The 110,601-nt window shown below is 37.7% G+C and overlaps 2 protein-coding genes and 1 long non-coding RNA gene across 6 annotated transcripts; 2 read left to right on the forward strand and 1 right to left on the reverse strand.

Annotated features, from left to right (window-relative positions):
- The first annotated feature begins 9,641 nt into the window (after positions 1-9,641).
- Positions 9,642-29,394, forward strand: PGRP-S5 (peptidoglycan recognition protein S6). Of its 2 annotated transcripts, XM_062672843.1 has the most exons (8): positions 9,642-9,846; positions 10,366-10,579; positions 13,324-13,442; positions 14,112-14,330; positions 25,256-25,357; positions 26,385-26,619; positions 27,502-27,617; positions 28,990-29,394. In XM_062672843.1, the coding sequence occupies exons 1-8, from the start codon at positions 9,774-9,776 to the stop codon at positions 29,217-29,219; spliced, it is 1,308 nt and encodes a 435-aa protein (XP_062528827.1). In that variant the 5' UTR covers positions 9,642-9,773; the 3' UTR covers positions 29,220-29,394.
- A 126-nt stretch (positions 29,395-29,520) lies between these two features.
- On the reverse strand, positions 29,521-101,776 carry LOC101739035 (small G protein signaling modulator 2). 3 transcript variants are annotated; one of them, XM_038016380.2, is made up of 23 exons: positions 101,526-101,776; positions 89,415-89,530; positions 86,522-86,674; positions 69,319-69,482; positions 61,344-61,563; positions 60,757-60,874; positions 60,177-60,280; positions 59,128-59,252; positions 57,585-57,641; positions 53,357-53,493; positions 52,347-52,444; positions 50,697-50,835; positions 50,077-50,258; positions 47,823-47,967; positions 47,090-47,249; positions 45,922-46,120; positions 45,077-45,596; positions 44,761-44,918; positions 44,271-44,395; positions 43,609-43,788; positions 43,036-43,162; positions 42,141-42,291; positions 29,521-39,172 (listed from the first exon to the last, which is right to left on the reverse strand). In XM_038016380.2, the coding sequence occupies exons 1-23, from the start codon at positions 101,542-101,544 to the stop codon at positions 39,084-39,086; spliced, it is 3,486 nt and encodes a 1,161-aa protein (XP_037872308.1). In that variant the 5' UTR covers positions 101,545-101,776; the 3' UTR covers positions 29,521-39,083. The 3 variants fall into 3 exon arrangements, with proteins under 3 accessions (XP_037872308.1, XP_037872306.1, XP_021205499.1); XM_038016378.2 differs by having other exon boundaries at positions 57,585-57,701; XM_021349824.3 differs by lacking the exon at positions 57,585-57,641.
- On the forward strand, positions 33,273-54,353 carry LOC134200331 (uncharacterized). Its single transcript, XR_009975187.1, has 2 exons — positions 33,273-33,402; positions 53,601-54,353. It is a non-coding gene; the product is annotated as an uncharacterized LOC134200331 (long non-coding RNA).
- Positions 101,777-110,601: the final 8,825 nt, after the last annotated feature.

Genomic DNA, 110,601 nt, shown 5'->3' on the forward strand with positions numbered 1-110,601 from the left:
GTACTGAAACAGATTTTCGTGTTTCTATATTTTTATTGGTATCGAGTATTAGACAATACATCTTCAAGACAACACAAATCTTAACCTAGGTACAGTAAGGTTCGATCTCGCCTGTAGACGGCCGGCTAGCCAACCAGAAGCTTGCTGAGCAACCCCTCCAAGCCTACGGGCAGAGATCGCCGTCGTATAGTAACTTAACACACGCGTTCCGCGGCAGACATTCTTTTATTACAAACAACAAAAATTACCCAACGCAAGTCACGCGTAACCATTAGAACCAGCGACAATTGTTCATCGTGTACCAGTCAAGGGACAGACGGTCCCACCTCCGGAAACGACGCTGAGCCCAGGGAGCGCGAGGCAGTGGAAGGAAGGTGAACCGGTAAGTCTTCAGACATATTTCGTTCCTTACTGTACATATTTTTTTTGGTCCATTCGAACCGAATTGCTTAGCGTGACCTTGTGTTGTCTTGAGTTAGTATTCATTTTTAATTTGTAATAAAATAAAATTCACGATAACCGCCATTAACTCGCGCTGCTCCGTAGCCATCATGGCGGATATCGAACAAGATTTGTTTGAACGCGAAATAATTCTTGACGATATCAAACGTACACTACAAGTTGCTCAAATTAATGAACAGCAATTTAGATCTCGTGTTATAGACCTAACTTCTCAACACAGAAAGTTCTCAAAATTACAATCGAAAATTGAAAAGGTTCTAATAAAATCAAAATGTTTCGATAAAGATGAACAGCTTAAAATTCGTGGTGATTTTAATGATTGTTACTACGCCATAATTGCTCATATGAATAATTTGAAAAAATCGGATGAAGAGAGTAGACGCATGAGTCGACCTTCAATTTTAAATTCTTCATTCAATGCTCATAGCGGTGGTTGCGCAACCAAACTACCCACCTTGCCTATGCCGTGTTTCAACGGGGAACCTACCGAGTGGCCCCCGTTTTATGATTTATTTCGTTCGTTAGTGCACGACAGTGATGCCTTCACCAACACGGAGAAATTCCGTTACTTACTTTTAACTTTAAAAAATGAGCCGTATAATTTAATAAAGTCACTACCGATAACTGAGGACAATTACTTTGTGGCTTTGAACATTTTAATTTCACGGTATGATAATAAACGGGTGATCGCAGTGAAACATATCGATAAAATACTCGATATCGAACCTTGTTCCGAAAGAAACATTCTTACTTTGCGTAATTTACTGAACATATATCAAGAAAATATAAAAGCGTTAGAAGTTATGCCATTACCTACGAAACAATGGAGTTTTTTATTATTGAACATCCTACTGCGTAAAATACCATCCTCAATACGTAAGAGGTTCGAGTTATCTCTAATAAAACCATGTGATATTCCAGACATTGACACGTTAATAAATTTCTTAGAACGTGAGTTATCTGCATGCCAGTTTTCAAACTCAAATTCAGTTAGTTTAAATACAAATGATAAAATGGTCGCACATGGGGGTAGTTCTCGAACATTACCGCAAAATGCATCGCGTGTTGTTTCTAAGTCAAGCGAAGCCACCTTAGGTACGCGACGTTCATTTGCCGCTAGCGTCATTCATGACGTTCCCTTAATAAATAAAAACACGAAGAACAATATATGTTTATGTTGTGAGGCTCAGCATACGTTAAATAAATGCAGCAAATTTCTAAATTTATCTCCGCGTGATAGATATTCTTTCATTCAAAATAAAAACGTTTGTTTTAATTGTTTAAATGTCGGTCATGATGTGAAACAATGCAAGTCCAATTTTGTGTGTCGCTCGTGTCAAAAAAGACATCATACTTTGCTTCATTTTGATTCTCATCGTTTGTCGGTTACAGTAAATAGTGGTATGACAGAAAGTAGTTCTGCATCTCTCTCGCGCAACGAGTCATCTCAATCTGACGTAGCCGCTCAACACGTCATGACCGCGGTGAATCACGCACAGTCTACTGCATCGTGTGTTCGGGATACAGTTCTGTTAGCCACAGCGCTCATCCATGTATGTGTGACTCCGCGTATTAAACACATCGTTCGATGTATTGTAGATAGTGGTAGTCAGGCGACATTTATCACAGAGGCTTGCGCGCAGCGTTTAAATTTAGCACGTAAATATACTAACGTTCCGGTGTTCGGTGTGGGTGATAGTAAGCCTGTATACCCGAATGGCGTCGTAACGTTTTGCGTTACCCCTCGTAATGGGGATCAGCCTTCGATTCCGGTTGAAGCATTTATTTTACCAAAGATTGTTTTACAAAATATGCCAAGCGTTTCTTTACCTTTCACGGAATGGCCTCATATACAGAATATTACATTAGCTGATCCCAATTTTCATACTCCACAACCAGTGGAAATGCTTTTAGGTGCGGACATACTGTCCCAAATATTATTAGGCAATGTGATTACGGGACCACCTGGTTCGCCGATAGCTATAAATAGCATCTTCGGTTATCTATTGTTAGGTAGTCTTTCTTTCAATCACAAGTCTTCCCCTGTTACTACAGGAATACAAGTTTATCATTCAAGTTTTAGCTCATCCTACGATGACATGGAACTAACAAAATTTTGGGAATTGGAGTCGTTGCCTGAAAGGAAAGAGTTCACTCCAGATGAAACTTTGTGTGAATCGTTATTTGTTAGCTCACATACTCGTGACAAAAGCGGACGATACATAGTCCCCCTTCCGCTTAGACCGGATTCCCCGACCTTAGGTGAATCCCGGAGTATAGCTTTAGCTAGATTAAATAAATTAGAATATCGTTTAGAACGTAATCATTTGTTAAAAATGGACTATCACACGTGTTTAAAAGAATACGATGATCTCGAGCACATGGAGTTAGTTCACACTCCGTCCCTGGTCCCGGACAATTCGTATTACATACCGCACCACTGCGTGGTCAAAGAATCGAGTACTACTACGCGAACGCGCGTTGTTTTTGATGCAGGTTGCAAAACTTCCAATGGAAAGTCTTTGAATGACATCTTGTTAGTCGGTCCTAAATTGCATCAAGACATAGTCGATGTTTTACTAAAATTTAGATTAAATTCTATTGCTTTCACGGCAGATATAAAACAAATGTACCGAAACATTTTAATACGCGAGTCGGATCGCGATTTTCAACGAATCTTATGGCGGTCATCATTAAATGAACCCGTACGCGACTATCGACTCCGAACAGTTACTTTCGGCATTAGTTCTTCACCATATTTAGCACTACGCACGATACGACAGCTAGCTGTCGATGAGCAGACGCGGTTCCCGTTAGCCTCGGAGGTCCTGAGGGACCAAGTGTTTGTTGATGACGTAGTCACGGGAGAAAGTGACGAGTCACGTGCTTTAGTTTTACAACAACAATTAATTGGTATTTGTCAATCAGCGGGATTCCAACTGCGAAAGTGGTGCAGCAACTCGCCCGCGATACTCGCGGCAGTTCAGACGCCAAGTCTTCACGGTGAGCGGCAGGACAACATATCCTTCGCTTCCATGGAAAATGATATGCAAATAAAAGTCCTCGGTCTGCAGTGGAACCCAAAGCTTGACGTTTTTTCATTTTCTGTTCAAGTAGGAACCGATAAAATAACAAAACGTGCGATTCTATCTCAAATAGCGAAAATTTATGATCCCATGGGTTGGCTCGCTCCTGTCACTTTATATGCCAAACATTTAATACAATTATTATGGTTATCAAAAGTTGGCTGGGACGACCCACTGCCCGTGAATATAGCAAACGCGTGGTCGACCTTTATCAATGAGTTACCACTCTTATCGCAATTAGAAATTCCACGTTATGTTTTGCCAAATACATATGCTGTCCAAATTCATGGGTTTTCGGACGCATCCGAGAAAGCATATGCTGCTAGCATTTACCTACGTCTTACGGACTTACAACATAATGTTAGATGCTTTCTTTTAATTGCAAAAACTCGCGTGGCGCCTATCAAACCGGTTTTGACGATACCACGCTTAGAGTTATGTGCGGCGGTATTATTGTCTCAGCTGTGTGAGAGGGTGCTATGTATTTATAAAGATCGTGTGAACTGCGAAGATATATACGCATGGTCAGATTCTTCTATTGTGTTAGCGTGGCTTCGATCACCACCTCACGAATGGAAAACCTTCGTGTCTAATCGAACGAGCGAGATAATCTCACGACTTCCTGCAAGGTGCTGGCGTCACGGTTCATCTGAGGATAACCCAGCAGATGCTCCATCTCGTGGGATGCTTCCTCAAACATTTCTAAATAATGAAATGTGGTTTAATGGCCCACCGTGGCTTGCCCGAGAGCCGTCTTACTGGCCCACGAACCAAAACATTCCTAATACTACGGAGGAAAGACGTAGTTTAACAGTAATGCTGAATTCAGTAATAACACAACCGGAGGACGTGGAATTCATATCACGCTTTTCCACGTTAGGTAAACTCGTTAGAATTACAGCTCGAATATTTCGTTTTTACAATAATTGTAAGCGAATAAAAAAATCATATCCTGATTTTATTACAGTGTCCGAGTATGAGTTTTATTTAATGAAATTAATTCACAGAGTTCAGTTATTTTGTTTTTATGAGGACATAAAAAATATTTCACAGGGAAAATATCCTTCAAATAAACTCAGACGTTTAAATCCCTTTCTTGACAAAGACAATAATTTACGAGTAGGAGGACGACTTCACAAGTCGATTTTGAATTTTGATTCTAAGCACCAGTTGATTCTACCTAAAAAACATCATTTAACTTTTTTAATAATCGATAACGCTCATATCACAAATTTGCATGCCGGATCTCAATCCGTTCAACACATTTTATTTCAAAGATTCTGGATCTTATCCAGTCGTGATATTATTCGTATGCGTATTCATAGTTGTGTTCGTTGTTTTCGAGCACGTCCTGCTCCGTTACAGCCAGTCATGGCTCCGCTACCCGCCTCAAGAGTGCGCCCCGAACGTCCATTCTTAAAGACTGCAGTTGATTTCGCTGGACCGTTTTACGTTCGTGCAAACAAAGTTCGAAACGCGAAGGTAATCAAATGTTATGTGGCTGTTTTCGTTTGTATGTCGGTTAAGGCGGTGCATCTCGAGTTGGTTTCGGAATTATCTACTGATGCGTTTTTGGCGACTCTAAGACGATTTATATCACGTAGAGGTATGAGTACCGATATTTATTCCGATTGCGGGAGAAACTTTGTTGGCTGTAATAACTATTTACAAGAGTTATATAAATTTTTACGTGATAATGATGTACAATCGACGTTAAACAGTAAAACTTTAGAACAAGGTATAACTTGGCATTTTCAGCCACCTTATGCTTCTCATTTCGGCGGCTTATTCGAAGCCGGTGTAAAAAGTTTTAAGCATCACTTTTACCGTGTGTTAGGCACACAAACACAGACGTATGATGAGATGCATACACTTCTTTGTCAAATTGAGGCCGTACTCAATTCACGACCACTCTGTGTGTTAAGTAGCGATCCTACGGACCCTTTACCCTTAACACCTTCTCATTTTTTGATTGGAGGTCCTTTAACGGCTCTGCCAGATGTCTCATTGACGGAGTCTACTTCCAATAAACTGACCAGATGGCGTTGGGTACAACAGTGTCTTCAACACTTTTGGAAACGTTGGAGTCGCGAGTATTTACATGAAATCCAACAACGCAATAAATGGTTTCAAAATCGCGGACCACTCATACGTGAAGGCACCATTGTCGTGGTACGCGACGATAATCTTCCTCCATTACACTGGAGACTGGCTCGCGTACACACTCTTCATCCCGGGTCCGACAATGTTACTCGCGTAGTAACTGTTCAAATCGGCAATACCTTCGTTAAACGTGCAGTAGTCAAACTTTGTCCACTTCCAATAAATTAACTTTTTTATTATTATTATGTTACTCATTGCTTTTTTTAATTTTTTTTTATTAGTACTTTTAATTTTCACACATACGTGGTTGAGTTACTGAGGTTTAAATTCCTTCATAAGTAGTGTTAAAACAATTGCATTATTTTAAGGTGAGCGGCATGTTTCGTACTGAAACAGATTTTCGTGTTTCTATATTTTTATTGGTATCGAGTATTAGACAATACATCTTCAAGACAACACAAATCTTAACCTAGGTACAGTAAGGTTCGATCTCGCCTGTAGACGGCCGGCTAGCCAACCAGAAGCTTGCTGAGCAACCCCTCCAAGCCTACGGGCAGAGATCGCCGTCGTATAGTAACTTAACACACGCGTTCCGCGGCAGACATTCTTTTATTACAAACAACAAAAATTACCCAACGCAAGTCACGCGTAACCATTAGAACCAGCGACAATTGTTCATCGTGTACCAGTCAAGGGACAGACGGTCCCACCTCCGGAAACGACGCTGAGCCCAGGGAGCGCGAGGCAGTGGAAGGAAGGTGAACCGGTAAGTCTTCAGACATATTTCGTTCCTTACTGTACACTAGTCCTTTCATCAATGTAACCCGTTCATTAAATAAACAATTTTTATTTTATTCTACGAACTAAGTACTATGTCTCTGAAAACTTATTCGAATTGTTTTACACCGCATTGATAAACAAACAAACAAGACCATAAGTCTTAACAGCTATCAAGTCATGCTTTCTTCATACTTCAAGTTGAAATAAGAAAAGTCTTTTGAGGTTATCAATAAAACTTAACAACAAAGCTAACATTTGAGTCGTATACGGAGTCAAGAAAAATATAGACTAAATTATCTATTTCAATAAAGCAAACATGGACACGACATTTGAGGACAAAAAAAGACGTAAAAAGGGTTGACCTTTTTACTTAAAAACTAGCTGACCCGGCAGACTTCGTAGTGCCTCAATCGATAAATGAAAGACCTAAACTTTTGTATAAAATAAACTTAAAACAAACAAAAGGAATTTTGATATTTATCTTCCTTTTCAACCTTCTCTGGACTTCTACAAATAATTCAAGACCAAAATTAGTCAAATCGGTCCAGCCGTTCTCGAGTTTTAGCGAGACTAACGAACAGCAATTCATTTTTATATATATAGATAGAGATAGATAGATAGATAGATAGATATCGGCAATGAAAGATTGATTCTCTTTCATTAAAAATGGATATTCTGGAATCAGCTGGCCAATTAATCCTCGAAACATTGTTTCAATGAAAGAAACAAACAAAAAAGTTGTCTGTGCTCATTAGTGGCTCTCTTACAAAGAACAAGATTATATTATTTAGCAGTAGCGTTTTTAAGGTCGCACGCGACAGCGCGATCTAGTCGTTGAATTTTTCTTAGATCACCAAATTGATAACTTCCTGGTATAGGAGACTGAGCTAAATCCGTGGCGTTGCTATTCTAAGGGAACTGCGTCGTGATTAGGATAATGAAACTCAACGCCAGATACAATGGATCAGTCTTTTACCATAGCAGGGACCTACACGGTCTCATACTCGATTTCCCACTATCTAATATTGAGCGCCATTGTGCCGCTTCATACTGACGTGACCTTCATTACGATCTTCATCTGATCCGTGTTTTTTTGACTCGACAATATGGGTCTGAATATCGGTGGGCGCATTTACGTCGTAGATGTCTATGAGTTCCAGTAACCACTTAAAACCAGGTGGGCTGTGAGCTCGTCAACCCATCTAAGCAATAAAAAAAAAACATTCAACTCATCTTATTGCTAAAGATAAACTTTAATTTTATATTAACGATTAAATAAAAGCATTTAATTTCAATGTTAAAAAATACTGAGTTCTCTGTGTTGATATTTCCAAAATGATTACTTTAACGAATAATGTGATAAGAAATCTGGTACAAATAATATGAAAGAGAATGTCTCTATTTTCACCGACTTGATTTGATTTCAGTTTAATTTTTAAATCAAAAATCAATTTACAGTAGAATGGCTCCCACCACCCTTTATGCTGAAAAATCAATTGTTTATTTCTAAGTTAATTAATAATTAAAAAAAAACTGCATTTATTACTATAGGCTTTTGAGCTCACCGCTCGCCAGACAATATGTAGTATCGGAGATAATATAAAAATCACACCTCCGTAACCGAGTTGAACGCGAAATGAAACTTTCAGTTGTAGCGTATCAGTGACTTTCCCACGCTTTCATATCAGAACCGATGAGTCACTTGCAAATATTGTACCTGGGGTAAGTACAATTTGTACAGTGACTCATTCCCATTCATTCTCATAATTATACTCCATTTCGAAGTAGTCGTGGCCTAACGGATAAGACGTCCGATGCATTCGTGTCGAGCGATGTACCAATGTTCGAATCTCAGGCGGGTAACAATTTTTCTAATGAAATACGTACTCAACAAATGTTCACGATTGACTTCCACGGTGAAGGAATAACATCGTGTAATAAAAATGAAACCCGCAAAATTATAATTTGCGTAATTACTGGTGGTAGGACCTCTTGTCAGTACGCGCGGGTGGGTACCACCGCCCTGCCTATTTCTGCCGTGAAGCAGTAATGCGTTTCGGTTTGAAGGGTGGGACAGCTGTTGTAACTATACTGAGACCTTAGAACTTATATCTCAAGGTGGGTGGCGCATTTACGTTGTGGATGTCTATGGGCTCCAGTAACCACTTAACACCAGGTGGGCTGTGAGCTCGTCCACCCATCTAAGCAATAAAGAAAAAAAAAATATACATATTACATATGCACTTACATTAATAAATTCCGTGGGTTTGATTTTAGTACTAGATTATACTCTGAACGATGTGATAATCATGGATGACTGTCGGCGGATGATGAGGATGATATGATTTCGGTGAAATCATAAGTAGTAACACGAGCAAAGTATTTTTGTATAAAATATGGATAAAAATTTATTTTGCTGGCCCCAGCTATTTGAACCCTTTCGCACTATAATAGTATCTTGATACAAGTACACCGAGGTCACAGTTCAAAGAAGAGCATGACAGAGATTAAGGAATTAAACATCAATCTATATCTATACTAATATAATAAAGAGGAAAGATTTGTTTGTTTGTTTGTATTGAATAGGCTCCGAAAGTACTGAACCAATTTGAAAAATTATTTCACTGTTTGGAAGCTACGCTATTTCCGAGTGACTTAGGCTATAATCTTTTTTGAAAAAAAAATAGGGGCCCTTACTAAAAGTCCAATAATGTAACCCATGCCCTGCTAAAACTATTGATGGTAGAATAAAATAATGTACTACGACTTTGTAGAACACATTATTATTTACAAAAAGTGTCGGGACAGCATATGTCTAACTATTATAGTTATGACGCAATAAGTCTTCTTTTATTTAAAGAAATAAAACAACGTCAAATATCGTTGAAATTGTTGTTAAAGACCCGAGCGGAGCCGGAGCGGGCCGCTTGTTTTATTATATAACAGTTTTAACTATGAAATCTACCAAAATGTTTACTAAAATAATATGTTTAATATTTTTTTCGAAGGTGAGCAAAATCATTTGAGTATTATTTGGAAAAAAACGTATGGCTGCAAGGACATTCCACAAAAATATCCTCTGAAACAGTAAAAGGATTGAAACAAAAAGGTATATTGACTTCCTGCGAATTTCTTCTATTCCTATCGTTTTAAATGGTAACTTCGCCGAATTTAAATAATATTATTAAACGAGCAATATTCCCTTGAAATTCGATCTCGGGAAAGTACCTCGGTAATGATTCTCACTTGAGTTCATTCGAGTATTGCGCCTTAGTATTTTGATATAAATAGCGGACAGCAAATTGTTTTTTTCATTATTTACAGTTGAGTATTACAGTAATCATGTTTCTGTCATTTTGTATTTTCATAGTTTTTTGTGCTTACACTTCGAGCCATCCTCGGCTTATCGAAAAAGGTGAATCATCTTGGAATACTTCGTAGAATATCAACTGATACTGATTAAAGATATTTGACTTCTGTAATTAACAATGAGGGAGAATGCTTATTTTTGCCTATCTGGCTTGGGGCGCCGTACAGTCATTGCATTACAAAATTGACATTTGGGTCTCATTTCTCAATGTGGTGGCTTTTACATTGTGATTTGTACGAGCTCCGATAACAGCTTAACATCAGGCGGGTTGTGAGCCTTCACCCAGGACGAGCAACGAATAACCTTTAGCCATGGAAATATTTATTAGCTATGCAATAAAAAATTAAAATTGTGCTTCATTGTTTCAAGGGTAGGGCAGCCGTTTTAACTACACTGAGATCTTAGAACTTATATCTCAAGGTGGGTGGCGTTATTTACGTTGTAGATGTCTATGGGCTCCAGTAACTACTACACCAGGTGGGCTGTGAGCTCGTCCACACATCTAAGCAATAAAAAAAAATCAATCGATCTAGAGATATAATTGTATTATCTTGTTTTCAACAGATCATCTATCCGTGGATTTCCCGGTTTGCTCACGCGACTGCTGGGGCGCTGTTCCTTCAAAAGACACAAGACCTCTGAACAAGCCAGTGCCCTACGTCATTATACATCACACCGCTATTCCGACTGTATGCAACACCACAACCCGATGTATGAGAGATATGCGAAGCATGCAGAAATACCACAATTCCTTAGGCTGGGGTGACATTGGATACCAGTAAGTTTTTTGTTTTATTTTATTTTCCCCAATCACTTATTATAGTATCACTTTTATTATTTTGGTTATTTTGAAAATTTGACCATGGATACGCGACCTTATGGTTCTAATATGATCAATTACGCGATGGTCCGTGGTGGTTACTTAAGTCCATAGACAATCAAAATATTTCCAATTTGTTCTGTCAAATTGTATCTTAGATCATGTTTCAAGGTAGGTAGAAGCATTGATGTTGTTTTTGTCTGTGGACTCTGGTAACCATTTAACTCCCGCAGTGAGCCGTGATCTCTTTCTCCTTGTCCCATTATAGAGATTTTATTTAGAAATGGGCTGTAAATGTACCAAGTTAAGGTTGGTTATCGTTTAAATTCGACATCTAAATGTGTATGCCAAATTGAAACTTATGTCGATGCGAAGCAGAGATTATAATTGAACGGGCATAGTCGTGGAAACAGTTAGTACAAATGCGATCTTAAAGTATCTTTAATTAGAATCGAATTTCGATCGAACTGAGTCGATGACGAAACAGTACAAATGCGATCTTAAAAACTATTGGCTAGATCCTAATTGTTTTAAGTTAAAATTTAAATTGCACTAAATATTAAAAGTATCATTACGTCTATTTAAATTTAAAAGTCACGATTATAAGTGTATTCAAAAGTACGTAATCTTTGTGGAATATTTTATCGTTTGTCCTCGTAAAACATCTCATTTATTAGTGACCTCTGCAACGTTCCGTAGATTAATACGTACCCCAACTACGCTAAAATAATTGCGATTGTGTTGACACGACCTCCTTTGCTGTTCAAACCTAACATTACTGTGATGACGTGCTGGCAATGATAACCTTTTGGAGCCACAATAAAGTAGTACACATTATACACAGATCACGTATTCGAACACGTGTTGAAAACTATTGATAAAAATGTACGAGATTTTCATTCATGGAATCTTTATAATAAGTAAGGGTGCGAGAAACATTTTAAAATACGGTCGTGTGTTCATTAATAGCTGTGCTCACATATAATGAGTTCGTTTTGTATTCTATTAGTAAATATTGTTGTGGTGTTATTTTTTCGACCCTAATATCACTGAATCAGTTTTGACGTATTCAACGGAAGGATGCGTAGAGTTACATTCAAATTGTTAAAAAAAATGGCGCCCGTGCAACTTGGTGCCCGTGATAGAAGTGAAATTTCTTTTGCGGTGTGTAGTATTAAAATTTGTGGTGTTCTTCATTTTTCACCCTTAAATGAAATTTAAATCAAATTTATCTTTTAATAGAGAATGCTGTGTTTATAAGGAAAGACCTCTTTACCATTTATTTATCTATTTTTAATTATATATTATAGAAAAATATGTTTTTTTTCAAATCTTCATTAATAATAAATATAAGATAGTTACTATGTTACTGCCATCTACAGGAGCAATGAGAAACTAATAACAAGCCATCTAGTGGCTGAAGCCCGAAAACAGAATGTGTAAAAGAGAAACTACTTAGCTCGTTTTCTCTCTCTCCGCGGTCAAGGTTTTCGCGAGACGCTCTGACTATTTTCTCACTCTCGCTCTTCCTAATTTGTATCTTCTCTCTCTAGCCGTAACCAATCTGTTGCGAATTACATTTTATTCTAAACGCGCCTAAAGAAGTTCTACTTCAATAGTGAAATATACATAGTCACCTTCGTTAGTTTTAGGCAACGTTTTAAGCAGTTTGTAGAATGTTGTTTTAAGGTTTGTACGGTAGCTTTAGCAAGAGAAAGAGTAAACTGCCCTTTATTAATGAAACAAGTTGATTACAATTTAACTCCGTATATTCACCAGTGTCTGCCGTGTCGGGTGGGCTATGTACGACTGACTAAATGCAAGCGATATACAAAACTGCATACGCTGCTAAGCTGTGTCCCTACAAGGTTTTTGTTCCATTCACATGAGCTTACGGTTCATCTGATGTTAAATGATTATCGGAACCCACAGAGGTTTACTTCTCAATAGTTACGCAGCTTACTTTTTTTTATTATATACGATATTATTTGATAATTATGGAAGTAATTCGAAAACATGAGCTTAGTATTATTTTGTTGTTGAAAAATTAATACACACTCGAGGGATTTAAATGCTGTCGTGGTCGTGTCATGCGATTCTAGTGCACTGGACATCTTATTCTTTAGGACACAACCACTTTATCTTCTAAATACGTAACGCGCTGTATTTTCTAATAAGCTATATTTTTTCGGAATTATTTCAACTACGACCCAGATCGACCCCCAATGTAAATCGTTCTAAGGCTTAAAATCAAAATTGTAACATCAAGACACAAAAGTTTTTTACAAACAACTAAAAAGATCCGCTTGGACATTTTCAACTATCATTTTCCTCAGGGACAATAACACTCTTAAAAATCGTCAACGTTCAGTAAAAAACAGATTATGCAAAACTTTAAATAAGCATCCGGTGTTAGATAAATTAAAAAAAAAAAAAACAAATTGCTGTGAACTTCGATGACTTGACAAGTAAATATAATTGGAGGCTGTAAAGACGTGTTGAATAAACAGTTTTTGTGTACAATTTAAATATTTAAAGCTCCTATAATAAAAAATATTTTATTAGAAGAAGGACATGTCATAGTGCGCGGGAAAATTACCGTAATGACACTTGCAATTTTTTTATGAAACACCATCTTCAACATAAATACACAGATTATGTTACAAGTTACAGTAATGAACAAATTAATATTTTATTTACAGTTTCTGCGTAGGCGGCGATGGGGTGGCGTACGAAGGCCGCGGGTGGAACGTCATAGGTATTCATGCTGGACCAGCCAATAAATTGAGCATCGGCATTTGCCTGATTGGAGATTGGAGAGGTAAACCACAAACATGCACACACATAATTAGATACCAACAGTCATGTGTGGTAGGGTGCCTTGTGAGCCCTTACAGTTAGCACAACCCTGCCCATTTTTGCCGCGAGTAATTCCACCCATCTAAGCAAAAAAATCGGTGCGTTCTCACTTTTGTGGAAGTAGAATTCGTCGTGGCCTAAAGAATAAGATCCCTACTGTATTCGTATCGAATGATGATACTATGCCGGTGTTCGAATCCCGCAAGCAGGTACTCACTTTTAAAACCAGGTGAGCCAGGAGCTCATTCACCCGTCTATGAAATAAAAATAAAATAAGGAAAAACACACACACGCACCCACACACACATCGTGATCTTTTGATGTTACCAAAGAAGATCCTGGGAATGAAAATAGTCGATAATGTAACCGAAGGGGAATCTTAAAAACACTTGAACGGGTTGTGTGAATGAGAATATGCGTGGAAGGGTGTGAGTGCCGTGACAGAAGACGAATGATGGGTCTGAACGGAAAAGCATACATACTGCCTTGACTCCCATAGTGGGATAAAGACAGGAAAAAGAAGCATATTCCTATTTGAAGCTTTAAATGCCTCTTTGGTATTTAATATTACAGAATCCGTATTGATTTCGTTAAAACTTCACATGTAAATATTTATATTTTCTTTTCTCAGTCGAGACACCTTCAGCTGAGCAGTTGGCTACGACAAAAAAGCTTCTGTCCACGGGAGTGGAAATGGGAGCTATTAGCTCCGATTACAAGCTAATAGGACACAATCAGGCTATGACGACAGAATGTCCGGGAGGAGCGCTGCTGGAAGAGGTTTCAACCTGGGATAATTATCATCCTGGACACGTTAATTTTAGAGAACTAAATAAACAGACAAAATTTTGATTTTGATTTTATTTTGGGATACATATTTACGTTGTTGGTGGATATATAGAACCTTATATTGAGGCTAGGTTGTACGGCTTCGTAGCTAAGGTCACGTCTTGCTATTACTACTACATTAATCGTACTTATCTTCATGACGCATCTTGTTTTGAATTACTTACCCATTCCCAAGTTCTTCCTGCCCTTGTCCTCCAAAATAGTCATTGCTAAAGATTAGGAGCTCACGGCTCACCCAGCGATAATTGCTCACCGGAGCCTAATGATGTCACAGCCTGACCTAATACACGAGATCTCAAAATGAACAACTCAACTTCTGCCCTTCAACTATAACGAATTACTGCTTTGCGGCCGAAATAGGCAGAAGAGACTCTTCATGTGGAGGCACTTCACGCGGTCGCTCATAAAGCTTCCTAGCACCAGCTTATGAACCACATACTCGTAGCGAGTATCTCACTATCCCAAGATATGTGAGTCCGCGCGGGTAGGTACCACCACCCCGCCTATTTCTGCCGTGAAGCAGTAATGCGTTTCGGTTTGAAGGGTGGGGCAGCCGTTGTAACTATACTTTAGACCTTCGAACTTATATCTCAAGGTGGGTGGCGCATTTACGTCGTAGATGTCTATAGGCTCCAGTAACCACTTAACACCACTCTGGCTGTGAGCTCATCCACACACCTAAGCAATAAATAAAAAAAAGTTAAAATACATAAATTGGTAATATGCGGTAAGATTGGGGTCAAATCTAACATATTCGAAGCATTGCGTTAAGAATTTAGCAAAATACGTCAGACCCATAAAATAGGTCTTTCTCTAATGCATCTCAGATCAAAAAATTTAATTAATTAATTAAACGCTTCGCATTAAATCCAGTTCCAATCCCCATTATTTTTTCCCTTTATCTTATATTTTATTTACATTACATTTCTTTGAAGAGTGTGCTGATTCCAAAGATATACTTAATTTGGCACCATAGTACTTACTAGTAACCACCGACGAAATAATTTTGTTTTTTTATATAATTAATTACAAACAAGACATTAGCGCAGCCCTAATTTGGTTATTTTCGTATTGCGTCTAAACTTTTTCAACAATCTACGTTTGAGCTTTGAATAAGGCACCCGAAGCTAGTAGGGGACAAGGTGACACTTTTTCAGTGTTGCGCATGTCTCTTGGCCACCTTAGTTGGTATCATAGTGGTTTGAATATTTCCCACACACAAATTAGATGCGATCAATGTTTGCTTCAGAAAAATAGTAAATAATGCTTCAAAAATTACTTTTATGGCGTAATGCTTCAGTGCTTAAACAAAAAACGTAGCCTTTACTAATATTTGTTTTCAAATGAGGTGATTTGTCTTTTGGCTCTGTCCATTATTGTTAGTGTTAGTTATTAGAATTGTGTAATGGCGAACAAAAGTATGATGATGATGATTCATCCGACCGATTTCGGCCATGGCGACCACTTTGACTCCTATCCGTAAAAAAATGACGAACATCGTTCTTTGTACTACAAAATACTTTATGACAGATATGATATATTGCTCATAACTCTAACTTATTCATAACTAAGTATTAAGCCTGTAAAATCGCGTAAATTGTAGGCAATGGAGTATTTTGTCAATATAGCTCACTGAAACCTTTTAACATGCTTTACTATTTTTGTTTAAATTATAATTTACAGGAGGCTCCTGGAAAGCCGACTAAATGCCGAGATAGATCTTCGCATCGAGTTCCCCTACAAGTACACCGGGGGTCTTATCTTTTTTTTTTTATAGCTTACTTAGTTAGGTGGATGAGCTCACGATTCCCTGATGTAAAGTGGTTATCGGAGCCCATAGACATCTACAAAGTAAATGCTGTCACCTACCTTGAGGCATGAGTTCTAAGGCCTCAGTTTTTACAGTACAACGGCTGTCCCACCCTTCAAACCGAAACGCATTACTGCTTCACGGCAGAAATAGGCGGGGTGGCGGTACCTACCCGTGCGGACTCACAATACGTCCTACCACCAGTAAAAAATCTTTTAGGCCACGGCGAGTGAACAATATGTTAATCCGGCTATTATTCAGATCGTAATATATAATAATAATAACCGGGAAGAAGTCACGCACGTAAATCTGGTCCCAAATTAGGATTCCCTGTACTATGGAAACCAGAGATTAATATACCTACATATTATACTTTTATATGTTGACGTATATATACATAGATAATAAAAAACTTAGAGAAAAAGCAAACAAACATAATAGCCAATGTTTGCCCGATGTGGGATCAATTCCCACCATCCTATACTTAACAGTCAAAATACGATACATAATGTCACACTATCGTGGCTCGTCTACCTTTTTACGCTAGTAAATACAACACAATACACATAGTTATCTAAAGGAAAATTTTTCTTAGGAAAATGTTACTAAGTGTAGGTTAATGTCACTGCACACAAATATGACGTAATAATCAAATCAACACAATGCGATGATATATCCTAGAAAACGGCATAATTAATTATTAAGTAGATGATGACCGAGCTTCGCTCGGTTTTTTTTTTTGATAACGCCATCTTGTCGTGTCTTTAAAGCAGTTAGTTGCCCTCAATTAAGAAAAATTGTATTATTATTCGCCAATAGATGTCGGGAAGAGTTGATTATTGAAAACACGAATAAAACGACATTTTCTGAAAGTAAATCGTAGCTAGATAGATTTATCGCCCCCGATATTCCCTGTATACAAAATTTTATGAAAATCGTTGGAGCCGTTTCCGAGATTCAGATTATACATATACAAGAATTGCTCGTTTAAAGGTATAATAATAATAACAATAAGATAAGATTTGTGTACCGAACATGTAATGATTGTTCTAGAATACTTACGTCAGTCATCACATTGCAACAGGATGCAGATACTCGGAAGTTCCAAGTGATCTTAGGTACTTTGCGGTTCAAAAGTACAGTATACAAGTACACTTCTGCTCATAAATCCTTAGAAATTTCATTTTAATTTTAATATTAGTCTAAATAATTAATGTACAGGTTTTGCAAGAGATCTTGTCAAAAGCACGGGATGGCCAAGTTATTTTTATTGCACTAATTGGGTCAACTAGCTTACGTCCAATATGAATTCCGTCACCTATTTTGCTTACTTTTTTATCTGCCTACTGCTAGTAACCTCAACGGTTTATACTAGCTTCACCGAAAGTGTAGGTGAGATCTTGGGGCACAGGTTCGGATACTGTGATGACAACCGCCCTAACAAGAGCAGTTTCGCTGAGAGATGAGATTTTGCGTCACGGTTTGGGGTCTCTTCTAATATAACGTCTATACAGCTCTTCAAACAAGAACGACAGCAATGCTCCCTATTGGTACACTCTTGACAGAGTGGTCGTGGTCATGCATCAGTCGGATCCTGCGATACCGATGCTCTCGCGATGCGACGCCATGTGGCACGGTGTTTCGCAGAGTGAGAGCAATAATTTATGTTGCAGTGAACCACAGATTTTATGAGGTCGGTCTATCGTGTTGGAGATCGTCCGCGAGATCTTTTGCCCTTGACTTTCTCTTGCACTACCAACCGCTCTATGGAGTCCTCATTACGAGTGATGTGCCCGAAGAGCTTGAGGATTCGTATTTGGACTGTTGACGATAGTCTCTCCTTGATGTTGAGCTCTTTCAGGATCGAAACGTTGGTACGGTGCGCGTTCCACGGAATTCTGAGGAGACGTCTCCAACACCAACAGCCGTCGACAGCAATACGCAAGACTATATGGTACTTCACAGACTCACAATCGTTCAACCGGCAGATTACATTGCGTCAAACGCTAATCGATTACGCGGCACAATATACGAGTTTGCTAAACCAATAATAATAATAATTTAGAATTATAGTTCAACAAAGAAGTGTTTGTAACGTAGTCTCAACGACGTTAACTCATCATAGCTATTGAAATGCAATAAATTAAATAAATCAGAAACATAATTTTTGAAGTTTGAACGGTTAGCGTTGTATGGACATGTGATGCGTAGAGAAAAGATGCATACGACTAGGAGATGTATGGAAATGGTAGTGCAAGGTAGAGGGGGAAGAGGTCGACCGAAGAAGACATGGATGGAGTGCGTCAATGACGATATGAGGGAGAGAGAGAGTAGTGAGTGTTGAGCTGACGACTGATAGAAGAGAATGGAATAGAAAAAAATTGCTGTACAGACCCCACCTAGTGGGATAAGGTGGAGAAAAAGAAGAAGATAATTTTTGAAGTTTCTATAAAAAAACAAACATTTAGTTTATGTGTAAATGTCAACACCAAATTTTTTTTCACCTTCAGGAATTTACACGAAGAGTTTCATGTATGGTGACCAATTTGTTTATGTTATGGTAGGATATGTTAATAATTGTTTTTTTCCAATTAGATACACTGTTTTGCCAAATTATTAGCACGTGGAAATGAATAATAACCAAAATGACAAGCTAAGCTATATATACATGAGCTACGTAAATTATATAGCAAAATTTTTGGTTTATATATAAAAAGTATACTCGAGTTTTGTAAAGTATTTTTTATTTTATTTTAAAGGTATTTTTTATGAAATTATCGTTTCATTTAGCTGTAGTAACATGATGCAGCGTAAATAATACTAATTAAACGTTTTAAAAATATGTTTTTTTTTTAAATCAGGATCGATTTTTTTCCGGCCCGTCATCAAAGGTGTCATTAGTACTATAGTCTGTCTTCGTTTTCGGAAGCGGTCTTCGGAGTGACATCGCTGGTCTGTTTGTAGTGTTGGCCGCGAGACCCTTCCTATTCTGCTCGGGTTTTGACCCCGACCACAGATCGGATTTCGGGTAAAACAGTGCAAAGGGAGTCGTTTTTGTGGGTAAGGTCCTAAAACATTCTTGGGCCCACGGTTTGCTCCCAACATCTGCAGACCGTCAAATCCCACATAGCCCACATGCCCCCTACTTGCGGACACCTCGTTGAGGCTCGGCCCCCTGTCGCGAAAATAACAATAATTGTATACTACATAAAAGGAACATCTTAAGATTGATAAAGTACAGAGCCCTTTTAAAACAAAAGTATTTGGGGTTCCCTTTCATATACAGGTTTGGCGATGTAAATAGACCAAAAAATACGATGTATGAACTGCTCTACACGCGTCTTGTCAAAGAGCGACACTTCCGGACCCACAATAGTTGGCCCAGCGAGGTATACCTAGGTTCGAATCAGCGTCCTCATTTAGATGAATTTCGAATAACCCCACCGATAGATTGGTCCGGTGGTCGTGGTAGCAACGAAGTTCGGCGTCCAGTGGGTTGGTGGTGACGGGTAGACAATATATGCTCTGCGCTAAACGGGTCAGGATAGTCATGACTTACCTCGAATGACTTGTTATAAAGTGAGAGGCAGATTTTTTTTTTATTGCTTAAATGGGTGGACGAGCTTACAGCCCACCTGGTGCTAAGAGGCTACAGGAGCCCATAGACATCTACAACGTAAATGCGCCACCCACCTTGAGATAGAAGTTCTAAGGTCTCAAGTATAGTTACAACGGCTGCTCCACCCTTCAAACCGAAACGCATTACTGCTTCACGGCAGAAATAGGCAGGGTGGTGGTACCTACCCGCGCGGACTCACAAGAAGTACTACCTACAGTAAAAAGTTTTAGTTCAGTGTGTCCAGAAATCACTACTGCCACCTACTAGCTCTACATTTAACTCTCCCTGCACGAAATTCTCAACTGCTGCGCTCTTCACGAAGTTTGACGAGAGTCCTCAGTGATAAGCAGCGACTTGGCTATTCCCCTGTCATTGCTAGTATCAATGACAAATCACTCACCTTCAACACAAATACACATCTTTCTTCGAACTCGATAAAAATCCAAAATAATCTCATTCCTGAGTTGCAATTATATACATTTTATGCATTTCTCAAGATTTAGCATCGGCCTGAATCTACTATACAGAGCAAAATCTAGTTAAAAATTTTTGATTGTGTTTAGTTAAATATTTGAGACCTGTTGAGATCAACATCTCTATGTGAATTATATTAGTCATTCGAGAATGTCCAATCAGTTTTTAAACGACCGTCCGATGGTAAACACCATAATATTCTAATCATGTTGTTCAGTACAGCATACCTGTGATTAAAAATCTTATTGTGTAAGTAAAATAATCACTGTAAAAAGCATTATATACGACATACATGTAATTTAAAATTAGATATTTTTTATGATGATTTATGATTTTTTATAAACACGTAGGATTAGTAGTAGCAATATAGATTTCCATTTTAATTTGTGCAAGATATTAAATAATATTATATAATTTACCATTAATTCATCCATAATTCAACTAATAATTATAAATTCCATTTATTTTCAATGTCGTCCCTAAGAAAATTATTTATGTGATAATAATTTCCACTAATAAGATTATCTTTTAGTTTTTTCTTAAAATGAAAATTGTCTAAGTCTCTTAATTTTTTTGGTAGTTTATTAAAAATCCTAACGCTCATACCTAGTATACTATTATTCTTTAATGTAGTTTTGGATTTTGGAAAACATAGTTTATCGTCGCGTCGATTTCTGTTTGCCACATTAAACATCTTGGTGAATCTATTGGGACAAGTTTTAACAAAAGATGCAACTTCGTATATAACTATATATAGACAAGGAAGGGTAAAAAGTTTATGCTTTGCAAAATAATTTTGTGAGCGAGTAGTAATTTTAAATTTAAAACCACGTACACAAAACATGTAACCTCAGGTAGATTAAAGGACTTTTTTACGCTTATTGTCTTTTATGAATTTGTTTCAAATGTACAATTAAACAAAGTTTTTTAACGATTTTGCTCTGTACGTGAAATTAATTATATTTGTATGAAAAATCGTTTGATTACTGAATTTAACAACAGAACTTTATCACGTGTACAGATGATTCTGAAGGCTATACACATTTCTTTGATACAACAATATTCTAATTATACAATTTCTCTTCTTTAAAGATCAGTAACGTGGGCCTTTATTCGATAAAATAAATATACATACATAACAAAAGGAATTTCAACACAAAATCACACAGGCAACCAAAGAACTTCGTTCTTAACGTATTTAAGAGTCGACTATTATCAAAGTCGGCAATGTGACTTTTGGACAATTATTGGTAAATCAGAAAAACGAATTATTGACTTTGTATTCCATTGGCAGTCACAAAACTCTTCTGAACGACATCTTAGATAAATAACAGGTTAAGTATTAACCTTTATTTAATGCAGGTTTTGAACCGTATTCTTTGAAGGAGACGATTATATTCAAATCAATCTGTATTGACATATCAATAACATTTTTTTGTCCAAATGCACAGATTGCCACCTTTGATAATAGACGACTCATATGTTTCATTGTATCTAATCGTCATTAATAAAAATTAATTAATTTAATTATTTACAAGACACGTTTAATTGGTTAAGCTTGGAAATTCGATAGTTTTGTACGGAAAAATCTGAAATCTCAAGTTATTGTTTACTTTATGTATTTTGTTTCACTCCTTTTACATTTTATTTAATATTGACCCTAATATAATTAAATCAATGATAATGATTAATATTAATGATTAAACATTAATGATAACAAAATGCAAAAATCGTATTTGAACACAACGAAAATGCTCAATATATTTTCTCACACAGCCTCTAACCCTGCAATTTTATTATTAAATGATACTACTAGTAATTAATAAGCCAGGCTTTTTTATATTAATAAGAGTAACAGTGAAAAACATAATCCCAAACTAGTGACTTGTCATATGAAAAATATCAGGAATACATATTTGAACAATATGGTTGCTTTAAAAAGAAAAATAAATCATTTAGAAAAAACACAGGCGTTTTCTCGGTCAAAACCTGTCGGCTTAGAATTTAAACTAATTTCTTTCGTCCGTTTCGTGTATGACTTTTCGTCGTGATATTGCTCTCAGGGGGATTCACCTCGACGAATAAGCAGCTATAAAAACATCCGTATACTATAACTATATAACAAACATCTGTTCAGAGGCTGTGGTATAATATCTGAACGAAACTACGCCCGAACTGAATTACATTGTACGTCGGCATAAAATTTTACAATTAGTATTTATAATTTTTCAATGAAATACTAGAATAACATTCAAGTAATTTCAGAAGTAAATTATTCTTTGTGTCATTTTTCGCTCTAAGGTATGGATTATTTTATTTGTTACTAATTTTATTAACGTCAATAGTACCACCAATATCCGGAATATAGCTAAATTATTTTCTCATAAATTAAATTTCGCACATAATTCTATGGCTTCAATTGTCAAATTTATATTGTGAATATCTTGACTTGTATCAATTAATTGGTATTTATCTTAATGAAATTTAAAACCTGTAAATAGTACTATGTATTACTTGTATTAGTTTTGTCAGTTATATTATGAATGCGTATTATTCAGGATTGCAAAGATTATTTTTAATAGACGCCACGTATTGCGGGAAATAATGACCACTCATTTTGTATAATAACAAAGATCAAGTAAAGTATTCTCTGAATAGTTATTCACTATCGCACTTGTCCGTATTAAATTGTAGGAGGTAAAACTATTACTTTGTTACAGTTATTTTATATAAATATATAATACATTCCGAGTTAAGGTGATTCCGAGTTTGAGATACACTGCTTTCCTATTAAATGTAATGAATGCTTTAAGGGATTCAAATTTAAATGCTCACTTTGATGCACGTTATAAAGTAAATGTAACCAGTCCTATTTATTTTGATAGAATACATTGCCAGCATATTCTCCGCATCATCCAGAGTCAATTAGCGGAGTAAATATTCGGTTTTTTTTTTAAATTTCGAATTCTAACAATATCGTATGTAGTTTAAAATGTATCTCCGTTTTGTTTCCCCCGAAATATATTAATATAAAGAATTAAAGTTATTTTTTTCCCCGCCACACACTTTTTTCTTTTGTGAGGCATCGAATCGAATTTAAATATTTATGTAAATAAATATTTATATAAATAAACGTCGATATAAATCAAATTCATTATATAATGAAAATCATAAGTATGCAAAATGTATTACATAAATATTTGTGACTTAGTTTATTTCTTTGTTCGTGTTCTAGACGTTTGCGTGTTATTAGTTATCGTGCGTGTATTGAGCTAAAATATTGTGTAGAGTTATTTGAATTAAAATTCGGACAATTTATGATATACTCTCAAAAGATCGAACTATAACGCAAGAGTAAGAAAATTAAAAATCGAACTAAATAAATAAACATTATTAATATTTAATGAATTTACTTGAACGCATCGGTAAAGTGAATTACGGTATCAATATGTAAGATTCAATTAGACGTCTTAATAACGAATTAAAATATTAGATTTAATCTCACATTTATTTTATACGAGAGCACTGCATTATTTGTCACTGGTGGTAGGACCTCTTGGGAGTCCGCACGGGTAGGTACCACCACCCCGCCTATTTCCGCCGTGAAGCAGTAATGCGTTTCGGTTCGAAGGGTGGGGTAGCCTTTGTAACTATACTGAGACCTTAGAACTTATATCTCGAGGTGGGTGGCGCATTTACGTTGTAGATGTCTATGGGCTCCAGTAACCACTTAACACCAGGTGGGCTGTGAGCTCGTCCATCCATCTAAGCAATAAAAAAATTAAAAAAAAATTATTTACGCGTTCCTGACTTGTCGCCGACATGTCGGACCCACAGTCACAGCCGACTGGGTTTCTCGCCGGATCTTCTCAGTGGGTCGCGAATCCGATCCGATAGTAGATTCTGCGAAGCACTGCTCTTGCTAGGCCTACTGTTAGCAAATTCTCTCAGGTTGAGCTCGTGAGCTCATGTACCCGCCCAGGGCGTAGCTGAAATAGCTGCTGTCAGCGAATAGGTAAGGAAAAAAACGCATCGAAAAATATGAAATAAACCAAACAAAAATCCGAATAAGCGTGATTAAATTGAGCTTTTAATCACTAATACATTTGCCAAAGAAAAGGAAACGTGGTCATGGTCTTGACTTTTTGACGTGTGTGACGTAATTAAGGCATTCGTGTACTGTTATCAATAATAATACCTATGGAACAGTTTCTAGAACATACATATATACGTATATAAATAAAACATACATATTTAAGTAACTAACATCACTGCTCGCGAGACGTAGAAATAATTAAAATTAACTCATCGCACAACTGTCTTCCGTGCCGCCACGAAAACTGTAAAGTATACGAATTCTAAATTTCAAAGAAAATTCGGAACGAACATAATGATAGAGAAAAAAACGCGAAATTAAACCGTAAAAATAATTTATCGATTATCTTAATTGCACGTAATTACTGGGCCGAATTTAGGGCCCGCAGAATTGTTTCTACATTCATTTCATTCCGTTTGCCATACTGCATGGAACACAGGCTGTTCTATCACACATCCGTCCGATAAATTATGATAACCAACGGACATACCAAAGATGAAAATCTTATCACATAACATTCTATGTTATCTCTAATGTTTAATATCGTTACCTAGAAAATTAACTATAATATTATATAACATACGTGATCATCAAATGGTTGTTTTTATGAATAACTAGCTGACTCGGCAGACGTCGTAGTGCCTCAATCGAGAAATAAAAGACCTAGACTTTTGTATAAAATAAACTTAAAACAAACAAAAGGAATCCGTCCGACGGGGGACACATCGAAGGAAAAACAAATTTTTTACTTTCATTTAATTCCGAGCATTTTCATATTTATCTACCTTTTAAACCTTCTCTGGACTTCCACAAATAATTCAAGACTAAAATTAGCCAAATCGGTCCAGCCGTTCTCGAATTTTAGCGAGACTAACGAACAGCAATTCATTTTTATGTATTTAGATAGATTAACATTTTGTATTGCAGATTTTTGTCTCGACTGTTCAACAACTTCGACGAAAATGATCGCATTATTAATTTTATTTGGCATTATAAGTTCCTCTATCGGATACCCTTCAGTTGATAAAGGTAAAATTAATATAAATAATATGTAATTACATAAGGGCCGTGCAATATCTTCACTTTTTTTTTATTTCCTTATAGGCAGACGAGCATACGGCCCACCTGATGGTGAGTGGTTACCGTCGCTCATGGACGTCAGCAATGCCAGGGGCAGTGCCAAGCAGCTGCCTACCACTTTCCTCTGTCATTGTCTACACTATCTTGTGTTATTGTGAGAAAGTTTACATGGATTATGTACATTTAATATACCTACATGGATTATGTACATTTAATATACCTACATAATATTACATAGCGGAATTTTACATTCGAAGTCAAACTGTAGATTTTCCTCCTGTCGAATTATTTACCGCCAGAATTAAGTAGATAAAATGGGATACCCAATCGTAACAACTCAATCTACTCTCATTGTTATGGCGCATCCACACGATGTATCTCACAACGAAAGCGAAACTTAAAACTTTAGAACACCATTATAAGTGAAAAATATTATTGGTTTGTCGTTATCTTAAAGGATTTCTTAAACACTAGAGGTCCCGCAGTAGTCGAAATTCGACTATCATTAATGGGAATTGTAAGTTTGTACACTATTATGATTGTATTTTATACTACTATAATCACAAATTTCGCCAAGACTACACTATAAAAAATATTAACAAAGACAAACCATATTCTATTCTCAATTTGACAACAGACGTCAAGAACAAAAGTTTGACAATAAATAGTATGCATGCGTGTGTGCGTCAAATACATGGTATGTAGTGTGTGTAATGTTTTCTTTATTGATTTAATGTATCTTTTATGCATTATTTTAAAAAAATATTAGCATTGCGCACTTATTCTCTATATTCTCTATAAGTGTGGAAAATTTCATACTGTTCCGTCCTCGCAATTTTCGTAAAAAGGGATACAAAGTTTTTGCTTCACGTATTAACATATAGATTCTTGGTAGATGACAGCATTGAGATGTTGTACTGTTATCATATGGGCAACATTATTTAGGCCTATGTATTAATAAAACCAAAATTCACAGCGGATCCATCGACAAACGACGTCACCACTTACGATTTTCGTTATGTGACGAGGGCAGAGTGGCAAGCAAAAACGCCAGTCCAGACGACACCTTTAAAAACTCCCGTGCCGTATGTCGTGATCCACCACACGTACATCCCGGGCGCCTGTCACACTAGAGAACAGTGCAGTAGCGCCATGAGGGGCATGCAGAATTATAGTATGATAGATAATAACTGGTGGGACATCGGGTACAAGTAAGACGTCACTATAATCGAGTTTAGAATCGTTGTTAAAAAAAACTGTCTCTTAAAATTAAAAAGTTGTCGTTAATTTGCATTATTAAAACACTTTTAATGAAATAATAAAATAAATTATTAAAAAGTACTTAAAATAACCTTTATTCTTAGTTATTTTGACCTGGAACAATGGGCCGAAGTAATAAAATTTATTCTACTGTCCTCGATTATTAATGTAATTCGTATGAAAATTTTCTAGTTAATCGCTTAACTTGAAGCTGCCGAAATTACGTTGAAAGATATTATCTAATATAGATAGAGGTCAATCTTGTTCCACAAATTAAATTGGTTCAACTAACTCTCCAAAAGTAGGGACGATTCGAAAAAGTCTAGTATTTTTATTTTAGACTTATATTTTAAACCGGTTTGACCGGAAGTCGGCTTTGACGCAATGCACCCTAAAAAGAAAATAAGAAAAATCAGCAACATTCATTAAACTTTTTGTGATAGTGAATGATTACTTGTGTCCATAGTGTCTTGATCATTCGTTGGTAATCCGTTTTTCAATTACCCGCAAAAGATGATCTAAATAATGTTTATGCTATCAATATGAAATTTTATTTATTTAAATCGGAACACACTTAAAAACTTTTGCAAGTTCTGCCTACACCTGAAAGTATCTATTGAATTATTCAATATGGTAATTTTTTATTTTTTATTATTTCCCCACCCTGCTGCCCCACCCTTCAAACCGAAACGCATTACTGCTTCACGGCAGAAATAGGCAGGGTGGTGGTTGCGGTGCGGACTCACAAGACGTCCTACCACCAGTCAATAATAATTTAAAATAAGTTTTGGATGGATATTTTCGAATTCAAAGAGAGACCGTTGATTTTCCAGTTTCGCAGTGGGAGGCGACGGTGTATATGAAGGCCGAGGATGGACCGATCGAGGGGCACATTCGCTACATTTCAATAATATCAGTATTGGAATATCTTTTATTGGAGACTACCGATGTAAGAGCACGCCTAACTTTTTAATGTCATGCGTTCATTAACATTTTTTTTTTTAATTTAGTGACGCACTAGCTGAGTCCAGCGATGCTACCCGCGGTTATTGTGGTACTGCGGGTGATACCGCGGGGCGAATTGAGTCTAAAAAAAGTAGCCTAAGTTATTTCTTATATCATCAGCTACCTATCAGTGAAAGTCCTGTCAAAATCGGTCAAGCCGTTCCAGAGTTTAGCCGGAACAAACAGCCAGACAGACAAAATAGAAATTAAATTATAATATTATTTTGGTACTGTGAATACATACTTACTTTAGTAAAGGGTGGTTATTTTATTATTACAAACAGACAGACACTCCAATGTTATTTATTGGTATAGATTACACTAGGATTGTCCTAAGGGACTATCTACTATTTGGAGTAAATTATATGATTATTAATTTAAACGGAAAGGAGAGCGCTATCGGACGTGATTGAAGCGTCCGTAGCCTAAAGTGTCAGACTCTCGGTGTATTTCATTCACGGTGTGATGAACTTTTCCTAAGTACAACTTGTATTTCCTGAATACACTTATGTTTATCTAGCATTTATTCATGGCAATTAAAATGTATTAAGAATAATTTACTGGTGCTATGAACCTTATCATTTCTGCCGCGAAGTAGTTGATGTTTTGTTGTTGGAGTTGATGGATGGGATAAAAATAAAGCTTCGATCTTACAACTTAACAAATCTCCTGGTGAAACTGGAAAGCCCCCAAGCCACCAGTAATCCTTACTTTAAAAACAAACTTAAGGAATTATAAAATTACTTTAGATAATAATTATCTAATATTTATGTTTATATAATAATTTCTCTCTAATTAGCCTTTAGGTGCGAAAATTTACAATACTCTGTAAACATGTGATGATGGGGTCAATAAAATCAACCAATAAAAAAAAATCGGTTGTCTGTAAAGTCGGTTTACTGACGATAGTTGAACGTGACAACGTCATAAGAAAATACTGATGGAATGGTTACATTTTTCAAAAAAAAAATTAATTTTATTTGTTTGATAGATATTTTGTATAGACAAATGACACTACATTCACTTTTCACTGAACTTCATACTTGACGAAAACATGTAAATGTATTATTGTATAGCAGCTGTCCACGCGGATGCATCGCTCACTCAAGTAGGAGAGAGACAGATGTCGAACGCTGCCGAACGCGGAGGCCGATTGTGCCTCTTTGTCGCTCGTTGCGCGCTCTCGCTTGCACTTCAAGCCTTAAATGGAACGCCTCAATGAGTCATGTTTTTTCGTGCGTGCAGCCGGATCCATCGAATTATAAGACGTTGTCACGTCAATATTAGATGTTTAATGTTGATTGCTTATATTACAGTCACAGTTCCATCGGTGGAACAAATCGCAGCTGCTAAATCGCTGATTGCGACCGGAGTGGAACTCGGCTTCGTGAAACCGGCCCACAAGATTATCGGACACAGGCAGGTCAGGAGGACCGCCTGCCCCGGAGACGCTTTGTATGAGCTCATCAAAACTTGGGACAAGTATTCACCTTTCCCGGGTTCCATTGACGATCTAGATAACGTAGAGGAACTGAAGAAATACTGATTAATAATGACGTTATTAATCATTTAATTTCGCTTACAGGGAAAAATTTAGAATTTTATGTTGAAAAAAATAACTTAAAATGTTTTCTCGTTATATAAAACATCACTCTCGGTCATTATTAATTTTCCTGCGAGCTTAGTTTAATTTTTAATTCAAATAAAAACTATTTCGAATATATTTGTCTTTATTTTTTACGTTCAGGTTTTTTTTTTAAATCTCTTTCGAGTTTTTAAGAAAAAACATAACCCTTTAAAATGACATGTATGTGTCAGTTTTAATTAAATTAAAACAAAACCCTACATTTAAATGGAAATGTATTTATTGACAAGATGACTTTCACAAAAATAATTACAATATTTACTATAAATAATTCTTACACCTTACGTACACATTACATAATATTTTTTTTACTTACATTCAATTTGATAAATGTTTTACATCGAATATAATGTTTCCTCTAAAAATTTAATATTGAATACGAGCCTAATCAAATGTTGAATATCTTATTTTCTTTTCAGCTGTCGTTTTTCTGCATTTGTACTTCAATCGAAGCTTGAGCCTTGTTTACAATACCTCTCCGATAATTTTTTTTATTGCTTAGAAGTGTGGACGAGCTCGCAGCCCACCTGGTGTTAAGTTATTACTGGAGCCCACAGACTCTACAACGTAAATGCGCCACCCATTTTAAGATCTCGGTATAGTTACAACGGCTGTGCCACCCTTCAAACGCATTACTGCTTCACGGCAGAAATAGGCAGGGTTGTGGTACCTACCCGTGCGGACTTACAAGAGGTCCTACAACCAGTAATCAAATTATCTAATTTCTTCTGTTTTATTCGTATAACACACTCTATAGAAAGATAATGTTAGTCTTGTCGCACACAGCGGTAGGCATAGTGGTATAGCGGTAGGCAGCGGCTTGGCTCTGTCCCTGGCATTGCTGAGGTCCATGGGCGACGGTAACAACTCACTATCAGGTGGGCCGTATGCACGTCTGCCTACAGGGGCAATAAAAAATTAAAAAAATAAATAAAACTCAGTCAAGTATGTATCGATCTCTTCAAAATTTGCTTAGGCTCTGAGCAATACAAAAAAAATCTACTTATCATAAAGCATTGACACATTCGAATACCAAAATTAATTTTAACATTCAGCATCAAAACTTGTTTACGACACATTACGTTGTATACAATTAATGTACTACAAATAATTATAATAAATTTTAAATGTATATAGATAATTTGTGGATGGATATTAATAAAATAAAAATAAAAACTTTATAAAAATTAACGGCCAAACATTGAAACGATTGTTAAAAAACATAATACGTAATATGTAAAATATAATGTATCAATGAGATGGATAAGTATGATGTATGTTTAATTATGAAAACATAATCAAATTTTAGGACTGTTAACGGGATAAAAAAGGTATTATTCCATATTATTGGCAATTTTACTATTTCAGAGTTGCATTCCTGGCCAATCCTACTGGAAGTACACTATCAAATACACGATAGATACTACAGCGACTTGACTTTATTCGTCGCTGGCAGAAATTTTTCAAAAAGTTTATGAACCTTGGCGATGTCGCCCAAGAGTACTCATGCTCTATACCACAACCGACTCTCCTTAAACCTCTTTTCGGCGCGCTCACGAGACTCACGGAAAACGAGGCCACTTCGAACCCGGAATACTATAAACCAGAATATCGTAAAAAGGAGATAATTACAAACATCGAATTATCCGTTAAGATTTGAATTGCGCTAAAAGTTTTCGATGAAGACTGAACGAGGTCTCCGATGCTATCCTTTTCCCATATTACTTAAGAACTTGAATGGCGCGAATAAGCTTTGATCACACTACTTACAATGAGTCAAATTATTTATTTTATGAATTAATATTTCTACATCGGCGAAGATAGCCTAAGGCTATGTCCAGTAGATGACCAGAGCATATCCAGCTGTGCTTATCGTCAGTATCTTTTTCTAACGTTAAAATGTTTGGCACAAAATGTTGATTATCTCGACGATAAAAAATAATCATAATTCTACATAAGCTCTGAATTTTTTTTAGCATCGATAAAATAATCACCAATGAAGTCAATAATATTAAAATCTATTTAATTTTATTTTAGTATTATTAGTGTGTGGTTTTGAAGACAATTTGAAATTAATAAAAACACAATGTTTATTTTGAACTAATACTGATCTAAGAAAATTTATATGAAGATAAATATTGATTAACAAAAACTTATTGGATTTCGCTTTCCGTGTTCAAAACACAAGTCCGTTAAGAAAAATACAATAAAGCTTGGCTTATTTTCAGACTTAGGCCTGCTCTATATATTTATAGGTATAAGAACTAGATTAAGCGTATAACAATCACATTAAATTCATTTCATAGACATCAATATAAACAGATATAAATTTATGTACATCGTAATGACTGTCTTATTTTAAAACGTCACATCTATACTTTATATATATCGACGCTTGAAAGGCAAACGTGACTAAGTGACAATGCGTGAACTTTACACTAGACTAATTTAAAGTTGAAATACCTGAAAACAAAATCTATTTTAACGAATCTAACTGTAGTATAATCTAGCTAGTAGCTGTAGGATTGAAATGATTTTAATAGACTTAGAAATATATTTTTTTTGCGCATCGAATATTGCCTATCATTTATGTACAAATAAGTAATTGTCGCTTAGTCATGTTTGCCTTTCAAGCGTCGATATGTATGTACATAATATAAAATTTAACACTTTTGTCTGATTCAATATGCAATCCGTATCCGAATGATCTATTATTCAAATTCTTAAAAACAAAAGAAAACGTAATCAAATCATCTTATTAGAGTTTATCAACTAATCAAATATTAATTCACCGTCAACAGTTCGAAATAAGCTTGCCCCGATTTTGCTCCTTCGCTTACATAAGTTTCATGTCTGACCTTTGTCAACAAATATATATTTTGTTACTGACGCGCATATCGTCGGTGTATAAATAAACTAAAGATAAAAGACAATCGCTAATGAACAATCAAATGATTATTGCAAACATAAATCATTATCACCCGTAATATTAATGAATAATAAACTGTTCGAATAAAACACATTCATTTATCTGCATAGCAATATAACATTATTTCAATTTGCATCAAGCTTTTACGACAACTGAAACAAGAAATGTTTTTAACAATAATCAGTTTTTTTTTACATTAATGTCTACTTTTGTTTTGTTATTTTATTTGATAAAACTGTCAAGATTATACATATACAAAAAGAATGCTGCGACCAAAAACATTGTTGAGTAGTCTACAATAATAGGCGCGAATTTCAATAATAATATTTATTACTTTTTGTTAATATAATATTTTGATGTCACAATGTGAATCGATTATTACTATTCATAATTTGTGAAGTAGGAATTTTAGCACCAAGCATGTTTTTATTATCTACTTAGAAAACTGTAGAACTTTTTTTGTAGAAGTTAAACATCAATCAGTTTTATAAACAGAAATCTTAATTGAAAACCTCGTTTTGAAATAGAACAGTCATCACGATTATTTTCATAACAGCACAAAACGACTAAAAAGCTAATGATAGTATTACAGTATACACACAAGACATTATACAAAGACTATAATAATATAAGAACATGGAAATAACACTCGATACAACATATAATTTAGTTTTCAAAAATATACCTACTCCATATTTTACAAAGTATCCGAACGTTCTAGATAAAAATCGCTAGGGTCAAAGGCCGAAGAAAGAATTTTAAAAAGCGAATCTATTGAGTTGTTTCTACCAAATGCTTATATTAAATGTATATTGTACTGTTCTTCTAAAGAATATTTTTTTATTTGACAGTTGAAAATTAATCAGTAAAATAAAGAATATTTTGCAGTGATTCTTATCCGATCCAGGTAACGCAAAGGCGCCATCGCCCGAAACATGTCTTGTAAAGTCTTGTTATCCCTCAAGCGCAAGTCACCGTCCTCGTTCGACAAGCGAACCCACCTTTGGACACAACCCACTGAGTTTCTCAATCTTCTCAATGGGTCGCGATCCGATCCGTAGATAGATTCTGTGAAGCACTGCTCTTACTAGGGCTAGCGTTTTTTTTTAATTGCCGTATAGGCAGACGAGCATACGGCCCACCTGATGGCGAGTGGTTACCGTCGCTTATGGACGTCAGCAATGCCAGGGGCAGAGCCGAGCCGCTGCCTACCGTTTAATACTCTGCACAAGCCTCGTTTGAAGAAGGACATGTCATAGCGCTCCGTTCTTTCAGATTGGGCCCGTGAGCTCGCCTACCCGTCCGGGCGTATCTAGAATAGCCCCTTAGGCTACCAGCGAATAGATAGGGAATAAATTAATCTAGATAAGTTTAATTCTGTTTGAACATTAAGCAAACATTAAGCCTTTATTTACAGATTAACGATTTTATTTCGATGTTCATGGATACGAACCCACGGCCGATCTGATGTTAAGTCGATATCGAGCCCATAAACAGCATAAGGCAATAAATACCATTACGCATCGAGTCATATAAGTTCATAGTCTCAATTACATGAAAACAAACCGTTAATCGTCCCCTTCAAATCGGAAAGCAAATTGATTAGCAATAAACAAACGAAAATCACCCAGATTAATGTGGAATATATTTCGAAGTCACAAAATGAGATTCAGGGAGTTTGAAAATTTGTTCACTTTTATTTATTTTTTTATTTATTGCTTAGATGGGTGGACGAGCTCACAACCCACCTGGTGTTAAGTGGTTACTGGAGCCCATAGACATCTACAACGTAAATGCGCTACCCACCTTGAGATAAGTTCTAAGGTCTCAGTATAGTTACAACGGGCGCCCCACCCTTCAAACCGAAACGCATTACTGCTTCACGGCTGAAATAGGCAGGGTGGTGGTACCTACCCGCGCGGACTCACAAGAGGTCCTACCACCAGTACACTCCACCGTTTGTGCAAAATGCTTACTATTTTAAATACATAAAAAACTATTCGACTAGTTTGTAACAAATATAGATGATGTACATATTAAGAGACACAAAAATTGAAGATGTACAAGAGAAAATATTCAATGTGTTATTTCTTATTTGATTAACACAAACGTGACCAATACATCTCCGATATAACGTCATCTATTTTACTAGAACTTGTACTACGAACGTCTTATACACAATATCTTATACAAGAGACAGACGCTCATAAATTGTAATGCGTATTAAAATACAAATATTCACGTAATTAATAATAAATATAAAATACAAGTAAACACGACTGGAAGCGCCAATAAAATTACTATAATAAAAACTAATGTTATTCTTCATTAAGTAAATAAAGATTCATCGACTGCACGCCTTAATTTTTTCACTTCCGTCACGCGTCTACACTATTCAAAGAAGATTGGACGTGTTTTTATATATAATTTAGCAATCATTAGGTGGCATGGATAATTCTGTTTGTCGATACCAAAATTCGTGGAAATATGTCGGAAAGGCTATTTAGTTTAACCGACATTTCGCATAATCTTCTTCTTCTATATCGTTCCCTCACTACTGTGGATCGCGACCACATGTGACGTTCTTCCACTGTTTTCGATCATGGGTGGCATGGTAGGAGTGGGTAATATAAATCGTATCTAGATTCAATATCTATATATCGCAGCAATATCGTTGAATCCGATATCGCCCCGCACGAAATCTATATATCGATATCAGCCGATACACGATATTGCTCGATGTGATGCGCATCGGCATATCGTACCGATTCGTGAATATCAGCGATATTCGTTTGGTTCGTATCGAATCGGCCAGAGTGAGTGAGCGCACGATAGGAATATTATGTGATGAATGAAACAGAAACAGGCATTATCCATACAATTGTAAACCTTATATTTAAGTCCATATGTCTGTAGATTATTCTTAGCGTATCAGCAGGATACAATTTAGGAAAGAAGTTTCAATTTTCGACCCTAACTTGAATGCAGTAAAGCCTATTTGCATCGTTGAATTTAATTTCACGCGCTTTGACCTTGAACTAGAATTTTTGGACAAGTGTTTATAAATACTTAAAAGTTTTTTGTGTTTGATTTTTAAAGTACACATTTTTCTATTTTTAGTTGAATCCAAATAATTGAGTTTATTTCTTGTGTTTGTATTAAACTTTTGAAATCTACACTCTTTTGGTATATTTTGTAATTTTAAATTAAGACACAAAATACTAAAAACTGAAAATAATGTAGCCAGTCCTAAGCCTGATAAAAGCATGAAGGAAAGTTTTTTTGATATTTTTATTTTCATGTTCTTTTTATTACTTTAAAATCATATTATAAATTATTATCAGAAAACCAACCGTATAACGTTGACTTAAATCTATATCTACTACGATATTATATCAGCGTATCGTTTCAAATCTCAAATATCATGAATCGAGAAAATCTACTAGCATCCATCAATATATAGATTCAGAAAATATATAGATTCAATATCCGATATTGATACTCTATATATAGATACGATTCGATACGCGGCAAAACCGATATTACCCACTCCTATGGCATGGACATAATACGCGATATTCACCTGCGTAATTAAAAGGTGCGTTTTATTTGGTATTAGCATCAACAGTTCGATGTTTTGAATTGAACTTTGTAGCAAACCGACCGTTACGTCACTCTCGCGGCCGTATGCCCGCTCGCTATACATAGTTAGCATCTATGTCTATCTTTTTAACAGTGTATAATCTATGTTCCGGGCGCTTCCGTTTTGAGTGTGAACAGCGTGCGCCCGCGTCTAAATGTAATTATTGTTTAAAATTGAAAATTGTTTGTGTTAAAGGAAGATTAAAATTCGAAATTCGATATTGGTGACTAACCCATAGTTTTAAATACCCCTGAGATCTACCCCTCACCATAACTTCAATTAAGTTTACTCCATTCAAATAGCCAATAGAAGTTTTTGTTATATTTATCAAATTTTAAACTTTAAATAGGTAGGTCTCCTCGCGACGCCTCACTATAACTACATCGATACGAGGACCGGCCCTTATAAATTAGCTAGGAGATTCTACAAGCTAGATCTGATATTTTAATTGTCGATTTGTAACAACATTATTTGTAAAATTGAAATATTGATTTGTTAAAGGTGAAAGAGTGCTTTTAAAAGTTACCTGATTATATTTGAAACCACGACTGGGTTCATTGACTGGTAGATTATATTTTAATGAGTGATTAGCCTTTTTAGTCACATATAACTTTTTAGACACATCGAAAAAAAAAACACGGGATCATGTTCCGCCCGGTCTGAAGACATTCTCAAAAATAATTCCATCAACGCGGCATAGAAGACCGGTGGCACGCTATGAATATTAGGCTAAAAATGTAATTATATAGGTTGAATTATAATTTGTACACGTATTCAAAGAAAAAATTCCATTAAGAAGAAATAATATCATGTAATAAAAAACAATGCAATTGAAACTTCAATCTTACATCTCAAGATGGGTGTCGGCTTTCAATATAATAATATAATGTAATAATAATATAATAGTATTAAATATATATATATTGTGAGGTACATAGCATCTGCCCACAGCAATGATACTGAGTGACGACCACGACCGCTCTGACAGGAGTAATACGAAAAAGAAAAGGAATAATAATATGTATAAATCAATTATATTCAATAATTTAATAATAATTTCGGTAAAATCCATTTCAATTTAATATCAAGTGGATCTTGAGCTCGTTGAGCCATCTAACAAAAAAAAACAGCAAATCTAATGAGAAGGTACTTTGATGGATAATAAAATCTGGACATATTATTGACAAAGACGGAGCTTACGTTTTTCTGTGGTTCAAACAATATGTTCAAAATATCAGATCAAGATTTTAATCTGGCATTTATCGGGAAAAATACAGTAAATAAAATATACGTGATAAATAAAAAGGTCGAGTCAAAAATATGCAAAGCGAGATTAGAAAGTTTTTTCTTAAATTTCAAAATTAATTTCAGTTAAAACTTTTTATAAATTAGAGGTTAAGTATATACTAGTACATATTAGTGATAATATGCATACATATGTATATATTAAGCACGTAACAATATCAGAAGTATTTTCTAGGTAGGTATATATAAGAAAAATAGTATATTCGAAGTTTGTATTAGAACTTTCAATAAATTATTTAAAACATTTATATCATAAATACATTTTATGTATGTAAGTAAATAGGGTTTTTATTTTAATGGATATTTTGACAAGGCACAGGGGAAAAGGGTCGTTATCCGATATGATAATTAGAATTTTCGAAAATTTACCTTTGTTTTTCAAAGTTCAATAAATTCGATAAATTTACTAAGATTTGAATTTAGTAAAAGAAGGGGCTTTTGTGAAACCGTTCTCGTTCGATGGAAAAATTATTTACTAGTTTGTCGTTATAATAAGGTCCAGGTTACAACTTAACAAGGAAATTTAACCACGAGGATTTAAACGCGACTTTTCCTTACAAATTTACTCCACGTTCCGACTGCGTTCCGGTCGACGTAGCTGCATACTTAGAGAGGTACAGTCGCGCACAGAAATTCAAGTTACCTTTTAAAGAAAATTGAAGTATTTTTATCAGGCTTTAAAGTGATCCTTTCCGAAAGGCTAACATTGAAATTCGCGGCAGAAAAACGCAGGCCAGTGGTGCTAACCCTTGCTCACGACATGCTCAGTGACCATCGCCTATGGTAGAAGGGCTAGGTAGAAAAATAGGAGATCAGTACGGACGGATGCAGTGCATAAGACGTAATAGTTAAATGAATCCGGGAGGCATAATCGTATCTTCTTCTCAAGGGCAATTCTGTTATATTTTTATAGTCGAAACATATTGCAAATTAAGGAATATAACAGTAAAACGTTGTTGACGAATTCGACTGAAAAACCAAGTCGAATTTAGCTTGTGTCTTTTTCACGGAATTCATCGTGCACGTAGGTATTTAACCGTTAGAGGAAAAACAACAGATCAGTTTCAGGAAGCGAATTCTCTGGGACTTTTTTTTGTTTATTATTGAGTTATTTTCCTTCGAATGACTCAAACAACGTAAACAATCAGAGTGTGTTTCGTATAATTTCGCTAATATACGTAAACAAATTTGATAAGACATTGAACATAGTTCACATCGCAAAACACATTAGAAATACAAGATAGACACATATGATTAATGATGTAATACTGTAATTTTTCAATATATAATTTGTCTACGCTAATATATATTTTTACATAGGCTTACTAGAACTACCTTAGTACACTAACAAAGGTCAATCGTGTTGTTTATAAAGGAAAAACATGTTTGAAAAAAAAGTGTCTTTAACAATTCTGGAAGTAGTTGTGACTATATATATTATTTTAGCATATAGAACCTCTCTATTCTACAAATAATATCAACAATTATCGTGAAAATTAAAAAGTTCATTGATTTCAAACAAGATTTAAAATATGACTTGTTTTGTTAAGAAAAATTATAATATTATAAACCTTTCGATAAATATACATAGGTACATTACATGTTCCCGAATAACGTCACTGCATACGTACAATAACAATTTATCCATAGATCAGAACTTCAGAATTTTCAAAAATAATGTGGCTTACAAAATTTTCCAAATTTAAAAATGGCATTTCCAATTATTTTTCATATTTAAATATTCCAGAACAATTTCGAAAATGAGAAACGATTTTGTTTCGCGGTTACAAACAGCGACATACATTTCACGTTTGACCTTCATTATCATGTAGCGTAACGAATCGATCATTGTCTATTTAGAGACTTTCAAATTATACGACAACGAACTCTATTTGTTCTCGATTAGAGTCTGAACTTGCAGGACTAGGTCTCTGGCTAGAGATAGAACAGCGGAAGCGTCGTGACGTTCGGCCATCTCTGTGAACAAACGATTTAAATAGATTTAATATTAATAGAAGTGCGTTATTGCAATTTATAGTCATCTCATGAGGATATAAACATGATCAACATTATTCTTTTTAAACACGAAACTTTCAAGGAGTACTAAAGAAATAAATATAATTAAATAGTGATTGAATCATTTAATAAGTTAGATAAATAAATACTGTAAAAATTGAGATTTTAGAACTCATATCTCAGAGTAGATGGCGGCATTTACATTGTAGATGTCTATGGGCTCCGATAATCATTTAACACCAGGTAGGCTGTGAGCTCGCCCAACCATATAAGCAACAATTTTTTTTTTGATCAACAAAGCAATAATTCGTTATATTATTATGGAACATATTGCATATGCCATGGCAACTTCACAATTAACATTAGACCAGTGTCGATAATTTTTAAAACCAAAAAAAATAATAGTAGGATAAAACCCATTACAAAAGGAGGGGAATATTATAAAAATGAAAGGAAAAATAATTTACGGGCGATCTGAGGTCGGGAAGGGGTTGGGGGGGGGGTAGGTTTAGGGTAAAAAACGGTTTTTCTCGATTTCCAGCAAAACTAAAAGTCCTATGGAAAAAAGTCAAATGGCAAAGTTGTAGGTAATAAAAAGATCTAAAACTTTTGTATTTACGCTTTTTTCACATAACCTCAAAATTTAAGTGAAAAATTAAAAAAAACAAGTTTTTGGTTTTTTATTTTTATCTTTTTCAAAAAAAAAATCTTTTTTCACGAAATTTGCTGAAAACTTACCTTTTTATGTCCCAAATACGCTGTAATTTATTTGATTAGAAATATTTATTTTTTCACCTTATTTTGAATTAATATCGAAAAAGGACCCTAATTTTCAATCGAAAATTCACCCGTCAAAATATCAGCTTTTTTAAAAAAATAGGTAAGTTTTCTGTTCGTTGAAATCTCTTTTTTCCGATGGTAAAAAATAGAGATGTTACTATAGTAAATCTTCTCAGAAAATGCAAAACATCGACAAAAAACTCGAATTCGAATATATTTTTTTAATTATGATATACAATTTTTTATTTTAAAATTTACACTATAATTACTCGAAAAACATAAGATTACATGTTACATTGATAGAAAAAAATTGCAAATCAAAATATAATACTATAATTAACAAACAAATAAGTTAATAAAATTCATATTTAATAAGACATCTACAATATTTGGAGAAAGTTGTCGAATCTTCTTTAAATTATATGCGTAGATGCCTATTTATAACTATTTTTAAATAACTTATATACCTGAGTGACCTACGAAAAATTTTAGCACATCAAAAGGTATTTGAAATATATGAAATATACATGAAAGTCAGCCAAAAGTTAGTTTTAGTTTTGCCGGAAATCGAGAAAAACAGTTTTTTACCCTAAACCTACCCCCCCCAACCCCTTCCCGACCTCAGATCGCCCGTAAATTATTTTTCCTTTCATTTTTATAATATTCCCCTCCTTTTGTAATGGGTTTTATCCTACTATTATTTTCTTTCACTTTTCATTATTTTTAAAGGCTTCTTTCTACCTTGGTCTACATTCCGTACTTATCAATGAAAATAAAATTAATTCCCAGTTTCGTACGTGCGTGCGAACTACACGCGTGTCATCGCGTTAAACAAATACCATTATGGAGATTGCTTGTAGTAAAAAAAAAACACGTAATAAACGTCTTGAAAGAAAGTGGTTATTCAAATATGAACCATTAAGTTTATTCACTAATTAGTAAAGTCTTGGCTACGATCTATATACGGTTACATGCACTGGTCTAAGACTGCAAATGTCTCTATAACAACTGCGCTTTCGAAGGCAGGCAAGCATACTGACTGGTGATGATATGATGGTGAATGGACATCAGCACAGCAAAAGACCGTCACTTATCAATGAGGGCTTTTTCAAATCTCATTTAAAGAAGGATCTCATTTCAGAACACCGTATGATAATTGCAAAAATAATCACTAGGAACGCACTACGACTGGACGCAGACGTACCATGCAGTAATTATGAAGATTTATCTGGAAGTGGGCGATGCGATGGTCAATAAAATATAAGCATGCTTATATCTCAAGGTGGGTGGCGCATTTACATTGTAGATGTCTATGGGCTCCAGTAACCACTTAACACCAGGTGGGCTGTGAGCTCGTCCACCCATCTAAACAATAAATAAATAAAATAGATATAAATTCTAAGATCTCAGTATAGTTATAACGGCTGCCTCACCCTTCAATAGGCAGAAATAGGCGAGGTGGTGGTACCTACCCGTGCGGACTCACCAGAGGTCCTACCACCAGTAAGCCAAAGTATTGGATTCGGTCACAGCCCTGAATCGCACCATCAATATTACAAATTTTTCCGAATTTCTAAACAATTCCGTTCGACCAATGCGACAGCTATTGAAAAAAAGGTGTGTGTGTGTGCAAGTCACACACAGTAGAAGTGAAACTTATAAAAAATAAAAATAATCGCAAGGGTCAACCACTCCGCAGTGCAATGGAGCAGCCTCACCCTGGAGAAACCGCCTGCATGATCACGGTATCCCTACGCCAGGTAAATATGATTTAGCAAGAGATATACGAGAACGTCTATCAACTGTGTAACTATTCAGGAATTGTTGAATTTACGTGCAGCGGCATCTGTTGATAACAAACTAAATAGAAATAAAAGTATCTGAGGGCGCTCCGAGAGCCACGACAGCGTGTACGGACGTCAAAAACACACTGAACTAGTCAGGGACGCGAGACCGTGTGGAGCGCTTCGTGACTTGTCGGCGCCGCTCGGAGCCGCTTCGGCAAGCCAATCGCGGCACACTTACTTTTTCGTTTCGTTTCATTTCGTTTCATCGAGTTTGAAATCACACCACAACGATTCTAAAGAAGTTTCACTTCAAAAACCTCTACCCGCTTTGCTAGAATGCATTTCATTGTCAGATTACTCACCATTGAAGAATTTGATGATATCCGTAAAATCCATTGTGTTCGCGAGTATCACATCGCGATACGTCTCGAGCAGAGCGAGCGCTATGAACAGCACCATATGCTCGGAGGCGACGTGACGAGCAGCCCATATCATTTCCCACGCCGCAAACACCTAATCGACGAAAACATTAAACAAATTAGTGATGAAGATTAAAAGCGCACACATATTTACAGCAGCAATGTGTTAAGACGTTCTTTCTTCAAATTAACGACAGAAAGCGGCTAGGCCGTGATCTTGACATCACCGAGCTTGAATAGAATAGGTCCCCAGAACATATTTTTGATGTATGGCAATGACGTGTTGATGCATAGATGCCATATCAGCAAAAAAATCAACTCGATGTCCAGTCAAAGTCTAAGCAATAAAAAAAAAGGGGAAATAAGTGGCGACGTTCCCATTACAACGATGATATCGTAAGGATTGCAAGAACTGGTTCATATAGGACTATTCATATAATATAAGGATAGAACAGTTCCCAATTACGCCAAAAAAAAACCCTCATTCAAAATTACTTCACGCAAAATCACTTGTTTTACTTTATACGAAAAATGCTCCTGTCTTCAATTCAGGCGCTATTTAATACGTTGTCATTAGTTTTGTTTAGTATACACATACAAATTTGTTTAGTATTCAATTGTATAGCATACAAAGGTATCCTACTACGAAACTGAAAAATAAAATTTTAATATCCTCAAATTTAATGAATTTAAACACCAATTTATTTATATCGATCGTTTTTCACTACACATCAGAATGGTGTTATTTGTTAATTATTATTTGAAATGAATAATAAATAAATGTGTGTACGCGCCTTCACGCTAAGCAACTTATATTAACATATAATTATATGCTTACGTCTTGATATAGCATTTCCCTTTTGAAGTCTAATAGGAACCAGCGATAGCAGAAGTAGAAGTGTGTGTAATCCCCGTGAGCGTGCATCAGTTCGTACAGCTCGCAGTCCAAGATTTGGATTAACGACCTGAATAATACACAAACAATATACGTTCTGTAGATGAGGCGGTCTAAGAGATAAGATCGCTCACTGTATCAAGCGATACGACTATCTCTCTGTTCAAATCCCGCGGGTAGGATAAATTTTTTTAAAACTAAATACGCAATTTAGGCATTTTTATAAAGTCTATGTAGTAGCAATAATAACGTGTAATGAAAACCGGAATTAGAATTACACTGGATTTTTTTTTCTGTTGCGATACGGCGTCGTATGATCCTGGATCGGCTATCACAACTCTGTTCATATCTTCGCGTATCAGTAAAGCGTTCCGGTTTGAAGGGTGGATAAAAGAAATTTGCATACAAAACACTTTAGCGATAGGGTAATCTCTCTTCTAAACGAAAACCGTAACTCAATAAATATTTTACAGCATTCATAGCAAATTAATGCCCGCCATACCGTTTAAGTCTTACCTCATGTCAGCAAAATGAGCGTCCATGGCTTGCCCTGAAGGGAAATTATCCCTGGCTCGGTCCATGAGCCTTGTGAACAGTGCGTGGGCTGAAGCTTCCTCCTTCATCATCACCAGCAGCGGAGCAGCGAGGTCACACATTCCCTGCATATAACCAGTTTCGAGGTGTTCCCAAACGTATCTGAAGTACAATTATTTCAGTGTCAAATTTCCGACAGTAAATTTATTTGAAGCCGTACACGAAATTTTAGATAATATTTTTTAGAACCTAGAACTTCAGAGGGCAAGCGACCAAGAGGCAGGAATCCGACCCGTTGGACGGACCAGATTCGTGCAGCCCTTGATACAACAGTGCACGATGCTATGCACTCAGCTGCAGATAGGAACAGATGGCGGTGCATTATAAAAAACAAACTGTTTCAAGGCCATGACCACGACCCTCAGTAATGAGGAAACCGACGCAAGGAGGAGGAGGAGGAGGAGATTTTCTTTGCAATAAAATCTACTACACCAGTTTCAGCGATTATTCTGTGCACCAAAAGGACTTTAGGAAAAGCTTCAAGCATTTGGTTACTAGACCAGAGTTTCTACCGCCGGTAATTATGCAAATTAATCTTATAAAGAAACGTTTTTGGCATAATACAGTTAAAATTTTTCACTCACGTGCACATAATATTTCTTAGTTTATCAAGATTTTCATCAGTAAAGAACGGATAATTCCTGTCACATCTTTGAACGTCTTTCTCGATCCGATGGAGATTCAGAGCGAAGCTTTCAACCAACTCGTTCTAAAAAAAGACATAACTCAATTACCATTTAAACTAACTTGAGACTCAAACGAATGTTTTATGAATTTACTATAATCTAAATAAAATAAATGTTTGAGGGTGTCCTCAATGCGTTCCTAAGCCATCTGATTGTGATGAAACTTGATATATTTATTGTTGGTACTTCAGAGAAGATTTCCGATTTAGTATTATTAACGTATGGTAGGTGCAAGATCAGTTTCAAAATCGACGTTTTTCATATAATCAGCTATGGTGATAGCAAAGCGTGACCGGTTTTTATTAGTTTACAATTAGAAATCAGATTCAAAACCATGTGACAATGAAAAATTATAAAAACCACGCAATAAATAAACATGTAAGCTTACAGAATAAACTCCACCATTAGAACTAGCAGGTGAAACGCAATTGGATCTGGTCTCTGGACGTTGATCACTCGTTGGTTCCAGAGTGTCAAATGATGCACCAGCAGATTGAGATTCTTCTCGTACCACTCCTAATGGACTACGAGACGGGCTCACATTAGCTAAAAAGTAAAGGTTCAAAGATAAGATGTTTAAATTTGATGTACCTCAATATCAATATCTATACTAATATAATATATATGATTTTTGACGTCTAAACAAAACGGATGGAATACGTAGTACGCTGAAATTTTGTATGAAATTCTAAAGTAACACTTACCAGTTGTTCCACCGGAAGCCGGTGATCCCGACGGTACTAGATCAACAGACGGATTAGTAACTATAACGCTAGTATGCTGTTGTGGACTCGGACCGTTTTCCTCTACAGAGGATCTTTGGTCAACGCCGTTAAGGTTCACATTCGCACTATCAACGCTACAAAGTAATCCTCTTCCGTCGCTTTTCTGAACGATACCTTCAGCCAGTCTTTTTATTTCAGCTATACTTTCTCGCCTCATATCCGGGTTCTCCACAACGCTTTTTAAATGAACATCGTCATCTTCATCATCTAAGTCTTTAAGACTATCTATTTCTCTAGTATCACTCGTGTCAGTCTCTCCGTTAACTTTAACATCTTTCTCTTTCTCTTCCGAGTCTAAATCGATATTGTCAATCTCATCTACGCTGGGTGCTCGAGACAGAACAGGTTTGTTGTCCGGTCGTCTTTGTTCGTTATCGCTAGGCTCTGGAGTTACAATTGGAGGGTTGTCTGATATGACGCTGCAATCGTCTTCGAAAACCTGTATGAATTTTTTTAACGTGTAATTGCAACGGAAACGTTGTGAATAAAGTTCAAATTTACGAGTAAAGTATTCCAAACCTCGACAATAATCTAACGAAAATAAGAAACATACGATATTAATTCATAATAGTAGTTTAAGTTAATAGTTAAAGTAGTAATAGTAATAGTTAGTTAACGTTAATAGTAGTTAAAAATGATTCGCGAAAATTGAATTGGATTTTAGATTGGGTTTTGATTTTGATTTGGATATAATTACGTCAAATTTGCTTATTGATACAATTTTGGGAATAGTGCACATCTGAAAAATTCTACACGTAAACTACCTCTCCAGAATCTCCATTACTCTCCACGGGTGGCAGTTTTCCCAAGGCTTCACTGAGCCTCGCTATTGAAGCGGCCGTGGCTTCTCTGTCCTTCTGCCGCACTATGGCTTCAACACAGAGCCACTCCGACATTGTGGTCTCGTACTGACGACGGCAAGACGCATCCTGTTCTATTCTTTGTTCTGTTGTTGAACCGAATCTAAATAAAACGCGTTTTCATAATTTATTTATAATGAGGTCCATCTATAGAAGAGGAATAAATAAATCTATTTATTTTAACATTTAAGGAAACTATCAAACTTACAACTTATAATCAAATTATATTTATTCCCCACCATGACATTTTATATTATAGCGGGAGTTGCAGATTTACAATTATACAGGTGGTTTACAAAAGGTTCTTTACTTATTTAAAATATTCATTTTCGTACGACTAAAATGATTTTATGAAACATTATTTCATTTAATTATTTACAGAATGAAAACTGATGAATGAATGGAGATCACCTCGTCCTTTTAAAGTGTTGGTCCATTTTATTTTTGTCATTTTGCTCGAGTAATTTTCTTTCGAAATATCCTTAACGATTAGTAACAACTAAAGCCTAATTTATTTCTACATTTAGAATAAAATTAATTTTTCGTATTTTAGAATAAATGACGTTATTCAATATAATATTCAAAGAAGCTATGATACAATAAGAATATCTGTCCTCTCGGCTATTTTTTCGAATATTTGGGACCTCTGGGTTCAAGAAGAGACTTTCATTTTTTTTGCGTTTTGAACCATAAGTACCGTGTGGAGCGCATCGAAGAATGGTTTGAGATGTTTCAATCTCATTTTACCATTGCATCGCCTGCCACCGGAGTACACTTATCCAGACTACCCAGAACCACTGCATTTATCTAAGGTGCGTCTTAAGAAATATTTTTTGCCACGCTCGATCTAGCTTTGAAAGAACTCCACGGAATTTCCTGAGCGCTATGAAATGTCTTTCTTCAAACTAGGTTTTCCGAGAGTACTCAGGGGGAGGCGGTGGCATTACTGACTTAACCAATAACCACCAGATGGGCTTTATGATTGTCTGCTTACAGGGACATTAGATGAAGCATTACTAGAGCTATCGCTACTACTAAATGCTTTACGTTATTGTAGTAAATGAATTCTTACTCATAATATCCAAGGAGATATGGCCAAACTTCCTTTCTGATGTCATGCTGAACACCACCGTAGTAAACCAGCCTGTATACTTCGTTTTTGTCATTTACAGTACCACTGTCGTCGGTCATTGAACGCCATATTTCTTCTGTAAGACCAGAGTCTGCTCCTTCTATGGACGTAATATTTATAATGAAACTGAAAAGCTACTGAACATGGGTACACTTCTAAATCGTGTCAAATTTGATTAAACAAAGATTCTCTAACCAAATGGTAGTCAATGGTAACAAATTATTTCAATAATTCAAACACATCTGCATCAACATCATAAACGTCACTTGTGCTTTCTCTTTAACGGTTAGATTTACAAAAATAATCTATCTTCTATCTTCTTCTATATAAATAAAAATGAATTGCTGTTCGTTAGTCTCGCTAAAACTCGAGAACGGCTGGACCGATTTGGCCAATTTTGGTCTTGAATTATTTGTGGAAGCCCAGAGAAGGTTTAAAAGGTAAAGATAAATATGAAAATGCTCGCAATTAAATAAAAATAACAATTTTGTTTTTCCTTTGATGTGTCCCCCGTCGGACGGATTCCTTTTGTTTGTTTTAAGTTTATTTTATACAAAAGTTTAGGTATTTTATTTATCTAGTTTACAATATAAATTGTATATTCAATTGATAGTGTGATTCAATTGACTTCAAATTTTTTGTTTTACCTCATGCTGAAAAACAAACAACGTACCTTTCGTAATTATATTGGGATGCACGAGACCGCTTAGATGGGTTCTGACAGTGGACAAGTGTCGGCAATACGCGAGCCAACCGTAGAACGCCCTCGATATTATCTGTCTACGCATCGTACTGCATACCAGTTCAATGGACGCAGTCTGTGAAATTTTTATTTATTTTAAAAATTGGTCTGGAGAGGTACCAATACTTTTCACCACCATATCTTAGCTCAAAAGCGACTAACGACGGTAGAGCTTACACAGGCAGATAGTACCGTATTTCCTAATTCTGACACGTAGAAATCATATTGTGTTACGAGCTGAATGCTATGACAGTGACATACCGTTACACAACACAATTGGGGTTTTAAGGTTGGTGGTAGCATACAGTTTGTTGTGTGTGTAAACTCCAAAAAATACTAAGTGGACCTACAATCTTATTAAATAAAAAAAAAAACAACTGCTATCGATCGGCCCAGGGACAATCAACATAAATGCCATCTTTCATTTCAAAGGCTTTGTGAAAGACATAAGATACAGATATTCTTTGGTTACAGCTATACTGATAAATTAAAAACACAAGAAAACTAAATTATCTAATTATGGAAAAATATGAACTGCGAATGACCACTATAATATCATGACTTTAATAAAAATAAGGTTTCCTTTTTGACATCATATACGAGTATACGAATGATATTATAAACTTCTAATATTATTATTACCGTTTATATATATACCGTTTATAATTATAACCGTCGCTTGGATGCACTAAAAATATAGTACTAAAGATAATTTGAGCTTTATAAGCCAAAATGGTTTAAGTAATTGATTTACATAGCCTTTTGCTGAAGTGAGAGCCCATTACCATAATGCTAACTAAGTAGTACTTCCAAAGTTCAATTTGAAATTTAAATTACAGCCAAATGAATTCAACTATTTAATTGTATAAGTAATTCTAATAAAAGGCCAAAATGGAGTGTAAATTGTTTCATCAATTAGTCGATCGGCTTTTTTTCCAGGAAAAAAAGCTTATCTCGTCATTTTTGAAACAAGAAAATGTTATGGATGGGTAAACAAACTCAAAACCCATCTGATTTAAAGAGGCATCTGAACATTAATCCTGTGACCCACTTTAGGACATGAGATCCGAACTCTACCTTTCAAACTGGAAATTATTATGGCTTCATGAAAAGTTAGAGAGCTTGGTGATATGTATTTGTACAACAATTTTACAGCACATATTTACAACCTTCATCGTGAAAGTCACTTGTGAAAACCAGCTTAATTAGGAAGACAAAATGGGAAAGCTCGATATTTCCAACTGCAAGTAAGAAAACGGCAATACCTGGACCATAGCCGCTGAGGACTGTTTTCGAAGTCCATACCGATAACCATAAATCATAAATATTATATACCTTCTTGACTACAAGGATATTGAAATGGTTCCAGATATCGAAGACATTCAGTATAACTGGCCATTCTTAACGCGATACCACAATAAAACAAGTGGAGCGGTAACTATCATAGAACACAAAATATTTGATAGATGCCTGAATCTCGCTTTCAACGTTTTCAAGATAAGCTTCCATATATATGTGTTCCAAAAAACAATATTTAGACCGTCAGTCTACCAAGCAATTTCTTCCACTCAGTGGAAGATCTTCGCCAAACTAGCAATTATCGCGCACAATCCATTCCGTTCGATTTACTTTATATCATTAATTGCGAAATATAAACTTACTAAAATTACAATTAACTTACGAATACTAAATATATATATAATTTAAGATAAGTCCAATCTCAAATCTAACCCCGATTCATGGCACAGTAGTTAGTATCATTAACAACCTTCTTAACAACCCAACCTAGCCATTTGTTATGCAATTGACATTTACTATTTATAATGCCTGTTAAGTTTAAAAATGCCTAGTAACGATAAATGTTATTTATATATTAATACGTGAAGCAAAAACTTTGTATCCCTTTTTACGAAAATTGCACGGACGAAGGAGTATGAAATTTCCCACACTTATAGAGAAAATAGAGGAGTGCAGGATGTTAATATTTTTTTAAATTATGCATAAAAATTTTAAATTAAATCAATAAGAAAAACATTACACACACTACCACGTACTTGACATACACACGCATCCACAATAATTGTATGTTGTCAAACTTTTCTTATTGCTTATAGTCTGTGGTCAAATTATCAAATAATTATAGTCGAATGTCGACTACCGGAGGACCACTAGTTAATTTAAATACCTGTTCAACAGGCTGGTGTGGAGCTGGTGTTATCGGAGGAAGCCCACTAAATCCAGCCGAAGGTGGACAATCGACTGACATTGTTGACGAATCAGAGGAAGTAGTAGACGTTGATGCTAGAGGCCGGCGTGGAGTGCGCGGAGGCGACTGAACTGCTCGTTCTAGAAGAGAATGACGCATTGCTGCGGCACAAAGGAGTTATTTCATTGAACGTTTCAAATAAAATCGTTTAAATTGATTTAAAACTGCAATCTTCTTTATTTCCGCCGCGTATCAATAATTATTGGAGGCTTCAAGTTTTGAATGGAATTTAGCCTTTATATGGGTATGATGTTTACATTATTGAATGGGTTCATGTTCATGTATTTGTAGGCAGCGGCTTGGCTCTGCCCCTGGCATTGCTGAAGTCCATGGGCGACGGTAACCACTCACCATCAGGTGGGCCGTATGCCCGTCTGCCTAAATAGGCAATAAAAAAAAACCATTTAACAACAGTTCGAAAGTAATGTAGTGGCAATAATAAAGGCAAGATTAATACGTAAAAATAGTATTAATGATACCAAAGACTCGTGAAAAGTGAAGAGAAAACTAAACTATTGTAAGCTAAGGTAAAAGTGCACCTTCTCTGTCGGCTATAGCGTTGTTGACAATACGGAACACGTAATCGCCGGCAGCCTCGTCTTGGTCCACTTCGTCACTTTCGCCACATTCGGAGAGACTTGGCATAGGACGTCTCCGGTTTTTTCCTCTACCGAATACCTGAAGATATTCATTTGGTATTTTAAAACGGCTAAGCCTTAAGCTTTGCTTATTCTTAACATGAGAATCGAAAGGAATATAATTCTATCTTAATATATCACTCTACACTAAAATCCTACACTAAGTTATGTAGTGATATATAGAATGTTCGTGTACGCATCTACTACAAAAGTGTGTTTATTAAATTTGGTCACATTTTTATTAAATGAATCCTAAATAAATTTAAAGATTTTTAAATTTCAACTATTTCCAAGTAGTACTTTTATATGTAACTTTCCGATTGCCATATTTAAGCTCTGTTGGCATAGAGAATACCAAACTTTGAAATAAGTATTAAAATTTAAAGTCAATAATAGATTAAGGGAAGCAATACTAGAATATATTATGTACCTGGATATTTTATATATTAACACAAAGTTATTATAATACATTTGTATATATAGTATATGATTAGAACTATCAAGATGCAAAAAAAACTTGTGTAGACCAGTTCGGTTTGCGGCAATTTAATTCTCAAACCTAGTAAATGTTAAATTTGTTATCAACATTTTTGCGATGTTTTTTGTTCGCCCCGTGTCATTAAGCAGTCGGATGGAATTTTATCTAATCTCGTGAAACTTTAATTTCTTGTGGAATGATCTAGACAGGCGATAGAGCTATTATAGTTAAAATAACACGTTGACTGCCTAGTAGGTCACCGGTGCCCTACAAGGCGCACTGAAGTCCTCCTCCTCGAGTCGTGTTCCTCATGTCTGAGGGTCGTGTCCACCATCACCCATGAGCTTCAATCTTAAGATGTTTTTCCACTTTCCCCTGTCCACGGCGTCATGCAGCGCGCTGTACACTGTACTGTCCAAAGCGGTGCGGTAAACTGAAGTAATTATGTCGAATTCTCCCTTCGATCTTCTTACTAAGGTGCCAGAATTTTTAGTTTGTTTTTTAATTGTTTTATTGCTTAGATGGGTGGAAGAGCTCACAGAGGAAGAGGTATTAAGGTATTAAGTGGTTACTGGAGCCCGTAGACATCTATAACGTAAATAAGTATAAGCATATAAGTATAAACGTACCCACCTTGAGATATAAGTTCTAAGGTCTCAGTATAGTTACAACGGCTGCCCCACCCTTCAAACCGAAACGGTGGTACCTACCTGTGCGGACTCACAAGAGGTCCTATCACCAGTGATTAGTAGATTCTGGGAAAGATGAAGACTGAAGACACTGAGAATGAATCTATTTCTAAGTGTGACCTAAAAGACTATAAGACACATTAACATACAAAAGAAGGCGAAGTTAGGTAATCCAGGCGCTTAGTAACAGAAATAGACACAATTACTTCAGTGCGCCGCGTAGGTCACCGGTGACCTACGCGGCAGTCAATGATAATTAAAACAATAATTAACAATAAACTATTTAAATTATATATCATTTAGGTTTCTACACCCCTTATAAAAACTTAACCCCTATGTGTTTGAATATAATGAAATCTTTCAATTCAATATTAATTTACTTACTTTTCCAGCCCCTCTCTGTGACCATAGGGGTGGATCTAGCTGACCATGAGGTAATAAACCTGTCTCTAGATTGCTCAAAAAAGACAGCAAGTGACCTCCTGAAAAACATTACAAATCAAGAGTGTCATTTTTATAATCTATATATTAATTATATGAAAATGAATTGCTGTTCGTTAGTCTCGCTAAAACTCGAGAACGACTTGACCGATTTGGATAATTTTGGTCTTGAATTATTTGTGGAAGTCCAGAGAAGGCTTAAAAGACAGTTAAATATGAAAACGCTCGCAATTAAATAAAAATAACAATTTTGTTTTTCCTTTGATGTGTCACCCGTCGGACGGATTCCTTTTGTTTGTTTTAAGTTTATTTTATACAAAAGATTAGGTCTTTTATTTATCGATTGAGGCACTACGAAGTCTGCCGGGTCAGCTAGTTTATAATATAAAAAGTAAAATCATCATAGTACCTATCGACTACTATACACTGCTATATGCTTATTTAAAATGATATTCTGCCAACGAGAGAGTGGAGCTTGGATGGTCATAAAGTACCTTAGTTTGTTTTGTTTTCTTCTTTATTATAGATACAATTTTTTTTCTTGGCGTTGTATGTACCTTTGACGTGTACTTTATAAATAATTAAAAAGTATGTTTAAAAAGTAGATTCAATTCTGTACCTTATTTTTCTTTTCTACTTTTATATCTGATTTTACTTTAAATTATTATTTTTAGATTTTCGCATATATTTTTATTTTGTAGTTTCTTTAAATGCTTGTTAAAGTATTTCGTTTGTTTTCTAACTAGATTTGAAATACGAGTATATTAAAGTATACTTCTTTGTGAGAATGCCGAGACAATTTTTTTTAATATAGAAATAACAATAGATTCTCTGAAATAAAATTCATTTTACAATTCAAATCAAATTTACATTTCGTATTTCGTGATGCGATTTTTCTAAGTTACGTACCTAAAAAATATCTTGGTTCTATATCGAATTTGCCGCGGACTTACCTTTCGGGAAGTGTATGGGTGGTCTCTGCACTCCGTCCTGGCCGACAAGTATGAGCGCGTCGCTGCCTTGAGACCGATGCACGTGCACGTATACCACCTCCCACACTTGCACTTGCAGTGACATCGCCCAGTACACACTGTATTATACACAAAACGTCATCATACATTTATACGGTAGGCAGCGACTTAGCTATGCCCCCGGCATTGCTGGCGTTCATGAGCAACGGTAACCACTTAGCATCAGGTTAGTTATTGTTGTTATTATTTCCAAAAAGGAAAAAAAAGCTTCTCAAATACAAGAATATCTATTGTCTTGTATAAACAAACTTTATAAGTATCGCCACTCGTAAGGCGAGCTCGGCCTCATGATAATTTCTTTTATACTATCATCCGTTTTATGTGATTTTTGATCGTTGTGTGAATACATAAAGATTATAATCGTTTAACGTACTCTCGCCTAATTTAATCGCGTACAATGAGCTTAATATAAAAGCTCATTTATATATAATAGCTATAAGAAAAATCTTGTGTTCGAGCTCACAGAATTATCTTCTCTTCGAGACATTTATGCATCTTCTAATAGTTGCATGATCTTTGAAGTCATCGTGGCCTAAAGGATAAGACGTCCGGTGCATTCGTATCGAGCGATGCAACGGAGTTCGAATCCCGCAGGCGGGTACCAATTTTTCTAATGAAATACGTACTTAACAAACGTTCACGACTGACTTCCACGGTCCAAACCCACAAAATTATAATTTGCGTAATTACTGGCAGTAGGATCTCTTGTTAGTCCGCACGGGTAGGTACCACCACCCTGCCTATTTCTGCCGTGAAGCAGTAATGCATTTCGGTTTGAAGGGTGGGGCATCCGTTGTTAATTATGGGTGGCGAATTTACGTTGTAGATGTCTATGGGCTCCAGTAACCACTTAACACCAGGTGGGCTGTGAGCTCGTCCCCTCATCTAAGCGATAAAAAAAAGTCAAATCTAATTTAAGCCTTCTGCAGCGCCAACAGCGTTCCATACGGTAAAGTTGAGTAGCGGTCGCATTTTATAGCTCCAGGGTATAGAACAGCCACTTCGGGGTTTCTTTAATTGCTGTAAACACGTAATACAGCTTAGCATCTAGCAGTTTTTGGGATGTATTCGAAAACCCTAAGCAGAAAGACGGTAGATGGTCATGTCTTAATTTTGAGGAAGGTAACTGAAGAAACGTTTTTTCTTCGGTTTACCTAGATGTAACTAAACCTATTTTGCGGTTAATCTTGCGTTTTTGTATTATAATTATATTATTTCCGACTTTTCGGATACCATACAGTTTTCGTGGTCGTCCGTCTTCAATAATCGTCCGCGGATTAATGAATGAAGTGGTGACTATAATATAAAAAACTGTACCGACAATATAAAATGCCGGATTAAACCGTAAAAGTATCTTAAATTATGTAAAACAGTTAATTCAATTTTCAATCTTCATACATGTTTTAAATAAAATTCTGTTCTTTCTCAGTTTCTTATTAGTGATATATTGTTTTCTTTTTTTTTTTCTACGCATCGCAAATGTGAATGCAAAATATTGAGATGACAGGTTTTTTTGGTGCATCGTTAATCGTGCATCGATATGAAAAATAAAAATAAAAACTCAACGACAAAAATGTTGTATAATTGAAGCAACGTACGTTGTCAAGGAGCTGGTTTTTATCATAAAATTATTCCCGAACTTTTAAACATTTTTATGCGTTCACAACTCGTTTTAAACTAGTTTCGAAAAAGTAAATATTATTTTGTCGTATTGGTTTATTTAATCTCAATCGTATTAATGGCTACTTAATATGCAAAAACGAATGTTTGCAGTTTTGTTTTCTTTTGTGCGTTCCCTTGTCGTTAATCCGATTTAATGTACTTCAAGTAAAGAAATTTGTATCGTATTGTGGCGGGTAGCCATCATACAACGCAAGATATTTGACAGATGCCTGAATCTCGCTTACGACATTTTCAAGATAAGCTTGCATATATACAAGTTCAGAACAACAACATTCGGACCGTCGCGTCGGTCTACCGAGCAAATATCACCAGCTCGTTGGAAGATCTTTCCTTTCGTCGTTAAGCCTCTCCAAAGTATGTAGTAAGTACCGTTAAAGCTTTAAATCGTTGAGACGCGGGAGTAATTAAATATATTTTATTGATCAAGAAAGTTACAGTGCTTCTTTATGTAGATCAAAAAAATAATAACCGATCAACATTAATGTAACATTCCCATTTACATACTTTTTATTTCCCTTGTAGACAGACGGCCTATCTCATGGTGAGTGATTATCGTCACCCATGGTCATTAGCAAAACCAGAGGCAGAGCCAAGCCACTGCCTATCATTAAGCCTACTCTCCACAAGCCTCGTTTGAAGAAGGACATGTCGTAGCGCTCGAGAAACACCGTGGAGGGGAGCTCATTCCCAAGCCAGATGGTACGTGGCAAAAAAGATCTATGGAAACGCACTGTGGAAATTTATATTTATATTTCATTTCATCCCATTCATTTATATCCCACTAGCTGACCCGACAGACTTCATAGTGCCTCAATCGACAAATAAAAGAGACATCAAGGGGACACATCAAAGGAAAAACAAAATTGTTTTTATATAATTCCGCGCTTTTTTATATTTATTTACCTTTTAAACCTTCCCTGGACTTCCACGAATAATTCAAGACCAAAATTAGCCAAATCGGTCCAGCCGTTCTCGAGTTTTAGCGAGACTAACGAACAGCAATTCATTTTTATATATAGAGATTTATATTTATTAATTTGTAACTTAATCACTGCTTAGGATATTTGGTGGACGTAGCGATGCCTACAAAAGTAATATGAGCTATCGCAGCACATTTACCTCGAGCGAATCGTCAAAAACGAAATTTGACTGTACTACGCAGGTGAGGGCTTCATAATTTATAGCTTTGAGACGAAATTAATTTCAAGACATGTTTCGAATTTGATTAAAAACATTCGACCAAATATATATTTTAAGTGCAACATAAAAATTTGTTGTTCTTAGTAATTTATATTACAATATAATATGGCCAGATACGTTAATTGTGATTCGAAATTTTAATATGTTAATTTAAAATATATATAAAATTAATATTTATCTTATCGACGTTAATTTATGATAAAATCATTCGACATTCAAATTAATATGTAAGATATTAAGAACAAATATGTGAATTTACTGTCTGTACATTTCGAATTTGTCTTCACATAAAATGTAAATAACATAACATTTGCAACATGCGACGATTGGCAACCTGTTCGGCATAAATTGACATGGTTAATGGCATATGCGACTGTTGCGTTTTAACTGCCTGCTCGCCTACCGATGCTAGCAAAAACTTAACCAACTAGTTACGTAAGAATTGTTACAATAAAAAAACATAACAATAAAAGAATCGAATAACAGTAAGAGGTGAAAGATTTATACGTTTTGAAGGGAAACCAGAGATAAAAAAAAGAAGCAAACGACAGCAGCCGACGCCGTGGCGTACCGTCCACGGGCATCACTCCGTGCAACTCCACACAATGTCCATCGTATTATATTTATGTATATATATAGATATAATTTGTAAGTCGTCGTGGCCTAAAGGATAAGACGTCCGGTGCATTCGTGTTGAGCGATGCACCGATGTTTGAATCTCAGGCGGGTACCAGTTTTTCTAATGAAATACGTACTCAACAAATGTTCACGATTGACTTCCACGGTGAAGGAATAACATCGTGTAATAAAAAACAAACCCGCAAAATTATAATTTGCATACTGGTGGTAGGACCTCTTGTGAGTCCGCGCGGGTAGGTACCTCCGCCTTACCTATTTCTGCTGTGAAGCAGTAATGTGTTTCGGTCTGAAGGGTAGGGTAGCCGTTGTAACTATACTGAGATCTTAGAACTTATATCTCAAGGTGGGTGGCACATTTACGTTGTAGATGTCTATGGGCTCCAGTAACCACTTAACACCAGGTGGGCTGTGAGCTCGTCCACCCCTCTAAGCAATAAAAAAAAATTGCAGCCTAACGCGCTGCGAACAGCCCCCCTCCCCCCTTAATGTCCTCCAGCAGCATACCCCCCCCCCTGCTCTTCGTGGCAGGGAGCTTTTGCCCGGGTAGTGGGGTTTGCCCCGAGGCCCGTCCCGTGCCCACGTTTGATTGATTTTGAATAACAGTGGGCATGTTCCAGAAGCTACGTACCAGTCGACGCATAGGGGACCGGCACAGCGACTCCTGTACACGGTACACGGCTTCGTGCTGCACAGAACACATGTGTGTTGACAGGCGGACGCATGCACAAGATGACAGCGAAGCAAGCTACACAAACTATACAATTAACGTAAAAAGCACTACATTAAATATACAACTCACAATAAACATAACAAAAACACAAATAAAGTAACAATTTAAAAGTAGCACAAAAATTCACATAAAAAAAAAAAAATTACATGTGTGCAATTCACACGTGGTAGAAGTGAAACCTTCCAAAATTAAAATACAATTATCCTAAACGTCTTAAGTATGTATATGTAAAATTTTGTCATTAGTAAATAATTGTAAGGTAGCGCCCTCTGTGAATTGATATTTTAATTTCACGTATAATCCTAAATTAAAATTCACTACAAGAGCTTTCATACATACGTTAGTATTAAAAAATCTCACAGATGGCGCTGTATTAAATAGTATGTATATTTCTGTCTCATTCTTTGCTGGCTTCATCCTACACATTTTTGTATTTGTGTCTCTTACCTGTCGTTTTTTCCGTTGCATCCGGTTTGAAATCACAACGATTCTAAAGAAGTTTTCACTTCAAGAACTCCCTTTTCGTAAGGAAATTTTAACGTAAATCCAACAATACATAATCGAACGGCAGAAAAAAAAAACCTCACGTAACGAAGGGTTCGTGAGCCGGGTGCTACTTGGGAACAACTAACAAGTAAGTAGATAACAACAAACAAAGTTAAGAAGCGACTTACTGGAAGAGTAATTACTTAAAGTTTCTTCTACCCCAGCAGGATATGAAAATAAGTTGTATTTTGTTTAACGAAAATTATTTTATTGCCAGCTCACAGGCTTCTTTCTACTGATGGACATAGGCCCCTCCACGAAGCTCATCATAATGACTGGTTCTGCGTTACGCGCCTCCAGTAAGCTCATCATAATGACTGATTCTGCGTTACGCGCCTCCAGTGGATTCCGGCCACCTTCAGTAGGTCGTCGGCTTACTGGGCGGCTTACATGACTACGTAAGACTTCCAGTGCGCGATCACTACCACACTAAAACTCTTTTTAGTCCTAACGGTCCAGGTATTTCAATCTCGGGAACCTTCGGGCCATGTCGGCTGTAATTGCGAACCTCCTCATTCCTGATTCGATTTCGCAGGAACACCCCAAAACATAGCTCTCTCCATGGTTCTTTAAGTAACATTGAGCCTTTTTTTATTGCCTTTGAAGGCCGACGAGCATACGGGCCACCTGATGGTGAGTGGTTACCGTCACACATGGACTTCAGCAATGCCAGGGGCAGAGCCAGGCCGCTGCCTTCCGATAAGAAAAAATATTAGCCGACGTATTATATAATTAATATCCTACAAGTAGCAGAAACTTAAAGTTTTAAAATAATTCTAGATACAGAAGACGACAGGCAATATCAAAGGAATATGCTCAGAAAAAAAAATGTGCAAATTAATTTCAAAAAAATATTTGTAAGTACCTACCTACCTACCTTCATTGAGATACAAACCTTTTGTCAACACTCTCGCTTTCGGCGTAACCATTCATGAGCTGATTTGGTGTCCATTTAATCACCAATCCAACCGCCGTCTGGTGAAGGCTCAAATATCCTGCCATGGGTTCCTCTGCGTCTTTCTATATACAATATTAATAAATAAGTAACGAATTATGAAATGCTTACTTAGCACTCAATGAATTCAACTTATATTTTGAATCCATGCACGTCAAAGTTACACTTTTATAATAGTGATATTAATACGTGAAGCAAAAACTTTGTACCCCTTTTTAACAAAATTGTGTGGTCGGAGGAGTATAAAATTTCCCACACTTATAGAAAATATAGAGAATAAGTGCAGAATGTCAATATTTTTAAAAATTATGCATAAATATGCATTAAAAATCAATAAAAAAAAACGTTACACACACTACCATGTACTTGACACACACACGCATGCATACTATTTGTTTATTGTCAAACTTTTCTTATTGCTTATAGTCTGTGGTCAAATTGAGAATAGAATAATATTGTTTGTCTTTAATAATATTTGTCTAAAGTGTAGTCTTGGCGAAATCTGTAATTATCGAAATATAATAATAGTCTTTGACAATAGAATCATATTACTGTACAAACTTATTATTTCAATTAATTATATTCGAATATCGACTACCAGGGGACCACTAGTAATAGTGAAATTGTCAAATCTAAATGCAATTTTCCATTTCAGATATAAATACGTGTAGACACAACTGAAAATGTACCGGTTACCGTTCTCGTCGAACCCGTCGCTTGCGACGAAGGGCTCGACGAGTAAATTAACTCTCAGACACAGCCCACTGAGTTTCTCGCCGGATCTTCTCAGTGGGTCGCGTTTCCGATCCGGTGGTAGATTCTGCGAAGCACGGCTCTTGCTAGGGTTCGTGTTAGCATCGTCGTCAGGTTTGAGCCCCGTGAGCTCACTTACTAGCCACGGTTACGCTGGAATAGCCGCTCCAGGCTACCAGCTTTGGTAGGGGAAAAAAAAAATTAAAATGATTCAGTCAAAATGTATAACAACTTACAGGCTGTACGCGAACATTGTTCTTTCCGTATAGAAGCGTAGCCGTTGAATTCTGATGTAAACTTTCTACGTAATCTTTGGCACTTGTCGTTCCCTTGCCCGTAACTGTGATAAAATTAATTAAAATTAATCTTCAACCTTATCAGGCTACCAGAATTTTCTTTGAGAAACATTCAATTAAAATTAAACGCATTCATTGCCGAATTTGAGTATAAAATTTATTTACAACTAGCTGACCCGGCAGACTTCGTAATGCTTCAATCGATAAATAAAAGACCAAACTTTTGTATAAAATAAACTTAAAAGAAACAAAAGGAATCCGTCCGACGGGGGACACATCAAAGGAAAAACAAAATTGTTATTTTTATTTCATTCCTAGCATTTTCATATTCATCCACCATTTAAACCTTCTCTGGACTTCCACAAACAATTCAAGACCAAAACTTGCCAAATTGGCACAGCCGTTCTCGAGTTTTAGCGAGACTAACGAACAGCAATTCATTTTTATATATATATAGAAGAATAGAAGATAAAAACTCGGCTTTAATAAACCTTCAATTATTTTATTGTATACTAATTACCTGTGTTGACTGACGAACTATCGTCAGACGAGGCATTTAGACTCCTTTTAAAGTTCAAAATCGGTCTTCGAACTGAAGGCGGTGTCGTTGTACCCGCTGACATACGATGTCTTTGAACCTGAAAATGAATAAGAAAATTAATATTTCATAAATCCTGCTTTCATTCGTGTACCAACCCTCAAATACGGCTAGAATTTATTCGATTTATTTAGAGCTTTTGATATGTTCTATATTGATTACAAAACACTATTATTACTTTAATATGTATACTGACTATACTACTATAAATATAGTTATTTATATATAAATACGAATCCTCCAGTTATGCGGGCACATCGCTCATAATGAGGACTCCATTGAGTGGTTGGTCGCGCAAGAGAAAGTCGAGGGCAAAAGATCTCGCGGACGATCTCCAACATGAAGGAACGACCTCATAAAATCTGTGACTCACTCCAACATAAATGATTGCTCTCACTCTGCGAAACATCGCATGGCGTCGCATCGGTATCGCAGGATTTCAACTGATGCATGACCACGACCGCTCTGTCAAGATTGTACGACTAAGAAGCAGAAAAAGGTATACTCACCAATTCATCAGCTGGTGGATCGGTCCAGAATGTAACCGGTGGTTTAGCCTTTGAATATTCTAGCGCGCATGGCCCTACTAGCAGTGAACTAAGAATACTGCCGTAGTCAGGGTCGGCCACTAGAGCATCACGTTCATAATAACGAGTAGCATTCGTCACTAAATGCTCAATGATTTTTGCCAGCTGCTTCTCGAATAGAGCTATACGAATCCAGAGGTATCTGAGAATAATAATTGAAGTTTAGTTAATACTAACGCCATCTTGTTGTGTCTTTAAAGCGGTTAGTTGCCCTCCATTAAGAAAAATAGTATTATTATTCGCCAATAGATGTCGGGAAGAGTTGATTATTGAAAACACGAATAAAACAACATTTTCTGAAAATAAATCGTAGCTAGATCGATTTATCGCCCACGAAATCCCCTGTATACTAAATTTTATGAAAATCGTTGGAGCCGTTTCCGAGATTCCGATTATATATATACAAGAACTGCTCATTTGAAGGTATAAAAATAATAATAATAATAAGATAAGATAAGTACAAATTATTATTAATATTATAATTATTAATATTTTTACGATATTATCTAGCGTTTTTTACTCTCATTGTGTTATTTTTTATTGTCATTGTTTCATATAATACTAAATTCTATTCGCAACCGTATAGATTAAAACAGTTTGTAGCTTATAATCTTTCAGAAGTTTTAATTAAAGTTTTAATTAACATCCAAATTGTTTGATAAACTCATTAATTGTTCAACGAAAAATTCACGGGCAACAAAAGAAAACATTTCGTCTATCCATTATACAATTGAGAAAAAGTAAACTTAATAAGAGACAATTATTTTACTTCTGAGCTGTCGAGAGTAAAATGCGTAACTCCATTCTGTTCTCGATTTTGTTAAATTAGTTTAACGGGGCCTTAATTGAAAGAAAGGTCACTAACTTTTTGAGGGACATGACACGAAAGTTTAATTACGAATTTTATTAAAGTTTCTCTAAAATTAATTCTTCGAAAATGAAGTAACGTTTTACAAATTCAAACATTTTAAAATTCAATTTAATTTATTTTCATTTTTTATTGCCTTTGTAGGCATACGAGCATACGGCCCACCTGACGGTAAGTGGTCACCGTCGCTCATGGACGTCAGCAATGCTAGGGGCAGAGCCAAGCCGCTGCCTACCATAAAGTACTCTCCGCAAATCTCGTTTGAAGAAGGACATGTCATAGCGCTCGGAAAACACCGTGGAGGGGAGTTCATTCCAAAGCAAGGCAAAGCAAAAATTGAATAACTTTACTCAATTCATTCAAAGAATATTTAATATGCAACGCAGGAGAACCTTGGTAATTGACAGTAATATCCCTATCTCATTTCCCTATCTAATCATGTTTTCTTCTGACAAGCAACAATAAAGCGTTCCGGCTTGAGACAGCCATTGTACAGTACAATTACGATTTCGACCTCCTGTCTCAAGCTGACTGGCAGCAATCACGCTGTGATAGCGATGGGCTCCGATAAGAACTTAATTCCAGATAGGCCCTTAGCTCGTTCACCCTTATACTTAGTAAATAAGAAGAAAAACTAAAAAAAAATTTTATTGCTTAATTGGGTGGACGTTCTCAAGACCACCTGGTGTTCAGTGGTTACTGGAGCCCATAGTCATCTACAACGTAAATGCGACACCCACCTTGAGATATAAGTGTTAAGGTCTCAGTGACAAGGGCTGCCCCACCCTTCAAACCGAAACGCATTACTGCTTCACGGCAGAAATAGGCAGGGTGATGATACCTACCCGTGCGGACTCACAAGAGGTCCTACCTCCTAGCAGTAAAATAGTTTAATAAACGAATTGAAACTCGACTAAAAAAAAAAAACTTTTTCTGCAATTTTTTTTTCTTTTTCTACTTCTTTAAAAGCTTCTTTTTTAGTTTTTGAAACTATTTACACGATATACGATATACTATATTCACTACGATGTTACAATTAAACATCAACGTGTCAATAATAAGCTATTAATTTGTACAGCGGTTGAATTAGGTTTTGTTAATATTGTGGAAGAGCTATTAAAAATGGGAACTAGTCCCAACAAAAAAAGGGTTAATCCTAATTAGTCTAGTAAGGAAAACGGGTCTAACTGTTTAAAATATTGAATTTTTATCAGTCCTTCATAAGTATGCCAAATTTCGAGTTAATCTGACGTTTTGAAGGGGGTAAAAACCATATTCAAATTTTCCGTTACATACATACATACTAACATCCGTATGACGCTAATAAAAGCGTGTTAATAATTTCTATTTCACTTATGAGTCCGCAAGTGCCATCGTCCTGAAAATGTCTATCGCAAAGTATTCTACCCTGTCGGTTTAAAAGGAAATCCTATCGTAATACAACGCTGTTATTAAGGCTTAGACCTAAAGAGCGGCTAAAATGAAGGAGCTTAAGTTGGAAAACCGATCCTGGCACTACACTGGGAAACGCTAGGACGAAGAAGAAAAATAAGAAGATCTGAAGTCGCAACGTGAATGAGGGCATTTACGATTGATACCAGTTCAACAATAAACATGTCGCGCTACCGAAAGGAACTACAATATAATACATTTTATTCTAATTCAAACGCGCTCATGACACAGCGGTGTGATGCATTCTTCACACACGAGAGGTCACCGGTTCCACGCAGCATAACTGGCTTAATTATTAATGGCATGTGTGAAGGTTGCACCTTGTTTACAAGCGCAAGCCGAAGACAAAAAATAGACTGGAATTTTATTACTTGACATTCAAAAAACTAGTCAATGCATATAATAAAACAGTAGGATTCGGTGTCTCTACATTGAAGGTTACTGATAAGAATAATAAAGGGACAACTAAAGAAGTGAAGTGAATTAGAAATAGCAACGTTTTTAATTATCATATTTTTTATCTTTTCGTTTGCAATAAGCAAACAAAATCATAATCATACTCCTAATCCTCTCAACATCTTGTTCTCATGATCCTGGTCAACGGATTTTCCTGTGGTGTTCATATAAAGTGTTAGAAGTTTCATATCAAATAATTTTAACAAAACGAAATTGTCTCTGTTTGTATGTTAGATTTTGACAAACAAACCACAAACTGATTTTGATAAAATTCTGTATGAAAATAGTTTGAACCCTGAGATATAAAATTATTTTTAATGTTTTTAAAATATTTAAAATATTTTTTATTGTTTCACGGCTGACCTGCTGTTAATTGGCTACCGGAGCTCATAGATATCAACAACTGAATTGCTGCTACCCAGCTTGAGACATGAGTTGTAAATCTCAGTTCTATATATGTAGTACAACGTATACGCCACCTTTTAAACCAGAACGCATTACGTAGGCAATGTGGTAATACCTACCCGTGCGGGTAAAATAAAGTATTTCATTGCACTGCTGAGCACGGATCTCGCACGAGTCTCGCATGAAATATAAAAAGCGTAGTCGTCACGGGCGAAGATGCGGGCGAAAAGCTAGTGAATAATTTTTTTTAACGAATAATATTAATGACGTTAACTGGAAAACGACATTCTTGGACTGAAATCAAAGACATGTCAAGGTCCACTTTACCATGTATTTCCACTTTACGGTGGCGACTAACATAGCTTGATCTTAGTACTTTCATAAAGCATATTCATTGCCCCGCAACATAAAAGATCAATTAGAATTGGACCAAAAGCGTACACGAGTCACGTAAAAAAGTAATTTCGAAAGAAAACAAGCGTACTGGATGAGCTTTCCAAAATGAAAATTGTATTCCTAGCGGAGCGTCGAATAGATTGCTTCCGTAATGAAACCTTGGGCAAAGCCAAATATTGACAGTGAGCCTTCGGAAAACCACGAAACCTCAATATTTTATCACACACGCTTACACACATATAATACGTATAGCATAATTCATTCTTAAACCTCAATAACTTTACGATAATATATAATATATAATATGTGTAAAGCAAACTTCATTAAAATGAATAGAGATTATGAAAACTATCTTTTTTTTATAGCTTAAATGCGTGGACGAGCTCACAGCCCACCTGGTGTTAAGTGGTTACTGGAGCCCATAGACATCTACAACGTAAATGCGCCACCCACCTTGAGATATAATTTCTGAGGTCTCAAGTATAGTTACAACGGCTGCCCTACCCTTCAAACCGAAACGCATTACTGCTTCACGGCAGAAATAGGCAGGGCGGTGGTACCTACCCGCGCGAACTTACAAGAGGTCCTACCACTAGTTTAAAAGTATTTTTTATTAATGTAAAACTTGTACGTAAATGATATAGCAAATCACCGAACGGATAAACTACTATGATCATTTCTGTTAGAAAACATCTAATGCCGACGAGTATACAGCCTACCTCATGGTAGGTCGACACGGGGTCTCCAGGATATCAGGAATACTAGTGAAGCCGCTATATACCATTCAAGAATCTTTTTGAAGTTCGTTTGAAGGAGTAAATCTTGTATAGGAAGCCCCGTGAAGGGGAGTTTATTCCGGAACCAGACGGTACGAAGCAAAAATATTCCTTGGATAAAGTTCTGAATTGACTTTTTCTTGTCTTTTTCATCCTTTCTATATTCATAACAGAAAATTCCTACCTTAGATTCATTAAATACGGAACGTTTATTGTTACTATTACTAATGCTTAATAGATAAATAAACAATGGAACCGTCTCAATATTAACATCCTTTAGCTCATATTTCACAAAAAACACAACGTAATGTTTTAACTTTTGTGCTACTTAAAATTAAAACTCCTCCACTCTTTTTTTTTTTTATTGCTTAGATGGGTGGACGAGCTCACAGCCCACCTGATGTTAAGTGGTTACTGGAGCCCATAGACATCTACAACGTAAATGCGCCACCCACCTTGAGATATAAGTTGTAAGGTCTCAGTATAGTTACAACGGCTGCCCCACCCTTCAAACCGAAACGCATTACTGCTTCACGGCAGAAATAGGCAGGGCGGTGGTACCTACCCGCGCGAACTCACAACAGGTCCTACCACCAGTAATAATACCACTCGAAATGTGTGACATAATGAAATCTTATAGAATTCTAACTACTAATTGGATTTTGTTATAAAGCCTCCTCGGCAACGCTACTATATTCCGTTACAAACATCAATCTAATCTCATCTTGTTTACAAAATAAAAATTCCTTAGCAAAATAGAACAGAATGGACTTGTTTTGACGATTTAAATATTTATGAATGTTTTTTTAGATTATTTTTTTAATTCTGATTTAAATATAAGTTATAGTCATATTATAAGTCCCAAATTAATATTAAGAAACACCAATAACTTTATGTACAAGACACCAGTATGTGTAGTACATACCTATATATTTAATCTTTCCAGAAAGAGTTTCACCTGAAAAGTCTTTATTTTCTATCTATAACAGAAAATATTTATCACTGCACCGTTCCTTTGTTTAATATAATAGTTTTCTAAAAGTATTATACTCATTCAAAATATTTTTTATTGGCCTTAACACGGCCTCTTCAAGCATACGGCCTCTTAAGGCATTATGACCATTTGTATAGATTGAAACACCTACTTTCCAACCGCAGCCAATGTTAGGGATTGTTTTTGAAAAATATAATTATCATATAGGACTTGCTTATATTCTTTGAAAGAGATCATAAATTACAATGAAGCGTATTAAAATCGAGAATAAAAAACGGCCAGATAAAGTCACAAAGGATCCTTTCCAGCCACGCGCACACAACTCTGCGACAATAAGCAAATACAATGAACATTCATAATATGAGAACGACAGGCTCTAAATTGGAATGTAATGTTATTATTTTTTGTTGCAACGATGTTTATAGGAGATTGTGTAAATTAAATACGTATCAAATATATACCCGGGACTTGCACGAACAAACTCCTGATTTAAAATGAAACAAAAATCATTAAGTAGCGTAATTACTGAAATTATTGAGATCACTTGAAACAAGTACCTGATACTTATTAATATAATAAAAATATAATATAAATAAAATTAATATAATGATAATAATTAAAATAATTGATAACATAAACATATGAAAGTAATTCTAGTACTGCCAACTAAAGTTCTAGAAAGGCTTAGAAGCAAATCGTACAAAAATAAACATTGTGCTCGCGATAGAAGTTTAGTAGATTAAATATTGGCTTAGGCTTGTTCAACGCTTACAGAATATAATCCTTGAGCTCGTGTTGATCGTAACATTCAATCAATAGGATTGTTTCAGGATAAAGAACAATTTCAAAGGAATTGTTTTTTTGTATGAATTACATTTACAATTTGTGATTCAATTAATACGCAATTGCCATTTAAAAACGTTGTCTTAGATGCTATAATCAAATAACCAGAAACAATATTTTTCCAATATTTCTAGTCGAAAATTTCAAGCGAAAGCAAAAACATTTAATACCGTAGGTAGATATATCTCACTAAATATTGATCCATTAAGCAACATTATGAAGTTGTGTTTTGGTAAAATTTTATATTTTTTTACTAATCTTTAGGTTCCAACAAAACAAACATACACATAGTTAAAAAATATTTGTGGCTTTAGCGAAGAAGGTAAAGTTAAAAATACAAAATTTTATTCTAAAATCCAAAGTAAAGATATAGGCTCGGTACAGTCTTATCATAATAATTTTACAAATATATTTGCAAACAATTTTCATTTAAGAATAATACTATCCGATAAAGTGAAGACATAGTTTATGACAGATCGCTTTGATTAAAATTAAAGTGTTCAATAAGAACTCAGCAATCACGGCCCGGCTTACGGATGCCGTTAAAATGAATTTCCCGAGCTTGTCAAGGCTCCGAGACGATTTAATTTCCTTGATAAATCTCACCGAGCAAATCCCGTATTAAATAATTGCGCAGCGAATTCTAAAAACGTAAGATTTTCTTGTAATTTAAACTTGGACTCAATGGCATTCATTTTAAGGATTTACGAAATGATTTTGTATCTCTTGTTTCATTGCGTTCCGCTTTTTTTTTCGTTTTGTATTGAAACAAATGTAATATAAAGTCCGAAAATTATTAATAACCTGCTAATGTGATTATATACCTATATATATGTATACACCGTGTATGTGTTTGTATATGTATGAAGTATTATTATTAGTTTGGTTATTTTCACATAAGGTTGTGCCACCTACCACAGGATTCTCTACACCACCCTTGGTTGACTGGTAGAGAATGCCTCAGGCATTAAGCCCGCTATTGTACTTCTGTGCATTAAGTTAAATAAATAAATAATTGGTTAGTTACTCATTAGTTGGACGGACAAAATATTTTGTAACGTAAATTTCATAATTTTCCCTGTCAATACTGTCCACAATGGATTAAGTGACACCTTTTAATCTTTAGTCGTTAAGGAATAGTGGTAAGATGTGTTTTAAGCCCACGCGGGTCTAAATCATTCGTCCCGGGTTGAAGCCTACAAGCTAAGTCTGTAAGTCTGAAGTCGTCGTGGCCTATAGGATAAGACGTCTGGTGCATGCTAATCTAGCGAGTAATGGGTTTCGGTTTGAAGGGTGGGGCAGCTGTTGTAACTATACTGAGACCTTACATTTCATGTCTCAAGGTGGGTGGCGCATTTGCGTTGTAGATGTCTATGGGCTCCAGTAACCACTTAACACCAGGTGGGCTGTGAACACAAATTTTAGAATAAGTCATGTTCTTCTGTCATAAATTGTTAAATTAAGGTATTCAAACTCTGCCATAAAGATGAAAAAGATCATCAAATCGTTCATACAGCCGAAGCTTTCGAATTTTTTCAGAATAAAGTTACATTTTTATTATTAAAAAAATAGCGAGAACTTTGTCGCGAACCTCACAAACACAACACTCTGATGATTAAAAATAAATTACCTTTACACATTAACTTTACTCGAAGATCCATTTTCTTATATTTTTAACATAATAATTATAAAAACTTTTGCACTTACTTAGACTGTGGCGGAGATTGCGCGAGTAGAGAACCGCTTCCTCTCTTACAAAGAGGAGGTCGTGGCGCTGATGGACGCCTCTCCACTCCGGAAGCGGACCTTGTTGCCGGCGTTCCTTCGGCAGCAAGCACCCGGGCTGATACTAATGCAGCTTCGGGGCAATGCTGTGGATGGTAAATATGCTAAGAAATTGAACAAAAAAAACACAACTTCTTCAACTTTAATTTTTTTATTTCTTATATGGGCGGACGAGCTCACAGGCCACCTGGTGTTAAGTGGTTACTGGAGCCCATAGACATCTACGACGTAAATGCGCCACCCACCTTGAGATATAAGTTCTAAGGTCTCAATATAGTTACAACAGCTGCCCCACCCTTCAAACCGAAACGCATTACTGCTTCACGGCAGAAATAGGCCGAGTGGTGGTACCTACCCGCGCAGACTCACAAGAGGTCCTACACCAGTAATTACGGAAATTAAAATTTGCGGGTTTGATTTTTATTAACTTCACAAATAGGCAAATTATAGAGATACACTTTAAGTATACGGAGAATTTTTGCCTCTACGTTTTGTACGGTATGTTATTTCGTGTGTGCTCGTGGAGTTATTTGAAATGATCCTCAAATATATTTTCACCATTGCAAAACTCACTACCAGAACTGAATTAATACCGGATTCACAAAAAATTAGGCTCCGACATCTGCACATCAGAGGATCTCACAAGCCATATGATATCATTTTTTTCGAGCGTGGTTTTGAAAAAATATCCCTAACGATGGCCAGATTCAAGTTACAACAACTTTTTATCACTAGGTGTGCAGTAAGTTCAATTCATTTTGATAGTAAAAATCGTAACTAAAAAAATGTTTCATAACAATTCATTACTAACAAAAACAACGAAATAACAAAAAAAAACTACATGTATGGAACAAATTCTGAACTGCACTTGACGTAGCGAAAAGCATCAACAACGGCTTATGAAAAGTTCTGAGTGTGGGGCTTATACAAACTTCATGAAAGCATAGCATTATAAGTTCTTTTATAAAATATCCATAATATTTTTATACAGACGTTAGCAATTGGGACACGTTTCGGATTCAGTCAGTTGGAAAAAATTGTTGGTCGGAATATCGCATGCACAGAAACTCTACTTTTGCGATCTGTGAAAACGCTGTGAATACTTTTGTTATATTTAATTTACGCAATACCATGATACCTTTCAAGTCGCGATAGTTTTTAATTCAGATTGATTTGAATTATGAGATGCTAATATGAATACTTGACAAAAAAGCGTCAGTCATTTTTATTAATTTGCATTTATCTATTGTGAATTCCACTGGTACTTGGGAAGTTCTTTAAGCCCACACGGATAGATAATTTTTTTTTATTGCTTAGACGGATGGACGAACTTACGGCCCTACCTGGTGTTAAGTAGTTATCGGAGCCTATAGACATTTACAACGTAAATACCGCCATCCACCTCGAGATTTGAGTTCTAAGGTCTCAATTTTTGCAGTACAAGACTGCCCATCTTTCAAACTGAAACGCATTAATGCTTCACGGCAGAAATAGGCAAGGTGGTGGTACCAACCCGAGCGGACTCACAAGACGTCCTACCATCAGTATGTTACCGGCGATCTGCTTTTTACGAGAGATTTATAATTTCCAGTTCATATAATATAAAAGCCTTCAGTCTAATAAATTAATACGGTCATGTCCCAAGATCGGCAACGACTATCGAGATTGCGTTTTGCGCCCAGGTATACAAAGTTGTCAACTACCTCTAAGTCAAGTTTTTCTGTGAGCTAAATCTTGCCCGTACGATCTATGACCATGATCTTGGTTTTGGACCTGTTTATCGAGAGTCCCGGTTCAGTGCTGATGCACCCCATACTATCTAAGTAGTTGGTCATTTCTGCTCCTCTTGCCGCTAGCAAGGTGGGGTCAACATATTGCAAATAAAAAATTTTGCGATCACCGACGGCCCAGTTATCGCAGATACGCCCTCATTATAATATAATATACTCACTCGGCTAGTAACAAAAAATCTAAAGTACTAAACCGCTTTAGGAAGTTACATAAAAACAACTAATCGATTCTGTGGTATCGATTCCGTTAATACCGCAATCAGACCATTAAGACCCTCTCTACTAAAAGGATACACGCGTAGCTTCGAGCCAAGTGATGAATACAAAACGGCGGACAACGTCACATCCATTACGGGTTTTAATTTACCAAATGGATTCGAAGCTAATTTGATTGAAACAAGGCTTCATGAGCTAAGTTTGCTTATCACTTTAAATAGATTTACAGCGTACATAAACCTTGTGACATGTTTTTTTTTTATTGCTTATCGGGGTGGACGAGCTTACAGCCCACCTGGTGTTAAGTGGTCCACTGGAGCCCATAGACATCTACAACGTAAATGCGCCACCCACCTTAAGATATATGTTCTAAGGTCTCAGTATAGTTACAACGCCCCACCCTTCAAACCGAAACGCATTGCTGCTTTTCGGCAGAAATAGGCGGGATGGTGGTACCTACCCGTGCGGACTCACAAGAGGTTCTACCACCAGTAAAGATATATATCGATTTAAGAGTCTAGATTAGAGAGTGAAGCAGTAATGCGTTTCGGTTTGAAGGGCGGGGCAGCCGCTGTAACTATACTGAGACCTTAGAACTTATCTCAAGGTGGGTGGCGCATTTACGTTGTAGATGTCTATGGGCTCCAGTAACCACTTAACACCAAAAAACTAAAAAACACTAAAAAAAAAACATGCCTTTGAAATAAAAGTGAAAACAAGTTGAAATAATTAATAATTACTAAATCCTACCCGTCGTAAGAAAACCAATTAAATACTTCAAAAGATTCATTGTTGCTTCTATACCAGACTAATAAATAAAAATATCAATTTAAACGCCTTTTTCTAAACAAGCGTATCGGATAAAATCGTAATAAAAGCACTGAAAGCGTTGAATTCGTAATTCTTAGCTTATCTCCTCCCATTATTTCATACATATCTGAGAAGCACAAAGCATCCCATTTATTTTCAGACAAAAGAAACTATTCGGTGTATTACAATACTAATAAAAAGACAGAATAAAAGGTACCGTATTTCGTGAATACCTTTAGTATTTTGTTTCTCGATATTCGGTCTTTCATATAATGAAACTATCTATTATAGTATATTTGAACAAAATGTTTTTTATCTATATTTTATGGATTTATCTGTCCAATTCTGAAGATTCCATTAATTTTCTGGTAATTACTATTGGAATAAATCTATAAAATAGCCTCAACGGCTTGTAACAAACTGAAAACATTCATAAAACTATCGTTCCAAATTGCGTATTTTATGGTGAAAACTAATCAACGTTCAAAACCCTTTGTACAGCGCTTAGCTTGGAAACTACAGACGTCAACAATTAACGTACTAAGCTTTGTTAAATTCACATCACGAACAAGAGATTATAAGACTTTAATAGTTCCAATAAGTTTCATAGAACGCAGACTAAAATACTTCCTCAAAGGCTTAAAACTTTGATTTTGATCAGACATGATTTCGGAGAATAGATCTTTGTTGACCAACTAAACGTATTTGTTTGTATCTAAATACATCAAACACCTCTCGTATAAGTACTTTACATAATATATAATATAATATAATATGCGATGATGCCTCTCGTCCACTAGTGGACGAGTGAGGGCATGCCGATTTGAGTGCTGGCGGCAAAGTCGATGGAGAAACACGGAAAAGGGGTCCTCACGGACCTCCTCAATCGGCTCCTCCCACGCATAGCCCCTGAAGCCGCACATCACGAGCAGCCATGCGGTGAATCCGGCAGGCTGTTGGGCCTGTCGGTCGCCGCGACGCTCACACTGCGGGCGGGGTGGGAGATTGCAGATTGCTTAGATTAATTATTGGAAGAAGTTCCTTCAGCCAGATGGGTCGAAGGTAAAGACTGGCTTGATGTCATTGTTGGGATCGGCGGGGAGGTCTCTGAGACCTCCATATTAACGGAATTGGTTCGTGGTGCAGACTCCTGCACTGTAGACACAGGAATGCCCCTGTTTGTTTTCTCCCGTTTCTCTCTTTTCTTGGCCTTGCGTTTCAGTTTTTGATTTTGTTCTTCTCCCTTTTTTTAGTTGTCGCCGGATCGCCAGTCGGACGGGGTGTCGGAGCACCAGCAGTAGTATGGCCGCGGGGAGCAGGTGTAGGTCTGGATTTATTTGTCTGTCGAAGCAGGTTGGCGTTTGCCATCAGCGAAGCCTCCACTACCACGGCAGACGGAATAGTATTAAAAGTGGACGGGGGTTGGGGCTGGGAAGATTTCCCCTTCCCCTTTCCTTTGAGGATGGATACTGAGGGGGGAGGAACTGGGGCAGTCCCGGGTCGAGGTACCGGTGGCGCAGGTGGAGGGACGGTTACTCACATCATCCTGGCCCATTTGCGATAGACCACACACCGTCGTTCGACGGCGGCGTGATCCTTCCCGCAATTGGCGCTGGAGAATGGGCCATCCCTCAGCCTCGGGGAGTCCGCTACGAAGTGCTCCCCAGCACACCTCACGCAGCGGACCGCATGATGACAGTTGTAGCAAGCGTGACCGGAGGCCTGGCAGCGATGACACTGCGCAGGCCCCCGGGTTGTACGGCATCCTTCAACCGTCACCCTCGGCAAGTACAACAGTTCATTGACTGCGTACAGACGTGCGAGATCAGTAGTAACCGTGTGGACTCACACATCCTACCACCAGTAAATAAAAGCATTGGTATAAAATTATTAGGCAATATAATGTAAGCCAAACAAATACAAGCACCAATAGGAGCGCAGAACCTGTATGTGTCAATATCAATACCCTGCCTAATTTTGCAGTGAAGCAGTTGCTTGTCAAGAATAGCGTTCCTCGTTCACATTGTCGTGTTAGTCTACAAACCTAGATCTATCAACGGTTTAAAAATTGTGTAACTTACTTTAATTTTCACATTAGGAATGGTGTCTATGTTTTAAGTATAGTGACCCAAAAACCCCTATTTTTGGGCCAGGAGTTGAACCTCTTACGGGGTTCTCACACTTTGGAAGCGCGAAGGGTATGCGAGACGGGACGCAAATGCAGAGCGTGGACTGTGGGCCCATGGGATGGGATTTAGGACCCTACCCACTAAACGATTTCCCTGCACTCTCGCTCAAGCGTCCTTTACTCCCTAAGTCAGAACCGGGGCGGGGTATAGAGATTACCGCGGTCAACACTGCAACCAGAAGTGTGGCCCACCCCAAGGAAACCCAAAAGATCCTACCATCATTACAAAGTACCTATAACTTATATAGATCGCCATCATATACATATGTCATGGGCACAATAACACTATTGATAAAATAAAACGTTTGGCCAATTCTACAAAACATATTAAAAAAAAAAAAAAAAATAGGTAGAAATTTGAAACGGCGTAAGAAAACCAAACAAAATACGAGAAACCTCATGAAATTACTTTTTGTGTTCTGGCTCACAGAACAGAGAGCGGTCTTCAAAGGGAAAAAACTCTTCAAAGCCACGATTGCCATGGTTAAACTTCACACAAACGAATGATACACGAAGTACTTTATACTGAGTACGGCGTTATAAAGGCTACATTCCGCTTAAATTCTGTTTTTAGGATATGAGCGGCATAATTAATTAACCTAAGAAATTCATTTAACATTCGGCTCTTCTTCTTCATTTAAATTATGAGGTTTAAATATTTTTGTGATCGTTGTGCATGGCAGACTATATTGTATTTTTTTTATTGCTTAAATGATTCGACGAGCTCACAGCCCACCTTATGCTAAGTGGTTTACTGGAGCCCATAGACATCTACGACGTAAATGCGCCACCCACCTTGAGATATAAGTTCTAAGGTCTGAGTATAGTTACAACGGCTGCCCTACCCTTCCAACTGAAACGCATTACTGCTTCACGGCAGAAATAGGCAGGGTGGTGGTATCTACCCGTGCTGACTCACAAGAGGTCCTATAGAGGTCCAGCTTTAAAACGTAAATTTGTTTGACCAGTATCCTTGGTGGCTGGAAAGTCGGTCTCTTTAACTGATCTGAAGCCGTCACTGTAGGCTATGAAAGCCACAAATGCCCACCTTGAGACATGAGGTCGAATTCACATATTTTTTATATAGCGGCTATCTTACCCATTAAGCCGTAACGCATGACTGCATCGCGATAGGAATAGATAGAATTATGGTATTTACCCGTTCGAGCTCACAGTACCTTCTACCACCAGTAGTTACGCAAATTTTATTATTTTTGCTGATTTCATTTTTTATATACATTATTTGTCCTTCGTCGTGGAATTAAGTACAAGTGAATTACAGTGAACAATTACGTAATTGAAAAATCTATATATATAAAAATGAATTGCTGTTCGTTAGTCTCGCTAAAACTTTGGCTAATTTTGGTCTTGAATTATTTGTGGAAGTCCAAAGAAGGTTTAAAAGGTAAATAAATATGAAAATGCTCGAAATTAAATAAAGATTATAATTTTGTTTTTCCTTTGATGTGTCCCCCGTCGGACGGATTTATTTTGTTTGTTTTAAGTTTATTTTATACAAAAGTTTTATTTATCGATTGAGGCACTACAAAGTCTGCCGGGTCAGCTAGTAATAAATAAATTATAATGCACTAATTAAAACATAAAAGATTACAATCTAAATATTTATTGAATTCTAAAGTTGATTTGGATATTTGATTAAAGGCGTGTTTTGTACTTATCGTACGTAACACATCAACAAAACACTAGAGATTTCGAATTCAATATTAAAGCCTTAACAAACATCGATATTAAACCGCAACATCCAATTAACGTTAAAACGTTTTTAATTAAAATAGCACTCAAGCAATACGTTATAAACACGTCTGCTTCAATATCAAATAGGCGCAAACAACCAAAGTACCATAAACAGTGCATCGTAACGATATGTATGTTGCGGCTACTCTAATTGTATGAACAGTATTAACGATTACTAATTACTAGAGATCCCGCAGTATTCGAAATTCGACTATAATTAATTGGAATTGTAAGTTTGTACACTATTATGATTGTATTTTATACTTCTATAATCACAAATTTCGCCAAGACTACACTATAAAAAATATTAACAAAGACAAAAAATATTTAATCTATTCTCAATTTGACAACAGACGTTAAGAACAAAAGTTTGACAATAAATAGTATGCATGTGTGTGTGCGTCAAATACATGGTATGTAGGGTGTGTATTGTTTTCTTTATTGATTTAATGTATATTTTATGCATTATTTTTTAAAAAAATTAGCATTGTGCACTTCTTCTCTATATTCTCTATAAGTGTGGAAAATTTTATACTCTTCCGTCCGCGCAATTTTCATAAAAAGGGATACAAAGTTTTTGCTTCACGTATTAATTACTAATTATATAGTTAGATACTATTAATAATATTAATCATCAACATTAAATTTATTCGGTTATCTCTTTTAACGGTCATTCTAAAAAATTAATGAGGGACGTTCTAAGAACTGAATTAAAATTTTTTACATATTCGAATCAATTTAATAGATTTTACGACTGACACGATTACAATTATATTCAAATGCGTCAAATTAATTAGCAATATCCGTTTAAAGTGACTATTCTCTCCATATATTACAATGCCAATCGGTTATTATTACTACTAAGCGCATTTATGGCTTTGCCTGTAACATGTACGCGAGATTCTCATTGAGTTGAAAGCTACGAGACTATTCCATTAAGGCTTTATTGTACCCAACACGAGTCACATTAACACTGATGTTTACACGTTCCTAGTAGAAAATTTTAATGTAAATTAATTAGCCATAACCTTTTAAAGTGACTATTCTTTCCACAGATTACAATCCCAAAAGCGCATTTATGGCTTCGCCTGTAACATGTACGCGAGATCCTCATGGAGTTGAAAGCTACGAGACTCTTCCATTAAGACTTTATTGTACCTTACACGAGTCATATTAACACTGATGTTTACACGTTGCTAGTAGAAAATTTTAATGTAAATTAATAATAATTAGCAATAACCTTTTAAAGTGACTATTCTTTCCACAGATTACGATGCCAATCGGTTATTATTACAACTAAGCGCATTTATGGCTTTGCCTGTAACATGTACGCGAGATTCTCATCGATTTGAAAGCTATGAGACTCTTCCATTAAGGCTTTATTGTACCCAACAAGAGTAATATTAACAGTAGTGTTTACATGTTGCTAGTAGAAAATTTTATGTAATTTTTTATTGATATTTCTAATCACTGAGTAATTCAGTTGTCGATAAGAAAGTATTTTTTTTAAATATCGGTAGTCGACGAAGTCCTGACAACTTGGAAAAATTTATAGTTGTAGGTCACGTGGAAGGAAAGAAAAGTCGAGGAAGATTGCCAACCAGGTGGACGGGCATTGTCAAGGAGGCCACAAACACCAGCGTCCCGGGCGCCATTAAGCAGGCCGAATGTAGGCAACATTGGAGGAAGCTAGTGCAAAAACTGGATCAAGATGGTCACGACCCTTAGTAATGAGGAAGCGACGAAGAAGAAGCAGAAGAAGTCGACATATTTGGAGCATACACGCATTCCACCTTTATTCCACCGCGAGCAATTATACGTTTAATAACATAAACGCATACGTATAATAAACAGGATTCAAGGAACTGGACATCTGTTTTACAATATTAGACTTTAAACTCATATCAATAAGTGCGTTAGCATTCACATTGTGATTCCCTGTATGTCTCTATTTCCTCTTATTGTCATGTAACAACAATTGGGCCGTGTACTCTTCGGTGTTTATTAAAAACACATTTTTTTTTATTTCACTCCTAAACTAATACATAAATATTGATTAAAAATTGTTTAAATCTATTGAATCAGCTTAAGAAATACGCAAAAACATTGAGAATTTTTTCATTAAAATCGACGCTAGTGTCTTTGTAGACTACAAAGGCGTAAAAGACCAGCGTCTATAATATTACAACCAACATAAGCTATTAATAAGAGTAATAGAGGTCAAGTTTAAAAACTCAATGCAAATAACAAAAATAATAACTTTCCATCGTTTCGCTCTAAGCGTGGTAACGAAAATATCCCAGTTCTCAACAATTGTTCAAAAAAAAGTTAAAAAAGATTTTTTTTCGATTTTCTATTTATAAATTATACATAATTTTCCAAACGATGCTAAAAAAATTAAAGAGCACACGTTCAAGTTTTTATTTGTGTTCTACACATTCACGCGTCGTTTGAATTCAAACTTTCAACTTAGCATTTCATAGATATTTTCTGCTATAGTACATCGACGTACGAGAGGCCAAGCGTTTCAATAAATCGCTTCAAAAATTAATAAGTAATATACAAAATATTGAGTAAGCTATTCTTTTTTCTCCCAATCGAGTGTTATTTCTGTCGCAAACGTCACATACGTAGTGTGCGACAGAGATAATGCTCTACGAAGCCGAAACTAACCGATTGTCCCTTTCTAAAGGTCGATGTGTAATATTTATTGTCGAGCACTGTACATTACTGACATTGTGGTCATAAAATTATGAATATGAATATTCTACCCAGTTTTTTTTATTTACTACAATAAGCTGTTACATGTAATATTACGATATAAAATGTGTTGGAGGAAGTCTGAAAGTGGCACCTGCGACAGAGAAGCTGAAAAGTGCGGATGGTATGGACATGTGATGAGACAAAATGAAAATGAGGTTAGTAAGAGAGTCTTAATTATGAATTTGGAAGGATATAGAGGAAGAGGTAGACCTAAGAAGAAATGGATGGATTGCGTAAAAGACGATATGTGCAAGAAGGCGAAGAAATGGTATATGATAGAGGAGTATGGAAGGAGAAAACATGTTGCGCCGACCCCAGGTGATTGGGAGAAGGGCAGGAGAAACTGTTACATGTAAAATGTTACATATAACCATTCCAGTTAGTTATATATATATATAACCATTCCAGTTAGTTATATGTATAACCTTTAAATAAATTATGTGGTATGTTATGACTTTATCAATATTAAAGTGTGATCGCGTACACTTTCACGTCGAAATATGTCTGACGCGATAGGTACGGTCGGTAACGAGGTAAACAGCATACGGGCCAAGTACACAGGCGCGAGTTCGTTACACAAAATCGATACTCCACATATTGTGTAATATATTTGGTTGACAAAGGTTTATGTATTCGATTCGTATTTATTTACCAGTTTGATGTAACAACACTCTTTCTTGCAAACGTAGTCGAAAAACACATTCTAATTTTAAAGTAACATTTTTTTTTCATTTTGAATTTTTTTTATTCACGTCTTACTCTGAAAAGTTTCATCGAAATTCTATTATAAACATACAAATCTTACACATTTTTTTGTCTAATATAAATACTAGACTGTCTAACGTGGTGGTCTGAAGGTCCAAATCAACTTAAATTCCAACATCATACAATTCTCGAAACCGACTTATATTAATGACACATGCTTTGGTGAAATCAACAACTATTGTCAAAATATATTAAATACTGGTCGTTATAATACACACATTCTAACTATGTCACATCTAAATAGGAATTCGTGAATTTCTTAGAATTAACTACTGAATCCTAGCTATCTTACTGGTAGTAGGACCTCTTGAGAGTCCGCGCGGGTAGGTACCACCACCCTGCCTATTTCTGCCGTGAAGCAGCAATGCGTTTCAGTTTGAAGGGTGGGGCAGCCGTTGTAACTATACTGAGACCTTAGAATTTATATCTCAAGGTGGGTGGCGCATTTACGTTGTAGATGTCTATGGGCTCCAGTAACAACCACTTAACACCAGGTGGGCTGTGATCTCGTCCATCCATCTAAGCAATAAAAAATAAATAAATAAAATATGTTCCGCCGTAATATTAGCTAAATGTAACATACATTTGTTAAAACTATTTATGTACTAGTCCAAAATCGTCGCCTAAAATCCCAACAACAATTATACAAAGTTCCAACAGAATCGAACAACGAACGCATAGATCATAAACACACACACAATTATTGATTTCTACATATAAATATCAGTTATAGAAAATATGAAATAATCCAAAATTTCAGGCACAATTTAAAAACAAAACACGATCTTTTCTCTTTGTAGAGCCGTCTTTAATACAATAAAATAGTTAGTCTCACAATTCGTCTAGACACAACTTAATAAAAACTGTTTTTACTATTCGAAATCCAAGAAAAATAGTTTACTTTCAGTAAGCAGTTATTGAACTCTCAAAGAATTCAAGAAAGCTTTATGATAATAAATTGTTTTCACTCCCACGACTTTCAAAAGAATTTCTTTCTGAAAATCAATTTTATTACAAACATTTTTATTTTATTTCAGTCGCAGAAAGAAAAAATCGTGCGAAGTAAATTAAATAACTCAATTTGCGTTCATTTGAGTCTTTCGATTTGTTACGTTGTAATGAAACCTTATTCGACTGAATTGAGATACAAAATTTCAGAGAATTTGTTACCTCTTACTTACTTACATCTATTTACTTAAACTTATATCTTCAGTAATGTATATAGAGCACTATATAATATATACATATATGAATGACTAGCTGTACCCGTCCGCTTCGCTGGGCATTTAAAATTAACATTATTATTTCTCACCCTCACAAAGATTCTCATCATTAAAGCTCCCGCAACTGGTGTAGGGAGTCCAACACTCATATATTAGCCTATCCATTAAGTACATGTATTTTCTATATGGATACCAAGTTTCAAGTCAATCGGATGCATGGTTCAGTAGTTATAAAGGAACACCCGGAAAACCACTGTAGATTTATATTATATTAGTATAGATTCGCAACCAACCTGCGCAACATGAATGCCACTACTCACTTATTTGAGGTACGAAGACTTTTTGGTATGGAAAAATAATTGGTGGAACAAAAGAAATTTCTAACTTCGCCACTATGGGTGGATGAACTCAAAGGCTCAGCTAGGTGGGAAAGGTTTGCTAACGGCTGTATGAGCATCCCCAAAGGAGATCAGACCATTCAGGGGCAGCTGCTTTGCAAATATATCCAATACCAGATCGAAATCGCGACAGGCTGAGAGGATGCGGCGAGACACTCAGCGGGCTGATACTATACGTTAGATTTCAAGGCTACCGTGATTTCGACGAGTGCGGTACCCTATGGGACAACCCTTCAAATCGAAAACGCATGGTTTTTTTTCCTACCTAAGCTGATACGCATGGATGTTTTGCTGTATAAATAAGGACGATAGTACCTATTCATCTTTTTTTTTTTTTTTTTTTTTTTTTTTTTTTATGATTGAAAGTTTACTGGTGGCCCGAAGGCCTTTCCAGTTTCACCAGGACAGGTGGGCGAGCAAAAGCTCAGCCAAGAGGGGTGGGATTTGCTAACAACTGCCCGAGCGCCTCCGAAGGAGACCTAACAACTCAAGAGCAATTGTTTCGCGAATGAATCTACTACCGGATCGGAATCGCGACCCGCTGAGAAGATCCGGCGAGAAACTCAGCGGGCTGATGCATGGGTTAGGTTGCACGTCGACCTCTTTGTCGAGTTCGACGAGTACGGTTACCGGGGTCCCTAAGCCTGCCCCTAGTATTAGAGCTGAAGGCATCTAATGCAAAGGTTATTGGATCTGATGGATCCGTAAGGACGTGTCTAGGGCGTCGACGGTGACTGGCTCCTGCATGATCAGGATTCGGGGAGTAGTCAGCGGCGGCAACGATAAGGCGATTATCATGACGCATAGCCTTATCGAAGTGTCGTTCCGACGCTGACTTCATGTATTTCCGAATTGATTCGAGGCCCAGGTCGTCGTGTAGGTCAACGTTCCTCACGAACCACGGAGCCCCGACAGCTAACCTGCAAAAGCGGGATTGTAGGGATTGGAGGGTGTCTATGTGTGTGCGGGCCGCGTGAGCGAACACCACACTCGCGTAAGTCATGACGGGCCTTATGCAAGTTTTGTAAAGTGTCACCTTGTTCCGAAGGGACATTTTACTCCGCTTACAGATCATGGGGTAGAGTCTACCGAGAATAAACGCGGCACGGTCACGGACTGATTTTATATGCGGGCGGAATGTCATCGATGCATCCAGGGTAACGCCCAGGTACTTGACCTTCCTGGCCCAGGGTATGGGTTGTCTAAAGAGAGTAATCGGGGGTGTGAGATTCCTCCTCCTAATCCGGGAGGAAATCCGTGTGGAGCTTCCCCTCTGAAATAGCACCGCAGTACTTTTCGCTGGGTTGATGTCTATGCGCCATTTTCGGAACCACTGTCCTAGGGCTAGGGCTGCGCTCTGAAGCTTCTTCGCGATTAGGGACTTATTTCTACTAGAATAGTAAACAGTCGTGTCGTCGGCGAATAAAGCTAAATGGGTCGGCGGCGACCGGGGAATATCGTTGACGAATAAGCTAAATAGGAGGGGTGAGAGGACAGAGCCTTGCGGGACTCCAGCTGTGAGAGGTCGTGGGGAGGAGCGGGTTCCCTCGACTCGATATCGAAAAGAGCGGTTCGACAAGAAGTCCCGTATGATGAGCACGAGACTATCCGGCACGCCCATGTTGAATAGTTTGAAAATCAAACCATTGTGCCAGACTTTGTCGAACGCTTTTGCGACGTCGAAGAAGAGAGCTCCCGTGTATAACGGTTTTGGTCGATTAAGCCCCACAAGAATGTGCTCCGTGAGGCGGTGCACCTGTTGAACGCATGAGTGATTTGTACGGAATCCGAATTGTTCATCGATAAGAATGCCCTTGGATGAGACGAAGTCTCTGAGGCGTTTGTAGAGCAGACGCTCATACAGTTTGCCTAGAGACATGAGGAGGCTAATCGGGCGGTAGCTCGTCGGATGATTTTTTGGTTTACCGGGTTTATGTATGCCGATAACGTCCGCTTCTTTCCACACCGCGGGAAAGATACAGTTCGCCATAGCGGCATTGAAAATAGATGCCAACATCACGATGAGTTGGACGGGTAGAAGTTTAATAACGCGGTTAGATATACAGTCGGAACCGGGAGCCTTGCGTGGACGTAGGTCTTTGATCAAGTCTTTAACTTCTATCGGGGTGACGGGTGGTAACGCATCCGATGGTGGCAAGGAGGCTCTGCGTTCTACCTCACTGTCTACTAATTCTACATGAACAGGGTCCACGGATTGAGTGCTGGGCGTGCACTGGGTTTGCAATGTATCGGCCAGCAGCTCTGCTTTTTCGTCATCATCGAACGCCGCGAGTCGGCCTGAGGGGCCTACGAGGGGGGGCATAGTTACTACCGTATCCGATTTGAGAGTACGAGCTAAGCGGTAGTAAGACCTTTGGGAGGGCGCGAGTCCTTCTAAGAAATCAGACCATCTGGCATCTCGGACTTCGGCGATGCGAGACTTTACGTCGCGTTGTAGGGCACGCATTCTAATACGATTTTCCGCGGTAGGATACCTGTCGTAGGCGCGTATCGAGGCGTTCTTAGCTCTAAGAAGATCCCTAATATCGTCGGACAATTTGAAGCGGTGAAGGAAGTCCTCCGCTACAACTTGATTCGATGACCTATCTAATGTCGAGGTGATGTGTGACGTTAAGATGTCTATGGCTTCAGCGGTATCCTGAGGAGACGGGATAGAGTCCGGGTTAAACGAGAGCGATGGTGGATCAGATTCAGCCAGGCTGATGCCCAGCGTGTGCCAATCCACCACAGTCCTCGTGACGGGAACGGAATCGGGAGCGCGACCGAGCTTCATAACGACGGGACGGTGGTCTGAATCTAACTCTGAAACTACTTCGATCGAGTGTAAGCGCAGAGTTACGTTTTTTAATAACGCTATGTCGAGTATATCCGGGCGATGCGCGATATTTAGCGGGTAGTGAGTCGGGGTTAGCGGAGCGACGATATCGAAGGCGAGATCATCGACTAACGCGTCAAGCCGCCTGCCATTCGGGGTTGTGGTGTGTGAGTTCCACCTGATGTGTTTACAATTTAGGTCGCCCGCCAGAATGACAGAGCTCCCCATACCGAGCAGCGCCTCGATATCACTGCTTAGAACGATCTTATCCGGTGGAAGATAAACGGACGCGATAACGATCGGCGCGTGTCCCGTCAGTGAGATTCGGCACACTGATGCTTCGATATTAGCGAGCGCGGGAGGATCGAGCGGGACGCAATGCAGGGCTCTTCTATAGTAAATGACGGTACCACCACCACGGGCAGAGAGCCTGTCGTTCCTGACCATGTTATAGTTCGCGATTTTAGGGTCACGGCGCGCGGGCTTAAGTAGGGTCTCCTGCACTAAAAAGATATCAATTTGGTGGTCACGCAAAAAGTCAGAAACCTGATCACGTTGATTTGCGAGACCGTAAGCGTTAAAAAATCCTATCGTTACGGATAGGGGCTTTATTCTACTTATATACGCCATTGATTACCGGCGGAGTGAGGGGAGGACGTACGTATTTAATGACGCGTATACGTCGGCGTATTCCTGCACAACGGCGATAAAGTGTTGTGCAGTGGAGGCAGCGCGAATGGCGTCGCCCAAAGCGTTAACGCGCTCAAAGTTGATCGACTGAAAGAAGTCGATCGCTAAAGCGAGATTGTCGGACGCGGTCGGAGGGCAAGTCGCGGGAGAGGGACGAGTCGCGGGGGCGGGACGAATCGCGGAGGAGGGAGTTGTAGCCGTGTTCGTGTACGGCAGCGGTTTTGCCCAGGCCGAGACACTGGGCACCGCCGCCGGAACGAACGCTGGCTTAGCCTGCGACGCAGAGGGTGCCGAGGCTTTGATGTCTGGGCCGGAAGCTCGGAGGCGGTTTTGGCGGGCGACGCGGCGATTTATTTTAGGGGCTCGGGGGCAACCACGGTAATTCGCGGGGTGACCCTGTGTTCGACACAGGACGCAGCTAGGCGGTTCCGTCGCGGTTTTTTGGTCGCGAGCGCAGAGGGCCGTGGCGTGATCGCCCAAACACTTAACACATCGGGGGCGCGCGTGACAGTTACGGGAAGAGTGCCCGTACAATTGACAGTTATGGCACTGGCTAGGAGTGCCTTTTTTATGGGGGGCTTCGACAGCGATACCAGAGAGCCTACAGACGGTCTGTGTGTTAAAGATTTTCTTACCCTCGGGGGTAGGCTGGAGAGCGACTAGAACCATATTATATGGCTCCCTACCGCGACCGGTGTGCATACGGTGCACAGAATTCACTGGTAGGCCTTGTTCTAGGTAGGCCTTGTTCTATCCTATTCATCTCAGAGCTATCTCACAATATCACCAGCATAAACATTAAGTACGTCAGTACTTTTTTCTATGTCGTTCCCTCACTGCTGAGGATTGCGACCACATGTGACGTTCCTCGCTACGTCCTACATTAGTACTTAGGTATCCGTTATTTCAAGTATGTAATATATTATTATAATAATGAACTTAACTGTACAGTGTATTCGTGAAAATCGAATATTTAATTTTAGAATTAATTACTCAGGCGGTATCCTTTTTTTTAAATTATTACAGTAATACCGCGCCTTTCAATGAAAACGCTTTTAACAACCTATAAAATACGTGACAAATTATAACACCAGTATATTCTTGTTGAGAACTTCAGACAGAATGACTGGAACTATTGGAAATCTAACTGTAAGTCGTAGGTATAATTGATTTTAGACTGTAATCTATATATTAATACGTGAAGCAAAAATTTGTATCCCTTTTTACGAAAATTGCGCGGACGGAGGAGTATGAAATTTTCCACACTTATAGAGAATATAGAGAAGAAGTGCACAATGCTAATATTTTTTTAAATAATGCATAAAAGATACATTAAATCAATAAAGAAAACATTACACACACTACCATGTATTTGACGCACACACGCATGCATACTATTTATTTATTGTCAAACTTTTGTTCTTGACATCTGTGGTCAAATTGAGAATAGATTAAATATTGTTTGTCTTTATTAATATTTTTCTATAGTGTAGTCTTGACGAAATTTGTGATTACAGAAGTATAATAGTCCTTGAAAATACAATCATAATAGTGTACAAACTTACAATTCCAATTAATTATAATTATATACGAATTTCGACTACTGCGGGACCTCTAGTTTTGTTAAATGTATCAAAATAGGCGTGTCTTCTACACAACAAAAGTTAAGCAATTCAAAACATTAACATTACCTTTGCAATTTTGTGCAGCAAAGCTGTCGTTGAACTGGTCTTAAATAGACCGAGAGCTCTTCGTCGCAACCCTTGACCCAGGCACGCTTCAACGGCGCCACACAACGTTGTCACTCCACCACTATCTTCATGGACAAATTTCCTCGTAACAGCCTGGTTGGTGGGAAAACACAGTTATTATTACTTTAATGTTTACTTATCCAACACCTTTGGTATCGAGTCGTCTCTGAAGTTCAAAGACATCATAACAGATCATGACTCAGCCTTCATTGTACATAGGTACATGACTTTATTAATAAAACTACTTAATAACAGTAATAAATGTTTTTCTTTACTTAACAAATAAAACCTATTTATCATCAAAGGTATTCATGATGTGATGAAGTCCATGGGATGAGTTGATGTAATAGCCGAGTAGATGAAACAAAGATCGCAGACATTTTGAAAGTAATCGTATCTAAATGATAAGACGTCCGGTGCATTCGTATCTAACGATGCAACGATGCTCGAATCCCGAAGGCGGGTACCAATTTTTCTAATGAAATAAGTACCTACTTAACAAATGTTCACGATTGACGTCCGCGGTGAAGGAATAACATCGTGTAATAAAAAAAAAACCCGCTAAATTATAATTTGCGTAATTACTGGTGGTAAGGCCTCTTGTGAGTCCGCACGGGTAGGTACCACCACCCTGCCTATTTCAACCGTGAAGCAGTAATGCGTTTCGATTTGAAGGGTGGGGCAGCCACTGCAACTATATTGAAACCTTAGAACTCATATCTCAAGGTGGGTGCCGGCATTTACGTTGTAGATGTCTATGGGCTTCGATGACCACTTAACACTAGTGGGCTGTGAGCTCGTCCACCCATCTATGCATTAAAATAAAATAAAAAAGACAGCTCTACGCGGACGTCAAAGAGAATTGGAAATGGCTTTGCCTTGCAACAGAGCAAAATAAGTTTTTTTTCTAATCAAAAGCCCTGGCCTTTCGTCCCGTTTTACTGATGCGGGAAACACAGGAAATAAATACACTTGAACCTGAAAACCAAATTTAATTTGATTTAAAAAAAAAGATGTAAATAATCTGACTACGACCGGCCTTTTGTTTTAATGATATTCGAACAATATCGAATTCTCAGAGGGTTCTCCTTAAAAATGTTACTCTTTAAAACAAACAAAAAAAATCAGCGAAAAATTATATGTTCTCGAATAATGGAAGTATTCCATTACATTTCACTGTAATAATGAATGTAGATTGTATTTCATTCATTCTGAAAATTGTATGTGTCGAATCCATAATAAGTCTAATCTCTCATAAATATTTCAAGAATATGGAAGGAGATCCAAAATACTTTATAATAGACATCAATGTATTTTATGACCTTTGAAGGTTTATGAACATACGGCCGACCTGATGGTGAATGGTTATCGGGGATCATGGACGTCAGCAATGCCAAAGAGACAGCCAAGCCGCTGCCTACCGTTGAGTAATCTCCGCAAGCCTCATTAAAAGAAGGACTATCATAGGGCTCTGGAAATACCGTGGAGGGAAGTTCAGAGCTAGATAGTACTTGGCAAGGAAAAATTATTGGAAACACACTGTCAATGTCAACAGCGGTCCCAGATAATATGGATGAACCTTGCTTCATTGGCCGGAGGAACAATGGTAAAAAGGAGATGAGAGGTCATGTCGAACTTCCTCAGAGCACTCACCATGGAACAAAATACCAAGAGAACCGAAGTTCTTCCGTAGATCCAGAGATTCTAAACGATCCCAGAGAACACCATTACCGATAATCCGAACGGCCCTTTTCTGAATGGTGTCAAATGGCCGATGCCTAGTATTTCTAATTGACATATAAACTAGATAGTTAGAGAAATTATTTACAGCTACCAAACGGAAAAAAATGTTTTTTCCGAATTTATAGATAAAATAAATACATTCCTGATATCTATACTTTCAAATCACAGCTAACTTCGCTCTCCAGACCCCCTAAAACCAATAAGCTTAAGACTCACAAGCTTTATGCCTGGCATACACTAACAGTATTGTGAAGAAACAAGGCACTATAAAATTAAATAAGGCGATCAACTACCGTAAACGTTCAAGAATAATTAACAAAAGTATAATTCTTTAATATTAAGAAACTTAGGTCGCATGGCTACGTAAGCTAAATAAATATCTGATTTAACAAACGACATGTAAAATATTGTGGAAAACTTTTGAAGAAAAAGACAAATCATACCCACATTCATTTTATTGAAACAACTAGCGGCCCGCTCCGGCTCCGCTCGGGTTTTTAACAAAAATTTCAACGATATTTGACGTTGTTTTTTTTTTTAAATAAAAGAATACTTCTTGCGGCATAACTATAATAGTTAGACATATGCTGTCGCGACACTTTTTGTTAATAATAATGTGTTCTACAAGTCGTAGTACATTATTTTATTCTAACATCAATAGTTTTTCGCAGGGCATGCGATGTAAAGAATATTTTAGGTATTTTTTACACATTGGGTTACATTATTGGAGTTTTAGTAAGCATTCCAATATTTTTTTTCAAATAAGATTATAACCTATGTTAGTCGGGAGTTGTGTAGCTTCCAAGCAGTGAAAGAATTTTTCAAATCGGTTCAGTAGTTTCAGAGCCTATTCAATACAAATAAACAAACAAATCTTTCCTCTTTATAATATTAAGTATAGATAGGTATGTATTATACTTATAAAGAAGATAGATTAGAAAAATAATCCTATAACTATTGCATTATTACAAATAAATTCTGAACGTGAATGCGGAAGCAAAGGGATTTTACAAAATTAAGAGCCTAATTTTAGTTTCAGATTTCGATTTACGAGCGATCCATTTGAAAAAAGTATAAACATAAGCCTTACCTCTTCCATCAGCTGCTTGACTTCCTTCTTCACAGCCGCTATAAGTCGTTCTTTCTGCTCTGTTTCAGGGTCCGTGGGGGCATTAGCTGCCGGCATCTCGTCGGAATCGTTGTCAACTGTAACAAGTTGCCTTGGAATAATGACGTGAATATTTTTTCTTAATACAAAATACTCAAAAATCTGTTTCAATTAATCCCAAACACAGAATATCTCATCATCCATCTGTCACTGAATAGTTTATTGACATTTGTATTGACTTTGTTAGTGTTTTGCATAGAGCATTAAATATGTATTTTTAATAATCTCTTTACCTTGAACTACACTCGTGGACAAACTTACAATAAATAGAGGAACGCATAGAAGTGCATTCACTTTATTTCTTTATTATCCGTTAATTACAAAATTAAAAACGTCGAAAAAATAAATGATCAAATAACCTAAAAGTAAGACAAGGGTACAGCAAAGAATTAATTTTACCTATCTTTTTATTTGTACATCTTTAGAAAAGCTATTTATCATGTGGTGGTAGGACCTCTTATGAGTCAGCACGGGTAGGTACCACCACCCTGCCTATTTCTGCCGTGAAACAGTAATGCGTTTCGGTTTGAAGGGTGGGGCAGCCGTTGTAACTATACTGAGACCTTAGAACTTATATCTCAAGGTGGGTGGCGCCTTTACGTTGTAGATGTCTATGGGCTCCAGTAACCACTTAATACCAGGTGGGCTATGAGCTCGTCCACCCAACTAAGTAATAAAAAACTAATAAAAAAACTTGAATTAGCGTGGGTAAGATTTGCTACCTAAGTGTTCTAAACCGAATTTCATAAATACTTTATTGGACATGACCCGGGCGTGCCTGTTGACCTCCCTATAAATTTGATTTCAACGTCTCGAAGGTATACGACTACTACGATCATAGAGCAGGAGCCTATGAAATGGAAAAACAGCATTACGTTTTCTTTCAGATTCTCAGTTACATATCGTGCCACTGTTAGTGACCAACTCTCATAGATGTGGAGCTGTGTAGGTAGGTACGTGCTCCCATACAAAAACTTCCCTATATCATAGCCCTCATATCACACCCATACCAAACTTTGTCCTTCCAACATCTACCTTCAGGCAATATTTGAATATTTGAATCAATAGAACTTGACTCCAAGTTTGGTAGTTGCGAATAAAATTAACTCCAGCTATTCAATTGCACGTGACAAGAAGAAGATGCAACCTAATCTTCTTTAGTCGTTTATATATTTTTTAATATTATCTATGATACGTGTTATAAGATGGCTTTGACAAATAAACTAACGAGGTGTGAGCAACAGTGATGCTATTCACAGTATTCACGGGCCACTAGAACTGTAGCTAGTCACGGGACCTATGTAAATCAGTTCTGACAGACAAATCGATGTAAACCAATAATTTAAAAAAATCGTAAGAATTGAGGTGTATCCTAAAATAATTATATGCTATAAATGTGAACCAGTCGTTAATTTATTTCCGGCTGTTTGTTGATAACGACATTTTCGTGAAACTTTTTCATTAAGTCTCCTGTGAAAGCAATTTTCCTTGCCACCAGTTCACTGAAACCTTCAAAGTATTTGTTCTCAGTAATGACTGGAATAATAATTAATTAAATTTTAAGAGCGAAATTAAATTATTTTCGAAGGAAAACCATTAGCTGCGTTACCAGACATCTGGTATTAACAGAGGTAATTTATCTGATCGTTGATGGTTAGGTACTAGTAGGCAATTTAGTAGCGTCTCTGAGTAGCGACATTCCAGCTTCAAGTTTTCGTTATATATATTCAGAAACCACTAATACCAAATTCTCTAGGTTCACATGGGCCTCAAACTAGAATCCCCCTACAAAAATAAGTAAAAAAAAGATGCGCGGTGTCGTAGGACACCGGATAGGAACGAAGTTCCTTATTATAAAAATATTAATTTTAAGTTCTATTCGAGGCATAAAGAAAATAATAATAATTTTCGGGTATACATTTTTTATTATGTTTTTTTTTATTGATAAAAAAAACTACTTTACAAAGTTATCAACTTTATTTTATTCACAATGGTTTATGAAAAATATATAATAATAATATACAAAGAAACAGCTATTTATATGAATAATAATAGTAACCGTCATCATGTAGACTATACATAGGCGGCACTGAAAATTTCGGGAATTAACGAAGTGACACAACATTACTATTTAAAAATGTATTTATTGCTTTTCGAAGTATTCTCCGCGAAATTTGACACATTTTTCCATACGATGGAACCAATCATTGAAGCAACCATTCCATTCGGAAGTTGGGGTCTCCAAAATGGCCGTTTTGTAGGCGTCCACAGCTTCTTCAGGTGATGAAACTCTTTTGTTCTGTGCGCGGTGTGAGAACTCGCATTGTCGTGATGGAGGATGATGCGGCGGTTGCAGTTCTCTTTACGGAGCTCAGAAACGACCTGTGGCAAACAAATGCTAGCATACCATTCTGCATTAACTGTTCTCTGTCCCTCAAGAGGAATAGTCGTAACATGGCCGGTTTTGGAGACAAACGTGGCCACCATTTTTTTTGCAACACTCCGTGAACGAACAATTTTTGTTGGCTTTAACTCATTTTCGAACACCCAAACTCGTGACTGGTTTTTTTTTTTTTTTTTGCCCTTGTAGGCAGACGAGCATACGGCCCACCTGATGGTGAGTGGTTACCGTCGCCCATGGACTTCAGCAATGCCAGGGGCAGAGCCAAGCCGCTGCCTACCGCTTAATACTCTCCACAAGCCTCGTTTGAAGAAGGACATGTCATAGCGCTCGGGAAACACCGTGGAGGGGAGCTCATTCCATAGCCGGATGGTACGTGGCAAAAAAGATCTCTGGAAACGCATTGTGGATGACCGCAGTGGCTCCAGGTAGTATGGATGAACTCTACTCCGGTGGCGGGCGGTGCGATGGTAAAAACGAGATGCCGGTATCATCTCGAACAATTCCTCAGAGCACTCCCCATGGAACATACGGTACAGAATACAGAGGGAACCGAAGTCCCTCCGCAGACCCAGAGGCTCCAAAAGTTTCGGGTTCGTGCGTATATCCAGGATTCGTCACCTGATACAATGTTGTATACAGCATTTGAGGATCCTGCGTGGAATCTTTCGAGAGTTCTGAAGCACCAAGTAACGCGAGCCGCTTTTTGCTCTTCACAGAGCAAATGCGGTATCCATCAGGAAAACAACTTTTTTACACCTAATTGTTCATGCAAGATTATTTGTATGTGACTCATGCCAATGTCTAAAGTTGCCTGAATTTCGCGGTATGTCACATGTCGATCTTCCTCAATCAGCTTACGCACAGCATCAACGTTTTCTTGGATGACTGCAGTTTTTGGACGACTTTGACGGGGATCATCACTGAGCTTGACACGTCTACGTTGAAACTCAGCAAACCAGCGATAAATTGTGGTTTTGGATGGGGCTTCATCACCAAATGCAGAAATCATCCGGTCAACACACTGTTTTTGTGTTAAACCACTTCGAAAGTCATAATAAATCATCGCTCTTGAATTTTCTCGAGTCAATTCCATTTTTTCAACGACTAAACAAGTTTGACAAAACCTCGTGACAAGACCGAGAATCTTTTTTTAAATAAATAAATGGTGTTCGATTTTTAAAACCAAGGAGTTTTCAATTAAAAAGATTTTAATATGACAGGAACAGTGGAAATATTCCATTCCCGATACTTTTAGTGCAGCCCTCGTACATTAGACACTGTATAGCCATCATACTAAGACTATACATAAATAATAAAAATTACAGTACGGACGTTTTTCCCGGTTAGGGTACCCCTCCCTCCGCATCGTCCCATAAGGAACTTCGTTCCAAAAAAATCGTATCAAAATTAACTCTCATACGAAGCTATTTCAAATGTACACATTGTTATAAAAACCTTCAGTCACTTTAACCTAAGCGTAGCAAAAAAAAAGATTAATCGCCTCCGAACGAGCACCAAGCGGTCGGGTGAGCATTTTCACGAGAAATTGTCGTGAATGGCTCACAACCGTTACACCGCAGTACTTAAGCCTATCAATCATGTAATGGGCCTTATATTTCAGAGTCTACGTCAAAACCATATAATTTTGATAAGACGTAATTTCTGTTACATTAAAGTTTTGTTTTTTATTTCTTAGATGGGGGTGGATAAGCTTACTTATTGGTGTTAAATGGTTACCGAAACCGTTATTTGTCATAATGTCGGACTCTGGAATTCGTTCCGGAATTTGAAGTCGTCGTGGCCTAACGGATAAGACGTCCGGTGCATTCGTGTTGAAGTGATGCATCGGTGTTCGAATCCCGCAGGCGGGTACCAATTTTTCTAATGAAATACGTACTCAATAAATGTTCGATTGACTTCCACGGTGAAGGAATAACATCGTGTAATAAAAATGAAACCCACAAAATTATAATTTGCGTAATTACTGGTGGTAGGACCTCTTGTGAGTCCGCGCGGGTGGGTACCACCACCCTGCCTATTTCTGCCGTGAAGCAGTAATGCGTTTCGGTTTGAAGGGTGGGGCAGCCATTGTAACTATATAGGTACATGAGACCTTAGAACTTGTATCTCAAGGTGGGTGGTGCATTTACGTTGTGGATGTCTATGGGCTCCAGTAACCACTTAATACCAGGTGGGCTGTAAGCTCGTCCACCCATCTAAGTAATAAAAAATAAATAAAAAATCAATCATATAAAATAATCAAAAAGATTTCTGAGTGTCCTAAGCATTTACGAAATTTATTCATTAGGATCATTGACCACAAAGCAAAAGTGTTACTGAATATGGAAACATGTTTTTTTTATTGCTTAAATGGTTGAATGAGCTCATGTCGTTAAGTGGTTTCCAGAGTCTTAAGGCATATTGAAACTTAAGATCTATGTTTTTTTTTTTTTTTTTTTTTTTTTTTTATTGCTTAGATGGTTGGACGAGCTCACAGCCCACATGGTGTTATGTGGTTACTGGAGCCCATAGACATCTACGACGTAAATGCGCCATCCACCTTGAGATATCAGTTCTAAGGTCTCAGTGTAGTTACAACGGCTGCCCCACTCTTCAAACCGAAACGCATTACTGCTTCACGGCTGAAATAGGCGGGGTGGTGGTACCCACCCGCGCGGACTCACAAGAGGTCCTACCACCAGTAAAAAGTATGTCTCCAATGTTTAGTAATTACGCAAGTAAAAAATTTCGAGGGTTTGTTTTTATTGTAATATGTTATTCATCGCCGGCAATTAAAATTTATGCAATTATATTTGTGTTTTAACTGACGAAAACATTTGAATAAATACCAAAAATACTTAAAGCTTATTTCATTATTAAAAATAAGTACGGTACCTACGAATTAGAAACCTCCTTGTAATCGGCTAGAAATAACTTTCATATCTACTCAAATGATTTATTAAACTCGATTTAGTGTACAAACAATGGTTTTGTATTTTATGTTCGAATCAAACTTTCCGTCATAAAAACAATAGACTATTTGGTTTTTTTTTCGCTAAATAGGAAACAATTTCGTTCACAGACCCTATTTTTTTTGTTTTATCTGTACTCTAGTATCGAAAATCTACAGATATTAGTAATTGTATTTACGAAAGGAACGCAAATAACACTGAAAATGGGATACGTTCTAGAAAAACACTGACCTGAAACAATACTTTGTGTGCGCCCAAGTATAGCGACTCCGTAAATCAATAATATCTCGCCCGGATCGTAGGATTGCTAATATCAAAATACAGATACTCAGATACATTTTTATTCAACTAAAATATCGTACGTAATTTATAATTCCGGATTTGAAGTGGGTAGCAATGTTTACAGACATTAAATAATATTTATTATAAAAGATTAATATAAATTAACACGATGCACGGCCACAGGCTGAGTTTTTCTTTTATATTACGGGTACCGTAAATCCCACAAGAAACGAGACAAGACTGAGTCAACCAAAACCCTAAATGCAAAATATATTTAACAAATATACTAACTGCTGTCAGAAATTGAGTCCGAAATCCATTTCTTTGTTTTTACCTAAAGGACGAAATGTTTTCATACGACGATACACGCCTGCGAAATGAGCATGAGAAATTAAAATCGCCATTCCTGATACGAACACCCAATTAATAAGCATGACGTCTACTTCCAAAATGTGTCCGATTGATGAGACGTTTATTTCTCCTGTCCATGAATTTCTAGTTAAAAAATAAACCTACCATCTCAAGACGGTTACAATTCACATTTAAAAAAAAACAAAAATCAGTTCGAATTTAATTTAAGATACAAATATTTATTTGTAATTTTGAACAGCTAGAATTTAAAACAACGATTTTTTTTTTTAAATTGTCGAATTTCCTATGGTAACAGTAATTCCTTAAAGGTGAAAACCGATCCGTGAATAGTTGGAATAGCCTCCAACGACTAGACAGGGCAAAAAAATTAAGTAAAACCAAAAGCTACTGAGAATGTCTTAGCGTTTTTATAAGAACTGGAAACTCTTGAGAATACCAAAAGTCGAATCGATCGAGTTCGATACAATAACAATGTACAACTCGAAATGAAGCCCACTGAGTTTCTCGCCGGTGGTAGATTCTGCGAAGCACTGCTCAAGCTAGGGTCAGTTTTAGCAACTTCGCCAGGTTTGAGCCCGTGAGCTCACCTATTCGTCCGGTAACTCTGACATAGCCTCTCAAGGCTATGAGAGAGAGAGAGAGAGAGAGAGAGAGAGAGAGAGAGAGAGAGAGAGAGAGAGTATTCTTTATTGTACACCAAAAACAAATAAACAGTGCGATACATTAAATACAAAAAAAGTACCATTGGCGGTCTTATCGCTAAGAGGCTATTAGCATAGGCAGGGAAATATAAAATCTAAATGAAAACTGTCCTAGCTAGGAAACCAAAAAAAAGGTGCCATCGTAATTAAACCAAAACCAAAAGAAATATAAGACTCATATGATATTAGCGTATGATACTATATAATACTCATACGATACTAGCGTTAGACATATTAAATATCGATCTTAAAATCGGGTAGAAGCTTTCGATCCGTTACCTTCAACTTCGAACGCTGACACGCATTTTGTGAACACTGAGCACGAGACGAGAGTGCTTTAGACATGTACCTCGTTGAATGCTCGGTAATGTGAGACAAATTCATGTTGCCAGAAGCATTTTGTCCAAAAGTATGTAAAACTTTTTTTTTGTAATTGTGAAAAATATTAGAATAGTAATTTTACTTTCCTTTCTATTCAGAAACTTTTACAACCAAAAAAAAACACGATGACAGCATGACCTTATCTACCTTTTGTTTTGCTATCGACGGTAAATCATCATACGATTGTAACAAAGTTTGAAAGCAAGCGGCAGAATTTTAAATTATTTTTAATGCCCTTGTAGCCAAACGAGCATAATATCCACCTGATAGGGAGTGGTTACTGTCACTAATGGACATCAGCAATACCTGGGTCAGAGCCAAATAGCCTAAGTACTTATGACATGTCATGACACGCAAGAAGGACATGTCATAGCACCCTGTAACACCGTTGGGGGGAATTCATTAAAAAACAGGAGGGTATGCGGTAGAAAAGATCCTCTAAATGGGCGCTGTGGATAAACGCAGTGGTTCTCGTTAGTATGGATGAACTATTTTATACATATAAATTGGAATTTATTATTCTGGATGTACTTGGTAGAGAAAAACTTGTCCTTATTGTGGTTAATCAATCCCAGTATTCACTCAAGTGAGTGTAATAAGATTAGTTCTATGCATTAGATCTAGGTCTGTCCGTTTCCGGTTGCATATAGACATGTGAATGCTATCACTCGCATCTATATATAAGGTGGAAGTCTTAATTCCATTGTTTTAACGTCCCCACTTTTCAAACCGGACTGAGCCCGGAGAACTTTAGAATGCGGAATTTATTACTTCTTAGAACGCTTAGACTGTGTTCAATACCGTCTTTACCATAAGGGCACACGGGGCCCGTGCCCAGGGCCCCCATTCTCAGGGGGCCCCGAGAGACCGAGAATTTCTCTCACGCGCTTATTCTCAAAACATTTTTGTCAGGCACATTACACTTTTTTCACAAATCAGTAATCAGAAGGTATTTACAAGGCATAGGTATAATAGAAGCCTATAATAGAAGGTTTTGCTCAACAGAAATCCCGAAAGAAACCGTTATCGAAATCTTAACCAAAAAACCAGCAGCATTTATCATTAATTACATATTATATCATACTGTATTTGATTACCTATATATAATAAATGGTCTCATACTCAGTAAAAAAACATTATTATAATTCGCTTTTTCTACTTTCCAAAAGGGCCTCAAATTCTTGTGTGCCCAAGGGCCCCATCCTAGTTTAAGATGTCCCTGACTGTGTTACATAACAGACTGCTTATTTAGTATTTGTTTTGCTTATTTATTTATTATTTTGTTATTTAAAATATATGTTGAAACTACGCATAAATTTATTATTATATGTGTAATATTATGTTCATTCGTTAAACAAGCAGTTCTCATACATATTGAAGAGATCTTATTTTAATTGTCAAAACAATGTGAAGGTTTATGACATTAGTGAGTATAAGTTGCAGTTTAAGTGTTGGTAGGTGTTGGACGGTTAAATTTGAGGGGAATGGGTTCTGTAGGTTGATGAGGGGCTATTTAAAAACACACTGCTTCATTATAATTATATTGCAGATAGTTTGAACACTGTTACACCATTATAAAATTACTATCTTTATATTTTTTATAAAACTCTTACATGTTTCTTTGACCGTGTCTAGATGAGAAGTACTGACTTTTTCTTACGAAAAGACAATCGTCTGTTTTTTAAACATTTAAAATAATTCTAATATTCGAAATCTGTAATCATGTGTCAAGTGTTGCCTGCCATTATATTACATTTATATTCAAACTCCAACACACCCCCTCAACACTTGCACACAGTAGGGTAGACTCGAATAATAAAATAAGGACGAGGTATATATAAATTGCATCATCGGGTTGCGACGTGCTCCTTATACGCTCATTTTAGCAAGCGCCATTCGAGTCTGTATTATCCACGGTGTCCTCCATGATGTTTTAAGAAGGTACCTGATGTATCTGATGCCATCTAATACTAGTATTTTTTTTTTATTGCTTAGATGGATGGACGAGCTCACAGCCCACCTGATGTTAAGTGGTTACTGGAGCCCATAGACATCTACAACGTAAATGCGCCACCCACCTCGACATATAAGTTCTGAGGTCTCAGTATAGTTACGACGGCTACCCCACCCTTCGAACCGAAACGCATTACTGCTTCACGGCGGAAATAGGCGGGGTGGTGGTACCTACCCGTGCGGACTCCCAAGAGGTCCTACCACCAGTAATAAGAAAATCAAACAAAACTTATTTAGTAGTTAAATAACAAAGTGGTAAATAATGATATTCATGTATAAAAATCATAAATTATCGCTATAAGATAAATTGAGTTGATGAAAAAATACCTATCGTTTTGTAGCTTTACGAACGAAGCTAAACCGATTTGACTATATAGAATCGATTCAGTAAGCTCTCCGAATTTCCTAATCTTGGGTAACATCAAAGTTTTTAAGCGGTGTCTCGGTGATTTGTGTCAATGCTAAGCCTAGATTAATCTTGAGGTAAAAATAGTTGGGAGTGAAAATGTATTCTTTTTTTTTTATTGCCCTATATGCAGACGAGCATACCGCCCACCTGATGGTGAGTGGTTACCGTCGCTCATGGACGTCAGCAATACCAGGGGCAGAGCCAAGCCGCTGCCTGCCAGAAGAAATCTATACTAATGTATAAATCTACAGTGGTTTTTACGGATGTTCCGTTATAACTACTAACTACTGAACCATGCCTCCGATTGACTTGAAACTTGGTATCCATGTAGAAAATACATGTACTTAATGGATAGGCTAATATTCATATGAGTGTTGGACTCCCTAATAATAATGACGATAAATAATATTGTTAATTTTAAATGCCCAGCGAAGCGGACGAGTACGGCTAGTCGTATCTAAGTTTAATCTGCAGATAAAAAAATCGGTTCAAATTCAATAATTTAAAACATCTGAAACGTGCTACCAACAGTGAATACAAACTCGCTCACAAAGCACGCTTTATTTATTTCTTTGCTTTGAAGAAAAACGAACGAATGAGATTGCGATTCCGATCCGGTAGCGCGTTTCCGATTCGGTAGTAGATTTTGCGTAATCTTGGGAAAACTCTCTCAGATCGGGCTTCTGAGCTTACCTACAAGCCAGAGTATAATGGAATAGCACCTTAACCTACCAGCGGTAGATATAATCTCTCCTTTGTCGTATCACTTTTGTCAGAGCGGTCGTGGTCGTCATTCGCTATCATTATCATGAATTATTAGCGGTATAATAGGTAGGAAAAAAACGAGATTGCTTTGTGGCAGCATTTGGCAAAAGTGGTACCGATCAATACGGACACAAAATACCAATTACCATAAATAATTTGACCACTTATTTTACTGTTTTCAATTAATTAAGCAACAATTTCTTTCATCGTGGTACAAATTTAAGAACAGAAAATTTCAGGTATTTTCTTTTCCTTTCTTTTAAATTTCGTCGTAAGCATTCAGAATCGCAAATTTAAAAAAATCCTATTTTTTGGTAGGGACTAAATTTGTAGCATTTATGCCCTGTTATCTCATCCTAGTCGGTAAACATCGGTATTCTTATATTCTTAATATTTATAATGTTACTACTTATTTTTACCTTAAAAATTTTAAAGTTCAATAAAAATAAATGCACAAAAAAAAAAACATTTTACCAATCTATACATAAATATGATACATATACAACTGCATGCAAACGGTAGGCAGCAGCTTAGCTGTAAGCGGGTAGGCAGCATTTTGACTCTACCCCTGGCATTGCGGATGTCCATAAGCGACAGTAACCACTCACCATCAAGTGGGCCGTATGCTCGTCTGCCTACAAGGGCAATAAAAATAAAAAGGCGTTCAATATCGAGAAATTTCTAATTTGAAGGTATATAATATTGGGTAATCAAAGCTAACTAAGAATCTCAAGTCCACTCATATCTGATTTGTTCCGTCATAGTGACGCCTTGAAGGGCTTTACATATTTTTAATCGAACTGATACATAATGGAGCCGGGAGGTGGCTAGCGGGACTTTCGGCTTTTCATACTTTATTAAATAACTTTAATAAACCTAAAAAGTATTATAAGGATCAAGGGCACGTCTGCCCAACGTCAACATTAAATAAATACAAGTTCATCAAACATCGAAGTGTAACATGAAAACATGCAAACTATTGAAGACATTGTTCCGCTATAAGTTGCTATCTTCATGTCCCCTAAAGCACGTAGGATGAGTTCGTTAATCGTTAGAAATCGCAGGCGAACAATAAGATGATGAATTGTAGCTACATAGTTTTTATTAGACCTCTGTTAATATATATCTGTGTATCCGTTATTTTAAAATCGTAAATTTACCTTACCTTACTGATTAAAATAAACACATTTGTCGATTAAACTATTTCTTTACTGTGATATTTTGATTGTTTATTGTTTGTTCGTATTGAAAAACATACAAAAATGGAAATAAAATTATCAGCTTCGAAGAAAATGCATGCAAGTATGTATGGTATTTTCTAGCTTTCAAAATTATATTGAAGAAAAAAAAGAAGAAAATATAAATTTATGAAGATGCCATATCGGCTTAGCCGTGTACTTTAGGTATAATTCATAAAGCACATTCAATTGTACCTACACATTGCAGTTATTATAAATGACTTAAAAGCACTGTTGAGAATAACTAAGGAATCAACCCTTATCATTCAGCGCCACAAAAACACGATTGCAAACATAACTCACATGGCCGATTTTCGCCCACACAGCCCAGCCTGTTATCATGTCAAACCGATACTAATGCAAAACGAACACCACTTACATTAGCATGAAACGATGACCTTCACACGGTTAATGCTTTTGCGACACGGGAAATTTACAGTAACAAATTACTAACATTAAAAAAGCGTAAAAGCAAAAAAAATTCACGTTGACTTGCCTTTATTTTGGGCGGCCATTATTCTTTTCTGCCCACGGGGAGTGGCGCATTATTTGCCCGGGAAATTATCACATTTCACACCGTCATCGATGGTATTTTAGCACGTTGTATTAAATTGTTTTTAATTTTAAAACGCGTTCGTAATGCGAGAAAACGGTCCGAAATTGGTACGTTCGTGGAAAAATCGATGTCGCGCCGCGCGCAGTGAGCTGCTACACGCAAGTGATAAGCTGCCGCCGCCAACCCGAATGTCGTAGCTATCCTTCGTACATAGATATGTATAAAACCTTCATTATATGCCAGCTGATAGGTATATATTATACAATTGATTAGGTTCTGCCACGTTTTTGTATGATTCTCTCGCGCTTGTACTTTTTTTTTTTTTTTTTTTTTTTTTTTTTATGATTGAAAGTTTACTGGTGGCCCGAAGGCCTTTCCAGTTTCACCAGGACAGGTGGGCGAGCAAAGGCTCAGCCAAGAGGGGTGGGATTTGCTAACAACTGCCCGAGCGCCTCCGAAGGAGACCTAACAACTCAAGAGCAATTGTTTCGCGAATGAATCTACTACCGGATCGGAATCGCGACCCGCTGAGAAGATCCGGCGAGAAACTCAGCGGGCTGATGCATGGGTTAGGTTGCACGTCGACCTCTTTGTCGAGTTCGACGAGTACGGTTACCGGGGTCCCTAAGCCTGCCCCTAGTATTAGAGCTGAAGGCATCTAATGCAAAGGTTATTGGATCTGATGGATCCGTAAGGACGTGTCTAGGGCGTCGACGGTGACTGGCTCCTGCATGATCAGGATTCGGGGAGTAGTCAGCGGCGGCAACGATAAGGCGATTATCATGACGCATAGCCTTATCGAAGTATCGTTCCGACGCTGACTTCATGTATTTCCGAATTGATTCGAGGCCCAGGTCGTCGTGTAGGTCAACGTTCCTCACGAACCACGGAGCCCCGACAGCTAACCTGCAAAAGCGGGATTGTAGGGATTGGAGGGTGTCTATGTGTGTGCGGGCCGCGTGAGCGAACACCACACTCGCGTAAGTCATGACGGGCCTTATGCAAGTTTTGTAAAGTGTCACCTTGTTCCGAAGGGACATTTTACTCCGCTTACAGATCATGGGGTAGAGTCTACCGAGAATAAACGCGGCACGGTCACGGACTGATTTTATATGCGGGCGGAATGTCATCGATGCATCCAAGGTAACGCCCAGGTACTTGACCTTCCTGGCCCAGGGTATGGGTTGTCTAAAGAGAGTAATCGGGGGTGTGAGATTCCTCCTCCTAATCCGGGAGGAAATCCGTGTGGAGCTTCCCCTCTGAAATAGCACCGCAGTACTTTTCGCTGGGTTGATGTCTATGCGCCATTTTCGGAACCACTGTCCTAGGGCTAGGGCTGCGCTCTGAAGCTTCTTCGCGATTAGGGACTTATTTCTACTAGAATAGTAAACAGTCGTGTCGTCGGCGAATAAAGCTAAATGGGTCGGCGGCGACCGGGGAATATCGTTGACGAATAAGCTAAATAGGAGGGGTGAGAGGACAGAGCCTTGCGGGACTCCAGCTGTGAGAGGTCGTGGGGAGGAGCGGGTTCCCTCGACTCGATATCGAAAAGAGCGGTTCGACAAGAAGTCCCGTATGATGAGCACGAGACTATCCGGCACGCCCATGTTGAATAGTTTGAAAATCAAACCATTGTGCCAGACTTTGTCGAACGCTTTTGCGACGTCGAAGAAGAGAGCTCCCGTGTATAACGGTTTTGGTCGATTAAGCCCCACAAGAATGTGCTCCGTGAGGCGGTGCACCTGTTGAACGCATGAGTGATTTGTACGGAATCCGAATTGTTCATCGATAAGAATGCCCTTGGATGAGACGAAGTCTCTGAGGCGTTTGTAGAGCAGACGCTCATACAGTTTGCCTAGAGACATGAGGAGGCTAATCGGGCGGTAGCTCGTCGGATGATTTTTTGGTTTACCGGGTTTATGTATGCCGATAACGTCCGCTTCTTTCCACACCGCGGGAAAGATACAGTTCGCCATAGCGGCATTGAAAATAGATGCCAACATCACGATGAGTTGGACGGGTAGAAGTTTAATAACGCGGTTGGATATACCGTCGGAACCGGGAGCCTTGCGAGGACGTAGGTCTTTGATCAAGTCTTTAACTTCCATCGGGGTGACGGGTGGTAACGCATCAGAGGGTGGCAAGGAGGCTCTGCGTTCTACCTCACTGTCTACTAATTCTACATGAACAGGGTCCACGGATTGAGTGCTGGGCGTGCACTGGGTTTGCAATGTATCGGCCAGCAGCTCTGCTTTTTCGTCATCATCGAACGCCGCGAGTCGGCCTGAGGGGCCTACGAGGGGGGGCATAGTTACTACCGTATCCGATTTGAGAGTACGAGCTAAGCGGTAGTAAGACCTTTGAGAGGGCGCGAGTCCTTCTAAGAAATCAGACCATCTGGCATCTCGGACTTCGGTGATGCGAGACTTTACGTCGCGTTGTAGGGCACGCATTCGAATACGATTTTCCGCGGTAGGATACCTATCGTACGCACGGATCGAGGCGTTCTTAGCTCTAAGGAGTTCCCTAATATCGTCGGGCAATTTGAAGCGGTGAAGGAAGTCCTCCGCTACAACTTGCTTCGATGACCTATCTAATGTCGAGGTGATGTGTGACGTTACGATGTCTATGGCTTCAGCGGTATCCTGAGGAGACGGGATAGAGTCCGGACTAAACGGAAGCGATGGTGGATCAGATTCAGCCAGGCTGATGCCCAGCGTGTGCCAATCCACCACAGTCCTCGTGACGGGAACGGAATCGGGAGCGCGACCGAGCTTCATAACGACGGGACGGTGGTCTGAATCTAACTCTGAAACTACTTCGATCGAGTGTAAGCGCAGAGTTACGTTTTTTAGTAATGCTATGTCGAGTATATCCGGGCGATGCGCGACATTTAGCGGGTAGTGAGTCGGGGTTAGCGGAGCGACGATATCGAAGGCGAGATCATCGACTAACGCGTCAAGCCGCCTGCCATTCGGGGTTGTGGTGTGTGAGTTCCACCTGATGTGTTTACAATTTAGGTCGCCCGCCAGAATGACAGAGCTCCCCATACCGAGCAGCGCCTCGATATCACTGCTTAGAACGATCTTATCCGGTGGAAGATAAACGGACGCGATAACGATCGGCGCGTGTCCCGTCAGTGAGATTCGGCACACTGATGCTTCGATATTAGCGAGCGCGGGAGGATCGAGCGGGACGCAATGCAGGGCTCTTCTATAGTAAATGACGGTACCACCACCACGGGCAGAGAGCCTGTCGTTCCTGACCATGTTATAGTTCGCGATTTTAGGGTCACGGCGCGCGGGCTTAAGTAGGGTCTCCTGCACTAAAAAGATATCAATTTGGTGGTCACGCAAAAAGTCAGAAACCTGATCACGTTGATTTGCGAGACCGTAAGCGTTAAAAAATCCTATCGTTACGGATAGGGGCTTTATTCTACTTATATACGCCATTGATTACCGGCGGAGTGAGGGGAGGACGTACGTATTTAATGACGCGTATACGTCGGCGTATTCCTGCACAACGGCGATAAAGTGTTGTGCAGTGGAGGCAGCGCGAATGGCGTCGCCCAAAGCGTTAACGCGCTCAAAGTTGATCGACTGAAAGAAGTCGATCGCTAAAGCGAGATTGTCGGACGCGGTCGGAGGGCAAGTCGCGGGAGAGGGACGAGTCGCGGGGGCGGGACGAATCGCGGAGGAGGGAGTTGTAGCCGTGTTCGTGTACGGCAGCGGTTTTGCCCAGGCCGAGACACTGGGCACCGCCGCCGGAACGAACGCTGGCTTAGCCTGCGACGCAGAGGGTGCCGAGGCTTTGATGTCTGGGCCGGAAGCTCGGAGGCGGTTTTGGCGGGCGACGCGGCGATTTATTTTAGGGGCTCGGGGGCAACCACGGTAATTCGCGGGGTGACCCTGTGTTCGACACAGGACGCAGCTAGGCGGTTCCGTCGCGGTTTTTTGGTCGCGAGCGCAGAGGGCCGTGGCGTGATCGCCCAAACACTTAACACATCGGGGGCGCGCGTGACAGTTACGGGAAGAGTGCCCGTACAATTGACAGTTATGGCACTGGCTAGGAGTGCCTTTTTTATGGGGGGCTTCGACAGCGATACCAGAGAGCCTACAGACGGTCTGTGTGTTAAAGATTTTCTTACCCTCGGGGGTAGGCTGGAGAGCGACTAGAACCATATTATATGGCTCCCTAACGCGACCGGTGTGCATACGGTGCACAGAATTCACTGGTAGGCCTTGTTCTAACAGGTCGGCTTTTACGAGCTCTACATCTAACTCTTTAGGGATTCCGCGTATTACAACGCGGAGTTCGCGCTCCTCCTGGAGCGTATACGTATGGAAACTTATACGCTCCTTACGGAGGTAAGAAGAGAGGGCCCTATGGTCGTCGGGTGTTTGAACCTTAATTTGAATGCCGTTCGCGAGGTTACGGGCATTCGTGAAATTTATATTTTTGGCCTTAAGGGCCAGGCAAACTCGATCCCAAGCTGCCTTCTCCTGAAGGATAACCGGGGGAGGGGTCTGGGTTTTATTTTGTGCCACCGGACGCGGCGACGGAGTGGCACGGGCTGGGGGCGCAACGGGAGTCTGAGGGCGGGGGCGCGACGCGTTCACGGCTTTGCTAATTTTAGCGGCCGCGGGAGCTCGAGACTCCGCGGCACGCTTCTTACCCTTCTGTACCAGGGTGAATCCATCCGTCGATGAGGCGGGGGCGAGGTCGACCTCCATGTCCGAGTCAGAGTCGGAGCACGAGGAGGCGGGTGCAGGCGACCTACGAGCAAGTGTAGGTGTTTTAGAGGGCGCGACGGAGGCCGCGGATGATCGCTCAGCTGAAACGATGGTCACGGCGGACGACGCAGCAGCTTTTCTCGCCAGTATAGGCGACACGGGAGCGGCAGGCACGACAGAGGCTGCGGTGCTCAATGCAGAAGCTCTACACGCAGGTACAGGCGACGCAGGAGCAGCGAGCGCGGCGGAGTCCTCGAGAGGGCTCGCAGTGTGATTGGCCTTGAAGGCCAAAAACTCCGAGGCGAGCTGTGGGTGGCGAAGTCGGAGGAATTCCGCGAATACAGCGTCCATGATCGCTGAGTACCCAGGTGGGGCGGCCCCGGGTCTTGAAAACACTCGCCTTGCGGCGAGGCCCCAACTTCTCGGACCTGAGCGGTTCTATTGAACACAGGGCGCTTGTACTGTGTAACGGAGAAGAAATCAATATCAATGTGAAAAGCGCTTTTCTGTGTGAATTTTGAATTAAATCAATCTTGTATTTGTAACATGATAAAAATGAAGATTATAATCATAATATAAGAAAAATTAATATCGTCATTGCACACATTCATAAGATTTATTCTACAGTAACTGTTTATTCAAAAACAACTACATTTTTAGATATAAATTTATCAGTTAAATATTAAATATTAAATAAAAATGTAAGGACAACGGATGATGTTTATCAAAGAGAATCGCTGAACAAAGGTCACGGTTATGCTTTTGTTTGTTTGTGCTCTACAAGTAGATGTTTTCAGTCTGCTCCATTCGAAAACATACCTAATTATCTGTTTTTTTTTTTAAAGTTATACGAACAAATACTTCTAAATCTATAGAGCCGCTTTATCTCTTACTATACTGTTACCATACTATACTTACTGCAGTAAATTTTAATATAGTCATTTTAATATTATTAAAAAAACAAACCGTCAAAGGAAGTAGTCGTGGCCCAATGAATAAGACGTCTGGTGCAGTCCTATTTAGCGATGCAACGGTGTTAAGACTACCGAAATTCTATTGAATTCTATTGAAATACGTACTTAACAAACGTTTACGATCGACTTCCACGGTGAAGGAATCGTGTAATAAAAAATGAAATCCGCAATATTATAATTTGCGTAATTACTGGTGGTAGGACTTCTTGTGAGTCCGCACGGGTTAGTATCACCATGCGTTTCGGCTTGACGGGCGGGGCTGCCGTTGTAACTATACTGAGACCTTACAACTTATATCTCAACGTGGGTGGCGCATTTACGTTGTTAATGTCTATGGGCTCGAGTAACTTAACACCACTCCACTTAACACCAAGTGGGCTATGAGCTCGTCCACCCATGTAAGCAATAAAAAAAACCATTATTATTTTAATAAAACATTGTAAGATCAATGCACGTCTCCTCTGTTCTAGTTGTTTTCTTTTCATATCTTTGAAAACATGTCTTTTGTACATTTCGAGAAAGTAATTGGATATATTACGTTACAAGCTAAAAAAGACCTATAGTTTTTTTTTATTGCCTTTGTAGGCAGACGGGCATACGGCCCACCTGATGGTGAGTGGTGGCAGAGCCAAGCCGCTGCCTACCGCAAAGACCTATATGCAGACCTATAGGTCGGTACCGCCATGCTGCCTATTTCAGCCGAGAAGCAATCGCACATTCCAGTTTGAAGTGTGTTAAATCGGCTTATTCGATGCTTTTTTCCCATCTAATAGCTGGTAGACATGAGGAGCTATTCCAGATTCGCCTAATTGGTGGGCGAGCTCACGGAGCTCGGCTTGATAGAGTTTGCCAACACTTGCACTAGCGAGAACAATGTTCCGCTGAATCTACCACTGAATCGGAATCGCGACCCACTAGGAAGATTCGATAAGAAACTCAGTGACTTGTGTCTGTGAGTTAAGTTGCACATCGAACTCTTGTGGGTGCGAACCGCGTTACCGAACACGACACTTACGTAAGTCACGACCGTACGTGTGCTATTTTTGTAGAACGTCACCTTGTTACGAAGGGACAATTTACTTGACTTGCAGATCGTGGGGTAGAGCCGGCTCGGTTGCAGTTTCAGTTCATCGTAGCAGCATTTAAAATGGAGACCAACGCGATGACCTGTTGGTCAGGGAAATTTTTTATAACACGACTAGCCGTGCTCGCCCCTTCGCTGGGCATTTAAAATTAACATTATTATTTATTGTCATTATTATTAGGGAGTCCAACACTCATATAAATATTAGCCTATCCATTAAGTACATGTATTTTCTACATGGATACCAAGTTTCAAGTCAATTGAAATGCACGGTTCAGTAGTTATAACGGAATATCCGTAAAAACCACTGTAGATTTATATATTAGTATAGATTATGAATACCGTCGAAACCGGCACTTTGCCACGGTTGTAAATGTTCGCGAATTCTATTACAATTCGACAGTATTACTGTAGGTAAATTAGCGCTATTCAAGTTGTAGTATCTGTTAGTGAAATGAGAGCTCCTTTAGAACGTATTGGCTACTAAGTAAAAACAGTGACATTCCCGTCTCTCTCATTTTAACTAAATTACATTCCAAGGTTAAACCAAACCCGCAAAATTATAATTTGCGTAATTATTGGTGGTGGGACCTCTTCTGGGTCCGTACGAGTAGGTACTACCATCCCGCCTATTTTGCCATGAAGCAGTAATGCGTTTCGGTTTGAAGGGTGGGGCAGTCGTAGTAACTATACTTGAGACCTTAGAACTTATATATCAAAGTGGGTGGCGCATTTACGTTATAGATGTCTATGGGCTCCAATAACCACTTAACACCAGGTGGGCTGTGAGCTCGTCCACCCATCTAAAAAGAAAAAATAAAAACATTCAAAAACATTGAGATCATACAACTTCTACACAATTTTTTATGAAAAGTTTCGATAATACCTACATGTTATTTATCATTGCAAGTTTTGAAAAAACAGATTCAAAATTAAGATGGTATTTTTTTAGAAGTAAATGTATTGTTAAAAAATCTTAAGCTATGTTTAAAAATATGTAAATTATATTTTCGGGTAAATGAAAAATGAAAATGATGAATGAAAAATTACTATGAAAATGATGAATGAAAAATTACTAAAAACGATCCAACTTGAAGATAAAACATACTCTATCTCAACTATCAGTACGTACTGATAAAATAAATATATAAATTTCTGGAACAGAAAACTGAAACTACTTTTAATTGGGATTTTCATATAGATCAAAGGAATTTTCCTCGTGTTCCCTCCTTAAAGGTCACCACCGTTACAGAACTCTTTAATAAAATGTTGGATAAGTTATAATTTGAATGGATGGATGGACGGAATGAAATGTTAGATAACTTCTTAGATCAGATTCCCAGTTTTCAATTTAATTATTTTCTGATTGTCATGGATACCGGTGTATCCACTAACATTCTTGTTACCAAAGTTTTTTTTTCTAAGTCTCGAAGCAATGAATGAAATTTCCATTAAAATGCCACCAAATATAATGTGCTTGCTATCTGAAAATTACTAGACATAACACAAAACTGAAATAAATGGTTCTGTGCTTGAATTCGAATGCATTATCTATTCATTTGCTATTATAATTTGATATCTGTACGCTTAGTGCCAGTTTTTTACCGTTCTCGATAGCATAAAGGTTAACTCAAATCTGTATGGAGTTGAAACGCTTGCCTACGTTTGCCGCTAGGGGCGCTGTTCCAACAGTATACAAAACTGAGATCGGAGGTAAGAATGTGATCGTACGGCCCGGCCCCTGTAGGTGAAGGTCACGGGGCAACGAAGATGGGTGGACGAGCTCACAGCCCACCTGGTGTTAAGTGGTTACTGGAGCCCAAAGACATCTACAACGTAAATGAGCCACGCACCTTGAGATATAAGTTCTAAGGTCTCAAGTATGATTACAACGGCTGCCCTACCTTTCAAACCGAAACGCTTTACTGCTTCACGCCAGAAATAGGCAGGGTGATAGTACCTTCCCGCGCGGACTCACAAGAGGTCCTACTACCAATAAATAATTGTCTGATTGAAGTATTCATTGACTGCGGTAGCCCCTATACTTCACCCGGATCTGACCTCAGGGGGCATCAGGCAATTGGGCGAGAGTTTAGGGAAGTTGTAAAGTGGATAGGCCCCTAAATTCTATACCTTGGGCCCGCAGTCCAATGCGGTCCTAGATACCCCGCACACCCTCTAGGCGCGGGGACCTCATAGGGGCTCAGCCCCGGCTCACAAAAAAA

Source organism: Bombyx mori, chromosome 16 (assembly GCF_030269925.1).
Source record: "Bombyx mori chromosome 16, ASM3026992v2".
Classification (NCBI taxonomy): Eukaryota; Metazoa; Arthropoda; class Insecta; order Lepidoptera; family Bombycidae; genus Bombyx; species Bombyx mori.

Excerpts from the sequence above, each read along its gene's own strand:
- LOC101739035 (XM_038016378.2), bottom strand. Across the intron at positions 47,250-47,822 it reads TCCCAATATAATTACGAAAG|AAGGAGCAGACTCTGGTCTT; the intron begins GTACGTTGTTTG and ends TTACGTCCATAG. Across the intron at positions 44,919-45,076 it reads GGCTTCCGGTGGAACAACTG|CTAATGTGAGCCCGTCTCGT; the intron begins GTAAGTGTTACT and ends TTTACTTTTTAG.
- PGRP-S5 (XM_062672843.1), top strand. The coding sequence starts at position 9,774 with ATGTTTCTGTCATTTTGTATTTTCATAGTTTTTTGTGCTTACACTTCG. Across the intron at positions 9,847-10,365 it reads TCCTCGGCTTATCGAAAAAG|ATCATCTATCCGTGGATTTC; the intron begins GTGAATCATCTT and ends TGTTTTCAACAG. Across the intron at positions 14,331-25,255 it reads AAATAAACAGACAAAATTTT|ATTTTTGTCTCGACTGTTCA; the intron begins GATTTTGATTTT and ends TTTGTATTGCAG.